We start from the raw sequence: 141,350 nt of genomic DNA, 5'->3' as shown, positions 1-141,350 counted from the left end.
TCTCTCTTTGTCTCTGTAAAAAATAATAATAATAATAATAAATAAATAAATAAATAAAATGGAGATGATAAGCCCTACCTGTAAGAATTAAATAAAATCAAGTCTTACTGTATTCAACATAGAATTCACCAGGAATATGAAAAGTACAGCGCAGGTCTCTGGCCTGTGATGGTGCAGTGGATAAAGCATTGACCCTTAACACTGAGGTCGCCAGTTCGAAACCCTGGGCTTGCCTGGTCAAGGCACATATGGGAGTTGATGCTTCCTGCTCCTCCCCCTTCTCTCTCTCTGTTTCTCTCTCTCTCTCTTTCTCACTCTCTCTCCTGTATCTCTAAAAATGAATAAATAAAAATCTATTTTAAAAATTATTTTAAAAAAAGAAAAGTACAGCGCAGGTAATCCCCAACCTTCCCTCCTGAACCAGTGGCAGACATCACTAATAGATCACAGAACCCTTCCACATCAAGCCCAGTCACAGCTTCAGACTCCTGTTCAAGGTGGAGTTCTAAGCAGCCATCTCCAATAGATAGAATTGACATGTGTCCCAATACCCTAGTACAAAGTTGGTGGTTTAAAACAAGTATTTTATTACAGTTCATGAGTTCGTGGGTTAGGAATTCAGGCAGGGGTCAGCAGGGCAATCATTTGGCTCCATATAGTGTTCCTGAGGCCCCTTGATTTAGACAACAGCAGGGCTCATCTGAAGGGTCCATCAGTTTCACCCACATTCCTGGTGACTGAGTGAGGGCTGCTGTGAGGTTGGGCTCAGCCGGGCTGCTCTCCCCTTCCACGTGGTCTGGGACCTCTACATGTGATTGTACTAGCCAAGGCAGGAAGACCTGTCCACATGGCAGCTCAAGGATCCATGTGATAGCAGGCAGAAACTGCAGTCTCTCCCGACCTGAGTCAGGACCTGGAAGGGCATAACTTCTGCTGTATTCTGTGGGTCAAAGCAGTCGCAGGCCCACAAGATTCAAGGGAAGGGGACTTATACCTGGCCTCTCTTTAGGGGGAATGTCAAAATATTTAGAGCCATGTTTAATCTGCTGCCGCTGCAGAGATGAAATTTGTTGGCCAAGCCCCTGAGACAACCAGTAAATCACAGGGCCCTTCTTCTCCCTCCCGGGCACCCACTGCCTCCGTCAGAACCCACTCTGTACTGTGCTCGGTGGGGGATATAGAAATAAGCGAGCCCTGGTCCCTGCCCCCCAGGACCTCACTGCAGGTCTGAGAAATGGGCCACGTTCCTTAAAGAACAAAGTAACGGAGCCAAGTGACTCAGCCAAGGAAGAGACACAGACGTATAATAGACTCAGAGGAGAGAAGTGTGGCTTCCATTTGGGGAAAAGGTGAGGGCAGGTGGCATCTGAGCGGCATTTTATAGATGAACAACACTTTACAGTTGGGTTCACATGTTCATCAAACATTTATTGGATGCCTGCTGTTTTTGGCCCCGAGAACGCAGCAGTGAGCAGACAGGGCCCCTCTCCCAAGAAGCTGACCATTCTGGTTAGGGAAGACTTTTAATAGGCAACATTGTGTACAAATAAAAAGCATAGTTTCTGATCATGATAAAGGCTGTGAAGAAAATAAAGTGGGATAAAGGGACCGAGAGAAACTGGGGTGGGGAAGGATATTCTAGGTGGGGAGTCAAGGGAGCCTCCCCCACCTCCTGCAGGACGGCACCGTGACCGGTGTGGAAGTGCCCGTCAAGTAAGCACGGAGGCCCCACATGACAGGCGGGGTGTCTGCTAGTGTCAAGGCTGTGAGACAGAGGGGGTCACAGTTCTGTCTGAGGAAATGAGAAAAGATCAGTGAGGATGGCGCCTGCTGGGCAAAAGGAAGGCAAGCAGGACCAGGGTAACAGGCTGTAGAGGTCCTAATAACGGAGTTTGTGATTGGGTCAAGCTCATTGTCAGAAGACCCCTCGGGCTGCTGTGTGGCTTAGATAGGGTAGTGGAATCGGCAGGGCAGTGAGGAGGCCGCCATAATGTCTGCAGGGGAGACCTGGGGGGAGAAAAGTGGAAACAGGGGGAAGGGCTGTTTTGGAAGTATCAAAAGCATTTGCTGATGCACAGATGTGGGGTGTTGAAACCAAAGAGAATCCAGAGTTTGGGGCCAGGCCAAGTTGGGTGGATTTCATTTCCTGAAATGAGCAAACTGGGAGGAAGAATTTAGCCCCAGTCAGATGATTGTTGTCATTTGAATTTTAGCTCCAAATTTTTAAGCACCTATTATGGACCTTAACAATAGTTATCGCTTTAAAATGTCATCTGTGAGACAGGTTTCTTGTACCCATTTTGCAGCCAAGCAAACTGAGGCTCAGGTAGTTCCTGCCCAGCTTCATGGTTAGCAGGAGCAGAGCCAGGTGCGAACCTAAGCCTGACCAACTCCAAACCCCATCCCATATATTATACACCCAGTGGCTCTCAACTCCACCCCACCCTGCGGGACATCTGGCCATGTCTGCAGGCAGTTTTGGCTGCCCCAACCAGAGGGGTGCAAGTGGCTTCCAGAAGCCGGAAATGCTGCTAAACGTCCTACAATGTGCAGGACGGTCTCCACAACAAAGGATTATTCTGCACCACATGTCAGGCAAGCAGAGGCTTGGAAACAATGACACAGACCAGCGATTTTCAACCTTTGCCATCTCATGGCACACAAACTAATTACTAAAATTCCGTGGCACACCAAAAAATATACTTTTGCCAATCTGAAAAAAAAATAGGTATGATTTTGATCTATTCACCTGGACAGCTATTGTTGTGTTGGCTGTTATCTTTTTTTTTTTTTTTTTTTGACAATCTAAGGCAGTGGTCCCTAACCCCCGGGCCACGGACCATGGTATAGGTCCGTGGGCCATTTGGTACCGGTCCGCAGAGAAAGAATAAATAACTTACATTATTTTCGTTTTATTTATATTTAAGTCTGAACGATGTTTTATTTTTTAAAATGACCAGATTCCCTCTGTTACATCCATCTAAGACTCACTCTTGACGCTTGTCTCGGTCACGTGATACATTTATCCATCCCACCCTAAAGGCCGGTCCGTGAAAATATTTTCTCACATTAAACCGGTCCGTGGCCCAAAAAAGGTTGAGGACCACTGATCTAAGGGAAAAGAGGTCAGTGTTTAGTGGATGTAGTGATGTAGTGGATGTTTTAAAAATTTATGCGGCACACCAGTTGAGAATCACTGACACGGACCATCTGAAAGAGGCAAAGAGCAGTGTGAGTGGGAGCGGGGGACAGGATGTGATTGACGGGGTGGGAGTCAAATGAACAAAGGCACTAGGGCCAGAACACCCAGCTGAGATGAGAAGAGGATCAGGTTGGTCAAGAGGTTGCACCAGGAGTGAGAGGTGGGCTGGAACCAGGTCCCTGCAGGGAGGACAGCCAGGCGGAGGAACCGCAGGCAACAGGAGGCCGCAGGGCGTGAGCCCGGGAACAGGCCTGATGGGAAGCATGCTCACCCTTCCCCTGTCCTCTCAGTGAAACAGCTGATAAACGCCCTCACGCTAAGGGACAAAGGACAGAAGCCGGAACTGGTGGCTCTTTTGGGGACTCTCTGTAGTTTAATAATGGCAAGTGTTTAGCCAAAAAAAGTGAGGCAATAATGAAGGAATTTCAGGCATCATCAGGATTAGTCCGAGCAGAGAAGTCTGCCGGCGGGTGATTCTCAGCCTGGACAGGGAGGTCAGAGGCCTGGGGAGGCAGGAAGCCCAGGTCAGGAAGCACACTGCTTCCCCATCAGCAGCCAGGCAGCACTCGGACAGCACCCTGCACCCGGCCCGGGTGGGTGCTCCACCCGCCCCGCCCCCACGAGCCCCACGGCCTGCGGCGGGGCTTCTGCTATAGACAAGAAACCGAGGCACCCAGGGGTCATGGAGCTGGCACTGGAACTCAGGCAGTGCCCCGCCAGGGCCTGTGTTCTTGATCTCGACCAAGCCCCAGGAATTCATAATAGTTATCACTTATTGAGCATTTACTATTTGCCAAGCATTGTTCTAAGCTTCACATATATTCATTCATTCACTCTTCGTGACACACCTGTCAGGTGGTGCTATTATCGTCCCCATTTCATAGATTAGGAAACTGAGGCACAAAGAGGGAAGTAACCTGCCCAAGATCACACAGCTGCCGAGCTGGGACGCAAAGGCAGGTAGTCACGCTCCAGAGCTCACACTCTTTCTCACCGTTACCCTGAGAGCCCAGGGCTCTGTGGGAGGGGGGAGCAGGGCTCAGGACAGCTGTGCACCTCCAGGCCGTTTCTGAGGTTTCCCACTCTTGCGATGGGAGATTAACACTCTGGGAATCCCAGACACCAAAGATGGGGTGGGCAGTGGGGAGGGACCAAGGAAAATAAAAATACTGAACACATTCTTGGCTTACGGCCAGTTGAGAAAGTTAAAGAAAAGACCAAGAAAAATCTCCTTTGGGGGGGCCTGGTGCTGTTTTGCAAGGTGTTACCTTTCTGCTTGGCTGTATTTGCTTTGCCAAACTGGAACGCTTTTCTGAAATACAGCAGCCCAGAAGGCCTGGGGCTGTTTGCGAGGGAACTAGGGCCAGGGCCAGGCAGGGAAAGTGGAAGGCCGGGCTTTACTTCACCCCAGAGGCCCACCTTCCCTGCCCGCTACTGGGAGGGTCTCTGCCAGAGAGCCAAGAGAGCAAGAACGAGTCTGACAGGGAGAGGAACAGTGGGAACAGCGCTGGGCTGGGAGGCAGGAGGCAGGTGAACTCCCTAGTCCCATTTCTTTGCTGGTTTCCAAACGCGTGCCTCCCTAGTCCCCCTCCCAGGGCTGGATTCATAGATCCACCCGATCACTCTACAGGGCCACTTGGATGGCTTGTTAAGTCTCAAAGTTAACATGTTTCCAAATCATACTCAGATCATCACCCTCTCTTTCTGCTTATTCCCCAAGCTCCCCAGCCCGGTAAAAGACGTTCAGGTGAAAAACCCAGAAATCACCCTGGATTCCTTCCTTTACTTCATGCCCCACTCTTATCCATCAGCACCTGCTGTAGGTCTGCTGTCAAAACATAGCCCACCTCTGACCACTTACGGCCATCCCCACCGGCCTGGTTCGAGTCACCAGTCATTCTAACCTGCCATTCTGTCCACCCTGGCCCTTCCACAGTCTATCTGCACGTGGTGACCACAGTGGTATTTTAAGAATGTAAATCAGATTGTATGACTTCCCTGCTCAGAACTTCCCACCGACTTTCTATCACACTAGGGGTAAAAGCCACTCTTCTCATCGTGACCGCAAGATCCTGTGTGATCTGATCCCTGCCCAGCTCTCCTTCCCCACCGACCTCTGCTGTCACCCTTGCTCCCTGTGCACTAGGCACGCGGGCCTGCTGTCTGCGCCTTCTGCTCTGAACACTCTCCCCTGCACACTCCCCAGGGCTCCCTTCTCCACGTTATTCATGCCTCATCTCCGAGAGGAGCTCTCTGACCACCATGGTCAATCGCTCCCTGCTCCTTTTTCCTTTTTTAAAAAAAACTTCTTTATAAAATATGTCATATTCTGAAATGAGTGGGTTTATTTATTGTCACTCCCCTGTAGAATGTCAGCAACGTGAGGTCAAAGAGAACAGTGACCAGCACGCAGCAGGCGCTCTCAGCGCATTCGTTCACGAGGTGAACGGATATGCTTCGTGGGGCTCACCAGGAGCAAGCTGGGGGCACTCTCTGCGCACAAGTGTAAAATAATTTCCTCGAAGCTCACCTGCAAGGCCCTTCCTCCTGTGATATTGTCTGTGACCCTTTTATTGTCCAGGACCATAAGAAGCCAGATGGAAGATTTAGCAGTAGATGCAAAAAAAAAAAAAAAAAGAACACGATAAAGATGGAATTTCCTGCGAGTAGTACGGGAAGGACTGGAAGTCCCAGAGGAGCTCAGGTGTGTGAAGTGTTGGTGGGAGAGCTGGGTTCGAGTCTTGCACCGTAGCTTCTGTTTGCCCCTCTATAAAATGGGTACAGCACTCCAAGTCCTGCTTCTTCTGCGAGATCACAGGAAGGGTCAAACAAGAACGCATCATATAGGTCAGGATTTATGAACAAGTACGTGGTAAAAAAACAAAACATTCAACAAATCTTCACTGAGGGCCTGGGAGTCAGACATTGTGCTGGGGCCTGGGGGTGCCATGGGGAGCGGCCCTTGCCTTCCAGCAAGAGGGTAATCCTGTTGTGTGTTCACCCAGGCTGGGGAGTGTGCTGAAGCAGGAGTGGCGTCCTCTGAGAACCTGGTGTGGTGGTGGGCCAGGGAGGGCTTCCCTGAGGAAGTGCCCTTTGGGCTGAGAGATGAAGGATAAGCAGGTGTTCACTAAGTGAAAGGGTGGAATGAGGGCTGGAAAGGGTGTTCCAGGGCGAGGATACAGCTCATGCAAAAGTCCTGAGGTGGGAAAGAACACAGAGAATGCAGGGGACTCAAAGAGAACTGGTGTGGCTGCATAAGTTGAGGGAGAGCATGCACCAGAAGGAGCCGGCAAGGTCGGCAGGGACCAGCTGCTGCAGGGCCTTCTAGCGTGTGGAAAGGATTCTGTCTTAATTCCATGGGCAGTGTGACTTCAAAAGGGATTTTGGGGGAGGTGGTGGTGGTGGGGGGGGGTGATGACAGGTTTGTATTTTGCAAAGGCAACTCTGGCATAAAAGGAGAAGTATTGGAGGGTAGCAGGGCAAATGTGGGAAGAGTTGAAAGGCTAGTGCACACAGCATAGCAAAAGCTGCTGAAGCTGAGATGGCATAGGACCTAGAACATCTCGTGTTCAGGAGGGTCATATCTGAGGAGCCAGTTAGCAGTCTGCGGCAAAATGGTGCATGTGTAGGCTCCTCAATCATGTAACTCTGTTTTTCCAAATCAATTCTACTAAAATGTTACCACCAAAGTTTGAAGACTAACCAGTGTACAGATGTTCATATTATCAACACTTAAAATAGTAAGAATTAGAGGCCCTGGCCTGTTGGTTCAGTGGTAGAGCGTCGGCCTGGCGTGCAGAAGTCCCGGGTTCGATTCCCGGCCAGGGCACACAGGAGAAGCGCCATCTGCTTCTCCACCCCTCCCCCTCTCCTTCCTCTCTGTCTCTCTCTTCCCTTCCCACAGCCGAGGCTCCATTGGAGCAAAGATGGCCAGGGCGCTGGGGATGGCTCCTTGGCCTCTGCCCCAGGCACTAGAGTGGCTCTGGTCACAACAGAGCGACGCCCCGGAGGGGCAGAGCATCGCCCCCTGGTGGGCAGAGCTTCCGCCCCTGGTGGGCGTGCTGGGTGGATCCCGGTCAGGCGCATGTGGGAGTCTGACTGTCTCTCCCCGTTTCCAGCTTCGGAAAAATAAAAATAAAATAAAATAAAAGAAAAAAAAAAGTAAGAATTAGAAACGACTCAAATGGACACTAATATGAGACTTGTTAAATAACTTGGACAGAACTATGCAATACAATACTATGCTGCTGGTAAAAAGAATTAATTCAATTCATCTATTCTGGTGGAGAAAAACAGATGCAATACACTGCTAGGTGGGAAAAAGAAAAACAGGATGTTATTATCAAACCACCTATTCTTAAAATTTATATCCTTCTCGTGTTTCTGTATTCACAGAAAGGATGAAATATTGAACCTCATTAAACCCCTGGCAATCTTTGAAGTAAAAAAATAAAGGGAGGCCCTGGCCGGTTGGCTCAGAGGTAGAGTGTTGGCCTCGCGTGTGGAAGTCCGGGTTTGATTCCCAGTCACGACACACAGGAGAAGAAACCATTTTGCTACTCTACTCCTCCCCCACCACACTTCCTCTCTCTCTCTCTCTCTCTCTCTCTCTCTCTCTCTCTCTCCTTCTCCTGCAGCCATGGCTCAAAAGGTTTGAGCAAGTTGGCCCCGGGTGCTGAGGATGGCTCCGTGGCCTCGCCTCAGGCACTAAAATAGAAATAGCTCAGTTGCCGAGCAATGGAGCAGTAGCCCCAGATGGGCAGAGCATCTCCCTATAGGGAGCTTGTTGGGTGGATCCAAGTTAGGGTGCATGCAAGAGTCTGTCTGTCTGCCCCCCTGCCTCTCACTTAATAAAAAAAGAAAGAAAGAAAAAAGAATAAAGGGAGATTTTTTTACTTTCTCTGTATTGTTTGAATTACATTTTATAATGAATATGTATTTTTAAGAAAAACAGGTGTTTTAAAAAAAATATTAGATGCTATAAATGAAAAGGCTTAATCCATCTCCACCCCACTATCACCACCATCACCGCCACCATCACCATCACCATCACCACCATCACCATCACCACCATCAACATCACCACCATCAACATCACTGCCACCATTACCCAGCACCACCATCACCATCACCACCATCACCATCACCACCATCACCGCCACCATCACCATCACCACCATCACCACCATCCCCCCACCATCATCACCACCATCACTGCCACCATCACCATCACCACCATCACCATCACTGCCACCATCACCATCACCACCATCACCACTATTACTGCCATCACCACCATCACCACCATCACCATCAACATCACTGCCACCATCACCCACCACCATCACCACCATCACCATCAACATCACTGCCACCATCACCCACCACCATCACCACCATCCCCCACCATCATCACCGCTATTACCGCCACCATCACCATCACCTTCGCCACTCTCACCACCCCCACTCTTGTCACCCCCTACCTCCCACCACTTCTCTGATCCAGAAAAGGCCAGTCAGCAGAGTGGGCACTGATTCTGGAACAGCATTGTCCAGTCGAAGTATAATATAAGCCATACATCCTGCTCGGGTAGCAGCCACATCAAGAAGTAAAAATAAAAAGTGAAATAATGTCAACAGTATATTTTTGTTTGGGGGGGGGGTTGTGACAGAGGCAGAGAGAAACAGAAAAAGGGACAGATAGGGACAGACAGACAGGAAGAGTGAGAGATGAGAAGCATCAATTCTCCGCTGTGGCACCTTAGTTGTTCATTGATTGATTTCTCATGTGTGCCTTGACGGGGGGGGGGGGGGGGGGGGGGGCTACAGCAGACCGAGTGACACCTTGCTCCAGCCAGCGACCTTGGGCTGGTGAACCTTGCTCAAACCAGATGAGTCCGTGCTCAAGCTGGCGACCTCAGGGTTTCAGACCTGGGTCCTCTGCTTCCCAGTCCCACACTCTATTCACTGCACCACCGCCTGGTCAGGCAACAGTGTATTTTCTTTTACTCAATATGTCTAAAATATCATTTCACCATGTAATCAGCGCAAATGATATTTTGCATTGTGATGGTTTACATTCTTTTTGTTGAACCAAGTCTTCAAATCTGGTGTGTATTATATCCTCACCTCACATTTCAGTTTAGAAGAGCCTTACTTCTCGAGTAGACGTGGCTGGAAGCTACCTTATTGGACAGCACAGCTCTGTAGCCACACTGCCTGCGTTCCTACCCCAGCTTCATCCCATACTGGCTGTGTGTCTGTAGGCAGATTACTTAACCACTCTGGACTCACTTTCCCCACCTGTCAATTGGGACTAAGAGCAGAGTTGTTGTGGGGGTTAAATAAATGAACATATATACACATTTACACCAGTGCCTGTCACACTGCCAGAGCTATAAAGTATTAGCTGTTGTTATCTTTTCAGAAACCTGGAAAAAGTTCAGAGGTCCTGGCTGTGCACAGGGGGATCCACCAGAAAGACAGAGATGCCCAAGGGCTGGCGTGGCCTGAAGGGGCGTTAGACTTTACTGAGAAGAGGTGACATCTTGCAGCTCAGGTCGTATTTGCACAGGAGAAGGAATGCGGACAGGGTTTGGTGGAGATGGGAGGGGAGCAGGGTCAGGGCTGGTGTAGAGAGAGGGTATTGGTTGACTGGCATTGGGAGGAATTGGGACATGCCAAACAATGCGGGTGGGGCTGAAAGCTGTGGGACCCCAGCAGTCACATCCTCCAGCACCCTCATCTGACAGGTGGGAACGCTGAGGCCAGGAAGGGAAAGCAACTTGTCCAGGGATCTTGGCAGACCCAGCTGGGGTGAGGCAACACATTTTGCCCCCTGTTCACTGCCCAAGCACCCAGCCCATCAGGGCCTTTGCCTCTGCAGGAATAGTCCATTGTTAACTTCTGATTGGCTGACTGTATGTTGTATTGTTATAAGTCATTGCAATGAACTGTTCCTTCAGAGACAGCACCTACCCGTATGTTGTGTGGTCATGTCATTGCTGAGCTGGTTCTGTACTTTTCTAGAATATTCTGCACCCCAGCCTTCCCCCAAAGAGTGCTTAGTAACAGGCTTGGTTCATAAGATGCTCTGCTATAAAGAAAAATTCTGAGGTCAAGTAAATTTGGGAAAATGCAGCTGCAATGTGTACGAACTATTAAAGGATCTGAAAAGGCATGCAATACAGAGGTTCCATTAGTGTTGTTTAACTCCTAAATCCCGGGGTCCCGAATGTGTTTGACCACAGGATGCCCTTACTCTGGTGGGAGGGTCACATGGATGGGTACACACTAATGCGTGTCCTTCAGAATTCACTTTGGAAACATCTACTGTTCTTGACCCCAAACAAGATAGAATGATCAAGTAGTGTGTGTGTGTGTGTGTGTGTGTGTGTTTCACCTGGAAGCTGGTTCTGGGGGCCATTTCCAAGGAGTGACCCAACATCTGATTATGGGTTGGAAGAAGGGCCGAGCCTCCTGCAATATGTAAGCTCATTTCTGCCATGTGTGAGCTCACAACTGACTTCACACCATGCCTGATCTTAGTCTCACAACTTTTCCTCACACAGAATGAAAAGTGATGCCCGACAGTGTAGGGTGGATCAACCCAGGAAGCCTTCCTGGAGGAAGGGAGTGTTGAGCCAGCTCTTTAGAAGGGGTGGGGCCCAGATGGGCAGGTAAGAGGGTGGAGGTGAAAATGCCACACCCTTGGAACATTTGGCACCTTCCAAACCATGCATCACCCTGTCAAAGCCAGCTGTTGGCTCTCTGCCCTGTCTTTGCAGCCCTCCTTTTCCCCCTCCTCCCCTCCCATTCCAGAACCATCTCCTAAGTCAGCTCTTTTCTTTCTGCTGGGGGTGTCAGACCCCTTTCTGTTCAAGGAAGGGACACTAGCTTTAGGATTCCAGGGTCACCTCCACCATCCGCGGAGGCAAGGACAATGCACAGCCTGAGAGAAATAGAGACTGCAGGGCCCCGTGTCTGTTCCTCTCCACCGGGGAAGCGTGACCTCAGCCCGGTTGAACCCCAGGCTCACCCGAGGCACTTGCCGAGTGGGACAGTACGGGTGCCTGGAGCTGAGTACAGGATAGGACGGGTGCCTGGAGCTGAGTACAGGATAGGACGGGTGCCTGGAGCTGAGGAAAGGAGACCAGGAGTGGGAACCTGATTTGGGCTGGAGGCAGGACCAGAGTTCTCTGGCCCCACTGGAGGCCTCAGAGCCTGGCCAGAGTGAGAGGTGAGCGGAACGGGAGCGGCAAGGATGGGAGAGGCTGGTGGAGCCCAGGCGCCGGCTGGCTCCTCCACCCCAGCCCAGGGGAGCGGCCTGGGCCCTCCCCTCCCTCCCTCCCAGCTGACAGGGCAGGGCCCTGCGAGCGTGCAGGGACCTGGAACCGAAACTCAGCAGCGGGTACTCAGCAAAGAGTACTCACCATGGCGACCCTGATGGGGGAGGAACCCCAGCAAGCCCACAACTGCTCTGGAGCCTTCCCCGCCCCAGACCTGCGCTTCCCAGCAAGGGGGCTGATGAGGAATCACATGGCAGAGCGAGAGGGCTTTGGGTCAGCCAGACAGATGTGTTTACTGTGCACCTGTTATGTTTCAGGCCCCGACTGAGCTTGGTGTTGTGAACACAGCAGGGATCCCAACCAGACCTGGCTTCTTATAGGCTATGTGGCCTTGGCCAAGTCACAAGTCTGTGAGCCTGCGCTGCCCCAGCTGTAACAAGGGGCTCCTGCCTCCGCACTGCCCGGGTTGCTGCGAAGATGAATTGACCTACACCTGGTGCTGTAAGGCACAGGACACCCGGAAAAGAGCAGGTGCTCAATAAAGGCGCTGTGGTGACCAGAGCTCCCTTCACGGAAGGCCAGCTATGCCACGGCTGCGCTCAGCCTGTGGCAGATGATAATCCCAGTGTTCTCGTGACCCCAGCAGGAGCTCTCCTATCCAAGTCTGCCCTTAGTTCCCTCCCCTCTGACACGGGGTCACAGGGCCTGTGCTGGCTACTTCCTAAGATCAAATGAGGAAGACTTTGAACCCATTTAGGGTTTTCCTGGGGCAGAGCGGGAACAGCATAAGCAATGGCTTTCAAACTACAAGTCCCCATGCCTGACCAGGCGGTGGCACAGTGGATAGAGTGTCAGTCTGGGATGCTGAGAACCCAGGTTTGAAACCCTGAGGTCACTGACTTGAGCACGGGGTCACCAGCTTGAACGTGGTATCATAGACATGACCACATGACCCCCAGGGTCACTGGCTTGAAGCCCAAGGTCACTGGTTTGAGCAAGGGGTCACTGGCTCGGCTCCCCGGTCAAGGCACAAATGAGAAAGCAGTCAGTGAACAACTAAGGTGCTGCAACTATGAGTTGATGCTTCTCATCTCTCTCCCTGTCTGTCCCTATATCTCTTTCTCTCCCTCTCCTGCTCGCTTAGAAAAAAACAAACTACAGGTTCCAATCCATTTAGAGACTTGAAAGCAGAAATTAAAAAAAAAAAAAAAGGACCAGAAAAAACAATATTAGAGGGCTTCTCACGTAGTGCAGGTATGTTTTTAGCTGATGGCATTTTGATGCCAGTTAATTATTGACATTTGTGCCTGCTGAGTCAGGACGGGAAATGCATTTCTCACTGCGGGCAGGGAAGCTCGGAGAGCTGCTGGGAACTGATAACACGGCCGTGGGGCTGGAGGAGTCTGGGCTTGAATTTCGACTCTGTCCCTTACTACTAGAATGACACTGGGCAAGTTACTTTAGCTCTCTGTGCCTCAGTGTCCTCACCTGTAAAGAGGGACAGAACTAACCCTACCTTGTTAGGGTTTGGGGGAGGGTTAAATGAAGCGCTTAGAACAGCCAGCCACACAGCTCAGTGAGCGTTAGTGGTTCTTGTCAGCCTGAGAAGGGGATGAAGTGAGGCCTCGGAGGGCATGGCCTCTGTAAGTGGGGAAGGGGTTCTATGGCCTCCTACCCATGGAGAGTGTCATTGCGGCCCAGCCTCCTCAACCCCCATTTCACAGAGGAGGGAAGACTGAGTCCCTGAATGGGGGGAGATGAGCTGGAGCCCAGCCTCCCGCCTCCAGACCAGGACTCTGCCGGTCTCTCACCACCTCTTAGGGTCAAGAGAGCTCTCGAGTTTTGACTTTAACATCTGTAAAATGGGGACAATAAATAATCAACCTCACAGGGTTGACTACACGGGATCCTGCAGGCAAAGTGCTTAGCACAGTGTCCGGCACAGAGTTAAATCTCAATAAGCGCCCTGGCCGGTTGGCTCAGCGGTAGAGCGTCGGCCTAGCGTGCGGAGGACCCGGGTTCGATTCCCGGCCAGGGCACACAGGAGAAGCGCCTGTTTGCTTCTCCACCCCTCCGCCGCGCTTTCCTCTCTGTGTCTCTCTTCCCCTCCCGCAGCCAAGGCTCCATTGGAGCAAAGATGGCCCGGGCGCTGGGGATGGCTCTGTGGCCTCTGCCTCAGGCGCTAGAGTGGCTCTGGTCGCAACATGGCCACGCCCAGGATGGGCAGAGCATCGCCCCCTGGTGGGCAGAGCGTCGCCCCCTGGTGGGCGTGCCGGGTGGATCCCGGTCGGGCGCATGCGGGAGTCTGTCTGACTGTCTCTCCCTGTTTCCAGCTTCAGAAAAATGAAAAAAAAAAAAAAAATCTCAATAAGCATTAGGTATTTTTACTCACGATATACAGTTCAGTAAAAGAGGCAGGTTCGGAACCATATGTAAAATATGAGCTCATTCTGCAAAAGAATAAAAGAAGGGTGTGTGGTCCGGTGTGCCCTCCCACGACATTCCCAGTGACCGTTTCTAGGTGATGGGTGACAGGTATAGCTTTGCTTTTTGTTTGTTATATATGAAATTTCTGTTCCTAAGTTTTCTTCAAGCCAATGTGTCTGCTTTCTCTGTGAAGAAAAAAAAAGATATTATTTTTATCAACCTAAATAATAATGACTACCCACTTCAACTGACGCATGTGACATTCCTGACCCGGCGCGTGGTCTGACCTCGTGCCACTTTCCCCCGAAAACACTGGGTATGTCATTGTGATCTAGGACACCAGAGCCCCGGGAAGCGGCCTGCTTTTCGTTTCCTTTTTCTTGTCTGTTCACAGTGACCGCTGACGGCTTCCTGGTGGCCTTCTGTGTAACAAACACATGCTGAAGGTTGCAGATTTCACTTACAGGAGCGGGGGAGAGGGGTGGCAGAAGGGACGCTGTAGTGTATCAGGCGGTAAGTCCTGGCACCTCCTTACACACAACTGGGGCTGCAACTGGGCAGGGATAAAGGTTGGGGACGGATATTTTCTAGGCCTTGGATGCCAAAGCAAGAGGGGGAACGAAGGGAGGGGGCCCACGGAAGGGGGCGGAGGGCAGTGAAGCAGGAGGGGTGGGAAAGAAAGGAAGGAAGTGGGTCCGAGACTGTTTCCCAACTGATTGGCCCCCTTCCAGGGCCTTCCCACGTGGTCATCTTATTCTAAGCAGCAGTGTGTGTGTATGTTCGCGGCAGGGTTGGGGGGGATGACGGGGGTCCTGGGAAAGGCAGGGAAGAGGTGGTACTTGGCCCAAAAAGGGATATGGAGGCTGAGGAGTCAGTCAGCCATGTTGGATGTTGCTTGTGGGGAAAGACAGACCCAGGAAAGACCTTTTAAGGAAGGCAAGGTTTTCAGTGAAGCTGTGGTTTCCAAGGTTACCTTAGGCACCCAGAAATTAGCCCCCTGACCAGCACCCTGGTTACTCATCCTTTCACATGAGCTCTATACCCTCATCACCCCTTTGAGTGCTGTCTCGCCCTCTGCGGCTGCCCCTTGAGGCCTAGCACGGGGTCTTCCTCCATCTCGGCCTAGCCCAGCGCTGGGCGCAGTGCCTGGCAAACCACAGGTGCTCATCAAATGCCAAATGAATGCCCGAGTCTGAAGATGAAGGAGGTCTGCATGGCAGGTGACTCGCTCATGCCTGAGGCTGGGGAGACCTGGCTCTGATTTCCCTTGGCTTGCCCGTGACCCGAGCCTGGACACGCTATGGGACATGTGCCTTCCTTTTGTTCCGTCTGCACAGTGGGGTCAGGAGAACTCACCTCCACCTCTTTCCTGCTCTTAAGAGGTGGAATTGGGAACAGGGCTCTACAGAGGTGAGGAAGAAGACAGACAATGCCGGGTAGGGCACATATTCCAAAGGGGCGTGACATGCAAAGGGAAGGTCGCAGGCATGTGCCTGCTCACTATAGGGACATTGGCAGTAGCTGGGAGGCTGGACAGTAAGGACAGGTTGGCCAGGGTCCTGGGATGCCAGGTTCAGTGGCTTAGCCTGAGTCTGTAAACAGGAGGAGGCCAGGAACTGTCATCTGAGAAGACAGGACCAGATCCAGTGAAGAAGGCTGAGATGCTATTGCTTGGGAGGATCCAAGAGCTCCGTTTACTGAACCAGGGAAAAAGGTTCTAGGCAGCTGCCTGGACTGTTGTTGGAAATCACTAATCCAGAGAAAACTGCTCCCCACTTCCTGAGACTCTGTGGGCAATAAAGATGTAGCAATGTCAATAGTGCCTCCTGCTGGACAGCCCTAGCATTGTAATATGTCAATTCTAGAGGTCAGACACAGCAAGAGGCGTATGTCCTAGAATGTTCCAGGTGCAGTAGCACAGTTCAACAACAATTACTGCTGCTTTTATTGATTAAGAACCTACTGCAGGTGTCCCAGGTGCTGTGCTGAGTACTTTTCTTGGATTATCTCATTTCATCTTCACAGCAACTCTAGGAGACAGGAAGTATAATTAAACCAATTTTGGGGGGGGTATTTTTCTGAAGCTGGAAACGGGGAGAGACAGTCAGACAGACTCCCGCATGCGCCCAACCAGGATCCACCCGGCACGCCCACCAGGGGGTGACGCTCTGCCCACCAGGGGGCGATGCTCTCCCCCTCCGGGGCGTCGCTCTGTTGCGACCAGAGCCACTCTAGCGCCTGGGGCAGAGGCCAAGGAGCCATCCCCAGTGGCCCGGGCCATCTTTGCTCCAATGGAGCCTTGGCTGCGGGAGGGGAAGAGAGAGACAGAGAGGAAGGAGAGGGGGAGGGGTGGAGAAGCAGGTGGGCGCTTCTCCTGTGTGCCCTGGCCGGGAATCGAACCCGGGACTTCTGCACGCCAGGCCGACACTCTACCACTGAGCCAACCGGCCAGGGCCTAATTAAACCAATTTTTGAAGTGAGAAAGTTGAGACAAGGAGGACAAACTTTTTTTAGGAGGTCTCAAGTTAGTTTGTAGCAAGATTAGCTTTCCAGTTCAGGTCTCTCTGACTCAAAACCCTATGATTTTAACTACATTCTTGGGCCTCCGTCAAGTCTTAAGGGTGATGGAGGGTACTAATCCTTGTATCATCTCCACGTGATGGTGGCTGCCTAGAAGTTTGAATTGAAAAAGACCTTTTAAATATATATATATATTTTTGTTTTTATTGATTGATTGATTTAGAGAAAAAGGAAGGGAGATAAAAAGAGAGAGAGAGATTAGTTGTTCCACTTATCTCTGCATTCATTGGTTGATTCCACTGGGGAACAATTTTTTTCATTTTATGTTGCATGAGGTTTTAGAACTGTTTCTATATATTTCTGCATCGCTGATTCCAAATATGAAATCCGTTTTTTGGTGAATGCTCTAGTTTTTGTGCAATTTTAATTTCTTTTTGTTACAATTAATGGCATGCATTGGGGTTTTTAAATTAGAGTTAAAGGGCAACGACTCTTGGATTGAATGTAACCACAAGGCAATAAATGTTTTACAAACATCACTTTTACATACTTTTAGTTGTTTTTAAATGTAAAAATTATTATCTGATAAAAACACCCTCTTATTTTGTTTTCAGATTGAACCATGGCTTCTTCAAGTAAGTGTAAATGTAAGAATAGTCCTCACATCTTCTGTTATAGATGTGGCTGTTACACACTTCAACGTCAAAGGTGCAATATTTCATCATTTGTGACAAGTGCATATATTGCCTATTTTCAAGTTCCCCTTGGCGATCAAGACAAGAATTGGGCTCCTCATATTGTGTGTCATAATTGTGAGGAAATGCTTCGTTCCTGGACAAAAGGAAAACACAAATGAATGCCTTTTGGTATTCCCATGGTTTGGCGTGAACCTAAGGACCACAGCAGTGACTGTGATTTCTGTCTGATCCATACAAAAGGCATCGGCAAGAAAAAATGGCATATGATCGCATATCCTAATATTCCTTCAGCAATACGACCTATCCCACACTCTGAGGCACTCCCGGTTCCAGTTTTCAATAGTTTTATTTCTTCTAAGGACAAAGAAAGTGAACATGGTGATCAAGTGTATTTTGATAAGATGCATGAGAAAATGGTCATAGAATCTGAAGAGTCTTCTTCTGATGCCAAATAGTCATTAACCCCTCAGCAGTTTAGCCAACCTGAATTGAATGACTTAGTAAGAGATTTGGGTGTATCAAAGAAAGCAGCTGAGTTATTAGCCTCCAGGCTTCAAGAAAAGAATGTACTTCACCAGTCAGCTAAAGCAGTGGTCCCCAACCCCCGGGCTGCAGACCGGTACCAGTCTGTGGGCCATTTGGTACTGGTTCGCAGAGAAAGAATAAATAACTTACATTATTTCCGTTTTATTTATATTTAAGTCTGAACGATGTTTTATTTTTAAAAAATGACCAAATTCCCTCTGTTACATTTGTCTAAGACTCACTCTTGACACTTGTCTCAGTCACATGATACATTTATCCATCCCACCCTAAAAGCCGGTTTGTGAAAATATTTTCTGACATTAAACCGGTCTGTGGCCCAAAAAAGGTTGGGGACCACTGAGCTAAAGTATCTCATTTCAGGAAGCGTGAACAAATTTTTGTGGACTTTTTTTCCGAAGATGAACACTTTGTTTACTGTCATGATATCAGCAGTCTTCTCAGCCAGCTAGGTGTTATCACTTACAGTCCAACAGAATGGCGGCTATTTCTTGACAACTCTAAACGAAGTCTGAAGTGTGTTCTCCCACACAACAGTAATGTTTATGCAGCGGTTCCAACTGGTTATGCAGCTCATCTGCGAGAAGATTATAATGACATAAAAATTGTCCTCGACTTTCTGAAGTATGAGGAGCATAACTGGATCATTTTTGTGGATCTTAAAACAGTAAATTTTCTGCTAGGACAACAGAGAGGTTTCACGAAGTATCCTTGCTTTCTGTGTTTGTGGGATAGCCGAGCTCGGGAGAAACACTGGACACAGAAGGAGTGGCCGAAACGTGAAGCTCTGGAAGTAGGGATGCAAAATATTGAGAATGAACCTGTAGTTAATCGAGACAGGATCATTTTTCCCCCACTTCACATCAAACTTGGCTTAATGAAGCAGTTTGTTCAGGCTTTGAATAGAGAAAGTGAATGCTTTCAACATATTATTTCTGCTTTTCCTGCCTTGTCTTTCGAGAAGATAAAAGCAGATATATTCGATGGACCTCAAATTCGAACCCTCATACGTGATGAAGAATTTGCCAGGAAGATGAATAAGGAGGAGAAAGCAGCATGGCAGTCTTTTGTGGCAGTTACAAAGGACTTCCTTGGCAACAAAAAAGCAGAAAACTATGAACTTCTGGTTCAAAGGATGCTGTTGGCTTTCCACGACATTGGATGTAACATGAGCGTTAAGATTCACTTCCTGAACAGTCACCTTGATAAGTTTCTCGAAAATCTTGGAGCTGTTAGTGATGAGCAGACTACTGCTGGAGCATCAAACAAGATTGTCCTCAGCAAATACACAAACGCAAGAGCTACAAACGCAAATTTTTGCCTGAATAGAATTTCAGTAAGTTTTGTGCAAATTTTATGATTAAAATAAGTGTTTTAATATGTTCTATTTTGAAATTGTAGACAAAATCTGATGCAATCATATCTTTTAGTGTATTTACTGCATTATATAAATTATTATATTTTCACAAAGATGATACCCAAGAAGACATTCTACTTCATTATGTTAAACTAAATGTTGAAAATTTTACAATAAGATGAAAACCTATAATTTTGAATTACAAAAAAACTGCAGCTTACAGAGAAAAACTAATGTCAGATTTGAGATCAGCACACTCGAATTAGGTAAGAACAAGCGTTGTTGTGGATGCAACAAAAATTTTGTTCCCCAGTGTTCTTGTATGTGCCCTGACTAGGGATAAAACCCTCAACCTTGGCATATTAGGATGATACTACAACCAACTGAGCTACCAGGCCAGGGCCTGGATTGAGAAGGATGCTCAGTGCCATGATGAATTAGTGATGTTCCGGGGGTGCTGGAAGGGATGTGGCGGCATGTATATCAGGTAGGTTTTCATCTGTGACCTAGTCCAACTTTCCAGCATCTAGTGTGTGCTTTACGGTACCCCGAGAGAGGGATCAAGCTCAATCCTCTGACTCTATTGTCACTCATTCAGTGACCTAAAAGGCACCTCCGACTTCTCAGGTCCAAATAGGAACACTTCCCAAGCCATCCTCCCATCATCTTCCCCATCTAAGCACAAGGCATCACTGGTCTTTGTTTGCTCAGGCCAAAAGCCTTGGTATCATCCTTGGCCTCCTCTTCCTCTCACACCAGACATGCAATATTTCAACAAATCTCATTGCTTCTACCTTCGAAATATATTCAGACTCTAACTACTGCTCATCCCCTCCACAGCTGCCACCACCACTCTCTTCCCCAGGCTGACTCAGCTATCACCTACCCAGCCTTGCCTCACGCACCCTCCCGTCTACACTCTAGTCTCCACAATGCATGCAGAGTCCATAGGTCTGCGTGGTTTTCAAAGTACTTTTGCATAAGTCACACACACACACACACACACACACACACACACACACACACACACACTAAAGAAGGGCAGGGAATTGTCACCCCAATTTGACAGATGAAAAAATTGAGGCTCAGAACAATGATGTAATTGGCCCAAAGACACAACAGAGAAGCTTCAGTCCAGGGCTCTTACTATGATGTCAGCCCTCCAGACATACCCCTCTGATTCCCAGAGCTTCCTATGGGCACATCTGAGGGTCCCCCAGTCCCCCATTCCCAGCGGCTGCAGGAGGTCAGGTAGGGAAGATGTGAAGGAAGCCAAAAGAGATAGTCTTCTCTGCTTCAGAAGGGCCAGAAAGTGTCTTGGTTCAATACAACCTCTCACAATCATAGTCACTTTCCTTTGGTGTGTGGTGCCCTCTGGTGTCCACTATTATGAAATGCAGCTGATGATCTAAGCTTCTAGGGGAGGGGGTGGTACTTATACAAGGGCTGTAACAACGAGACAAGATACAATAGTGAAAACAGCACATAGTAGGTGCTCAATAAGTGGATTGTTGTCATTAGAAAACCTTTAAGACTCAGCCTGTTCCTTTCGGTTGCTTTCAAATCTGATTGGGCATCTACTATCCTTCATCCTCTCTCGTTTCCCTTCATCTTGAATTTCCCTTGAATTAATTTTACTGTGGAGCAAAACTACATGCACGTGCACACACATACACACACACACACACACACACACACACACACACACCATTTAATAAAGGCCTGAGCTCAAGCTAAATAAAAAGCTAATGTTAGATCTGTTATCAACTACTACAGTGGTTCTCAAAGTGTGGAACCCAGACTGCCAGCACCTGGAAACCTTGTTAAAGTGCAAATCTTCAGGTCGACACTTTATCCACTGCGCCACCCTGGGCTTGCCTGGCCAAGGCACATATGAGAGTTGATGCTTTCTGCTCTTCTCCCTTCTCTCTCTCTCTCTCTCTCTCTCTCTCTCTCTCTCTAAAATAATTGAATAAAGTTAAAAATAAAATATAAAAAAAAATGCAAATCTTCAGACTCCAGAAACGCTGAATCAGGCTCTGGGGAGGAACTCCAGCAATCTGTTTTAACAGCCTTCCAGGTGATTATAATGCAAATGAAAGTTCCCAAATTATAGGTGAGAAAACTGATGCCCAGAGGAAGGATATAATGGTTCAAAGTTATAGAGCAGTGAAGAATGAAAGCTTTGAGATCATGTGGTCCTGGATGCAAATCAGCTTCCCCATTTTCCAATTTTGTGACCCTGGGCATGTCCGTTTACTTCAGTATCTGTCTTAGTTCAGGACTATAACGGAATACCATAGACTAGATAATTTAGACAACATTTACACCTCACAGTTCTAGAGATTGGGAAGTCCAAGATCAAAATGTCAGTTGATTCTGTTCCTGCTGAGAGCCCTCTTCCTTGTTTGCAAATGAAATATCTTCTCCTTGTTTCCCCACATACTCAAAAGAAAAATGATCTTTCTCATGTCTTTTCTTATAAGGGCACTAGTCTCATTCATGAGAGCTCCACATTCATGACCTTATTATCCCCCCCCAAAGGCCCCACCTAATAATACCATCACTTTGGGAGTTAGGATTTCAGCATATGAATATGGGGAATAGTGCATCCTTGTCTGTTAGGTGGGAACAGTGTATACCTACTGTCAGGGCGGCCACTATTCTACATGAAATGCCAAGAGAGGGCTGGAGCTTAGGCCTCTTATTTTCCAGGCTGGTGCATTTATCCCCAAGAAACTGGCTGTCACCCCTACATCACCTGATAAGAAAGCCCCTGAAACCTTAACATTTGAAAGTTCACATGGAGAGGAGGGCCTTCTTTTATTCTGTGAGTCTCTAAAAGGAAGAGCTGAACGGCTGGGAAGAAGTCACAAGAATATAGGTTAATTTAAGGGAGATGTTTTTTACTGGAATTGTTCAGAAACAGAATTGGCAGCCCCCAAGTGTAGTGAGAACTCATCACTGGAAGATTCCTAGCAGCGTCTGGATGCCCATCTTTCCAGGATGAGGGGGAGGGGAGACTTTCAGGGTCGGAAGTTGGTGTGGATGTTCCCTGAGGGCTCCTCCTGTGTAACCCTCTGTAGCGGGTGTGTGCTGTTGGTCTCAGCAGCATCCATTCTTTGGGGAGCCATGCTTTTTCTACTCCAGTGTTTGGAGGGGCTGTCAATCAGGGTGCTCCAATCATCCCTCCCATCCCAGGGGAGGGCATACTACCCAGACTGGCCAATTAGAGTATTCCAATCTCCCTGACCACACTGATTGGGTTAAGTGACCTAAGGCATGTGACCTAAGGCATGCCAATCAGAATCTTTTTCTGCTAGAACTGGTTCCTAGCTACAACCCACCCTTGAATTTTCCATTTGGGTGATTTTGCAGAATTCTTTTCTGCTTAAGCCAGTGGGTTTATGTCTTTGCTACTGATGTCTTTTTATTTTTTAATTGAGACAGACAGGAAGGGAGAGAGTGAGGAGATGAGAAGCATCAACTCCTAGTTGTTTCACTTTAGTTGTTCATTGATTGCTGCGCTCAAACCAGCAACACCCCCCTTCTCCACTCAACCTGGCCACCTCGGGGTTTCCAGTCAGGAACCTCAGCAATCCAGGTTGACTTTCTATCCACTATGCTGCTACTGGTCAAGTCTTGAACACTGTTACCATATAAAAAAACAGGCCTTCGGCCCTGGCCGGTTGGCTCAGTGGTGGAGTGTCGGCCTGGTGTGCAGGAGTCCCAGGTTCGATTCCCAGCCAGGGCACACAGGAGAAGCGCCCATCTGCTTCTCCACCCCTCCCCCTCTCCTTCATCTCTGTCTCTCTCTTTCCCTCCCGCAGCCAAGGCTCCATTGGAGCAGGGTTGGCCCGGGCACTGAGGATGGCTCTATGGCCTCTGCCTCAGGCACTAGAATGGCTCTGGTTGCAACAGAGCAACGCCCCAGATGGGCAGAGCATCGCCCCCTGGTGGGCATGCCAGGTGGATCCCGGTGGGGCGCATGCGGGAGTCTGTCTGACTGCCTCCCTGTTTCCAACTTCAGAAAAATACAAAAAAACACACACAAAAAAAAAACAGGCCTTCTTGTTTCTGTTTTGGGGCCTGCCTCCCGCCAGCATTGCATTACAACAACAGCAAGACAAGCAACAGGCAAAACAACACCGGTTTCAAACCACTTAAAATCTTTACTTCAGAATCTTGGGGGAAAAATGCCAATAGGAATTCCAGTCCTAATACCAAGCAAAAAGTTTTAAAATCCATTTTCTCCACCTTTCTCTTCATACAGTTCAGTCGCCGCAGCTGGCCCCCGTACTTGCTCCTTTGTCCAACGCCGAAGCCCTACTTGGCTTTTCGCTTCTCCCTCCTGCCTTCTGCTTTTGCAACATCCATCGACCCAACCCTGCTGGGTCCTTTGCTGGCCTAGGCAGGAGAGGAAGAGGCTGTGAATCTTCAGACAGTCATGTGGTTTTACACAAAAATACATTATTTTCAGGGTCAATGGAAGAGGCGTGACTGTAAAATCCCAACTGTGGAGAGAGGCATGACTGTGAAGTCATACTTTCAGAAGAGATACTGAGTTCTTTTAACCATGAGTCACATGCCCCATTCATTTAGTAAGTAGCAGAGCTGTTCTGCGCATCTGGGATTGCATTCAACTGAGCCCCGGCACTGAAAGCCTGTTACTCATTCTCCATTGGTTCCCAACTATGTGCCAGACCCTGAGGATGTATCGAGGAAAAAGAGATACTAAAGGCACAAAAATGGTTTCTATGAAATAATGATTAAGTACTCCCAAGGAAATGTATATGGGGACTGGAAACAAATCAAAGTTGGAGTTAAGAAAGGCTCCCTGACAAATACTTACCAGCATCACTGTCTCCACCTGATAATCTCATCCAAAGAGAACGCACTTACACCTTTCCACTTGTGAGAGTATCATGCTCTGATCTTTGCAAATCGGGAAGTGAAAGGGGCTGGGCAATTTTATTTTTGTCTGACCTTAACCATCTGGAGGCTGAGCAGCAGAAGTTTTAAACCCACAAGCTTCAAAGACAGCCAGACCGAGACCTGAAACCCAAACTGAGACCTGAAACCCAGACCTGTCACTAGTTAGCAGTATGACTTTAGGCAAGCAACATTACCTGTCAGAGTTTCACTTGTTGAAAGGAGATATTACAGCGTGTCCGTAAAGTCATGGTGCACTTTTGACTGGTCACAGAAAAGCAACAAAAGACAATAGAAATGTGAAATCTGCACCAAATAAAAGGAAAATTCTCCCAGTTTCATACCTATTCAGTGCAGTTTGATGTGAGCTCACGCACAGATTTTTTAGGGCTCCTTAGGTAGCTATCCCGTATAGCCTCTACAGACTCATCACTGACTGATGGCCTACCAGAACGGGGTTTCTCCACCAAACTGCCAGTTTCTTTCAACTGCTTATCCCACCGAGTAATGTTATTCCTATGTGGTGGCGTTTTGTTATAAACACGCCAATATTCACATTGCACTTTGGTTATGGATTCGAATTTAGCGAGCCACAGAACAGACTGAACTTTCCTCTGTACTGTCCACATCTCGACTGGCATGGCCGTGGGCTGCTCTGCTGTATACACGGTGTTACGTCATCATCTGTGCATGCGCACATGCTGCCACATCATCCTACAGAAACTGGGAGGGTTTTTCTTTTATTTGGTGCAGATTTCACATTTCTATCATCTTTTGTTGCTTTCCTGTGACCGGTCAAAAGTGCACCATGACTTTACGGACACACTGTATTACCCACCATGAAGTTGTTGGGAGGATTAAATACTGTGATATAGGAGACCGGTAGTGCCTGCTTCATCACAAAGACTCAATAAATATGAATGCTATTGAATGCTACAGTATTTTAGATAAGGAGATCTCAATAGAGACCCGCAGGTTGTGTTCCAGAATGGACTTGTTATCAGTATCTGAGGGACTGGGAAGAAACTAAAGAGCCTATGTTCTGGTAACTGACTGAGATTTTCTTACCTGCATCCAAGATGGCTTTTTGCAAGGTTTTGAGAGATGCAACTTGCCCAGATTTGTGGCCATAAAATGTCCTATTACACAGGATGGGGCAAAGATAGGTTTACAGTTGTGAGTACACGAAACAAAGTTTATTCTTATATTATTATTTATTAATTATTATATTATTTTCCATAAGAACAACTGGAAACCTACTTTTGCCTCACCCTGTATTGATGCACCAAGACATCTGGACATGCAGTCTCCTAACTTGAAAAGATGGGGTGGAGGGAAGGGGAGAGGGTGGAACAAGCGGAAAGGGCAGGTGCCGCATTCGGACTAACATCACGTGGGTAGAGTGGGTGGAGCAGGTGGCACATGAAGACACGTGCAGAACTGTTCCCAGTTCAGAAGGCTCTGGGTCTGAAAGAGCTGCATTCAGCTGAATAAAGTCGTAATCAAGTGAGAGGTCGAACTGCTCACTGCAAAACAGCTAATAAGATAGGTGACAAGGAGTCGGCAAGGAAAGTGACTTTATTAGAAAAGCCAGTGTTGGGCAGATAAAATATATTATGCTCACTTTGTTAAAGACGGCGCTGCCCATGAGGAGGCCGTCACCCAGGTGATATTAATGTGTGTTGGGGGCAGGCAGGATCATTGTAGCCTGGGGCTTGGTTTTGGGATTAAGCCTTCCCACCCTTTTTGATGTGGGACAGTACAATCCAATCATGCCTCAGAGAAGTGACTTTGTAGAGACTTCCCTGTTTTGTATATTGGATTAAAGGTTTGGATTTCTACACTATAAAATGGGGGCAGAACGAGAGCTTGCTCTCTTGGTTCCTGGAATGATTAGAGGAGAGAGCAGAGCAGAGAGCAGGAGGCCACGTGGAGGAGGCCAGGAGAAGCAGCCAAGATGGCGGAGTGCTGAGTGAGATGCCAGTTTGTACAGAGTTTGTATCTGGGATAAGGAAGGAGATGGGGAACTGAGGAGAATAAGGCTGGTGAGCTAGAAACCTTTGATTCTAGGAAACTCGGATAAGTCAGTGGCTTTGTGAGCACTGAATGTGAGTGGGTTTTGGAGCCCAGTGTGTATTTTTACTTGCCCGCCGGGTGCAAGCTAGAATTAAAGACTATGGCCCATCAGTTTTTGGCTCCGCTATTTCTTTACCGACTGTCCGAATCCAATGCGAACCTGCATGGGCCGGGCTGCTGGCTTTACAGCCAGCAAGCCAAGAAGACAATGTACTAACATCCTAAAGAGTCATCTTGAGAAAATACAGAATTTAGGCATCTTTTATGTCAAGGGAGGGGGGAAAATGGGGGAGGTTTGAGGTCAGGAGCTGATAGGTGGCCGCAGATATCTGGATGTTAGGAAGGGTCCAAGAGGGATGGTCAACAAACTCTGGCTGCCATGGTCCCAGTCACAAGGTTCATATAAATCTGTTAGTAAACAATCATTATTTTTGTACATGCCCTCCTTATCTCCTCGGGTGGTAGTTCCAAGCACAGAGGTTGTTTCGGTAATTCCTAGGCTACAGGTTAGATTCCTTTAGTGATTAGCATATTTCCATGCAGGACTGAGCAGAAGTTACTGACATGTGATGGGAGCTGAACAGGCTCAAGCAAAATGGAGGCAGAAAGACTGATTTTTAAAATCCTATTCCAAAGTCACAATTTCAGAAGAAATTCCAAGATACTTAAATGTGCCTCCCACATGATACCCCTTCCATCTTTCCTTGCCTTTGATGTCAAAACATGACCACTGCGAGCCCCTGTTAAGAAGCCCTGAAAGGCATGGTGCAAAGCTCAGAACCGTCCTAACATTTCTGAATGTTTGCACCCAGGGCCAAATTCAGGGCAAATTTGACATTCACTCGCTTCTATGAAAATGCATTCTGTTTCCCAAGAACTGCTGGGATCCAAGCTAGAGCCAGCATCTGTGACAGATAACTATCTCTGCACCTGCATGTCTGGTCCCAGTTCATAGGCTTGGTCAACGAACAGTGTCATCCAGAACATCACAAAGGCAGTGTGGCCGTGGAATCAGACAGGCTGGGCCTGAATCCAGAATCCAGCACCCACATAAGCTCTCTGGGTTCTCAGATGGCAGTTTCTTCATCTGTAAAAAGGAGGTGTAGGGCCAGTGGCCACCGCTACGGCCATGCAGATACAGGTTCACATTGGATTCGGGAAGACGGTAAAAGAAGTGTGGAGTCAGAGGGTGGTGGGCCATTCCGTTTATTAAAGTCTTGTAAGGGCGGGCCAGAAACACACAGGGAAGACTGCTTCCCTTTCTCTCAGGGCTCCCAAAGCCCCGACTCATTCTCCAGACTCTCCTGGACTCACAGACCCCCACCAGCCTCAGCAGGGCTCCCAAGCCCCTCAGCCTTCTCTCTCTCTCTCCCTGGGGGGGGGGGGATCTTCTCCAGCAAACAATCGCCTCTCCCAAGCAAGAAGGCAATCTGCAATATGCAATCTGCCGCCCTGATAGCAAGCACCTGAGGCTAACCACACAAGGCACTGCCCCAACACATGAGAGCAAACTTAAAAAACATTTGTTTACCCAACAGGAGGCAATACCTCCCTCAAGAGCTGTGGAAGGACAGAAAAGAACATATTTCATAAAGAGAGCTAAGATTATTTTTAGAATAAAAGTGAATTTTCTTGGCCCTGGCCTGCTGGCTCAGTGGTAGAGTGGCTGCCTGGCGTGTGCAAGTCCCAGGTTCGATTCCCGGCCAGGGCACACAGAAGAAGAGCCCATCTGCTTCTCCACCCCTCCCCCTCTCCTTCCTCTCTGTCTCTCTCTTCCCCTCCTGCAGCCAAGGCTCCACTGGAGCAAAGTTGGCCCGGGCACTGAGGACGGCTCCATGGCCTCCACCTCAGGTGTTAAAATGGCTCCAGCCTCAGCGCAGTAACGCCCCAGATGGGATCATGCCGGGTGGATCCCCGTCGGTCGCATGTGGGAGTCTGTCTGACTGCCTCCCCGCTTCTAACTTCGGGAAAATGCCAAAAAAAAAAGTGAATTTTCTTGCTGGGAAATCAATACACAAATTATTGAAAAACTTAGAAAGTAAACATGAACAGAAAGAAGAAATTTTAAAAACACCTCACCACCCAGAGATAACAACCACTAATATATTGGTGTATATCCTCCTGAATCTGTTCCTCACTCCTGCAGACACACATGCTTTTAATGGGCGTGTATTTTGGTCGTACTGTACTTGCTTTTCTGCCCCTGAGTGAATGCATTGCACACATCCCTGAGTCACAACTCAGCACACGCCTGGGCAACCACCTTTTTTAATGACTGTAGACCATTCTGCAGTGAAACAGGTTCCATTACTCGGAAACGATTGCTCTTCAGGTAAGGGATAACAAACCGCAGGCATTTGGCGTCCCGAGGACCAGCCTTCCCGGGAACAAGCCTATTAATTAAGCTCTGGAGGTTGCCACCTCCGCGTGAAGAATACGGAGAATAGCAGGACCAACCCACTGGATTCTCTGGGGTCGGGGGAGAGATTAAAGTAGGATAATGTGTGAAAGTGCTTGGTTTAGGATCCGGCACGTAGAACACGCTCAGGGCGCCTGAGGCTTCGCTGTTAAACTGGCCCTGAACCCTACTTGGTCCAGTTAAAGTCTTAATTGTGGTTCTTATTAACAAACAGTTCTCCTCCCCTGTCCTCCCCCCATACACGGATTTACCATCCTCCCACCCCCACCGCGGGACTAGGGAGCTATCAGCAGGGATCGCGCCGGGAGCCCGGGGCGCCCGTCTCAGTCTCGCAGGCGGCGCCCCGGGGGAAGCCCCCGCAGAGTCCCGGCCCGCGAGGGGCGGGCCCGCAGCTCGGCCTCCGGTTGGCTGCCGGCCGCGTCACCTGGCCTCCGGTGTGCCAGGAGGCGGGCCCGGGCCCGGCTCGGCCCGCCGGCGAAGGGCTGCCATGGCCCGGCCCGGGCGCTGGGCCCTCCTGCTCCTGTGCCTGCTGCGCTCCGCTGGAGGTAAGGGTGCGGGGAGGGCGGGGGGCCGCCCCGCCTGGGACCCGGAGCTCGGAGGACGGAGGGTCGTGGGTCCCACCTTCCGGCAGCCACCCGGGAGGAGCGCTACTCCACCTGCCCACTCACCACCAGTTTTCTCCCAAGTTGTAACCGACCCAAGTGTTTGAGATTTCTTTCCGGGAGAAAACTGATCCAACTTCCTAATGCCAATTCAGCTTCTGGGGAAGAGGAAAACAGAGACAGTTTAGACAATAGCTGCGTTTATTTATGAAGTGTACGTTAAGGTCTCCTAAAAGCGCTGTCGTCTGAATGAAATCACCCTTGACCCTCACTAGTAGGGGAAGTCGGACAGATGTGCCCTGCTCGCCCTGCACTTCCTTCCCCTGCCTCCAGCTGGGGGTGGCAGGTGCTCCACCTGGGCCTGAGGGAGAGACGTGCTGGCTTGGCCTGTGAGCTGTTACTCTGGCAAGCCACCTTTTTGCTGAGCCCCCACAGGTGGGTAAATAAGGTGGGAAGGTACCAAATACCTTGGGGTAGGACCAAACCACCAAGTCCCAACCAGTCCAGGGAGATGGTCCTGAAATTGTCCCCAGGATATCTTCCTAGTCTTAGAGTCACATTTAAGAGCTAGAAGAGCCCTTGGACATAATCTAATAATTACATGAAAAGCCAACTTTTATTGAGCAACTTCTTTGTGCTGGGCACCACATTATCCTATTTCAGCTTTTACAACCCAGCCATCCTATTCTGTTGATATTATTTTCTCCCTTTTCAAGTGTAGACACTGAGGCTCAGAGCAATTAGGAAATTGCCCAGGAAGGAAGGCAAAGGCGAGAAGTAGAACAGAGAAGACAGGCTGAATGAAGCAAGCATGGCCAGCTTTGACTGTGGGGTGGGTAGCTGGCACAGGGCTGTCTACCCACCTACGTCAGCTCAAGGATGCCCTGGCCCCTGGTGCCTCCCAGCAGTGAGTGTTTTTGCAGTGATGAGGGAGGGGAGGATGGAGTCCTCTGTTCCCCAGTTTTACTGTCATGTCAGACTCAGTGCCTTTCATGTCTAGACCTAACTGTACTTGCCCCAAGGGATTTTTAATTTACGCAGTACTAACTGTGGTGTGATGATTAGGATGAAGTTCAGCTAGATCTGGCTCAAATTCTGGTTCCCACAGGAACTAGCTGTGTATCCTCAGGCAAGTTATTCACCATCTGTCTCCCCGCTTCGTGCCCCCACCAGGGAAGGGGAATGACACCTACCGCATCCAGTGGTTTGTTCTGAGATTGCTTGAGGTTTTGTGTGTAAAATGCCATACCCATGCCTGGCATCTGTTGAAGGCTCAGTGGAAGGTAGCTACTCCAGTTGCTATTTCTCCACTGCGCCCAAGCTCAGACTTTGGTCTCCTGCCAGTCATCTGCTAGAAAATCCAGAAGCTGGGAGCAGTGACAGCACCAGCATCCCAGGGTGATCCATTTCCAACTTGAAGACACAGGATAGGATGGAAACAGGCACCCATATTTGGGTCTAAAAGGCCAAGGGTGGGGAGTCCAGCTGAGAGCTATCAGTAGAATTGACCCCGTTCTCCCTGATGCCGTTTTATAACCTGTATAGATTTCTGTCATGGCCCCCGTGGCATTTCAGGGCACTGAATTCTCCATGGGACCATGAGCTCCTAAAGAGCAGGAATGGAGTTGTATTCTTTGAAACCTCTGGCACACAGTGGTCAATAAATGTTGACCAATAATGGTCCATGGATGTTGGAAGAATAAAGTTGAACAGGCCCCATGAGAACCTAGAGGAGGCTGTGTAGTCAAGAGCTCAGACTTTGGAATTGGCTAGGCCTTGATTTGAATTCTACAACTTATTAGCTAAAGGCCTCAGTTTCCCCATCTATAATGTGATGATCATAATTAGTACCTACCTCTGAGGGGTGTGGGGAGGATTGAAAGAGGAAATGCAGGCAATTAACATGGCACCTGGCACATAGTTAGGACACAAAATATGTTAGCTGTTTTCATCGTCATCACCAGCACTTTCTCAGGGAAGACTCCCTGGAGGAAGTGATGTCTGAATGCAGTCTTTAAAAGATTAGATGCTAAACACCAGGGAGTCAAAGATATTTGGGTTCAAAGGCACCCAAAATAATACAATGGTTTAAAAAAAAAGAAGAATGCAGTGGTTTGAGAAGGTCAAGAAGAAAGATTGCCACAGCCTGGCAAACCTGTGGGGAAGAGGTTGACAAGATGGCCTGACCAAGCCAAGCAGGGCAGGGCCTCATGTAGCTCGATAAGGACTGTGGACTTTACTCTAAAGGCAAGGGAAGGACATGAACCTGGGCAGTTGTGTAATCAGATGCAGGCTCAGAAGAGGCTTAGCAGTAAGAAGGAAGGGAAGCCAAGGAGGAGAAATAGTGGCCACTTAAAGTGGTCAAGGAATGTGTCACTGAGCATGCTTTAGGAATATCAAAAGGCCAGCATGGCTGGAGAGGAGGGAGCAGGTGGGGGGAGTAATGGGTCAGTTTAGATAGTCTTTCGGTTGAATGTAAAGACTTTGGCTTTTACCTTGAGTGAAATGGAAGCCATTAGAAGGTTTAAAGCAAAGGAGTGACATGATCTGACTTTCATTTTAACTTTTGCTGTCGTGTGGAGAACAGTCTGAGGAGACAAAGTGGGAAGCAGGGAGACCAGGTAGGAGGTCTTCAGAATAACCCAAACTATCACAATATCTGTCCATTCACTCAACAGATAGTGATCGTGCATCTACAATGTGCCAGGGAGCATTGCAGGCAGGCTCTGGGGACATGGCTGAGAAGCCGACAGAGCACCCGCTTGCTCATTGAGACCCTCAGGGCTGTCCCTTTCTGTGGTCCGGGGGCCCAGGAGTCTGTGAGGTGGTTCCTGTTCTGCGGTCCACTGTACCCGCAGGTGTCAGAGTGGGTGGGAGCTTCCTCTCCAGGCACAGGTGGGCTGCTGATGCTGAGGGCGGGCGTGGGGCTGCCATCCAGCCAGTCCTAACATGGCTGTCCCAAGGATCGTGACTCCCCGGTTCCCACCCTTCACCAGGTGCCCTCTACTTCAGCCACCCCAGATACTCCTGGTTTCTCAAACTAAGTGCGCACATGACTGCTTGCCATGCCACTTTTCAGCTCTGAATGGCCGATGTCAAGAGCAGCCAGGAGCTCCAGGCTTCATGACCTCTCTCTACTCCCCCCCCCCCCAGGGAAACCCCGTCTGGCCCCTCCCCAGAACGTGACGCTGTTCTCCCGGAACTTCAGCGTGTACCTGACGTGGCTCCCAGGGCCTGGCAACCCCCACAACGTGACCTATGTTGTGGCCTATCGTAGGTAAAAGGGAGCGTCTAGAAGGGGGGGAGGGGCAGGGATAAGAGGGGCTTCTCTGGGGAAGCTGCTTTCAGTGGGGGCAGCACTTGCTGGTTCCCTGGGTCCCCTGGGAGGTGGCATGTGGCAGGTATTAGGAGAGGGCATTGGGTAAAAGGTCTGAGGCGGGAATGACATTGGATGGAGAACAGTGCACAGGTGGTCGAACTGCCGTGGGTGAGGGTAGATCTTCGAGGAAAGTCCGGGCAGAGTTTGGGTGGAGCTATGAGGGCCCAGTGATGGAAGTCAGGGCTTGGAGTTGTTCCAGCAGATAAGGGAGGGCAGATGGGTCTCCTGCAGGGCCTGTGTTAGGCATCACCCGCACAGAGCCTTGGAGTCCTTCCCAACATGGCAGGCCAGGCAGCCCCTACTCACCCAGAAGCATCTGCGAATGCAAACAGATTCACCATCTTTGCACATAGATGGGAATTATTTGAGCTCTTTAGCGAGTAAGATGATTAAAAGCAGATACTCAGGAGAACTGATCTAGAATTGGTGAGGAGAAGGAGGCAGGAAGGGGTGGCAGCTGCCGTGCCCTCAGGACCCACCGTGTGCTAGGCTGCGTGCTAAGCCTTGCAAGAATATTTCACTTCCTCCCAGTATCACCAGGCAGGCGCTGCTGTTTCCCACATTTTAGAGGTGAGGAAACTGAGCTCAGAGAGGTGCCATGATTTGCCTGAGAAAGCTAGTGATGGAGCCGGAAGAAAATCCCAAGTCTGTCTGACCCCAAAGCTGTGCTCTTCGGTTCCATCATTGTCCCTCTACCCACAGCATCAGGCTGTGAGTGATGGGGGCCTGGCTTGGAGGACAGACTGCAAGAGAGCTTTCAAAAGAAAGAACTTAATAGAACTGTATCAGGAGGCTGTGTGTTTCCTGTTAGGTCAGCACTGAGGCGATACCTTAAACGAATTTCATCTCACACAGACAGCCCTTTGAGGGAGGATGCAGTAGCTCCACCCTGCAGTCAAGGAAACAGAGGCACGGAGAGTGTATTTGCTTAGAGTCACACAGCTGGGAATAGTGGGGCTGGGATAAAGTAATCAAAGAGCTAAAAGGCCATCGGGTCTGGACCTTTCAATATTTTCTTTCTCCTTTATACTTTTAAACACCTGTGAGAATTGCAAAGCGGTAATATTCTAATTGTATTATTTTTTCACTTGTTAATTGGAGTTATTTTATAAAGAGATGCATCCTCTGTGTAGTATTTGATCTTCAGAGGTACTTTTCCAATACGCAAAATGGGTTAAATGCTTGATTTTTTTTCCCCTTTTTGTTTACTGGTTTTCAAGATAATGAATTGGTTCCCTATCCTCTTCCAATGGTGATTGAGTCTTCTTTGGTTAAAATTATCATTATGAACTCACGTATTTAAACACATCTAATGGTTTCAATCTGTTCAAACTTACTCTCCTCTATTCTTTGAAGCTTGAATTGTCCCATCCTTAGACAGAGAAAGTTTCTTCAGTTTGGTTCCTGTATTCTTTTAATTTTATCTTAGTAGCTTTGATATCTTTATTGCTGTCTGTTATGACAAGATGTTTCAGGCTCATCTGCACAATTCCTAACCTAAAACCTGAAATCAGACACTTCTCCATTTAGTAGGAAATAGTTGTTGTTGTTGTTTTCTGTTCGTGTGTGTGTGTGTGTGTGTGTGTGTGTGTGTGTGTTTGTTCTATATTTTTCTGAAGTTATAAGCGGGAGGCAATCAGACTCCCACATGCACCCGACCGGGACCCATCTGGGGTGACCGACCAGGATCCTCCCAGCATGCCCACCAGGGGGCGATGCTCTGCCCATCTGGGGCAGTGCTCCATTGTGGCCAGAGCCATTCTAACACCTGAGGTGGAGGCTATGGAGCTGGCCTCAGCGCCTGGGCCAACTTTGCTCCAATGGAGCCTTGGCTGTGGGAGGGGAAGAGAGAGATAGAGAGGAAGGAGAGGGGGAAGGGTGGAGAAGCAGATGGGCACTTCTCCTGTGTGCCCTGACTAGAAATTGAACCTGGGCTTCTACACACCGGGCCAACTCTCTACTTCTGAGCCAATTGGCCAGGGCCAGGTAGGAAATAGTTTTAAAGTTCACAATCTGTGTGCTCGTTGTACACTGATCACTACTTAGCTATTGCTTTTAGGTCTTGTCCTGGCTTCTATTGAGATGGCCAATAAACCTACAAGTCGCAACCAAGATCTCTTTATTAAAAGGTTTTCAGCCACACTTGCTATTCTCTGCTTGCTCATTGTTTTGCAATATGCATAGGCTGAGAATTTTTCAAATCTTCCATTTTTGCTTGACAGTTCCTTTTATTCATTACTTTCCTCTCTCATTTTACTATCAGCAGTAAGGAGTAACACATTGGTTAGAAATCTCCGCAGCTAAAGACCCGAGTCCATCCCTTTTAACTTCTACTTTCCACAAAACACTAGAACAAGATTCAGCCATGTTCTTTGCCACTGTGTAACAAGGGTCTCCTTTCCTTCAGTTTCCAATAAGACTTTTTTCCTTTCCACCTGAGATCTCACCAGAATCAGTTCGAACATCCTCATTCCTACCAACAGTCTGTTCAAGGCAGTCGCGGCTTTTTCCAACGTGCACATCGAAGCTCTTCCAACCTCTACCCATTGCCCAGCTGCAAAACTGCTTCCACATTTTTAGACATTTCTTGCATTAGCGCTCTACCCACACTTATGACCCGAATTTAATCTTAATTACATCTTGAAAGGCTCAGTCTCCAAATACACTAGTCCGGCCTTATCTATGGTTTGGCTTTCTGGTGGTTTCAGTTACCTGAGGCTGACTGAATATGAATTAATATTAAAAATATAAAAATTAAAATAGTAAGTGGAAAATCACAGAAATAAACAATTTATAAGGTTTAGATTGCACGCCATTCTAAGTGGCGTGTTGAAATCTCTCACAGTCCTGCTCCATTCAGGGACATAAATCATCCCTTGGTCCAGCCTATCCATGCTGTAGACCAGGGGTCCCCAAACATTTTACACAGGGGGCCAGTTCACTGTCCCTCAGACCGTTGGAGGGCCGGACTATAAAAAAAACTATGAACAAATTTCTATGCACACTGCACATATCTTATTTTAAAGTAAAAAAACAAAATGGGAACAAATACAATATTTAAAATAAAGAACAAGTAAATTTAAATCAACAAACTGACCAGTATTTCAATGGGAACTATGCTCCTTTCACTGACCACCAATGAAAGAGGTGCCTCTTCTGGAAGTGCGGCGGGGGCCGGATAAATGGCCTCAGGGGGCCGCATGTGGCCCGTGGGCCATAGTTTGGGGACCCCTGCTGTAGACACTACCCACCTGTTAATCAGCAGCTGGCATGATTATCAGTTTGGTTATCAGAGATAGAGAGACCACAGTCACATAACTTTTATTACAGTATATTGTTATTTTTGTCCTATTTTATTATTAGTTATTGTTAGTCTCTGACTGTGCCTAATTTATAAGTTAAACTTTATCAGAGATATGTATGTATAGAAAAAAACATATACATAGGTCTCGATATTGTACTGTTCACAGTTGCAGGCATCCACTGGGAGTCTTGGAATATACCCTCCACAAATAAGGGAGGAACCACTGTACAATTACATTTGGGATTAGTGCTTCAACATATGAGTATAGAGGGAGCACAGTTTAGTACCTAATAAGCTGGATTTCATGAAATTTAAAACTTTGCTTTTCCAAAAAGAAAAAATGCCCAAAGAAAATGAAAAAGCCAGCAACTGAAGAAAAATATTCACAATATATGCACCGAAAAGGACTCATATTCACAATAAAGAATTCCTGCACCTTAATAACAAGAAGACAGATCACCCAAAAAGATTTGAAAAGCCACTTCACAAAAGAAGATATATGAATAGCAAATAAGCACATAAAAAGATGTTCAGTATCATTAATTATTAGGGAAATATAAATTAAAGCTACAATGAGACACTACTACTTACCCACTAGAATGATGAAAATAATAGAACTGACAATGCTAAGTGCCGGCATGTACGTGGAGTCGCTAGAACTCTCGTACATTGTTAGGAACGTACAAAGATACAGTCCGTTTGGAAATCAGCTTGACAGTTTCATGTAGTTACACATTCAAGTTACCAAATCTCCCCAGTTTCTAATCCTGGATCTTTATCCAAGAGAAGTGAAACGTCCATATAAAGACTTATACACAAATGTTCATAGTGGCTTAACTCACAATAGCCCTGTTATGGACTGAATTATTTCCCCTCACCCCTTAATATGTATGCATATGTCTAAGCCCTAATCCCTCATGTGACTGTATTTGAAAATAGGGCCTTTAAAGAGGTAATTAAGATTAAATTTTGTTGTGAGGGTGGAGCTCTGACCCAATAGGACTAGTGCCTTTATAAGAAGAGAAAAGGACACCAGGGATGCTCACACACAGAGAAGAGGCCGTGTAAGGACACAGAGAGAAAGAATGTGGCCATCTGCAAGCCAAAGAGAGAGGCCTCAAGAGAAAGCAAACTTGCAGACACCTTGATCGTGGACTTCCAGGTTCCAGAACCATGAGAAATAAATGTCTGTTGTTTAAGCCACCTAGTCTGGTGTTGTCATCATGGCAGCTCGAGCTGATTCATTGGATCTCTTTTCTTTAGTGGTAAAGGCTTTTAGTGCCCTTAGAAATACATATTTGCCTGACTTACGGTCACGAAGATAGTTTTCTATGCTTTCTTCTAGAAGTTTTATCATTTTACCATTTACATTTCTGTTCTTTTTTTTATGTTTAAAACTTTGCTTCTTTTTACTCTGTTTCTTTTAAGTCATCTGTTGTGTTAACTTGCTCTTATGAGGTTTTTTTAAAAATCCCATTCTTTCTGAGCTTTTCTAATTCTGTTTTGTGTTGTTCTTTTGTGAGTTGTGTCATTTTTAATGCCTTTTAGACTACTTTGAAGGAATAGGTTACAGTTTTGATCTGTTTGTGTATGTTTGTTTTGCATTATTTTCTCACTTCTTCAGCTGATTGCTTATAGCTTATTAATTTCTATCCTTTCTTATTTTCTGTTATAAGTATTTAAAGCTATGTTACCCTTTAAGCACTAGTTAGCCATATCTCATAAATTCTTATTCATATTATTTTTATAATCATTCCATTTTAGATATCTACTAATTTCCATTATAATTCTTTCTTTGATCCATAAGTTATTTTGCAGCATTAAAAATTTTCCAACCTTTCTTAGTTCCCCGTGCATTGGTGATTTTTAACTGGACTATTTGCAGCCAGAGGAAACAGTTTATGAGATAATTGTTCTTTGAAATTTCTTGAGAGTTGCTTTATTTTTGTTGACACTTGTTAATATTTTTTATATGCTATTAATGTTTGTGTGTGGCTTAACTAGTTTGTTCACTTTGTTCTATATATGTTTTTATGGGTTTCCTGTTTCTTCCTGTAGTTTGTCTATTTTTGCTCCAAAATATATCCTGAATTGAACCCTTTCTCGCCAAGGCTACCACTGTCCTCTCTTGGATCATGGCGGCAGCCTCCTAGCTAGTTTATTGGTGATCTTTTAAAAACATAAATTAGGTCGGCACACCTCCCCCCGCCCCATGGCCCATTCAGAACCTTCCAGTGGCTTCCTATCACACTTGGAATAAAATCCAGACTCCTTACCAAGATGGCGAAGCCCACCTGCTCTGCCCTCATCCTCCGGCTGCCCACAGCCTCTCCCTCCCTTGTCCCCAGGTTTCAGCCTCACTGATGTCATAGCTTTCATGTGGATGGTTCAAGATCCTTCCCCTCGCAGGGCTTTGCTCCTGCTCTTCCTGTCCCCACGCCTTTGCATGCTCCCTTCTCATCGTGTGTCCTCCGCTTCAATACTATCTTCTTGGCCTTTCCTGAGCCGCCTTTGCGAAGGTCACTCCCCCAGTACTCTACTAGCACTGCAGTGACCAGCTCCCAGATTTATTTTATTGATGTGATGATAATCTCTCATCCTCTCCCACCAGAGAGTAACTTCCCAAGGACCTTGTCTGGCAGGCATTGCTGATTCCCCAAGAATGAGACCCAGCGCTCAGGTTCCTTCTGTGGACCTCATGTTCTCAGGAGGCTGGAGTCATGGGCCTGCGTGTTCCCCTCTGACATCCACACAGCACCCAGCATGGTGCCGGGCATGCGGTAGGCGGTCAGTCCCTAAATGCTTCAATGAGTAAACATGTGGAAAATGTTTACTAGTACTAGCAATAGCAGCCATCACAACGGCCCTTTGAGGGAGGCATGGCAGATGAGGAGATTGAGGCTCAGGGCTGGTCACCTGCATAGGATCCCAGAGCTAGTGAGGGGCAGACCCAGGATTCCCACCCACGTGTGTCTCTCCAGAGCCTGAGCTCCTAACTGGACTGTTCTCATTGTGTCTCAACCAAAGTCTGGCTGCTTGGACAGATGGACGGATAGAGGACAGATGGGAAGATGAATGGAGGGATGAGGCAGAATGGAGGGATGCGTGATCACATGTTCTCAAAGTTCCTTTGCCCCCAGAGTTTGAGTCCATGGCCCCAGCTCTCTTCTTTCCTTCCCTTAGCTCTGGAACAACCCCCAAAAAGTGGCGGAAAGTGAGAAAGTGTGTGGGAACCAGGGAGCTGACGTGTTCTCTGATGTGCCTGGAGAAGCAGGACCTATACAACAAGTTCAAGGGACGTGTGCGCGCGGTTTTCACCAGCATCCAGTCCCCCTGGGTGGAGTCCGAATACCTGGACTACCTTTTTGAAGGTAGGTCTACGGGTAAGGGACTGAGTGAGAGGCTCTCTGCCCAAGAACTTGGCTCAGAAGCACTGCTGTGCACCCATCTGTCTCCCACTTCCCCAACGCAGAGAGCAGCCCTGGGGGGCAGCCCCCGGGGGCCCCAGCCCATGCCCAAGCAGCCTGACTTCACGGAGGGAGGTAGTGGAGAGGCACCAGTGCCCGCAGTTCAGCTCGTACCTCCCACTGTGCTACTCCTTAGCTTCTGTCAAGCACAGCCTTGGTCATGAGCTATACAGGCACTTTGTATACTTATTTATATTTTTTTAATGTTCAACCTTTCCGTTGAGAAACAAATTTTTTTGAATGCTGGTTGCAAAAGTTATTTCTGTATGCTGTAGAAGTTTGGGGGAGGGGAAAACATTCCCCATGCTTAACCCATTCAGAAATCTCCAGTGTTATCATTGAGTCGGGAGAGTACTTTTTTCCCCAATATATTTTATTTCTAATCCTCATAACAAACCTGTGAAGTTCGTTTTCAACAACCATTTTTAAAAACAAAAGAAAGCAAGACTCACAGAGGTGAGGTAAGTTGCCATGGGGTACACAGCTGGGAAGTGGTGGAGGTGGGCCGTGACTCGGGGGCTTGCTGATCTTGGGCAAGGCACTGGGCCAGATCAAGAGTGAGGTGGGGGCAAGAGCTAGGACACGTGCTCAGACAATAGCCTCCTGGAGCTAAGATCCGTAGATTGTTTCCCAGGCTTCTCAAAATATTATATTTGAGGGCAAAATAGGGCTTGCAGGGAGGGGAGGGAGAGATTGAATGAAGAATGGAAGAGGAGGAAGAAGAGATGACTTATGGGAGGATGCGGGCTGGGTAGATGGATAAAAGGAGGAAAAAGACAGATGGGTAAGAAGGAAGAAAGCATGGAGAGGAGGACATGGTGGATGAGTGGAAGGAAGGAGGCTAAGTGGGAGGACTCATGCGTACGAGGAAGGAAGCAGGTATGGATGGAGAGACGGAGGCTAGGAAGGAAAGGCAAGTGGGTGGGTCAGCGGTTAGAGGGTATAGGAGCAAGGCAGGCTGCCTCAGAAGGGCTGGCAGGAAGGGGGAAGGAACAAACGAAGGAAGGGAAAACAAGAAGCAAAGACATATGGAAAGGAAAGAAGAATGGACAAATAAAAAGAAAAGTGGGCTGATGACTAGAAAGGATGGACAGGAAAGAAGGAGTGCTGGTTGGAAAAGAAGGAAGGATGGGAAGGCAGGGAGAAAGGCTGTCTGGCTAGAAGAATGAGGATGAACCACTGGCATGGTGGAATAAACAGGACCAAAGTACAGAAATGGAGGGAAAGATGCAGAGAGGAGGTTACGTTTTTTTTAAAAAAATTTGCCTCCTCCTCCCTGAAGCTCTCCTGCTTCTCCCATGCCAAGACTGATTGACCCTGCCCTTTTCTGCCTTCTACTGTGGCCCTGGTCACTTTCTCTCCTGAGTGTAGGTAGTTTGCATATTAATTTCCCCTGATTTCTTTTGCTCCTGCAGGTCAGGATGCATGGAGGCCTCACCACACCATTACCCTCAGCCCGCTGCCCAGAGCTTAATACATAGTCATTATCCCCTGGACTTTGACCTGTAGCACTGGGAGATAATAAATGTGTGTTGTTTTAAGCCACTAAGTTTGTGGTGATGTGTCTCAGCAGCCATAAATACCTAATGCACAAGGGCAGGACTCTGGCAGACCAGTGATATGTGAAGGGCACTTAGGTAGAAGGGACATGAATACAGACAGGTTAACTGGGAGCTTAGCCTTGTTATTTCACCTTTCTAAGCCTCAGTTTGCCCATCTTTAAAACGAGAATAGTGATATCGCCTTCCAGGGACACTGCAGGGCTTAAATAAGATGGCTGGGAGGCTCAAACACCAGTGCTGGTTTCCCCTGTCCGGGAGAGCCCCTGGGCTGGGGAGGAGCAGGCTTGCCTGCAGGCAGGGGGATGAGCACACTGTGGCTCCCTCTACTGACAAGTCCTGTTCTGTTTCTGCCAGTGGAGCCGGCCCCGCCCATCCTGGTAATCACCAGGACAGAGGAGATCCTGCAGGTCAATGCCACATACCAGCTTCCCTCCTGCATGCCCTCATCAAATCTGAAATATGAGGTGGATTTCTGGAAGGAGGGGACTGGGAACAAGGTAGGAAGCTCCTTTCCTGCCCCCTCTCTGGGCCCCCTGCCCCACCAAACCCCAGAGCTCCTCACCCTCCCAGCCTACTGCCTGCATACCTCCCCCGGGAAGCCTTCTCCACATACCCCTCATCCTTGGCATGCCCTGACTCTGCAGAGTTCAAATGGCCTGTGGCCCACCCCTGCCCTTCTCCACCTAAGAGGCCAAGTACAGGGCGTCCTTACAGGTGGTAACAGCACACCTGTCTACCTTATGTGTGTGTGTGTGTGTGTGTGTGTGTGTGTGTGTGTGTGTGTATAAATTATGAAACCTTTTTGTTTTAACAATAAAATCTGATTGAAATATGGTGAGCTACAAGAGGCCTGCTTACCAAGCCACCGGATTCATTATGGAAAAGTCAGAAAATGCACAGAAGCTCTAAGGGGAAAATAAAAGTACCAGAGGTAACCACAAATAGCTAGCTCTGCAGTGTCTGTCCAGTTTCAGACTTGTTTTCTGAGGGTGTGTGTGAGTATGTCTGTAGAGATGGCTTTATGGCAGGGTTGGCAAACTTCTTCTGTAAACGGCCAGATAGTAAATAACTATGGCTTTGCAGACCATATGGTTGGTCACTGCTACTTACCTCGGCATATGTAACGCAAAAAACCGCACAAACAGTATGTAAATGAACAGGCACAGCTGTTTTCCAGTAAAACTGTTTACCAAAAAGCTGGCAGTGGCCCTGGCTGGTAGCTCAGTGGATAGAGCATTGGCCCAGCATATGGACATCCCTGGTTCAGTTCCCAGTCAGGGAAGACAGGAGAAGTGACCATTTGCTTCTCTGCCCCTTCCTCTCCCTCTTGTTCTCCTGCAGCTGGTGACTCAATTGGTTCAACCTCAGGTGCTAAAAATAGCTTGCTACTTGAGTATTGGCCCTTGTTGGGGTTGCCAGGTGGATCCCAGTCAGGGCGTATGTGGGAATCTGCCTCATTGTCTCTCCTCCTCTCACCTAAAAAAAACAACAAAACAGCTGGCAGACAGATATGTCCACAGTCTGGAAAGTCAGCTGGCCCATCCTTATTCGTTTCTTCTTTCACTGAACCAGCGCTCACACTCCTTACCTCCTGCATCTTCTGGAAACTAGGATGTACATCTTCATGTGATGTGGTCCATGCCTCAAGAACCTTACAAATACTCTAAACCAATACCGTCCGATAGAAATATAATGCAAGGCATGGATGTAATTTTAAGTGTTTCTCATTAAATGAAGTAAAAAGAAACAGGTGAATTTAATTTCCATAATATACTTTATTTCATCCAATAGAATGTTAACATTTCACCATGTAATTAATATTATCGAGGTAGTTCACATTCTTTTTTCACTTAGTCTTTGAAGGCGGCTCTGTATTTTGCACTCAGAGCCCATCCCAGTTTGGACCAGCCATACTTCCAAGAGCTCGGGAGCCACATGGGGCCGGTGGCTACTATATTGGGCAGGCAGCCCTAGAGCTTTCTGTGTCTGCGATGGCTGAAGGACGCCCCCTTCCCAAATCAGTTGGGAGGCCCTTGGGTTAGGAAGCCTGAGGAATATGCCCCTCAAAGTGAAGACCAGCCAGCCCGAGGCAGGGGCTCAGGGATTGACCCTGAATGGCAAGGGTGCTTTTGAACCCAGACCATCTCTACCTCCAAATGCAGCAGAAAAGAAACCAGATGGTGCTGGCAAATGCTTCCTTAACACTTGAACTTGAGTACAGGCAAAGAAGATGCAGGACCACAGCGTATCCTGCCCGCCCACCCCACCCCATGCTGGCTGTACGGAGCTGGTTCCCACAGCGGGTCCACTCACCTCTGCTTCTTTCTCCAAACAGACCCGATTTCCAGTCACTCCCCACGGCCAGCCGGTCCAGGTCCCCCTCCAACTAGATACCAGTGGACACCACTGCATCAGCGCCAGAACCATCTACACCCTTGGTGACCCTAAATACAGCGAGTTCTCCAAGCCCAGCTGCTTCTCCCTGGAGACCCCAGGTGGGTGCAAAGTGGTACAGAATCAAGGATCTTCCCCGAGCGTCAGGATCTTCATACTAGGGTGGTTAAGAGCACCTCGATTAAAATCCTTGCTCTATCACACTGCCTGTGTGTCTTGCTTAACCACTCTGAGTCTTGGTTGCCACACTCTGTAGGGTGGGTTTATTCTTATGAGGGTAATCGAATGACGCACGTATGTGAAGCTCTCAGCACGTATGCAGTTGGTAGACGGGAGCCATTGTTGTGTCTGTTATTGTTATTATTTTTCCTTAGGAGTCAACTGGGCACTCCTGGCGCTGCTACCGCTTCTGCTGCCACTGCTGGTGGTTATTGCCACGGGATATGTGATCTGGAAGAGCTTCCTAGGGAACCCCTGGTTTCAGCGGGCGAAGATGCCCCAGGCGCTGGTACAGCACCCCTGGGATATATCCCAGAGGGGGGAGGGTTGTTGAAGAACTGGGAAGTGGGACTAGACTTACAGACAGAATATCAAGATGGCCCAAATTGCAAAACCTCTCCTTTCTTTGTGCCTAAATTTCCACTATTTGTAATTCATTCCTTTGGCACTAAAGTCAAATACCTGGGAAGGAGAAATGCCTTAAGTCCCTGTTAGTTTAATAACTTTTTCTCCACGAAGGATTCGTCGGGTGCCGAGAGCAGAGTCCCCAGCCTTGGGACTCAGGAGAGATGCCCAGAAGGGGCGGGGACGGAATGGTGCCAAAAGGGGAAGTTTTAGAAGGGTCCCAACAGGTAGTTCACAATCTAACCCAGGCTGAGTCTCGCCCACCCGGGGCCGAACCTGGAACTTCCTCCCTTGTCTGCTGGCTCACTCCCTCAGATGTGGAGGCCGGCTGGGCCAGGGGGAGCCTGGAGAGGTCAGGCGGGTCAGGCTTGTTCCAGTGAGAGCCAGGGAGTGGGGCTGGGCCATCGCTGAGGCTTCGTGGGCACTCAAGCTGGGTGGGGGCTTTGAGGATGGGTTCTGAATGTCCCTGCCATGTGGAAGCGAGTATTTTTTTTTCTTTTTTCTTTTTCTTTTTTATGTATCTTAGAGGAAGGGGGAGAGAGGGAGATAGAAACAGCAATCTGTTTCTATGTGTGCCCCAACCAGGATCAAACAGGCCACCTCTGCATTTCAGGACGATGCTCTAATCAACCGAGTATCCAGCCAGGGCTGGAGGGAGTATTTTTAAAGTTCCTTCCAGCAGCCAGCACCTGAACCCTGGGGGCTGTCTCTGGCCTCTGGTGCCCACTCTGCTGGTGCTCTGCCTTCACCGTCCACCCCTCACCTGACGGCACGCTGAGACACAGGCACTGTGCTGGCTCCCTGAGGCCCTGCAGGGTTAAGCTCCGGCTGCCCTAGAAGTAACTTCCCTAATAACACCCATCTTAGTGGCAGCTCCCCACTCCTGTCTCATATGCTGAGCTCTCCCGGTGGCCTTTCCTAAGATCACTTCCCAAAGACGCTATTTACAGTTGCAGCCCTGTCTCAGGGTCTGTTTCCAAGGGGAATGCCAATTAGAACAGTTATGTTTTCAGGAAAGCCTGAACTTTCTGTTCTTGTCTCCCCTCTCCAAATCAGGACTTTTCTGGACATAGACACCACGTGGCAAGCTTTCAACCCAGTGGCCCAGAGTCCCTGGATGACTTGACCCTCTGTCCCCAAAAGGAACTGACCATAAGGGTCAGACTGACCCCCAGAGTCATGGCGCCAGCCACCATCCAAGCAGGATCAGAAAAGGACAGTGCTGAGGAGGAGGAGGATGACGAGGAGGACACAGATGACAACGTCAGCTTCCAGCCCTACATCGAACCTCCGCACTTCCTGGGGCAGGAGCACCAGACCCCGGGACAGTCTGAGCCAGGGGTCCGGGTCGAAGGCTGTCCTGCTTGGGATTCTTCAGACAGAAGCTGGGCCAGCACTGACGGCTCCTCCCTCTTGGACGAGGCTGGGTCCTTCGGCTATATGGCCAAGAGGGGGCCAGGCCAAGGGCAGGGTGGGGACAGGTGTCAGGAGCCTCTCCCACTCCCCAGATTCCCCAAGGACTTGGGTTCTCTGGAAGAGCTCCAGGGAGACGACCTCTCCTTCTCGGCCAGCTGGGGCTCCTTGTCACCAAGGCAAAATCTGGTCTCCAGGGAGCCTCTAGTTTCTCTTCAGACTCTGACCTTCTGCTGGGACAGTAGTCCTAAGGAGGAAGACGACGATGAGGAGGAGGAGGAGGAGGAAGGTGGGTGGGAATCAGAAGTTGCGGACAGTGGTGCTGGCAGCTGGGGGACTGACAGCCTCCAGAAGACCGAAGCCGGGAGTAGGACACTGGGGCATTACATGGCCAGGTGAGCTGTCCCCCAGCTTCCTGCCAAATCTGGTGCTGCTGAGCTTTCCAAGGACCCAGGATGCCACTGAGCCTTGAAAACCTGGGAGCATCAACAGCGGGGTGGTGGAGTGTTCCTGCTGCGCTTCCGGAACCCCAGCTAGAGGCCGTTTGCTCGTCAGGTTGAGCAATAAGAGGCCACCCCATCCTGTGATCCACCAGCTACGGGCTGAGCTCCAGGGGGACCAGAGAAAAGGACTGAGTAAGGTGGACCGCCCCGCTGCCCCTGGAGTAACAGGTCAGGTAGAAAAGTCATCCCTGGACAACGTGACACAGGTAAGGTCAGGTCACAGTGGACATCAAGGGCTGACACCGCCAGGGGCCATCTGGGTTGTGGGGAGGGCATCTGGAGGTCCTGCATTGCTCCAGCACCCTCCTCCCCACGTCTTGGCCTTCTGATTCATGACTCCCCTGGGGCTGGCCCCAGTGAGGAAAAAGCTATTTGGCAGAGGGTGTTAGAGAGGAAGGGAAAGGGCAGCCTTCGTTCATGTGGAAATGCACAGGTTTACTCCCTGGTTGTGTGACCTTGGGTAAGCCACCTTCCTTCTCTGTACCTCGATCTTCTCATCTGCAACTCCCACCTGGGGTGTGGGGAGGGTCCTGAGAGAGGCATGTGACACGGCCCCAGCACATCATGGCTCGCTCTTCGCAGCGGCTGGTGGGACTCTCCATTGACCCAGGCTCTCGGGAGAGCGCTGGGCGTCTCCCACTTGTGACCCTTCAAGTCAGAGCACCTGGAAGCGTTCACCTCCTAGCTGGTCTCACCTCTCGTCTCCCTCCTGCCTTCCACCCTGCCGTCTCTATCTCCTGGTCAGGAAACAGAGTACACAGAAGCCAGAAGCCAGTCAAAGGGGACCTTGATCCCTCTCCATTTTTCCAGTAAAAAACCAAGCGGTCCATCTTCCAGGGGGGGTCTGACTGGTTGGGGGTGAGGTAGCAACCTGGCCCGGAATTGGACTCCTGGGCTATGACTCCCGTTGCAGACAACACTTGGACTCTTTGGTTGATTATTGTGATTATAAAGAAGTCCCATTTTTCTTTCTAGTTATGAGAAACCAGTATCTTCCGGAAACAGGTTGTTCCCTGGTGGTAGTGATGGGTGTTCACAAATATATCATCAGTATATGGATGAGCGTAGCAGAGTTTTCACCCATAGGGACCAACGTTTTGTCAGGAGAAGCTGAAATGTTGACTTACTGAGTATGTCCCTAAGGGTGAGATCCTTGGTCTCTGGCCAGCTGGTCCGAGCTCTGTTCCCTTAGCCATATCAGCAAAGTGCTGAGGTCACAGCAAGAATTTCCAAGGGACACAGAGCTGGCAGGAGGCCTTCACTGCTGGGGCTCACATACATATGCACATGCATGCACACATGTGCATTTCTGCAGGCATGAAGGCTTGTCCACACGTGAGCGTGGAGGAGGAGGAGCAGACTGAAGCCTCATTGCGAGGCACAGCTGTGGCTTGGGGCCGGTTTAGGACAATGCCTAGACTAAGGCTGAAGTTTTTTCTGGAACAAGCTGAGTTGCTTTATGAAGATAATTTCAAAAAACTAAAAAGCTATTATTATGCTGGTGAAGAAATCACTTAATCGCAATTATTAAATCTCAGTTTTTGGGTTTGTTTGTTTTTTTAGCACGTATGTGAGAGAGAAAGAGAGAGACAGACAGGAAGAGAGAGAGATGAGAAGCATCAATTCTTCATTGCAGCTCCTTAGTTGTTCATTAAATTGCTTTCTCATTTGTGCCTTGATGGGGGGTGGGGGGACTCCAGCCGAGCCAAGGACCTCTTGCTCAAGCCAGCAACCTTTGGGCTCAAGCCAGCGGCCATGGGGTCATGTCGGTGATCCCACGCTCAAGCTGGTGAGCCAGTGCTCAAGCCGGCAACCTCGGCATTTTAAACCTTGGTCCTCAGAGTCCCAGGCCGATGCTCTATCCACTGCACCACTGCCTGGTCACACTAAACCTCAACTTTTTTAAGCTTTATTTTTCAAAGTTATTTCAGAATCCCAGCTCCTTTATAGTCATTAAATTGTTTTAAAACAAAACAAAACTGTGGGAAGCCTTTGGAGAAAGCACGCACTTAACTGTTTACAAAGCCCTTTCCCATTCCCAGCTCCAAGGCCACGCTTGAGGGACATTGGGTGAAGAATGCCTGATGTCTTAGGTTAAAGCAACATTATAATTCTCAGAGTACAGTGGACTCTTGAAGGGGTTAAAGGTGCTGACCCTTCACCCCCACCCCGCACAGTTGAAAATTCACGTATAACTTTTGAATCCCCCCCCAAATTTCAGTTCTACCTCAAAATTCACAGGGAATTGGTTCCAGAACCTCCCCTCTCCCCCAGCAGATACCAGAATCCACACATGCGCAAGTCCCTTCTATAGAATGGTGTGGAACAATGCATACTGCCGGCCCTCCGCAGCCCTGAATTCCCAACCACAAATAAAAAATACTGTTTTCGATCCACATTTATAGTAGAATCTGGATGCAAAATCCAGGAATACGGACGGCCAATTGTATACAGCGGTGGGCAAAAGTGAAAAATAAGTATCACAACAATTCATAAATAATAATACAAGAATAAACTTTTGCATACTCACCACTGTATTTATCGGGAAAATCTGCATATAGGTGGACCCATGCAATTCAGACCCATGTTCAAGGGTCAACTGTACTGAGCTTATACATTATTCTTAGCTTTTTGTATTTATTTTTAATTTTCTATGTTTATATCATATTTAAATAACTTCTTAATGCTTGTTATCCACGCTGAACTGTTTTAAATAAAGAACTTTATTTTTAGAGAAAAAGGCAGAACTGAATGCAAAAGTGTGTGCTCTTATTTGATTCATCCAGCTGCTTAGACCACAACAAGGACCCTGGGTTGGGTTCCTAGCAGCCGACCCAGAGACCAGGATTTCAGAGTACAAAGCCTAGCCATGATTCCGGAAAATACCGGTAGGGGAGTGAGAAGCCAGATAGAGGGCAGCCAGTCCAGGTGCATAATCAAACAGGTCACTGTACCAGGCATCTGGTGCCCTGTGCCCTGGAGGGGCATTGGGGGCTAAGTGTTGGACCCTCCAGATTTGTCCTGCCAGAGGCAGAAGCTGGGGAATTTATCCACCAACTCCCAGCAGTCCTGTGTAGAGGGCTGCTCCCTCCCAAAGAGGAACAGGTACTTGCTGTTGTAATCCATCAAGGTGAGTGCACAGGAAAGGTGAATGCCGTGGGGATGGGGGTAAGATACCCACACCACCTGCAGCAGGACGGCTGGAGCTGTGCCCCCCCACTCTGGTCCATGGAAGGATACAGAACCCCCTCAGTGGCTGGCCGTGCAAACCCAAATCATTCCGGTAGATCACTAATGAGGGTCTCCATTAGCTTCCAGAGATCCCATCAGGCCACCTGGTAACTTGCAGCTTGTCATCTTTTCCTGGTGCCTGCACAGGCGCTAGACCCCAGCTGACCTGATCCAAGTCCCTTTCCCTGGAATTCAGAAGTCTTCCCAGCCAGCTGGACCTGGAACAGGTTCCAACCTACTACTGCCCCATTTTCCACTCCGGGAAGCAGGAAAACCCAGTGTGCGGAAGAGACCAGAATGACACCGCCGCACAGCAGCTGAGATGAGAGATGATAAACCCTGGTTCCGATCCAGTCCTGCAGCCCAGTGGCCGCCCCGTCCCCAGCATCCCTGCATCCTAATTGTAAGCCAGGTGCCAGGATCTTCTATTGCTTATAACCAAATACCCTTGCCCATTCACATTACATGCGTATCGCAGCTTGTGGCCAGGTTGGGGGGCCTGCCCCCTTGCACAGATGTGCAGTAGGGCCTTTCCAGAAAACAGGGCAGCACTTCCTCTTTAGATGATCCCCAGCTGCCTGCCCCTTTGCCCTCCCACGCCAGGTCAGCTCTCGAGCGTCTGTTTGCCTGTTTGCAGCCAGCTTCCGGACAGCGGTGGGGTGGCTGGGCTGCCGGATTGCACAGCTTCTCACAAGAACAGTGCCCAGGGAGAGGGGAGGTTTGGGCTAATGGATGTCACATCCTGGGAACTCTTTTAGGGAAGGGACTGTTTTTCTCTCAGCCCCAGCACCCGACACAGGGTGGAAGCTTGGTATTTGAATAAATGAATGAAGAAATGAACATGTGAGTTGATGTACAAATTGGAGTCAGGAAAGAGCTGGCTGCGGCTGACCTACATTTTTATCTGACTAACTGGGAATTATAAAATAGCTGGAGATCTTGCATTAGATGATTCCAACTGAGATCCCAAATTCTTGTCATATGTGGTTGACTGGCTGCTGTTCCTCACCCCGTCATGTCTGAGGTGAAGGGTTAATAAGCTGCTCAACAGGGAAAATGGAGGGAGGGGCAGAAGTGGGAGACAAGACAGGACTGTCACCCCCTGACTATAAACCGTTTCCCATAAGATTTAGCACTCGATCAATGGCTGCTTTCTTACATCTGCCTTGGCTCATTCCTGTGTGCACAAAGTGGGGCAAATGTCATAAAAGTTGGAAGAAAAAAAAAAAAAGGCCGTAAGTTACATCTATATCTAAATGAGTGAGTCAGTTCCACGAGTCAATTACTCAAGAGATACTGGTTGGTGCTGGGACCCATTCCAGCCCAGGGAGCCCCACCTCTTGGCATGTGATAATACAGGACACAGAGGTGACAGCTCTTTATTATTTATCAAGAGCCTTTCTTCCCCCACCCCCTTACTGCCTGTCTAAGTGGGTTAGGAGGGGAGGGTGGGGATCCCAAGATAGGAATACGCCAGTGTATACTGTCCTGGTGGGCAACACCAGCAGCAGATGGTGGGAGGCCCCCTGCAGGGGTTGATGCCTCCAGGGTGAGTATCATTGATTCTTGCATGCCTCCCCCGTCGCCACACTATGCCTTGGCCTCTCTGGGCACTAAATGGATGGTCAGAGCCAGATTCCAGCAGGGGCTCAGAATCCCACCGCCCACCTCATCTCTGACCTCTAGGCCCCTTCAGGAATGCTCCTCCTCTAAATAACCCTTATTCAGGCTTGGTGCCTAAACTGCGGGATGCAATGCCCACACTCCCCCATCCCTGGAATTTGGCCGCAGACACGAATGTCGACTTGAACTTCTAAGGGAACATTTATCACTGTCCTCATGGCCCCCTCCTACTACCCCAACGCCTACACACCCAGGAGTCTGAGTTTCCGTAGAGTTTTCAAGGGACCTCTCTTGGTTCATGGTTCCTTGTATTGTAACAGAGGAGACACATGGCAGGAGGTCTCCTCCTCAAAAACTGTCAGGCGACATCAGCTAGTTTTAACCCTTCCAGCAACCCTGAGGGGTGGAGACTATCATTCCCCTTTTGTAGGTAAGAAAGTGACCTACACTCTGCAGGCAAGTCGCAGAGCGAGGATTCGAACCCGGGTCTGTATGCCCAAAGCCCATATTCCATTCACTTCCTGACTCCCAGGGGCCATGTGAAACTGCTCCCCCCCAATCCTGGCATGAGACACAGGGTCTTCTCAGTGTTTTTATGAAGAAGCAAAGTCTTATAAGTATGTAATAAGCTCAAGAGGCTGCTTACCCTGAGAGAGTGCTGAAATTGTAAGCAGTCAATAACTGCTAAGCTGAATTTGTGTTTGTGTTATTGACAACAGGCACGAAAGGAATTCTGGGATGTCAGGGGAGATTTCTACCCTAAAAAAAAAAAAGTGACATAGAAGCAGAGGACATTCAAGTTCCAGGGGCCCTTAGAGGCTTTCTAGATCGATGTGTTCTTTGCAAACAGAGAAACTGAGGTCCAGAGAGGGACAAGAAGACCTGCTCAAGGCCATCTGGAACCAGGTGCAGGGTAAGGACAAGATGCAGGATCCCAGCCTGGAACATCGAGGTCAGTGTCCCTGGCTGACACAGCCCAGGCTTGGACACTCCAAAGCGAGTCTGATTCTCAGGCTTTTCTCTAAGAAGCGTCTCCAGCGTGGGACGCCAAAGCTCCGTCCCTCATTTCTTGCTTCGTTTCTCGCTCCTCCCATCCATGAATGATCAGGGACCCCCTTCCGGCTCTTTCACTGCTGTGTCACCAACCACAGGGACAGCATAGCCTCCCCCCGTCCCTAAAACACACCCCACTGTCTTCTGACGTTCTTGCTTCTGCAGAACAGGCTCTGGAGTCTCTGCGTGTTGAAAGAAGGGACAGGAGCAAGTGGCATTCCTGAGTATTTGTCATCTCAGAATACACCTTTTCTACAGCTTAGGGATGTGCCATAGCCGATGTTGAAGCCCCAGCCAGCTCACCCCAGCTCACTCTTTCAGTCAACAAATATTGCCAAGGGACCTGCTCTGTGCCAGCTCATGGTGGGTGCTGGATGTCAAGGAGAGCAAGTTATATGTTTTGTCCCCATAATCGGCAACAGAGGTAAAAAACAATATGGTGCAATACACACTAGGATGAGGGTGGGATGGGGGCCAAGGGGGCACAGAGCTGGGGCTCCTAACCCACCCAGATGCATAACTCACCTATGCAAGGCTTCCTGGAGGAAATGAATTTGAGAAGAGGTCTGAAAAGGGAACAAGAATCAGACAGGGAAAAGGGGGTAGAAAGGATGTTCTGGGCATCAGGTACAACTTGTGCAAAGGCTCAGAGTCTAGACAATGCAAAGTGCATTGGAAAATTTTATCAGAGAGAAGTGCATTTCCCTGGTGTCCGAGCAGGAGAGAATCGGCAGATGGATCTGCTGCTATAAAGGTAAGGTCAGTTCCGTTAATCAATGTTGTACAGTTGCTCTGTGTTCAGCCACGTGGAGGGAACAGAGAAATACAAGGTGTACTCTTTGCACTCAGAACACTTTCTCTCTCATGGGGAGACAAGAAGCGTTGAATTCTAGAGAAGGGGAATAAAGTTACCTAGGGACCATCTACCAGTGGTCACGGCCTCTCACTGAATACCCCCAGCAACCAAGAGCAAGAGCAGCCTGTCCTCACGTCAGCCACACCATCGTAACAAGAGCTATTTCCTTAAACCCAAAGAAAGCTGCTTTCTTAATTTGTCCCTCGTGGTCCCCCTGGTCTTCCTGTTTAGTGGTAGTTACACAAAGGGGGAGCAGACCCTTCTCCGTGCAACAGCCCTCCGGTATTTCAAGATGGTCCTCTTGTCTCACCTTGCCCCAACCTGAATCTCTCCTTTCCGGTCTTAAATATTGAAAACAATGCCCAAGGGGGACAGACCAGGGCCAGAGAAGGATTTTTAAAGTGAGACTGTTGTGGGCTGGCGCTGTCAGCATCTTGCAGCAGAAGAAACCAGCCCAGGGACTTGAAAAAAGGAGTCTGGCTAAGGGAGAAGCAACACAATCCAGGGACGGGTGCAGCCCAGGCAGAAGCACTTTTTTCCTGCCTGTTTTGCTCATTGAGCTCACTTTTCTGTAATACAAAATATTTCCTGGAAAGACTTTAGAAAATGCAGATGAGCAAAGGAAGGAAATAAAAGCCACCTGTAATTCTACTGCCCCCTTCCCCAAGATTTCAAGACCTTTTTCTCCACGTGTGTATGTATGTGTTCTAACCGGGCTCATACTATACACATAGTTTACGCCACGCTTCCTTCATTTGACAAACTATGGTGAATCTTTACCAGCCCACAGAGCATTTCCCTCCAGCGTTATTTTGAAGGTTGCATTCACCTTGCATTGGGTGGAAACTCCTATTGCTGGATGGGAAAACTGTTTTGCTTTGTTTTACTGTTAGAAATGAAGTCTGCATGTTCCCATGTTCTTTAACAGTTCAGGTGTCTTCCTTCCCGTTAATTCCTGCATAACTATAGTCCCTCAGAACTACAGGAAGTCTAGTTCTTCCATCAGGTTTCTCCAGGTGCTTCTGAGAGTCCCCAAGGACGCCTCCGTGTCCCATAGATCTATCTTCTCTACAAGCCAGCAAGATGGCTTCAGCGACTGTTCTTCTCCCTCTGGGCCCTTCAAGACATTTTGTAACCTGTTTCTCTGGCCATGATCTCCCCACACCACCTTGTCCCTGAAGTCATCAAAGGTTCTGCATCCGTCGTGGTCCATTCAGGGGCACAGAAACCCTCAAGCCTTTCAAACCAAGGGACTTTAATGCAGGGGAGTTGGTCACCCAGATGATGGAAGAACTGAGCATCTAATTGGGGACTGGGAAGCAGCCCAGAGATTCAATCCACCCCAGAAGGAAATTGCTCCATCCTTTGACCTAAAGTGGGGACCGCAGGGGTCAGGGCTGGGGGTGAAGAGAGCTGCTGTTCCCAGGAGCTGGCCACCTGACAGAAAGATGGTGGTGGCTGCCTGGCCAGAGGAGGCTGGAGTTCCAGAGGACACGCAGCCATGGTTGAGGATGCCACTCAAAGCACAGAAAGAGGGTTAGAAATACCCTGACTTCTCTCCTCCAGCTCTCCCGTCTTCCTCCAGTGCCTGCCATTGGTCCAACCTATCAGGAAGCAGTTGACAAAAGAGTCTGGGAAATGTAGTTTCCTGCAATGACAGGGAATGGCTAGCACAGGCCATACCTTAATTCTCCCAAAGCAGAGCTCAAATTTGGCTGTTTTGTTTACAAAATTTACCAAAAATTGGTAGAAAAACAATTACAACCGAGAAAAAAAAAAAAAAAAACACCTTAAATGCAGATCCTTGCTTATCACAGCCTGCTACATCCAGAAGGCAAACCCTTTCTAGACTTCTTCGGGAGCCAGCTCTTTTGCCATAGACCTGACCTACCATGGTGTCACTGTCATTGGTCTCCCCACCCCAACCAGAGTCCAGGCCCTTTCAATTTTCCCAGAGTCCCAGTGAGAAGAAGAAAATATTTCCTAAATTATTTAGGAAATTATTTCCTAAACACCCATACAAACGAACTTCACATTAATTCCTATGGATACAGCTCTACATGGTAGAATAATGGTTTGGGTGAGCAGTTGGTATCTTCATTGTCCCAAATTAAAGGCCCATTCATGAATTTTGCCTCCATATGTTTTCTGGTTCATCTTTAGCACAATACAGTCACTGAACTTTGAGGTGCGTTTCCCCACCCCCAACCTTTAGCAGATCTCAGATACCAAAGACTTAAAAGGAAAAAGAGCCTGGGCTTCTCACCTGAGCAGCCTGTCTAGGAGGAAGGCTATCCCTGTCCCATCATTCAACACGGGGACCTGCTTTGACGTGGGGCACAGGAGGGGCAGCAGACATCCTATACCTCCTCCTGCCACAACAAAGCCAAGGAGTCATCGCTTTTCTTTTAACACAAGGAACATTCTGGAACATATATGTTTTCTGGTCCAGTTATTTTCCTCAGGGTAAAATCCCTGTGAATGGAATTACTGGGTCGAACGTTATGCACGTGTTACTGTTTTTGATACGCAGGGCCTGAATGCTGTCTGATAAGGCTGTATGCCACTGATTCTTCTTGCTTTTTCTGCCTCTCAGCTCCCTGATCAACCACTGAAGAGTCTTAGAATGAATCAGCCACCGGACCAGATAAACAAGCTGGCCTGTCACTGTTGCTGTTTTCTGCATCGAGGAAAGGAACACCCTTGGATGCCACCCAGGACCTGGAATTTCAAAGCACTCACGCCTGGCACCTTTGTACCCGCTCCCCACGGCTCAGGTCCCACCCTCCCCTGCTCTCCCCGCCCCAGCCCGGGTGGAGCCAGCTGCCAAGGCGGCAAAGCTTCCCAGCCTTGCTAGGTGCTTGGCCCAGAAAGGAGGCCAAAACAGGGCTCTGTGCCTGGACCGATGAGGATGCTACTGACCATCCTGGCTGCGGGATCCCTGGTTGGTGAGTGCCCATCGCTCTGTGGCCCCCCACCTACCTCAGGAGACACTGACAGGGTCCTCTCCCTGCGCCCTGCCCTGCTCAGGACAGTCAGTTTCAGTTTCTTCCCCGCTGGGGCTGTGCTGTGCGCTGGGAAGGGGTAGGCAAACCCTTGCCTCCCTCCACACCCACGGGGGCCTCTGCCAGCTCTTCTCGGAGATTTAAAAGAATGTTTTCTCCCACCGTGGCCAGGTATGCGGCATTAATAGGACCTGGGCCCTCTTTAAAACAGGATGAAGAGCATAGTTTTCAATCCCATTATGTGTCTGCTCTCTGAGAAGTTCAGTAACATTCAGAGAACTTTCTCAGGATGTGAAAGCATAGTCCTGACTGAAGAGGGGCAGATGGCCTATCCTAGGCCCTGTAGTTCAAGTGCAGGATGAACCCATGAAGAACCAGAGCTTCCCAATCCCCCCACCAAGGAGGCTGGCCAGCACTGACTGGGCCCACAGTGTCTCCAGCTGCTGCCTGGGTCCTTCCAGTCTCTCTGCCCCCTGGTGTCACGCTGAGCCTTTGGTGAGCCGGGAAGATATGCATCCCCAAGAGACCCCGAGACACGCTCCCTTAGTCCCCCGTCCTTTCTGGTTGGGTGTCATGGAGGCTCCTGGCTCTTTAAAACAGGGGCTCCAGGGGAAACAGTCCCTCGGAGATTGTTAAGAGTCATTAAGGTCACTCAGGGGACCCAGGCTCCCTCTCCCCAGCTTTCTGAGGCTGATTCTAGAGCATGTTGAATTGTTTTTGTTTGTTTGTTTTTCCTCAGCTTCCCATCTGGTTGACATAAAATTGTTTTTTCATAAAGACGTGAAAGTTTCCTTTTAGAGAGTCTAGCAGTCTGTCGGTCTGGGCAACACATGTTTTCCCAGGATTTCACAATGTAGACTTTCATCCGGGAAGTGTAGAAGCGGCATAGGTGAGGGGTGGATGATGGATTTGAGGAGGGAAAGGAATGAGTGAGGTGGGAAGGGAGGGAGGACTTGTCAACCCTCAACACCTCCTAAAAGAGGGGACCCAGCCAACGTCCACTCACCCCGTGTCAGGGAGCCAACTTCAGTTCCCTCAGGAACAGTGGTGCCGAACTCCACCCAGCCGGGGCCATTGCCTCCCGAGCATGTCCCAGCCTCAGCACCTGCCTCCCCTCAACCCACAGAGACCACCAGGATACTGATAACAACGAGCAATCTTCCCACTGCAGAGCCCTATCCCCCTGCCAGGGGAGGCTAAATCCACCGCCAGACAGACGCTGGCCTTCTCTCAAATCCCAACCTCTCTTTCTCCTGCCCTTGAACTTACCATCCCACATGAAGCCACCATTCAAGTCTGACTTCAAATGGAGCTTCTGCCTCCCTAAGAAGGCATGTAGTGGGTGGGCAGGGGTTGGTCTGGCCAGCAGACAGGCAGGAATTTATAAGCATCTTCATCCTTGCTAGAAATTCCTGACTTAGGGCAAGTTACTTCTTAGACATCTTAGTGGACTATCTCTAAAATATGGGTGAGGATGCCAACTTCAGATGGTGTTAAGAAGTGAATGAGAGATAATAAGAAGTGTTGACAAGGATGTGGAATAATTGGACCACTCAAACATTGCTGGTGGGAATGTAAGATGGTGTAGCCACTTTGGAAAACAGTTTGGCACTTCTCCAAGAACTTAAAACATAAGAGTTACATATGACCCAGCTATTCCACTTCTAGCCATACACCCAGGAGAACTGAAAACATATGTCCACTTGAAAATGTATATACTAATGTTCACAGCAGCGTTATTTACAATAACCAAAAAGTGGAAACAACACAAATGTCCATCAACTGATGAAGGGATAAACAAAATTTGGTATATCCATACAATGGCATATTATTCAGCCATGAAAAAGGCATACCTGGCATTAGATAGTGGTAATGGTTATACAACTTTGTGAATATACTGAAAATCACTGATTTGCATGCTTTAAATGGTGGCTTTTATGGAATGTGAATTATAGCTCAACGAGGAGGGAACTACGGAGTGAGAGGGAGGAGGGGTGGTCGGTAAGCACGGTCTCTGGTGAGTGGGTGCTATTTATCACTCCCCCTCCCTGGGTGGTTTGTGCTGGAGCAGGGTCCACGAGCCCACCTGCTCACCGTGCTCTCACTTCCTGCAGCTCACGTCGCTGAGGACACCACGGACCTTCTTCAGTATGTGAAATTCCAGTCCAGCAACTTTGAAAACATCCTGACTTGGGACAGCGGGCCAGAGAGCTCCCCAGACACAGTCTACAGTGTCGAATATAAGAAGTAGGCTTCCCTCCCAACATAACCTCTTCTGCCTCTGCTCTGAAACCAACCCACCCAAGAAAATGCCCCATTTCCATGTGCCCTACACCCCACCCTGACTGCTGTCATACCCCCCAGTATACCTCTGCTCTTTTGTTTCTTTCGCAGAGGGTAGATGAAATAGTCATTAAAAGTACGAGTTCTGGCTTGAATGTCAGCTCTCACCCATATAACTTTGGGCAATTGGGTAACCACACCAAGCCTCAGTTTCCCCATCCATTAGGTAAAGACAGCAATAGTACCTTCATCATAAGGTTGTTAGGTAGATTAAATAAGATTGCCATTGGCACTGATGCCTGGCAAGTAATTCTTTTATTATTATTGGTGAGACTAGGTCCAAAAAAAAAGTTGTGCCCACCCCGTCCAACCTATGCCCCCGTGCAAGGAAGGAGGGTTGACATGGGCTCAGGGGTCTGCAAACCTGGGTCTCATCCCTGGTCCTGCCACTTCATCCTGTGGCAAGTCACTTTCCCTCTCTAAGCCTCAGTTTCCTCACCTGTAAAGTGGGGATCACAGTGCCAGCCTCAAAGGGTTATGGTGACAATGAGCCCAGAATGTGGATTCAGACAGGTCGGGTTCCAATCCTGCTTCCCCGCAGGCACGCTGTAAACACCTGGGCCGATTTTACTGCTAAGCCTCCGCTTCCTTATTTAAAAAGGTGAGAGAATAATGTATGAACGTCCCAGGATTGGTGTGAGGACTAACAAATCATCCACATAAAAGGCCTGAAACACAACATGCTAAGTAAATATTAGATATCGTTATCGTTTTTAATAAACCGCAGGCCCGACGCCAGGCCTGCTCATTAAAGATGTGCCCCGGCCCCTCCCCGGCCTGCAGGTATGGAGAGACAGAGTGGCTGGTGAAGAAAGGCTGCCAGCGGGTCGCCCGGAAGTCCTGCAACCTCACCATGGAGACGAGCAGCCTCACGGAGGCCTACTACGCCAGGGTCAACGCCACCAGCGCGGGAGGCCGTGCAGCCACCAAGATGACTGACCGGTTCAGCTCACTGCGACACAGTGAGTAGGAGCCCCACTAATTACAGGGGAGGGGAGGATTTCCCCAGGTCACCCCTTGGTATTTTTTTGTCACAATCAGCTGCTCATTGTCTGCATGGCTCACATCTCAACCTGCAGTTTTTGTGTCTGCTTACATGTATATCATTGACCTCCCCTGCTGACACGTGAGCTCTGTGAGGGCGTGTGTGGGCGTGGGATCCACTGTCTTCCCAGCCCTGAGCATGATGCCTGGCACGTAGGAGATGCTCAGTGCATAACTAATGAAGGAAGGGAGGAAGGAATAAATGAATGAACGAATGAAGGAAGGAAGGAAGGGATATGCGTTGCCAATCTCCTCACACAGGTTAAACAGGTAATGATGTTCACTAAGCAACTCAACAGCCACATGGGTTTTTTTAAAGAAAATACAAACTTAAAGTAAACAAGCCATTGTATTTTTTTTTCTTGTCTTGTTCAATTAATACATGCTTATTTTAGAAATTTTGGAAAATATAGAAATACACAAAGAAAAATAAAAGTAGCCCCAAATAATCAGAACATTTAAACATAACCACAGTTACTAAAAACTGTATCTATCTACTCATTTAAAGTCTGTTTGTTTTCCATATAATGGTATCATGAACACTTATTTGCTCTGGGGCTGTTAAATATTTTTCTACAACATGATATATCACTGCTAAAAATGATCTATTCTACAGAAGTACTCTAATTTACTTCTCTAATTCATTTATGAAGACATTTAACTCAGTTTTTCAATTTTATAAACAACACTTTTGGCTCAGGTGTTTGTAATCTTGGAGGTCAATGGACCCTTGAGGGTCTTTATAAATTAGCTTCAGGGGACGTGGGGTTCATGAATCCCTGAAATGGAGGCCAAGTCTTTTGTGTATGTACATTTTGGAGAGAAGAGCAGTAGCATTCATCCAATTCCCAAAGGAGTCTGTAAACCAGTAAAGGTCACTTGGTTATTTAGAAAGCTTCATCTGGAGAATGACTAAACTCTTAGTCCTGGCCATTGCGGCTGAATCAGTAATATTGGGCACCGCAAACTTTAGGATAGAGCCTTGAACCATCATCAGTCCCCAAAGCTGTCATTGCCAACAGGCTAGGGGGAAGATGCTCCAGGCAGACTCAAGGTGGGGTGGAGGGCCCGGGGTGCGTAGGGGCTAGGCCAAAGGCATGACCAACCACCTAGGAAGCCACAGTCCCTCTCCCTGAGATTTCCTACTCACTCTTGGTCACCCCTTTGCCAAACTTAAACCCAAACCCCAGTGGCTTGCAGAACTTCTCTCTTCTCACCTGTTTGCTGCTCTCAGAACCATCGCTGGGTCTGGGGTGGGAGGAGCAGGAATGCAGTCATTCATTCCCCATGGTCCAGGGCAGCCTCACACACTGCTGGCTGATTCTGACTCTTTCCTTTCTTCCTTTCTCTCTCCCGTTTTCCAGCTACCATCAAGCCGCCTCACGGGACCTGTATCCCTCAGGTGAGATCCATCCGGATGATTGTCCATCCCACCCCCACGCCCATCCACGCAGGGGATGGCCGCCGGCTGACCCTGGAGGACATCTTCTATGATCTGTTGTACCGCTTAAACCTCCAAGTCAATCAGACCTACCAAATGGTAAATAAATGGCAAATATATTTGCTGCCCTGGTCCTTCCCTGCCCGGAAAATGCATTTCCCTCTCAATTAGGTCCACATTGCTTTAAGTCAGCAATTTCCAACCTGTGTGCCGCAGCACGCCAAGAATTTTTAAAACATGCAGTTACTAAGGGAGTTGAGGGGTGCTGACCTCTTCTCCTTTAGTAATTAGTTTATGTGTACCATGAGATGAAAAAGGTCGTATTTAGTCAGGGGCACTGACCTTTTTTCCTTTAGTAATCAATTTATCCATGAGAAAAATAAAGGTCGAAAATCACTGTTTTAAATAGGAAGGAGATGTGTTCTATAAACTAGCATTTCCCAAAACATGTCCACAGCCTCTCCCTAGTGGATTCACATACACAATAGCATGCTGAAGTCTCTGACAAGTCCTGCAAAGCCAAGACTCCAGTTTCAACTGGTCTAATACAGATTCTCTCAGATTTATTTGACCTTTTATTTTGAACAATACTTACTGTTTTTCTTAACATCCTGGGGAACCCCTATTAACATCCTCAGGTGTCCACTTCAGAAAACGCCGGAATCAGTTGCTACCGCTGCAGTTCCTTTTGCCGTTTCTCCCCTCTCTGTGGGAACTGGGTACTGGCAGTGTCTCAGGATCAGTAATAACAAAGAATGGAAGGCTAGGACACGGATTGTCAAACAATATACAAGTTATTTCTTTTCTTATTCAGAAAATACATAGTATTTCCCCTCGGCATGGGACACTAACCCATAATTCCATTGAATGACAATTTCTGCACTCAAGTTTACAATCTAGTGAGTACGAAGGGAATTAAAACAAGAATTCAAACAGGTATAGATAGAGGAAAATAAAGACATTGTGTGAGGCAGTGCCGAAGCAAGCAAGGGAGCAGGGAGAGGGCAGTTCAGAGAAAACTGGAAAGACTCTTGGAACAGAAACCTTTCTGGTGCCAATTCCAATCTCTGAAATGTGCCAGCTAATGTATGTTTTCTATGTCACCCAAGCCTTATGGGGTGGGTGCTATTGTCTCCTCCATTTTCTGAATGAGAAAATAGAAGTTCAGAGAGGTTGTCGCTTACTCAAGATTGTTCAGCAAATAACAGCATAGTCAAGATTCAAACCCAGCTCTCTTCAAAGCCCACATATCCCCCCACTGGTCTATACTGCCCTGCCGTGATCCAAGAAAGCAGCAGAGAAATTTAGGACATTATGGGAAAGCACAAAACTGCCTGGTTTGCTAGAGTCAGGGGGCATGTAGGGCAGTTTCTCAGTATGTGGTCCCAAACCAAGGGCATCAGAATCCCCTGCAGCATGGGTTTAAAATGCTCCCCTTTCCAATCTACTTAATCCATTCTATAGCTGCACCCTTGGGATCTGAATCCTAGTGAGCGTCCCAAGTGGTTCTTTCCCACACTGAAGTTTGAGAGCCGCTGCTGGAGACGCACCTTGGGAGATAACCCCAAGGAGACAGGCCAGGGCCATGCTGTAGACAGGTGGGGCGGCAGGTGGCGAGATCATGATTTAGCTAAGCAGTCAAGGGAGCAACGGGAGATTGCTGAGCAAGGAGAGTCCTTATCACTACTTTTGGATAAATATTTGAGGTTTTACTGAGTATTTTATTATTATTAATTTATCATTTAATTTAGTTTGTGGTCAGAAAAATTTCAGTCCTTATAAATTTACGGAGACTGGTTTTGTGGCTCAGCACATGGCCTATCTTGGTGAATGTTCCATGTGCACTTGAAAAGAATGTGTATCTTGCAGTTATTTGGTGGAATGTGCTATAAATATCAATTTGATCAAGGTGGCTAGGAGTGTTATTCAGATTTTCTATGCCTTTTCTTATTTGGGAGCAGTTGATCGCTCTTTTCATTGCTGACAGTATTACAATCTCCAACTATGATCGTGGAATTGTCTGCTTCCCCTTTAATTCTGTGCATATTTGAAATGTTATTATCAAGCACATATACATTCATGTCTAATACAGCCTCCTGGTAAATTGGTGGTGGTGGTGGTGGTGGTGGTGGTGGTGGTGGTGGTGGTGGTGGTCATGGTAATGATGATGGTGGTACTTGTGAATGTGACGGTGTTGGTGGTAGCAGCTGTGATGGTGTTGATGGTGACAGTGGTGATAACAGCAGCTAGTATTTACTGAGTGCTTACTATGTACCTGACAGTATTCTAAGTGAGAGTACATGGAGCTTGGTGACTGACTGGATTGGGGGGGGAGCAGAAGGCAGGGGAATGGGAATGGAGCACTGCAGACTGATCCACCAGTTTCTGGTTTGGGAGCTGACAACACCTCTTCACTAAGTGCAGTAACCCCGGCAGTGGTGTGAGCAGGCTTGCTTGGGCTCCGCGTGGAGACTGTTGTATAAGAGGAATCACTCTGTGTTCTCTGTCAAATTTAGCACCTTGAAGGAAAGCAGAGAGAATACGAGTTCATTGGCCTGACCCCTGACACGGAGTTCCTTGGGACCATCACAATTTCTGTTCAAACCTGGTCCAAAGAGAGTGCTCCGTTCGTGTGCCATGTGAAGACACTGCCAGGTAAGTTTGGCTGGAGCCAGAAGGAGGTGGGACTTCTGAAATCAAGTTTTGACTGTGTGCTTTTCTCCCTGTCACCAAGGTGAGGCTTGGCCGTGCTCTGAAAAACTACGGGAGGGTTATGAGTATGTTATTAAAGTCGATCTTTGTTTATCCATAAATGTGTTAGCTGATGGGTTATCACAGCACATGTTTAATCTTCACCCTCCAGGCTATGTCCGATTTCCTCTCTCTGGCAAGCTTGTGTGTACTCCAGCAAAGCGACTGCACCTTAATATTAACCCAGGTGTTATATACTGGGAAATAATCTATAGGGGGAGAGCAATATAGATAAAAAGATCCCTTAATATCTTCCAAAGTCCTGTATATAAAGAATCCTAAAGAGTTCACACACACACACACACACACACACACACACACACACACACACAAAGCTACTAGAACTGATAAATGAATTCAGTAAAGTAGGATACAAAATAAATATCTGGAAATCAGTTGCATTTCTATACACCAATAATGAACCATCAGAAAGGAAAACTAAGAAAACAATCCCATTAAAAATTATATCAGGGCCCTGGCCGGTTGGCTCAGCGGTAGAGCGTCGGCCTAGCGTGCGGAGGACCCGGGTTCGATTCCCGGCCAGGGCACACAGGAGAAGCGCCCATTTGCTTCTCCACCCCTCCGCCGCGCTTTCCCTCTCTGTCTCTCTCTTCCCCTCCCGCAGCCAAGGCTCCATTGGAGCAAAGATGGCCCGGGCGCTGGGGATGGCTCTGTGGCCTCTGCCCCAGGCGCTAGAGTGGCTCTGCCAGGATGGGCAGAGCGTCGCCCCTGGTGGGCGTGCCGGGTGGATCCCGGTCGGGCGCATGCGGGAGTCTGTCTGACTGTCTCTCCCTGTTTCTAGCTTCAGAAAAATGAAAAAAAAAAAAAAAAAGAAAAGAAAAAATTATATCAGAAATATAAAATATCTAAGAATAAATTTTACCAAGGATGTGAAAGACCTGTACTGAGAAGATTATAAGACACTGAAGAAAGAATCTGAAGAAGATACAAAAAGTGGAAGCATATACTGTGTTCATGGATAGGAAAAATTAACATTATTAAAAGGTCCACGCTACCCAAAGCAATCTATAGATTCAATGCAATTCCTATCAAGATACCAATGGTGTATTTCACAGAACTGAACAAACATTCCAAAATTTTATATGGAACCACAAAAGACCTTGAATAGCCACAGCAATCTTAAGAAGAGCAATGTTGGAGGAATAATGTTACTTGATATCAAACTATACTACAAGGCCATAGTAATTAAAACAGCCTGGTACAGGCATAAAAACAGATATAGATTAATGAAACAGAATAAAGAGCACAGAAATAAATCCATACCTTTATGGTCAATTAATAATTGACAAAGGAGCCTGACCAAGTGGTGGAGCAGTGGATAGAACATCGAACTGGGATGTGGAGGACCCAGGTTCGAGACCCCAAGGTCACCAGGTTGAGCGCAAGCTCATCTGGTTTAAGCAAAGCTCACCAGCTTGAGTACAAGGTTGCTGGCTTGAGCAAGGGGGCATTCTGTCTGCTGTAGCCCCCCGGGTCAAGGCACATATGAGAAATCAATCAATGAACAACTAAGGAGCGGCAACGAAGAACTGATGCTTCTCATCTCTCTCCCTTCCTGTCTGTCTGTCCCTATCTGACTCTCTCTGTCTCTGCCACAATAAATAAATAAATATTTAAAATAATAATAATAATTGACAAAGGAGGCAAGAACATACAATGGGTTAAAGGTAGTCTATTCGATAAATGGTGTTGGGAAATTGAACAGATACATGCAAAAAAATGAAACTAGACTACCTTCTTATACCATACACAAGAATAAACTCAAAATGGATTATAGACTTAAATGTTAGAGTTGAATCCATAAAAATCCCAGAAGAAAATAGGCAGTAAAATTTCATACATATCTCCAAGCAGTATTTTTTCTGATATATCTCCTTGGGCAAGGGAAATAAAATAAAAAATGGGGACTACATCAAACTAAAAAGTTTTTGCACAGCAAAGGAACCCATCAACAAAATGAAAAGACAACCTACTGAATGGGAGAACATATTTGCCAATGATACATCTAATAAAGGGTTAACATCCAAAATTTATAAAGAACTATGAAACTCAACACCAAAAAAAGAAAAAAATCAAATTTAAAAATGGGCAAAGGATCTGATAGACCCTTTTCCAAAGAGGACATACAGATGGCCAATAGGTATTAGAAAATATACATCAAATCATCAGAGAAATGCAAATTAAAACCACAATGAGCTATCACCTCACACCTGTCTGAATGGCTACCAAAAATAAATCAACAAACAACAAGTGTTGGCGAGCCTGTGGAGTAAGGGGAACCCTCGTGCGCTGATAATGGGAATGCAGACTGGTGCAGCTGCTGTGGAAAGCAGTATGGAGTTACCTCACAAAGTTAAAAATCGAACTGCCTTATGACCCAGTGATTTCACTCCTGGGAATATATCTGAAGAAATCCAAAACACTACTTTGAAAGAATATACCACCCCTTTGTTCATTGCAACATATTTACAATAGCCAAGATTTGGAAGCAGCCCAGTGCCCATCAGTAGATAAGTGGAGCAAAAAAGCTGTGGTACATTTACACAGTGGAATACTACTCGGCCGTAAAAAAAAAAAAAATGGAAATCTCACCTTTTGCAACAGCATGGGTGAACCTGGAGAGATTATGCTAAGTGAAATAAGCCAGTCAGGGAAAGACAAATATCATATGATCTGACTCATTTGTGGAATCTAATGAACATAATAAACTAACAAACAAAATAGAAAACAACTCAAAGATACCAAGAATAGACTGACAGCATGGGGGGGGGGGGGCACAGTGAGAAAGGTGAAGGGACTAAGGAAAAAAACAAAAAAACCTCATAGACAGACAATAGTATAGTGATGAACAGTGGATAAATGGTGATGAAAGGAAACTTGACTTGGAGTGAACACACATACAATCTATGAACGATGCAATCTAGAATTGTATCCCGGAAATCTTATGATTTTATTAAGAAAATTGCAAAGTGATTGTTAGAGCTCAAGCTTCAGGATCACCCCAATAAATTCAGTTAAAAAAAATACCTTCCAAAATCAAATAATAACCATAGCAGTGATAACTAGCATTTCTGCCGTGCTAACCAGGGACCAGGCACTACCGAGCGCGGTCCTCATGAGCAATCTGTGAGGTGGGTACTATTATCATCCTCATTTTACAGATGAAGAAACAGGTTCAGAGTGGTTAGGTAAGTTACCCGAGGTCACACAGATGGTGAGGGATAGAACTGTGCCTGATTCTGGAGACCACGTTCTCACTGTTGTGGTGCTATAGAAACAGTTTTGAGTCATTGGATCAGCAAGATGGGACTGCTGAGCAGCAAGACCCTTTCTTCCTCGGGCACATTGAAACTCGACTCTCAGAAGCATTGTGATATTTTCATTAGTATTTATTTTCATAGACTGATAGAAATGTAATGCGGAGAGCAGCAAGCTCAGAGGATGACAGCAATAGCAGTGGGCTGGGTGGATCTGGAAAACCAGCCTCCACCTTAGTCATCTTGTTTAGGTGAATGATGGCAGTCAGTGATTTCTATTCTAATGAGCAGACGTGAGCTGGCTGCAAGGGTGGGCCCAAGGGTATAACTGCACCTTGGAGAATCATCACCAGGTAAGTTCTAGTCCGCAGTTTTGTTGAAAACTGAACTCATCAGTTGCCCCAAGAGCCCACAAGATACTAATTTCTCTGCTGCAGTGCATTCACTTTCGGGGGAAGACATGCCTGGTGAAAAAGCTAGCACTGGCCTCTTGCATGAGGCATGCATGCTCTTCCTGGGGACAGGGCCACTGAGGAGACCAGAACAGAACTTGGCACGAGGAAAACTAGAAAAAGGAAACCAATGCTACAGGCACTAAGCTGGGAGCATATAGATGACCTATGACCCTGTCCCCTGGACCAAACTAGACAAACTCACCCATTCCTGGCCTGCCTCTGCCCCTCCCTGCTTTTTGACAACATGCAGACCACTCCCCCTGATCCTTCTGTTAGCTTGTCCTTTCGTGATCTGGCTCATGATGTGATAGCATTTTTTCTACGACTGGAGCTGCCTGTATATAAATCACACCTCTTATCGGCTATTTCCCGCTGGCTTATGGAAAGCACCTCAAGAATAAACTATATGAATAGCAAGTACTACTCTATTGACAAGCACTGTGCTAAATGCTTTGCCTATATTATCCTATTTAACCTTTATAACAATTCTGCAAGCGGGGGAGCCTCATCCCCATTTTACAGAGGAGAAACTCTGGCTCAAAGAAGTTAAGCAACTTGAAGGTGACCACACAGCCAGTCAGTAAACCTAGTCAGGTTCATCTGATCCTGAAGTGTGGGCTCTAACCACCACTGTGCAATTTTGTTTATAACTAATCACCTCTACTACACATTTATTCCTCTTACTGCCAGTTCAGAGTGATATGTCTTGCTCTTGACCCCATATTCTGGGGTCTGTCTTATGCCCAGAGCCCAGAATCTCCACTTCATCTATGTCTTGAGATATCTGGGAGGATCACAGGGCAATAATCCAGTGTCTTGATTCTGGAAAGGACGCTAGGGGACATCTCACCCCATATCCAATCTTTACAGATGAGAAAACTGAGGCATTCTTATATTGTGATTATTAGTTTGAACTTTGGAGTTATACATGTCAATCCTGGCTTTTTCACTGAATAGCTGTGTTACCTTGGTCAAGTTACTTAACCTCTCTGAGACTCAGCTTCATTATCTGCAAGAAGGGGCATCCCTGGCTCTCTGTGTTTGATGGGATAACATAGGTTGAGCATCCCACACAGTGCATGGCACATTTAAAAATTCAGTAATCTCTGGGCCCTGGCCGGTTGGCTCAGCGGTAGAGCGACGGCCTGGCGTGCGGGGGACCCGGGTTCGATTCCCGGCCAGGGCACATAGGGGAAGCGCCCATTTGCTTCTCCACCCCCACCCCCTCCTTCCTCTCTGTCTCTCTCTTCCCCTCCTGCAGCTGAGGCTCCATTGGAGCAGGGATGGCCCCGGCACTGGGGATGGCTCCTTGGCCTCTGCCCCAGGCGCTAGAGTGGCTCTGGTCGCGGCAGAGCATCGCCCCCTGGTGGGCAGAGCATCACCCCTGGTGGGCAGAGCGTCGCCCCCTGGTGGGAGTGCCGGGTAGATCCCGGTCGGACACATGCAGGAGTCTGTCTGGCTGTCTCTCCCCGTTTCCAGCTTCAGAAAAATAAAAAGAAAAAAAAAATTCAGTAATCTCTGGTGCCCAGGCCAGTAGCATAGTGGATATAATGTCTTCCTAGAGCAACAGGGTCACTGGTTCAATCCTGGGGTTGCCAGCTCGAGGGCACCAGTTCAATCCCAAGGACACCAGCTCAACCCCAAGGTCATTGGTTCGAGCCCCAGTCAGGGCACATATGAGAAGCAATCAATGGCTGCACAACTAAATGGAACAATAAATTGATGTTTCTCTCTCTCTCCCTTCCCCCTCTCTTATCTCTTCCTTTCTCTCTCAAAATTAATAATAATAATATCTAGCCGCTGTTATTAATAAATGGTATGCCAGAGAGGGCTGTGTAGCAGAGAGAGGGCTGAGCAGAGCTCAGCGTATCAGTGATGAGCCGGACATCTAACCCCACAGTCTAGCATTATCTCTGCCTCCCTGTGAGTGAAATGACGTATGGGAATGTTCCATGTCCCTGTCCTATCCTGGTACAAGGAGCAGTGGTTTTCCATTAGGCATGTCACGTAGAGGCATTCAGGTCGTGTCTTCTCCCTGGAGCAGAGCTGGGAGTATCATGTGACAGGGGACAGGGTATCACTGAAGTGGGAAGCTGACCGAGCCACAGGGCTGGGGGAGGAACGAGGAGTGGGCTGGAAGCAGAGGCTCCAATTCACAGCGTTCACAGTGATTGCCAAGGTCACTGACAGCTGGTGATCAGCTGTTCAAGCTGAAGAAGCCACATGGGGGCCAGGAACAAGAAGGTGATTTGGAGAGTCAAGACCTCTGGATGATACAAATTGCCAGGTTTTAGAAAAAAATAAACAAACAAAAACCCCTTCAATTACTTCTTCCTTATCAAGCCTCTCACCAGACCCACTTGGGTTGGTGACCGGAAGTATGACATGCTAAGAACCAGCTGTGCTCATCCCAAAGATGGGGTGGGGGGCACGGGGCGAGGGTTCAGCACTAACACCTGAGGCTGTCCATCTCCCTCCCTTTTAAAGATTTTATTTATTCATTTTAGAGAAGGGGGGAGAGAGTGGAGGGGGCGGAGCAGGAAGCATCAACTCCCATATGTGCCTTGACTGGGCAAGCCCAGGGTTTCGAACCTGCAACCTCAGCGTTCCAGGTCGTCGCTTTATCCACTGTGCTACCACAGGTCAGGCAACTCCCTCCCTTTTAGAAAGGGCAGTGCCTCTCCAGCTGCCTCCTGAACAGGCCTTCCCTGATACCCAACTCTTCACCTTGAGAGGGAGGTGGGGGGGACGGGCCCCTCCCATGGTCACTTCCCACCTTCTGCCGGGGCACAGGGCCGTCCTCAGAGCCAGGTAAGGGGGTCCACTTTAGAAAGTCCCACTCCAGATCTGGCTCTCTGGCCACAGCCCGCCCCACAAGATGAAAAGTTCTTAAGCCCAAGTGGACAAGTTGCCCTGGAACCTGGGACTTTCCTTCTAGACCACACTCTGAGTACCTTGGACCCCAAAGTCCCCGGTAGAAATGCCCCGAGGCTGTGTCCACTCTTGGCAGATCTCTTTCTTGTCCTTCCTCCATAAGGGAGACACTCCGGTGGCATGCAGACCCTCAGCCCAAAGGGCGGCCAACATGTGGCATTTGTTGGGGGCGTGAATAAGCCTGGCCATGTGTGCGGGGGCATCCTTCTCCGTGTGCCAGGCCCTGGCATCGTGAGACGGAGCCAGGTGGGCTAGGGGCCTGTGGCAGGCTCTCCTCTACCGCCACAGGTCAGCTAGTTCCCCAAGGAGTCCAAGAACTCAAATTCAACTGGGCATTCCAGGTGGTTATGGAAAGTACACCTGTGAGGTTGGGAGCACAGAATGATTTACATATTCTGAATATTTGACCTGTGGGTGGTGGCCCTCTCTGGGCTCCTGCTGAGGCCCTGCCCTGCAAACATTAGGGGTAGGAGAAGCGTCCCAGGCCTGGCCTGAGAGGGCGGGAAGAAAAGCCCTCATGTGCCACATCCACACGTGGGTTGGACCCGGCCCGGACGCCATCCTCACTCGCCCTGCTCTGGCCTCTCTGTCACACAGACCAGACGTGGACCTACTCCTTCTCTGGCGCCTTCCTGTTTTCCATGGGCTTCATGGTCGCCGGGCTCTGCTACCTGAGCTACAGATACATCACCAAGCCGCTTCAGCCTCCCAACTCGCTGGTGAGCAGCCCCGCTGGGGCCCGAGGAAGAGGTCTGGGGAGGGCCCCAAAGCAGCAGAGGATATAGGCCCGGGGCCCATGGGTCTCCCTGAAATGCGGGAATCAGCACACAAATAGAAAATTAGGCCTCTTCTCTCCCCTCCAAACTAAAGAGGTGGCGTGGCAGGGAGCACTGAAGGGGGGCGGGTGATCGGGAAGAGGCGGTTGGAGCAGAAAGCCCATGCAGCGTGAAGTGTTCACGTCCAGGCAGGTAACGTAGGACCAGAGAGAGCAGTCCCCCCGCAGGGACCGAAGGGTGGGGGACAATTCGTTCAGTGTCACAGCCCAGATGACCCATTTCCTGTGAAACTCCCCTAGCCTCCCCTCACCCCCCAGCCTTCCCTACCTTGCCCTCCACATCAGGCCCTTAGCACGGAGCATACCCAAGGCCACCCCAAATCTAAGTCATTGACTTCCTGGACTATCTCCCTCCTGGAAGAACCATAGCCGAAGTCTCTACCTGATAAGCCAGACTTCAGGAGTGGCACTCAGCCACAGGGCTGGTGGCTCTGTCCCTTCATACAAGCCCCAGAATTTAGAGGGATCTCTGGGCAGCATAAGGGATGTGTGGGGAGATGCATCTTGAAAGCCCCGATGGCCACCGCATTGCCTCTGCCTCCTCCTGGAGGAACTCACCCCCCCAGGGCGCCCTCGGGGAGCTGAGAGCGGCCCTGACACTGGGCTGTCATCCCTTTGCAGAATGTGCAGCGTGTCCTGACCTTCCAGCCTCTGCGGTTCATCCAGGAGCACGTCCTGATCCCCGTCTCCGACCTCAGCAGCCCCAGCGGCCTGGCCCAGCCTGTCCAGTACTCCCAGGTCATGGTCTCTGGGCCCAGGGAGCCCCCAGGAGTCCCACCGCTGCCCAGCCTGTCTGAGGTCACCTACCTCGGGCAGCCCGACATCATCCTCCAGCCCTCCAGGGTGCCACCTCACCAGACACCCTCCCCGCCGTCTTATGCGTCCCAGGCTGCTCCTGAAGTCAGTCCCCCGTCCTACACGCCTCAAGTCACCTCCGAAGCTAAAGCCCCGCCCTACACCCCACAGGCCATCTCTTCCTACAGCCCTCAGGCCGCTGCGGACAGCTGGCCTCCTTCCTATGGGATGTGCGTGGAAGGCTCTGGCAAAGACTCTCCCCTTGTGACACGCTCAAGTCCCAGATACCTCCGACCTGAACATCAGCTTCAGAAAGAGCCACCCGCTGGAAGCTGTGTCACAGGCAAACTCTCTCTGCAAGGGGTGGCCTCCTTGGCTACGGCGGAGCCCCAAGAAGCAAAATCCTTCCATCAGCATCTGTGTGTTGACACGGACAAAGCACCTGACTCTAATGTGCTGCCCCAAGGGGAGCCAGAGACACCGGGGTGCCTCAAAGGCCAGCTGCCCCTCCTCTCCTCTGTCCAGATTGAGGGCCACCCGGTGTCCCTCCCTTTGCACACTTCTTCCCTCCCATGCTCTCCCGCGGACCAGGGTTCAAGTCCTTGGGGCCTGCTGGAGTCCCTCATGTGTTCCAAGGATGAGGATCCAGTGTCCAAGAAGGAGGCCGAGGACACAGCCCCTCAGGCCTCAGACCCAGAGCAGCCCACGGAGCTGGACTCTCTTTTCAGAGGCCTCGCCCTGACTGTGCAGTGGGAGCCCTGAGCAGGCAGCAGGGCAGGCCTGGGGCTGCCTCCTTATCCCCGCCTCACCTCCTCTGGGCCATCACTCCCGACCCAGCCACGCTGCGGCTGGCGGCTGGCGCACAGCCCGGCCTCAGGGGGTGCCCGTGAGAGCACCAGAGGAAGGGGGCCGCTAGGCCGCTGCCATGCTGCGGCAAAAAGGCACAGCGAGGACCCCAGATGGGGAGTTACAGGAGTGCATCAAGTGCCAGTGTGTGTGTGCTCATGAGTGTGTGCACGCGGAGTTCTGCAGGGCAGGCCGGGGAGTCAGAGTGCGAGGAGTCAATGCAGGGAGACTGCCCGGAGATCCAGGGCCCAGAACGAAAGTTGTCCGGGCATCCAGGTCCCAGAGCACAAAGTTGTCCAGGAGCCTACCTCTCCTCACCCCATTCCTGGCCAGTTCCATAGTTTAATTCAACAGAGAGTGAGGCCTCTATCCCCTCAATGACTCCCCCAGGAGACAAGGGGCCTGGGGACACCTTGCAGCAGGCTGGGCAGAACCAGAATAACCTGCACTCTGCCAAAACCAGAGGCAGCACCATGGCAAGACTCCAGGGAGGGGTGCGGCCTGGGGCTTGTTCCTTACCAGGGCCGCTGCCTGACGTTGCACCATTTAGACTCATTCCTCTGCTAGAGGCTGTCCCCCACGTGAAATGCAGGTCCACCGGGGAGGAAGCGCACGTAAGCCTCTTCTGGGGGCAGGAATTTCAGACCCTATCCTGAGAGCAGGGTTGGAAAGGAACATGGGGTCACAGGGCCCCTGAAGGAGACACGACCAACCAAGAGTACTGACTTCACAAATTTGGAAACTCAGCCTTGGGCTCAGCCCATCTGGGTTCAGACTCTAGCCTTACCATTTGCCAGCTGTCTGACTTCGAGCAAATGAATCACTGCTCGAAACCTGTGTCCTCATCTGTAAATGGGGATAATTACACCAACCTCATAGGGAAGAGGTGAGGATGAAATTAAAAAAAAACATCTATTAAGTGCTTAGTAGTGCCTGGCACATGGGCAGTGCCCAATAAATGGCAGCTATTTCCTGTTGTGATTTATTTTTAATCAGGCAGCACGGGGAGGGACCCCCAGCCCCAATTCAGGTTGGCATCAGACTGGGTATTTTCTCAAATTATCCTGATGTCTTCAGGATCACACCAGGCCAAGCCAGAGGAGCTAGACTGTCTGACAGAGGAAGCAAGGGGCTATAGGGCCTCCTGGAAACAGAGTCCAGAGGTGAGTGGACCCTTCTCCCCAAGGTTGTGCGTGGAAGCTGTTTTGAGGTGTTGGGGGCATTCTCAGAGGACCCCCTTTGTGTGGAGCGCCCAGGCCTGCCTCCATGTCCTCCTGCCCCTGTGTCTGCTTCCCCGTGGGGAAAGGGCTCTGCCCTGTGCTTTCGGGGTGCAGACACACCCTCTGTATCATTTGCATCTCAGATGATCCCTATGATGAGAAAACTGAGGCCCAGCGAGGAGAAGGGTCTCTCCCCAGGGCTCCCATCAAGCCCAAGATTACGGCAGGGGGCTCAAACCTGGTGCTTTTTGTTCCTATCAAGGGAAAGAACTTTGCACACTGCTTGGAATTCTTGAAGGATGAGACATAAGGAGAGGAGGGCCCCAATGGAGTCCCTCAGGGACAAGTGCCCCTGTCACCCTCCTGTCCCGAAGCCCTGTCTGAACATGTCTGAGAAACAAGACCAAAGTCCAGCTGCTTTGGCGTGATCTTTTTGGGAGTGCAAGCGTCCTCCTTTCTCGGAACTCAGATGTGTCCCCCGCCCTCGCTCCCCTCCCCACGACTGAGCACCAGGTGGTGGTGTTCTTATCTGTTTGTAATTAATAGTTAACATTTCAGGGTTGCTGGGTTAGACCCAATACGTCCAAAAGAGAGGGGTGTGCCGCCCTGCCAAGCACCCAGGGCCCATTCTCCTCTTAGCAGCTGCTAAATTGACTAGTGAATGCACCCCCTCTCCCCACACTGCAAACAAGCCTGCTTCCTGTCACCTGGGGTGAACTTGGCCAAAGATGGACAGTCTTCACCTTGTTAAGTCATGAAAAACAGCTCCACAGCTGGACTGGTCTCAGCAGTAAGTGGGACAGGGCAACACTGGGGCATGTTGTTTTGTTTTTGTTTGTTTCTTTGTTTCTTTGTTTTATTAAAATCCATAAACATCTTTTCCAGTTCACAGGGCCCCAAAGCTCTCTAAGCTTCTCGGGGTGACAGACATCTAAACTAGGCCATGACTCTTGAGGGTGGAGTTTGATCGCCCGAGGAGAGAGGTGAACGTCTCCGAGTCCGTGACCCTCCTCAGCCTAGCCCCGTCCCCACCAGGGGCAGACAGCAGGCTGCAGGACCTGTCAGGTCTCTGGGCTCCTGGGCAGGAAGCCCAAGCCTGCGGTTGCAGCCGGACCCGACTAGAGGACAGTGTCCCAGGCCCCGGGAGCTGGGCTGGCACCTTGGCATTCCTGAGTGACCCGGACCCTGAGCCTGTGACCGGGAATCTCCAAGCTGTCACCTGCCTCCAAGACCTTAGAGAGCCATGCCCAGGAGTCAAGAAACAGTAGGAATTGTCAGAGAGGAAGAGCTCAACCATGTAGCCCCACAGTTACAGTAAATGATCAGTCATCTTCCCGGTAACCTTCCAGAAAGATTGCATTAATGAAATTTGCAAAGGAGAAAATGTTGCTCGGGGAGGTGACTTGCCCTGGTTGGTTTCCTAAACTTGCCTCATCACGAGAATCCCCTGGGGAGCTTGGTAAAAGTACAACTTCCTCAGCCTCCCTTCTCCCTCCTGCTAAATCTATGGATCCTGGGAATCTACCCCCCATCCCTGTACAGATAAGAAAAACCAGAATGGTTTAAGTGACTTGCTCAAGGTCATACAGCTAGTTAGCGGTGGCACCTCTACCAGGCTGCCTTGGGGCAAGAGGGCTGCAGGACCTGTCTAAATGTTTGTCTCCGGCTGTATTGGAGCCCATGCCCCTCTCTGCTGTACCTACACATTCACACTCACCCTCGGTGAATGTGTAAATATGGTTCTTGGAAAGACCTTAGGTTGGATCCATATAAGATGGGAGAGAGCTAGCATGTGTCCCCCACCAGGGATGCCTCTTAACACTACAGCCAGGGAGGAAAGGAGAATACTTAGAAAGGGGCTTTCAAAGAGGGCAGGAAACAGATTTTAACTGAGAGATCACTTGCGTTCTCTCTCTCCAGAGAGAGGACCCAAGGCACTAGGAAGAGTGACAGGCAGGGTTGCTGGCCCCCTGGGGCACCGGAGGGGGGCTGGGGAAGGCAGCTGTGCTCTCTGGCCTGGAGCTGGCACAGCCTTCCCCGAACCTGGTCATCCCCAGAGACCTAGCACAGTTGTACCTGATCTCCCTCCCCCTGTTGTAACTGCCTGTCTCCTCATCCAGAGTCCTCTACATCATGGTCTTAGCGCCTCTGCATCCGAAGTGCCCACCAGGAAAAAGAATTGAAATGGGGGAGGGGTGTAGCAAAAGTTGGGAAGAGGGTCCCACAGCGGCCACTATGGAAACCTGAGGAATTGAGACAGTGAACAAGAGGTGCTCCCCCACCCCCATCCTGCCTGTGGCATGCCCCCCACACACACACGTGACCGTGGCTATGCAGGGGCTGGGTCAGGAGCCTCTGGGGGTGGGAGAGAGATAAGAAGCCATATAGTTCCATTTTAACTTCTAAGCACTAAAGACCCATTTTTTAAAACATTAAAAAAATTTTTGATTGATTTTTAGAGAGAGGGATGAAGAGGGAAGGAGGGAGGGAGGGAGAGAAAGGGAAACACTGATCTGTTGTTCCACTTATTTACGCCTTCACTGGTTGATTCTTGTATGTGCCCTGACCAGGGATCGAACCCCCAACCTTGGCATATCAGGATGACACTCTAACCAACTGAGTTTCCCAGCCAGGGCTGAAGACTCATTTTTAGGTCACGTGTCTTCCACAGTTTTCATGAAGTCTGGGTGCCCAGTCTCACTGTCTCTACTTTTTAGGAGGGGAATCAATCAGAGAAGCTGGTATCTTCCCCAAGGCTGGTCAGTCAGGGGAGAACTCAGAGTAGAGCTCTCAGCCGCTGGGAAACTGCCCTTACCTGATTCCTGAACAACACACCCCGAGCTGCTACCTTCTTTCCACTTTCCTGGGGGCTGGGGTTGGGCAGAAGGAAGCCAGCTGAGGGGAGGAGGAGCAGTGTGAGGAGGCCAGCCATGGGGGTGGGGACAGCTCCACCTGTTGCGGCTGCCTGAGCAATGCTGGATGGAGGGACCGGCCCCTCCCTCACCCCCCCCCCCATCGTCCTCATCCATTGTCATCACTGTCTCAGCGCTGCTATATTTAAGGCCCGTGCGGGCTCCAGGGTCGCATTCTTCTCCCTGTCCCTGCTGAGCCCAGGGCAAGACGAGACCAAGGATCCTCTCGTCCTTTGGAATCTTCTCCCCAGAGACGCCTAAGTGGACACGGCTGCTTCTGTGAGTCACTTCCAGGGATCAGTGTAGAAAGGAACACTTTCAGGAGTGAGACCCTCACTTCCCGTGGGGAAGTGATGTGTGTGTGTGTGTGTGTGTGTGTGCGCGCGCGCATGCTCGCGTGTGCTGGAAAAGGAGTCTGGGAGGTTTGGAAGGAAAAGGTAGACATGCGCTCAGGCAGCATCCTAATGAAAATGGAAGGAGAGCCTAGAAATCTCTATTCCTCCCACTGTCTGCATGCTTCTGTGTCTTCTGAGCTGAGCCCTCTGTGGATACCTGGGACCATCTGGGGAGACCTGGGAAGCAGAGGCTTTCCTGCAGCGGAGCCGGGGCAGGGGCCAGAGCGGGGGTAGGATCGGCAGGGACGGGGTGAGCTGGCAGGTCCAGCAAACCTGAGCAGTGCTGGCCGGGCCCTGCCTGACAGCCCGCACGCAGGCAGCGAACGAGAGCCAGCCCGCTGGGCCCAAATTGCAGGGCCAGGTGGGCACTCTCCCAGCCTGGCTTCACTGGCAGGAAACTGAGGCCCAGACAGGGCAGAAATTGTCTCAGTTTCTCCGAGAGTCAGAATTCCTGCCTCTTGGAAGCTGGTGGAGCCATAGCAGAAAAACTCCATAGGCTGCCTCTGCTCCCGCCCACCTGACCCAGCAGGAAGCCCTCCCCAACCTCCCACCCCCCCCCTCAACCCTACACCCAACACCCCCAAACCCCGGTGCACCTCTCTCCCTCCGGAAGAAGGGGAGAGGACTCCTTGCCCCCCTTCACTCAGGTCTGCCTGTCAGAGGGCCAGTGCAAAAGCAGACTGAGGCTCAGGAGGAAAGTGGCCACATGGCAGGACTTCTAGCCCAGGGCATTGCACGGCCAGGACAGGGCAAGGGGGGCGGTTTACTCACCTGGCCCTCCCCCTGCTGACCCCTCCCCACCAGGCACACACACAGCGTCTCTCGGCAGGGGGCAGGGGAGGCTGCTCTCTTGAGGCTTAATCCTGAGCCTAGTCAGTGCTTTAAAAAGAACCGATGGCTCATCTGCTCAAGCAGGGGGGTCTGGTTTCGGGAGGCCTAGGAGGTCAGGGATGAGTGCCAGGCCCACCCACTGTGCTAATTGGGACAGAGCATGGGAGGAAGGGAGCCAGCCGCTGGTGCCAATGAATGTTAACCCTCAGCTGCTAGGGCCCCAGGCCACAGCGTCCCAGGAAAGCAGGGTGCCTCCCCTGCCTAGGGTGATACCCACAGCTCTCGTCCTGGGCATGGAGGAGGAAAGAACAGAATGAGCAGGGCCATCCTCTGGGTGCAGGCAGACCCTCTTCCTTGGGAGCAGCCAGATGGGAACCCTAGGGGTGACTGTCCTGTTCTGTTCAACTGAGGTCAAAGCAGGAGGCCAAGGAAGCTTCAGGGGCAGCCCTTGGCCCCAGCTGACACCCCTCAGTAATCCAGTCTCTCTTGGGTGTTCTTTATGGACACCCAAAAGAAACAAACTTTTAGGAACTGGAAGGAATCAATAAATGACCACCAAGGCTGACATTTGGCTTCCTGAGTCCCCTGACACCCCACAACAGCCCCCCCAGGCCAAGGACTTCTGATAAAACCAGTGGGCCCACCTAAAATGTTGTGAACTTAGAGAAATGGTCACCCAGGTACCCCGTTCACATGCATACTCACACACACACACACACACACACACTCACACACACACACACACTCACACACACACACACACACACACTGAGGTCCTTCAGGAGAGTCAGGGGCCACGGCAGAGCTGGGCCTCATGGGAACAGGCCAGACTGCGCTCAAGTATTAGTCTCTCTGCTTCCTCCTTCATGTCCAGGGTTCGGCATCAGGTCCATGCCTGGCAAGGACCCTCCCAGGTCAGAGGTCTGCCCCTCAGAATTCCCACCTGTAGGAGATGTCAAAGCCATTTCAGGGGCTCCTCCAAGCACCCTAGAGCTTCAGCATCCGAGGGACCATCAGAAACCCAGTGGTGACACTGAGGCCCTCGTCTGGGGGAAGACTTAGTATAAGAACCCAACCCCAGCTAGCTCAGGGGCCTCCCACTCTCCTGACCTCCCTCTCCAGGACTCCTCCCTGGTTCCTGAGCCTCCTTCAGACCAATTTGATCCTACCCTACTGGGCAGCGCCTGGGGGCCCAGACCTGAGCCTCAGGAATACAAAGGAGGTCCCCTCCCTTGTGACCTCCTTACAAGAAGAAAGGCCATGGCCCTGGCCGGTTGGCTCAGTGGTAGAGCATCGGCCTGGCGTGCAGAAGTCCCGGGTTCGATTCCTGGCCAGGGCACACAGGAGAAGCGCCCATCTGCTTCTCCACCCCTCCCCCTCTCCTTCCTCTCTGTCTCTCTCTTCCCCTCCCACAGCCGGGGCTCCACTGGAGCAAAGTTTGCCCGGGTGCTGAGGATGGCTCTGTGGCCTCTGCCTCAGGCGCTAGAATGGCTCTGATTGCGGCAGAGCGACGCCCCAGATGGGCAGAGCATCGCCCCCTGGTGGGCATGCCGGGTGGATCCTGGTTGGGCGCATGCAAGAGTCTGTCTGACTGCTTCCCTGTTTCCAGCTTCAGAAAAATACAAACAAAAAAAAAAAAGAAGAAAGGCCATGTGGCCCACCATGTCCCCAGCCTCACCCAAGGCCTTGCCCTGAGTAGACATGTGACGTAGAGGTCAAGAGAGCTCAGAGCCGGCAGACCTGGGTGCCAGTCATGGCCCCACCACCAGCCCACTGTGTGAACTTGAACATGCACTTCCCCTCCTTATAAAATGGGATGATTGTTGTGGGGACCGGGGACAACGCATTTGAAAACTCCTAACATGAGTCCCGGCACATAGTTAAACACCCACTGCTGTGACGTTGAATTCATTTACAACCTTGTTGAAGGATCAAGATGTACCGATATGAAATAAGTAAGAGGAGGCTATTTTTGAATCAGAGCTAAATTGTGAAGTTGATACAAAGTATGAAAAGGATTAGAGGAGGGAAAATTTTAGGCGACCTGTAGTTTTTCAGCAGTGTTTAGAAAAATAATGTTAAAATCTCTCACTTATATAGTACCATATTTCCCCATGTATAAGACGCACCTTTTTTTCAAAAAATTTGGGGTCTAAAAACCGGGTGCGTCTTATACAGTGGTTGCAGGTTTTTTTACTTGCATTTTCCACTTTTTCACGCGTCTTTTTGCGCTCATTGTTGAAGACAGTGGTTCGTAATCAGGCACACATGAGGACAAACTAATGGATGGGAGTTTTGACAGTGATGAGGAGTTGTATGAATTTTATGATGAATAAAACTTGAGTTCAATAACTTTATGTAATACATTTTTATTCAAATTTCGGGCCCCATAATTAAGGTACATTTTATACATGGGAGCATCTTATACATGGGGAAATGCGGTACTTACAAGATGCCAGGCACTCATCAAACCTTTACAACCATCCTGGGAGGTCAGTAGATGCATTTTATAGAAAAGGAAATCAAGTCAGTCTTGCCCAGGATTACACACTTGTACACTGGGATGAGAAGCTGGGGGCACAGTCAGGGTGCTGGACCCAGAGCCTCTACGCTCAACCTTTGTGCTCTCTTAAACACACTCAAAGTGGGCTTTGAAGCATGACTAGAGTTAAGCAAGCCAAGGGGAGGAGAAGGTTCTCCGGGTGAGAAACCAGTTTGCGCAAAGGCTCAGAGGTGGGGGACTGAGCGTGTCAGATGCAAGAAGAGTAAGGACAGCTGTCCATCTTGGTCATAGAACAGCCCTTAACGTCACAGTGATCAATCGTCTGGGAAGCTGAAACCCAGAGAAGGCAAGGCCTTGCCCTGGGTCACACAGCGAGGCAAGGACAGGGTGGCAGCTGGAATCCTGATCCCCAAAGTGGACTCTGCTCACTCAGCTGGGGAATAAGTGGGGTGGTAGATAAGCCAGGCTCAGAGCACGAAGTTCGCCCCTGTCACCTTGGGCAAGTCCCTCTCCCTCTCAGGTCCCCACCCCCTGTCTGCCCACCAGAGAGAGAACCCCCTAGCCCCTCATTCCACAAACCTCCCAGAGAGGCTGGGACCACATGGGAAAGGGATAAGCTGACACCTGGAGGAGTGACCGTGCAACCTTGGCTTGACAGGTTGTCATTTTCACAGCCATGACTCTGCCCCACAGCCCTGGAAATGTGGGGGAGCCCCAGCCCCCCCAGGCCATGGAGGTCCACAGGCTGGAGCTCCGGCAGGAGGAGGAGCAGAGGGAGCAGCGGCAGCACAGCCTGCACATGGGCTCCTCAGTGCGCAGGCGAACCTTCCGCAGCAGGTGGGAGCATCGGGGGCCCCATCCCGACCATGGCCCTCCCTGGAGGCCCCAGTCAGAGAGGGAGGAAGGCACAGCCCTGGCCTCTGGAACCCCAGTTTGAAGAGGGAGGCACAGCCATGCCTGCTGTTCCCTGAGGCTGAGGCGGGTGGGCACAACCCTAAACTCAGGGAGCCCCAACCAGATGCCCAGCCGAGCCTGCAGGAGCCATGAACTCTCCTTTCCCGGGCAGTGAGGAAGAGTACCAGTTCAGCGCCGCAGACTACGCCCTCGCAGCCGCCTTGGCCCTGACGGCCTCCTCAGAGACGTCTGGGTAAGTCAAGTGACCTTTCCAGAGAGCCCTGAGCTGAGAAGGGGCCATCCTGGCCAGTCCCCTGTCTTGCTACTGGGCTCCCACACTGAGCTTAAAGAAGCCGTGGAAGTGAGCCCTGGCCTGTTGGCTCAGCGGTAGAGCGGCGGCCTGGCATGCGGGGGACCCGGGTTCGATTCCCGGCCAGGGCACATAGGAGAAGCGCCCATTTGCTTCTCCACCCCCCCCCTCCTTCCTCTCTGTCTCTCTCTTCCCCTCCCGCAGCCAAGGCTCCATTGGAGCAAAGATGGCCCGGGCGCTGGGGATGGCTCCTTGGCCTCTGCCCCAGGCGCTAGAGTGACTCTGGTTGCGGCAGAGCGACGCCCCGGAGGGGCAGAGCATCGCCCCCTGGTGGGCAGAGCATCGTCCCTGGTGGGCGTGCCGGGTGGATCCCGGTGGGGCGCATGCGGGAGTCTGTCTGACTGTCTCTCCCCATTTCCGGCTTCAGAAAAAAAATACAAAAAATAAAAAAGCCGTGGAAGTGACACATCTAGACTGAGAGGCGCTAGCTAGACCAAGGTGAAAGCCCCAGGCTGTCAGACTACAAAGCTCACCTTGCAATCCTCTGGATGAGTCCACAGGCAATAATAGAGACCACCCCCAAGGGGGGGGGCATCCACCCTTCACAGCTGGCTGCACGTGGTGGGAGGGGCTGGGGACAGGAGGAGCAAGTAAACCAGCCCCAGGCTTCAGACACAAGCCCCAAGACAGGAAAGGCCTCAGAGCATCAGAACAGCAAGAGGTCAAGTCCTGGGCCAGGAGGCCTGGTTCCTGGAGCTGGCTGGCCTGACGCCAACCACCAAGCCTCAGGGGCCGTCCTGTAGAATGGCGAGACCACTGCCTGTCCACCAGGTTCCATGAAAACGGGAGGAACAGTGGTTTGTGAAAGAGCCTTGCAAGCCACACTGAGGGTAGTTATTATGCACCTACTATAAGCAGGACACCCATTCAGGGTATTTTGAAGGCACAAGAGGATTAAAATTTGCTCTTGTCCTCAAGAAGCTAAAAGTGCAGGTTGCAATGCTGGGCATGGGGATGGCATTGGCTGGGATGACCTCCCCCCCCAAACCTTAGGTTCTCAGCCCCTGATGTTCTGTCACCACAGGGAAGCCCAGCTGAGGCGCCAGACCTCCACCGTGGAGCTGGAGGAGCGGGGGCAGAAGCGGGTGGGCTTCGGCAACGACTTGGAGAGGACAGACATCGCCTTCCTACGGACCCAATGGCTGCTGCGCCAGAGACAAGACCGGAAGGCGCTGAGACGGCGGGTGAGGGGGGTGGGCGGGGGGCGCCCCAGGGACCTGGGAGTGGGGACCCATCACATGCCACCCACCTCGCTTTACCCCCTTCTCAAGAAGAAGTTAGTTACCAGGAAAGAGCCCGGACCCTGTGCCCCACCCTCGGCTGTGTGACGTGAAGCAAGCAACTGATTCTTCCTGAGCCTCGGTTTTCTTATCTGCAAGATAGATGTCTGTGGTTGTACCAACTCTCAGTGTTGAGACGAGAAGTAAATGAGATCGGGCTTATAAAGTCACGTTCGCAGTGCCTAGAACTCAGAGACCCTCAGGAAATGCTATTCTTCACAAATGTCAGGGATCTGAAGCCACGCTCTGTACCCCCTCCCTGGGCAGGGGAGCGATAGCTGATACTTACATGGGCTTTTTCGGTGCCCATGGTTTTCACATATTAACTCATTGACGCCTCACTACAACCCCGCGGGAGGGTGGGGAATATCCCCATTTTACAGAAGAGGAGCCTGAGGACTTGCCTGCGGTCTCAGAACAAGCGAGTGGCAAGGTTTGCCCTTGACCCCAGGCCAGCTGGTTCCAAAGCCCACGTTCTGCCCTCTGGGCCACACTGCCTCTCTGAGGCTGCTGAAGGGGCTCCAGCTCACGTGGGTCCGACTCCAGAGCCTGAATGTCATAGGGAAGGGTGACCGTGAAGACAGGGGAGAGACAGTGCCCTGGTTCACAGGGGTCACAGACCTCCTCCTGCCTCCAGACAGAGGAGAAGATTCGGGAAGCCAAAGAGCTGAGGGAGCTGTGTTCCGGCCGGGGGCCCTGGTTCTGGATCCCGCTGCGCTCCCACGCCGTCTGGGAGCACACCACGGTCCTGCTCACCTGTACTGTCAAGGCCTCGCCTCCACCCCAGGTCACCTGGTAAGCCACTGAGGCAGGAGAGAGTGGTCCTTGCTTTGCCTCCATGGCTATGTGAGTTCATTACAGAACAGCATCCCTCAGGGGCCCAGTCCCTCCCCAGAAGTTCCTGCTGCCTTAGGGAAGCTGCAGCCCCACAGACCCTGAGCTCTTCCCACCCCCAAACAGAGCAGCAGCTGCTGGGGAGGCCCAGGAGGGGTTATTCTTAGCTGCCTCCCAGCCAGCCTGGGGCTAGAAGACTGGGCCACCGGGGAGCCAGCACTTGTAAAAATATGATTCTGATAGCACGAGAAGGCAGCTGCTCCCAGCTGGGTGTCTCTGGGGCTGGAGGATGATGGGCAGGCAGGGCAGGGGACTGAGGAGCAGGAGAGGAGATGGGGAGGGCAGAGGCCCTACAGGGAGAGGGAGCTCAGGCCTGGAGTGGGAGCCTCGTGTTCCAGGCCTCGCTCGCGCTCTCTCTCTCTCTCTACTAACTCACTGTGATCTCAACTACATCTCTTAACCTCTCCAGTTGTGCCTCAGTTTCCTATTCTGTCAAATGGGTTGACGACCTCCAGTCCAGCTTGCGCACGGTAAAGGTTTAATGCCACAACAGTGTGAAAGCTCTTGTAACTTGAAAGGGGCTTGAAAAGCCAGAGATACCATCCCGGGGAGGTGGCAGGTGTCTCCCGAGCAAGCATGGCAGAGAGGGGTGTAGGTACGGCCGCGTCCAAGGTCTCAGTTCTACCGCAGAGGGAGGCATGTTATTCCCATTCACAGTTAAGCTCATTGCCTCCTGAGTTCCCCTGGGTCTAAGGTCCATTGTCAGCCATGTTGGAAGACGAGGAAAGGATTTCAGCCAATATTTACAAGGAGCATTACCCGTCCCAGGCCCTGACTCAGGCGCTGTGGTGTAGAAATGACTCAGATACAGCCTTGCCCCGAGGAACCCTCAGCACAGAAGAGAAATATCAACATAGAGGTGTACGTTCACGGGTGACATTTGAGGTAAAAGAGTGGAGGTGAAGAGAAGGGAGTGGCTGCCTCCACCTGGAGGATCCAGGAAGGCTTCTCAGAGGAGATGACATATAAACCAGCCCTTAAGGGTGAACAGACCATGATCTAGTTAGAAGAGGGAAGATAAGCACACAGATAACAGATCACAAAGGAAAAAGCAGCATCTTATACTTGAACTCACTTTATATTGGCCCAGAATTTGTCTCTCATTTGAGCCTCAGGGCCATGTATGAGGTAGGAACTATTATCCCCAGTGTGATCTAGGATTCAAACTTGGGTCTTTTGCCTCTGAGCCCATAGCTCTTTCCACCAGCCTAGTGAGTAGCAAAGTCATAAGTATAGTTGTTATTGTTATTTTTTCTTAAAGCACACATAATACTTCAGAAATCAGAGAAATGGAAAGCTCTTAGGCCAAGAGCAATCAAGAATAACGCCTTGAGCCTGACCAGGCAGTGGCACAGTGGATAGAGCGTCGGACTGGGATGTGGAAGGACCCAGGTTCGAGACCCTGAGGTCGCCGGCTTGAGCACAGGTTCATCTGGTTTGAGCAAAAGCTCACCAGCTTTGACCCAAGGTCGCTGGCTCAAGCAAGGGGTTACTCGGTCTGCTGAAGGCCCACGGTCAAGGCACATATGAGAAAGCAATCAATGAACAACTAAGGTGTCGCAACGAAAAACTGATGATTGATGCTTCTCATCTCTCTTTGTTCTATCTGTCTATCCCTCTCTCTGACTCTCTCTCTGTCCCTGTTAAAAAAAAAAAAATTTTAAAGAAGAATAATGCCTTGAGGGTGTTGATACCACAGCTGCCCACTGCCAAATGGCATTGATCCACAAAAGTGTGCCAGACACCGTGCAGGGCCCTGGAATTTTGTGGGGGCCAAAGCAGTCCCTGCCTACAAGTCTCTGGTTCAGGAGGAGGACTGCTCCCGACAGCTGGACTGGGCCAAGTGGAGGTCAGCACCTCAGCTGTCCTGGCCGGCAGCCCAGCCCTGCCCTGCCCCGCCCTGTCCTGGCACAGGAGCCCCCCTCTGAGACATTCTGTGTGGGAGCCTCCTGACGGGGGAATTCGTTTCCACCTCTGCCAACAGTGTTGCCACAACAGGGCAAGGTTGCCACCACAGAGCATTCCTTGTAAGCGGTGGGAGCCCAGGCAGGCCCACCTCCAGCCAGAAGGACTCAGGCGGCCCCCTGTGGCTCCTGGCTTTGCAGGCTGGTTTTCCATCATTAATCAATTCCGGCAGGGCCACGTACCATCGCGGGACTGGCCTCCAGAGCTCTGTCCAGCCCCCAGGACAGAAGGAAGATCCTGGCCCACGAGGCTTGTGAGACGAGTCCATTCAGTCAGCAATTATTGAGCACTTCCTGAATGCAGGGGCAGCAACAGGGTGCGCTAGGCAAGGCTCTAGTCGGGCCGGGTTAACGCTGCGAAAGGGACCCTGGACGTGACTCCACCTGAAGTCAGAATCAATCTCCTAGGGCCTAGGCCAAGCCGACTTAAAAATGAAAGTCTAACACCGAAGGATGTAAGGAAAAAATAAATTCAGATAAATATCTCACTCTCTTATGTGGCCTCTCTACGCCAGGCTCTGGGCTGGGTGCCTGGCCTCAGCTGTCTCATTTACTGCTGTTTTATGACTGGCTGCCACTTAGGATCATCAGCACAGCCCATGCCCACAAGGGCCAGTGAACAGGCAGGAGGAGCCCAGAGAGAGGGCGGCATGAGCACAGAGGTCCCTGGCTGTCCAGGTCATTCCCAGAGCTGCAACTGTGGCTTTTTCTGGGAAAGGCAAAGGTTGGCCAGGCTGAGGTGTCTGGAATGTTCCTGATGGGTACAGGGTGGGGGGCCTGACCTTGGTCCCCAAGCCTAAGAGAGATGGAGAGATTGAGCACCCAGGTTAGGCACCACCCTCCCCATGGAATACCTAGTTGAGCTGCTTTCAGAAATGAGCAGAGCGTGGGGTTTATCTGGTGGGGCATGGGCATGGCATTGTTTGGTTGCCATGGAGACAAACAGGGCACGGATTGCGGGGAGCCAGGTCCAAGAAAGGCAATGTACTGAGGCCCAGGTGCCCTCTCTCGGCTGAGGCCTCCATTTCAACCTCAACCACCAGTGGGGCAGACTGTCCATGCAACAGCCTCATGGTCTCAGAAGCCCAGAGAGGGGAACTGACTTGCCTAAGGTCACACAGCAATATGGGTCAAGGCCTTGTAACTTTCACAGACTTTCATTCAACGGCCCTGACTCCTCAGGCTCAGTGGACAGAGATCAGGCCATCTCACTGTCTAGTGCCCATGGGAGGGAGAACAGGACCCCAGTGTTCACGGGAAACGAGCAGAGGGATGATCTGCCTGGCCACCCTTGGGAATCACCGGGCAGTTTAAAAAATACTGATGCCCAGGTCCCACCTCCAGAAGTTCTCATTTTAATTCTGGGATGCAGCCTGGGCATAAAGATTTATTAATAGCTTAAATAAAAGAGTTTATTTTTCTTTCACTTAAGAGTCAGATGTAGAAAGGGTGGGGCAGCTACAGCAGCTCTGCTCCCAAGTTACCCAGGGACTCAGGCCTGGTCTTCCTTTGGTGAGATGGCATCATCATGGCCATATTCTGCCTCTGGATGGAAGGAAAGAGGCAACCACATGAGACCTGTCTTACTTTCTGTTGACAATACTTAATCACATGGCTACACCTAGCAGAGAAAGAGGCTAGGAAAGACATTATATATTTAGTGGCTCACTGATAGATTCTATTCCTTTAGAATAAGAGGAGAATGCCTATAGGACAATAATTAGCTGTTTTTGATGCAAATTCCCAAAGACTTATGTTTAAAATCTGAGCATGGGGATTTTTTTAAAGCTTCCTCAGCTGATTCTAACAAGAGCCAAGATAAAAAATAAAACAAAAAAAAACCCTGCTGTCCTGAGGGGTCGACAGGGAAGTAGGGATGGGGGTACCTTCCTTGGCAACCTACATCGGAAGAGGGAAAACCTGGGACCTGGTTCCTGCAGGTACCCCGATATGGGAAGGAGCAGCTATCCCTAATTACAGACTCCCTCTTCTCTGCCCCCAGAAGGGAAATGAACTCATAAGCATCTATAATGTTCAGAGTGCTGGAGAAAAGCTTTACATGTCTTATCCCATTTAATGGGCACAACAGCCCTATGAGGTTGGTGCTATTCTTACTCCCATTTCACAGATGAGAACAACTGAGGTTCAGAGCAGTGAAAGTGCTGCCGTGGGTCACATAAGTGACTCAGCAGCATGAAGCTGAGTTTGGAATCCAGGTCCAAGAGGCTTCGAATTCTTTCCACTCAGAACCACATAGCCTGCCGCAGAGCACTGTGTCTCCACAGGTACAAAAATGACATGCAAATTGATCCCCGCCTCTTCCCTGCCGGAAAGTACCGAATCACCAACAACTACGGGCTGCTGACCCTGGAGATTAGGAGGTGAGACTGTGAGCCCCGGAAAAACCCATGATTCCCAGGCCTCAATACTCCTGAAGTCAGAGCAGGATTCCCAACGCTTCCTTGGAGCTGTTTCCTGGGTGGGCCGCATCTTCAGAAGTATCTGGGGTGCTTGTTAAAATATCCATTTGTGCCTGACCAGGCAGTGGCGCAGTGGATAGAGCATCGGACTGGGATGAGGAAGACCCAGGTTCGAGACCCCGAGGTCACCAGCTTGAGCACAGGCTCATCTGGTTTGAGCAAAACTCACCAACTTGGACCCAAGGTCGCTGGCTTGAGCAAGGGGTTACTCGGTCTGCTGTAGCCCCACAGTCAAGGCACATATGAGAAAGCAATCAATGAACAACTAAGGTGTCGCAACGAAAAACTGATGATTGATGCTTCTCATCTCTCCCAGTTCCTGTCTGTTTGTCTCTGACTCGCTGTCTCTGTTAAATAAAAAAAAAATCCATTTGTGGGAAGGATCCTACTCTCACCCCCAGAGATTCAGATTAAGTAGGTCTGGAGTGGGGCCCAGGAATCAGTATGTAACACACACCACCATGCGGTTCAAGTGCCTTGGAATATACACAATGAAGAATGTGGACCCAGGGGCTAGCAGCAAGGACTGAATGCTGAGCTAGGCAAGTGGGGAGAGCTCCTTGCTGGGGAGAGAAAACACAAATCCTTATACACACACAGACACACACACACACAACACAAGTGCAAGGGGAAGCCGTGGAAGGGAGAGTTAGATAGGCATTTCAGAAGATGGTAGGGTTTGTTTTTTTTTTACCATTTTTTATTTTCAATAAAAGTTCACATGAATTATTATATTAGTTTCAGGTGTATATGCCAGTGATTTGACATTATGTAACTTACTAAGTGATCATCCCGATATATCTGGCACGCATCTGACACCAGGCACCAGTTAGAATATTAACTATATTCCCTATGCTGTCCTTTACTTCTCCGGACTATTCTGTCACAAGAGTACTTCTAAATCCCTTCAACTTTTTCACCCATCCCCCAAACCCCCATCCCATTTGGCAACCATCAAAACATTCTCTGCATCTTTGAGTCTGTTTCTATTCTGCTTACTCATTTGTTGTTTAGATTCAATTGTTGATAGTCATGTATTTATTGCCATTTTATTGTTTAAATTTTTTATCTTTTTTTCTTCTTTTTCTTAAAGAAGACCTGTTAACATTTCATATAATAATGGTTTGGCGATGATGAGCTCCTTTAGCTTTTTCTTGTCTGGGAAACTATCTGTCTTTCAATTCTAAATGATACCTTAGCTGGGAAGAGTAATCTTAGGTGTAGGTCATTTGATCACTTCGGTTACGTTTCATCACTTTGAATATTTCTTGCCAATCCCTTCTGTCCTGTAAAGTTTCTATTGAGAAGTCAGCTTTCAGTCTTATGGGAGCTCCCTTGTAGATAACTAATTGCTTTTCTCTTACTGTTTTTAAGATAGGAGGTTGTGAGTCTTAAGCATGGTTTTGCAGGAAGAGGCCACATGCATGGAGGGAGGTATGAAAACACAGTCCCCAATGTATGCATTATTCATGAGCTGCCACATGTTGAATTCCTTCCAGTGCCAAGCCCTGTGCTAGGCGCTGTACACATTCAATCGACAATGCCCACCACTGTTCTTGCAAGGAGGCATTGTTGCAGGTGAGGAAACAGAGACTGCAAGAGGTCAAGAGTCTTGCACAGCTTTCACAGGACAGGGCCTGGGTTTGAGCCAGTTCTCTCCCTATGTGTTCTTCCCGATACACCAAACCCTCCACCTCAACCAACTTGGGCTTCAGAGACACAGAAATGAACAGGACATTGATGGTACCCTCCAGAAGCAATGTAGGGATGCGTAAACATAAATACCTGATCATACAATTCTACAGAGGGAGGTGTCCTGTCGGCTGAGTAGTCAAGGAAGTCGTGCAGGCCCAGGGGGGTGCTTATAGAAGCAGATAGGACTGGCCCTTAAAACAGGAGGGATCCCTGACCTGAGCAGCCAGGGGAAGAAGGGGGCACCAAGGGGCCTCTCTGCTTGCTGATGAGTGCCAGATGTGCCACATCCTGCCTACTACTCTCCTCATCACTAGGTGCTTCTGGGATGGAGCTGGCCTGAGCCTCCCCTGGGAACATGACAGTGTTGGCCTGGTTGGAGGGGAGACCCGGGCCTGAGATTGAGAACGTCTGGGCGTCTGGCCCAGCTCTAGCACAGGCTGGCACTGTGTCTCAGGCAAGCCCGTGCCCGGTGCCTGCTCCAGGCTTCTGATCTAGAGGTGTTGATGGGGAGGGAGGTCGTGCCTGGGAGAGGGCTTGTCACCTGAAAGCTGGGTTGAATTCCAGTTGCTGTGTGGCCCTGGGGAAGGCACTGAAACTCTCTAATCCTGCAGAGTCAGTAATAATAATCATATTTCCAAAGTGCTTTCACCTGAGGTGGGATAGGCTGATGTGGTGTCCCCAGTTTCTCAGGAGTGGGCACTGGGGCAGGGAGAGGGCTGTGCCCAGCCCTAAGGCACACATAGGGCTTTCCAGAGGCGGAGCCTGAGCCAGAGCCTAGGGTCCCCGAGCTGAGGCCGTCCGGTTCATCCCCACCCACTGGTGGCGATTTGAGTTTCCCGTGGAGCCCGGGAGCCCAGCAGTCTTGGGTGCACCTCTCCCTCTCTCCTTTTCAGATGCACCATGGAGGACGCAGCCACCTACATGGTGAAGGTGAAGAACACCTATGGCCAGGCCTCCTCCTTTGCCAAAGTCCTTGTCCGCAGTAAGTCCTCCTGTCCCCAAAAGGCCATGCCAGCCCACAGAAAACCTAGGATGAGCAGATGAGGACATGAGCCTGTGGTCAGACTCAAGGAAAGGCCCTGGCACAGGGGTACCGGCCTGGGCTTGGGTGACCAGGCAGCCATGGAGTGGCTCACTTCCCCGGGGCCCTTGGAACAAGTGAAGGCCTCCACCCTCAGACTGCACAACCTATCCAGCTGTCTTCAAAGATTGTGCTGTCCTGTCGGGTTGGGCTTGGATACCAACCCAGCTCAGGGCCTCTGGGAGGGTGGCCCGGCCCTCCCTGCCCTACTGAGGGGTCCTCAGGGGGCAAAGGCCAAGCCCTATCAACTCCCCTTCTGACCCCCACTGCCCCATTCGGGTTCTGGTGCTATTTCCCAGTTTTGCATCTGAAGGTTACCCCAAGGGCACCTTCAAATCAGAACACAAAGCAGGGGAGACACTCAGGAGTTAGACCTCAGCACTCACGCTCTGCCGCAGACTGGCCGTGTGAGCCTGGAGGGGCTACTTCCCGCCCAGCCTCTCCATCTGCAAAGGGGACTCTCACTACCGCCCTCACACACTCATGCTGATTCGATGAAATGGACTCTCCCTCCCTGACCCCATAACCAGGACAGAGCACAGCTCAGGAGAGAGAAGCTGCATGTACATACGTACACACACACACACACACACACACACACACACACACACACACACACTCCTTGGGTAGCAGACAAGCTGGAATCCAGGCCCTGCTCCCCACTGCTCAACAGACCTGGTTAAACCATCCTCCACTGTCTTCTCCACACTCTGCCCTCAAAGGCAGCTGTCCCTGCTGCCGGGCCAGGCTCTGTGTGTGGAATTCGAACTGTCCCTATAGGCTGTGCCCAGAGTCAAGCCCAAGGGCAGGCATCAGGGCCCAGCCCCCTCTGTCCCTCCATCCCTCGCCTCACTGCCTACCCCCCTCTCCATCAAGGCCAGCAGCTCACGATCCACCAGGCTTCTTCTTGCCCCCAGACTCCAGCCAGGTCCTTCCTAAGACCATCCACTCACTGCCACGGCCGCCCCTCCCTGCTCTCATCTCCATAGCGTCTGTGGTGGTCCTGGTGGAAGGCCCGGGGCTGGGAGGCAGGAGCTCTGGGTTCTAATCATGAGTCTTCCACTGACTCTGTGTGACCTCGGGCAGCCTTCCGGACCTCTTCCAGGGACCAATGTCATATGACAGCGTCGGGCCAGTTTGCTCATGAGAGGATTAGAATCAACAGACAGGCTGATTTGAGGGTTGAAGAGGTTAGTAAGTGGTTAGAATCAACAGACAGGCTGATTTGAGGGTTGAAGAGGTTAGTAAGTGGCATGTGGTATTTCCTATGTGAACAAAAGCGTTCTTATTGTTCTCTGGTGTTCTGTGCCAACATTTCTTAGATTTCACCCTTTAAGCCCCCAGATGGCTTCCTTAGAGCTGCCCCATCCCCTGACCCACCAGAAACCCCCAGTCTGACCAGGCTCTACCTCCTGGAGGCTCTATGACCCTGGCGGTGAGTTAGGGCAGAGGAAGGAAATCACCATTTACTGAGCACCGACTGTATCAGGCTCCGGCCAAGGGCCTTGATCTCGTAAACTCACTCGTTCAGAACCCCAACCCCATCAGCTAGGAAATAGTCCCCATTTTGCTGAGGTACAAACTGAGGCACAGAGGCATGAAAGAACTTTCCCAAAGCCAAAAGGGAGAGCCACTAATAGAGCGGGACTCAAACACACACCTAAGTAAGTAAGTATGTAAATAAATAAATAAATAAATAAATTCACAATCCACACCCAAAGACCACGCTGCCACAATCTGGCAGGAATGTGGGTCTGAACCTTCTCAAACTTCATGTGCTCTGCGTTTCAGCTTACCTGGGGAAGGATGCTGGCTTCGATTCGGAGATCTTTAAAAGTAAGAAGGTCAAAGGAGGGACGGGCCTTCGGGCAGAGGGTGTCTGGGACCTCTCGCCGGGCCTCCCCGCTGCCCCCCCCCCGTTAGGGTATAGCCATCCATTGCCCACTAAGGAGTGTCCATGTACGTTTTGCCTATGAGCTGTTAACATCTGCAGAGGGGTTTCTGAGGGTCCCAGAGCAGCTGCTGAGTTTCCCAGGGGCCAAAACTGAGTGAAAAACAAAGTCAAAAAGGCAAATGGACATGACCTCTGAGTAGTTGCTGTTTCGGTTCATCTGGTCCCACCTAAATTAGTCTCTTCCCCTCCCTCACCCCCAGGACCATGCCCCTTTCCTTGTTAAGACCACCTCAGGAACTGTGACTCCTGACCCAGAGGAGTGGGGACACCTCAGAAGGGTCCTTGCTCACACCTAAGTCCCAGGCTAGGCTGGCAGCCTCTGAAGGTTTCTATCCCAAATTTCTGCTCCCACCCAGGACTAATGTTTGGCCCCAGCGTGGAATTCACATCGGTGCTGAAACCAGTCTTTGCCCACGAGAAGGAACCCTTCTCCCTGACCTGCTTGTTTTCAGAAGATGTATTAGACGCTGAGCAGAACATCCAATGGTTCCGAGACGGTGAGGACCCCCAGTCCTGGTCCCCAGCCTATAGAGGCAGAGGTGGAAGAGAGGGACAAGAGCCCTGGTCCCATCCCCAACCCTGGGACCCCCTGAAAGAGAAACTGGGCCGTGTTCCTTCCCCAGTTAGTCCAGGCTGAGTTGTGGGTGGTGAAGAGGCAGAGGGAAGCAGAGGGCAGCCAGGTGGGTTCAGATCAAACAGTCACCGAGCACCAGTGCGTCAGGCCCTGTGCCGGGCGCCAGGGCAGGGAGGGAGAGGCACAGACGTGCATGAGTTCGAGGGGCTCTCAGCCTGGGAGGAGGGAAGAAGCCAAGACACAATTGTAGCCACTGCCCGCTGAGAGCCTGCCATGGTCAGGCCCTGGCTCAGGCAGTCGCATCTACAGGACCCTCGTCAGCACCCTAAGAGTAAGTGATGGCATCCAAAGCAACAGAAACAGAAGCCAAGGCCAGGAGACAGGACAGCCAAGGAGTGTCAGGGCAGGTCGTGACAGCTGCATAGGGTTTTCCAGAGTCAGGGTGCGGGTGTCGGTAAATGATCACTACCCATGAGCTGGGAGACCCTGGGGGGTGTTCCAGGCAAGGCTGGAGAAGGCTGGCAGAAAAGGCAAGAAGAGGTGGCTCAGCCAGGGAGTAGAAGGACCCCCTGCCCCATCTGTAACCAAGCCTGCCACGAAAGGACAAGGAGTCCAGCCCTCTCCCCCAGCACCCGCAGCTCTGAGCCAAGGGAGGCTGCACCTGCTGGGGACAGGGGCAGAGGAGTGGAGACACGGGGAGGAGCCCTGAGGGACAGCTGCAATAACAGGACTGAGATGCTCTCACAACCTGTAGATCTTCCAGAATAGAGATGCTGACAGCGGGGAGAGGCCTCTGGTGGGACAAAGAGCAGGACAGCCCAACAGTGTGGCCTCGGGGCAGGACCACTCCCTGAGTCCCAGGGACTCTTGTCAGTAAGATCCCGTCCACTGTGTCCCACTCTCCTCGCTGACCCCACCCTCCTCACTGACACCCAGGTCTCTCCATGAGCCCCACCCCTTTCCCAAGCCCCCTCAACAAGCACTCCCTCTTTTTATTCAGTTCACTGTCCCTCTCCTGGAGCCCCCCCCCCTCCCGGAGCCCCAGCCCCTTGAGTGAGTCCCCGGTCCCTCACATGGGCCCTGGCCCTCACATGGGCCCTGGCCCTCACAGGGGGCCCCAGCTCTTCTTTTCACTTCCTCACAGAACCTCCAACTGCTCACTGAGCCACCAGCCCAACCATTTCCCTACATCCTCACTCCCTGGTTGAGTTTCCAGCCCCTTCCCTGGGCCCTGCCCCACACCCCAAGCCTTCTGGAGAGTTCAGCAGTCACCTTGGTAAAGCCCCGGAAGTCACCACCCCTTCCCTGACTCCCCAGCTGAGCCCCAGGCTACAGCCACTCCAGTCCCACCTCTGCCTAGACCCCCCTCCCCGAGCATCTATGGGTTCCCAGGTGAGGCCAGGATCCCCTATGAGTTCACACTGGACCCCTCTCCTCCCCAGGGAGGTTAATGAGGTCCTCAGGACGTGGGCAGATCTCCTATGCAGATCGCCAGGCATCCCTGAAGGTGTCCTGCGCCTACAAGGAGGACGAGGGGCTCTACACGGTCCAGGTGGCTTCGCCCTTTGGGACCCGGGAGCAGAGCACCTATGTGTTTGTGAGAGGTGAGCGATGGCAGGTGGGGGGACAGCTGGAGCCCGGAGACCAGGGTTCTGCCCTTGACTCATTGGCTATGGGACTTTGGGCAAGTCTCCTTCTCCTTGGGACCTCAGTTTCCCTGCTATAAATGAGGGTGTTGGCTTAGAGTCTCTCTAAGAATCTCTATGGCCTTCTATGACCCTCCAAAGAACACAGCCCGACAGTCTCAGACTTGGTGGAAGCTAGGGAGGGAGGGCTAAGCGCTGGTATGATTCCAGTCTCTGGTTCATTTCTGCCTCTGGGCTTTGTCACTTCCCAGGTGGAGTGACCTTAGGCAAGTCACTTTTCCCCAGTGAGACTCAGTTTCCCCACCTACAAAAGGAGAGTTGCTCTGAGGCTCAGAGATTAATGATGCCAATTGTTCGGGGGTGTGGGGTAGGTGGGCCCCTAATAAATGGTGCGCCTACCACCCCAGATGCTGTTGTTTAAAAGGAGAAAGCTATTATTCAAGTGCCGATCTCCAAGATCAACACTGAGTCCCTGAGTGGTTAACAAGGAGAGCATGTTGGGCAGGAACTGGAGGGAGCAGCTGCCCAGCGGACAGGGACTGGAAGAGCCTCCGCACTCCCCTCTCTCCCCACCCCCGCCCTGGGTTTCAGATGCCCCAGCAGAGAAGCCAGGGGCCCCAGGCTCCCCACTGAATGTCCTGTGCCTGGATGTGAACAGAGACTGCCTCATCCTGACCTGGACCCCGCCCAGTGACACCCGGGGCAGCCCCATCACTGGCTACTCCGTTGAGCGGTAAGTCAGCCCCTTGAATGACAGAGTCCCCAGGGGTAGCCCTCTGCCTGGTTGCGAGGACAACAACGGGGCCACAGGAAATAGGAGGCCCCATGCCTAGTCTCAGAACAGGGCAGGAGGTCAACTGGATTGTAGACTTTAGGGGCAATAAAAGGGTGTTCACGGGTACGTAGCATTCCAGCACCGGAGGCAGCCACCGCCCTCTGGACCGTGTACAGCAGGAGCTGGCCCGGGGAGGGCAAACACTCAGTGCCTGAAACCGGAGCACGTGTGTATGTGTACGTGTTGGCTACCTCCCCCCTGAGTGACAGACAGCTGGGACCCCAGAGGGAGGGGGCACACCAGGAAGGGGAAGGCCAGGGACACCCCGCTCCCTTTGGTGCTGCCGGCTCAGAGGCCCAAGTGGGAGGCCACACGTAATCCTGTCACTGGCAAGACCGGAAGACCATGTACCTGGAACTTCGTGCTTATCTCATTGAATCCTTCCAACAACCCCTATCTAAGGGGGACGGGGGACTCTCTAGCACCCATTCTATAGATGAGGAAACTGGGATGCATGGGGCAATGACTTTACCCAAAGTCACATCACTCGTTAGTGGTGGATTTGGACCCACATGTGACCACTGCCACATCCCACCAGTAATGTGTGCTGTGATATGACCTGAGGACAGTGGTCCCCAGAGGGCTCAGAGAACCCAGATTCTGAGGGCCAGTCTGAATGCATGACAACTTAGGGAGTGGACAGCCCTGGAGTGAAAGCCTAACTCCACTACTCACTGTGTGACCTTGGGCAAGTCACTTCACTCCCTGAGCGGCGGGTCCCCATGTGTGCAGTGAAGGGAACCGCACCTAACTCTGGGGACTGTTGGGCTTCAGTGAGGTGGTGGATGAGAAGGGCACAGCACAGTGCCAGGCACACAGGAAAGCTCCGTGAAGGGCGTGGGAAGTTCCATCATGGGAGGTGGAGGATGGCCCTAACTTCCTGGGGGCCCAAGCTTGGAGCCATTTTTTTTTTTTTTTTTTTTTTTTACAGAGACAGAGAGTGAGTCAGAGAGAGAGATAGACAGGGACAGACAGACAAGAACGGAGAGAGATGAGAAGCATCAATCATTAGTTTTTCATTGCGCGTTGCAACACCTTAGTTGTTCATTGATTGCTTTCTCATATGTGCCTTGACCGCGGGCCTTCAGCAGACCGAGTAAACCCTTGCTGGAGTCAGCGACCTTGGGTTCAAGCTGGTGGACTTTTGCTCAAACCAGATGAGTCCGCACTCAAGCTGGCGACCTCGGGGTCTCGAACCCGGGTCCTCTGCATCCCAGTCCGACGCTCTATCCACTGCGCCACCACCTGGTCAGGCTGGAGCCAGATTTTTAAGTGGAAAGCAGGACTTTAATTGGCTGAGACAAGCTGGGCAGGCAGCCCAGGATGGGGAACTGGCCCTGGTAGAGGCTCAGACTGGGAAGGTATGAGTCATGGGCAGGGGCTGAATCCGGGGCGTCTCTCCCACAGGTGCCAGGGCGAGTCTGGGCAATGGGTACCCTGCCATCAAGCCCCCGGCGGGACCTGTCGGTGCCCAATCCAAGGCCTCACCACAGGCCAGAGCTATCGATTCCGGGTGAGAGCCATCAACAAAGCAGGCAGCAGCCTGCCCTCCAAGGCCTCAGAACCGGTTGTCATGGGTGACCACGAGGAAGCCCGGAGGCAGACAGGTGCGTACAAAAGCCCTGAAGGGACCGCACACTCAGGCCTGTCTCACGTAAGAGACAGGTGGCCCAGCCCCCGCTCCAAGCCCTATTCCAGGGGGGAGACACAGCCCAGCCCTCGGGAACCTCTAATCTGATGGAGGAGACACAGACTCAGGCACCCTTAGGAACCTCTGGCTAGAGGGGGACGGTACAGCTAGTCTGATGGAAGAAACGCAAACCGGCCCACAGGAGCTGCTGGGCTGAGGACCCCACGCCTTCTACAGAGCTCTTAATCTGAAGGAGGAAAGCAGCCTGCCTCAGGGCCCCCGGCTGGGGGGAGTGAGGGGACACAGCCCTCTCGGCCCAGAGGAGTCGACCTGGCCTAGGTGTGCCTCCCAGCTCCACCGTGCCCTGGGCATCTGGCCCCAGACACACCGCCTCTCCTTTCTGTCTTCATTTGTCCCAAGAGGACAGAGCATCACTCAAGGTCCAGAGCAGCAGCGATCCGCCGTGGACCCTTGAGAATGCTGGGGCCCAGGAAGGGCCTGCCTGAGGTCACACAATGAGGGGCTGAGAGGCCAAGGCCAGGAACAGGGAGAGGAATCAGCACCCAGAGAAGGGCAGGTCCTGCCCGGACCATCCTGACGGGGCCCCCACATACCCTGCACCCCTACTTCTCCCCCACTTGCTCCATTCTCCATCCTAGAGATCCCCTTTGATCTGGGAAGCAAGATCGTGGTCAGCACAGATGATTTTGAAGGTACGTGTGAACCTCCTGACACTTTGCCTCAAGACTCAAGCCCCCCTTTATGGTTCTGGAAATGCTGGTACACAAAGTGTCAAAGAGATGGACCCTTACCTGTCCGGGATGTGGGGAGGCCAGGGTGCGAGGGGTCCAGCTGGGGGAGCCAGAGCTCTCAGGTGATCAGATGACTGTGGCCTGTCTTCCTATGTCCCTCGGAAAGAGGGTGGGAAGTCTGAGCAGGGCAGTAGGAATCCTGCGTTCTGGCCCCAGCTCGGCCCAGCCTTGCTGGGTGACTTGAAGCAAGCCCTCTCTGGGCTCCAGTTTCCTCCTCTGTGAAACGAGAGGCTGAGATTAGCGGTCTCTGAGGGTCCACTCATCGCTGCGCCTGGTTGACTCTGATTCCAGACTTTGTAACCATCCCCTCACCCCCGACCAATGTCCACGCCAGTGAGATCCGCGAGGCCTACGTGGTTCTGGGCTGGGAGGAGCCGAGACCCCGAGGCAGAGCTCCGCTGACATACTCCCTGGAGAAGGTAGGGAGACCCGAGGCCCGAGGCCCCAGGCTAGTCTGAGAAATAGACCTGGGACCAGGGTTGTGGGGAAGTTCAGGGAAACGCTGAGAGACCCCAGCAAGGCAGTGCCCCCCGGGCTGGGGGCCTTCAGAGCACAGAAGAGAGTTCACTGGGCAGGACTGCACAGAGGCAGCGGGATGGGTTAAATGACCTTTTGAGGTCGCTTCCGGCCCTGAGAGGCCACTTTCTAATGGCATTTCTTGAGGCTATTCATGGAAATACACAAAATTAAGAGACATAGACAATAACAATAGGAAGATCCACTATTCCCTGGTCCCTCCCTGCCCCAAGTCTGGCTGGCATCAGGCCACACATCAAGTCAAACACCTCTTCGGGGCCAGAACCATAATGGGAGGGAAGCTAGGCTGGTCCCCGCCCAAAAGGGTCATGACCAGCGGCACTCACAGGGCATGGGGGGGGGGGTGTACCAGGAGGTGGCTCTCACTGGGGACAGAGCGGGGGCCGATGTCTGGCAGGGGGCAGCTCTGTGGAGTGGATGTCACAGTGGAGAAGAGGCAGTGTGGCTGTGTGAAGAGACTGCTGCTGGGTGAGCCGGTTTCCTCACTTCTCTGAAGCTCAGCTTTCTCCAGCACAGACCGGACAGCCTGCCCCAGGAGGCTGAAATAAGTCTCAGCACGCAGCCAGGGCCAGCAGCCCTGGGCCTGTAAACATTTCCCGAGCTGATGCTCTTGACCCTGGCACATAGAAGGTGGACAGTCGAGGCTAGTGAGTCAATGAGTAGAAACGTTCCAGAGAGCCATCTCAGGCTCTGGTTATCCACACGGGTCTCTCTCTGCACACTCACAGGTGATCCTACTTTTCCAACACAGAAAAGCTATATATAATAATTGAAGATTTGTTCAGTGAGGCTAGTATCATGGTTAAGACTTTGGGGTTGGACTGCCTGGGTTCAAATCTTATCTCTGCTATTTACTAGCTATGTGACCTTGGGCAAGTTATTTAGTCTCTCTGTACCTCAGTTTCTTCTTCTGTATAATAGAGATGATCATTGTATACACCATAGGGGGTCAATATTTGGATCAAATTAATTGAAGCACAAGGAACTTAGAACAGAATCCAGCACACAAGTGCTCAGTAATGTTCACTGGGGTTGATAGCGATTCCTTGGCCTAACTGGGTTTTAGGCCCCTAGCAGCCGAGCGTGCCTTGGGGGAGGGGAGAAGCTCAGAGAAGGCAGGGTCAGCGGGTGCCCTGGTGCTTCTAGGTCTTAACCAGACCCAGCAGAGTGGCCTCTGGGTGCCTCGCCACCTTGCATGACCTTCGGCTCTTCACCCTCTATCTGTCCCAAGATGCAGAATTTGTGGCTGCCTTTGGGGCCCTGAGGCTGTGGAGCCTGAGCAAGTCTGGGGACACCCACACCTGAGCTTAAATGACAAATGCACAAGCTATTAGATGCATGACTTTCTGCCAAGTTACCAAAACTCCCCGAGGATGTCAACACCTTCCTTGCAGGGTTATTGTGAGAATTCATCCATTTACTCATTTATTTGTCCTGCAAACATGGATTGGGCACCTCCCACGTGCCGGCACTGTTCTTGGCCCTGGTACAGACAACAGTCCTTGCCTCTGGAGCTGACATTCGAGCAGGGGGTGGAGACCAATGACAAACAAGATACAGGAGTAACATAGTTAGCGGCAGCGCTAAAGAGAAAGACGCAAAGCAGGAAGGGGATTTAAAGTGTTGAGAGGAGAGGCTGCTGACACTAGATACAGGGCTGGGGAGGCCTCCTGAAGAAGTTGAGGTTTGAATAAGGGCCTAAAGAAACTGAAGAGCCAGCCAAGAAATTTCTAGGAGAAGAACACTGCGGGGGGGGGGGGGCGTAGCAAGTGCAAAGGCCCAGAGGTGGGGGTGGGGCCTGGCACCACCAAGGAGGAGCAGGGGGCATGGAGCCATGGCGGGTGGACAGAAGGAGCATGGAATGTAGCAAGGGTCAGGTCCTAGAGAAGCTTTCTCTCTAAGGGAGGTGTGGGGCTTGGGAGGGTTCGGGGCAGACCAGGACATGGTCTGACATTTGTCGATAGAAGATCTCTCAGCTTTGGTGTGGGGGCAAGCTCCAGGGTCAAGCTCTGGACACACTGAATGTGAGATGCTCAGTAAGCATCCAGGTAGAGATGGCGAGGAGGCAGGTGGATCCAAGCCCAGGTGTTCATGGGCAGCCTTGGCTGGGATGAAAGTTAATGAGCCTGTGTGGGAATCGGCCAGCACAGCGCCAGGGTCAGGCAGCTGCTTCACCAATGCGAGTTTCTCTCCTCGATCATAGTCGGTCATAAGCAGTGGCACCTGGGAGGCCATCAGCACAGAAACTCCTGTGACGTCCCCAAGATTCGCACTTCTGGATCTGGAGAAAGGGAAGTCGTATGTCTTCAGAGTGCGAGCAATGAACCAGTATGGCTTGAGCGACCCCTCAGAGCCCAGCGAGCCCATCGCCTTGAGGGGGAAGCCAGGTACCCGTGTGACGTGCAGTGATTTTCAACCTTTTTTGAGCCACGGCACATTTTTACATTTACAAAATCCTGGGGCACACCACCTACCAAAATGACACGAAATGACACTCTAACACAGCACATATTATAAATATATAGTTAATAATATAGTTTCTAAGTGTATTTATACTCACACCTGACCATGTCTCACGGCACACTAGTGTGCCGTGGCACACTGGTTGAAAAACACTGAAAGGACGGGGACAGGGCAGGCTGTCAGCATTCAAGGCGCAGGACCCCAGGGCTACAGGGGCAGAGCAGTGCCCATTTCCCTGTCCCTGACAGCTCCTACTACCACGAAGCTGAAAAGCAACATGACCTCAGGCCTGTTAGGACATCAGAAATCACATTTCTCTGGGCAGGAGTCTCAGTCTCATAGACGTACAGACATTTTTTTCTCTAACAGCAATTCATAGCTTGCAGAATCCAGCTGGGCCCAGTATAGGTGTTGAGTGTGACCATGTGGTCCCTTAGTTCTAAAGGTCTCCAACCTGCACCCACACCTGCCTCCTGAGCAAGCCTCCTGCCTCCTCCTTGGAGCAGGCTAAGCTGTCCCCTCCCCCTGAGCCCTGGCTCACCTGGTAGGACACCACCTCTCATCTTCAGCACAACAAGTGCCTGGGCAAGTTTCAGAGCTGCAAACCTTGATGTCCTCACCTGCCAGATGAATATATATATTCATGACAAGTATGAATGGGTTGCTGGGCAAGTGGTGCTTTTCTTTCATTCTGGTCCAGAATTCACTGGGGTCTGGCCAGTGAGTGGCTTGTGACTGCAGCATGTGGGCTGTCTCTGGACCACAAGTCAGGCTTAGGGCAAGGTTCGCGTACAATTCAAAAAGGGACGGGAGAGGAAAAGATGGGAGGGGAGGCGTTGGGAGGAACGAGGAGGAAAAAGAAAAGGTAGTTACTTGTATTCTAAAAGTAAAATTATATTAAAATGGGAAAATATCAAAAAAAGCAAAAGTGTGAGAGAAGAAGAAAGAAGGGAAGTAAGAGAGGAGTGAATTGAGAAACTGAGAGAGAGAAAAGAATGACCCTGCATGATTCCACTGCCCAGGGGTAACCACTGTGGGCATCACTTATCCTTCCGTGTATCCAGCATCCATCCATCTTTCCATCCACCTACCCTTCCATTCATTCATCCATTCATCTGCCCATTCATTCACCCATCCAATCACTCATCAATCCATCCGTCTGTCTATTTAGCAATGCATGGAAGTCCCTACCTCAAGGAGCTTAGACTCAGAAAGCCATGAAAGTCAGTAGAGACATTTCAAGGAAAGAAAATCAAGTTTCCTAGAGATTGAAGATAAACTGCAGATTTGGTGACCCCTAAGTGAGAGAGAATAATTGTAAGGATTAATGAATGGGAGCTTTTAGTGAGTGAGAAAGTGGAGATGTTCGGAGGTAAGAGGGCAGAGGACTTTTACAATACAAGAGTCTGGGGCACCTCTGACACAGGAAAGAGTTGCCCAAAGCCCCAGGGCACATCTGGAATCCACCTTCCACCACTGATTGCTGTGGGGCCCCTCCCTGCCTCTCTCACACCCCATGTTAGCGCCCTGTAACTGGGCATCTTTACTCAGACCACGTTTCTGTTTTTTAGCTACTCTCCCTCCTCCAGCTCGAGTTCAAGCTTTCCGAGACACGCAGACCTCTATCTCCCTGACCTGGGAGCCCGTGAAGGAAGACCCAGAGCTCCTGGGTTATTACATCTACTCCCGGCAGGCAGGGTCGTCCGAGTGGCAAACGGTTAACAACAAACCCATCCAGGGCAACAAGTGAGTCTGCCCCACCCCTTTCCTGCACCAGGGCATCCTCCAAGGAGGGACCATAGTGATAACGAAGCCCACCATTTCACACTGTGATGCTGGGCACTGGGCACTGTTCTAAGCTCTTTTCAGATATTACGTCATTTAGTTCTCACGGCAATCCTGTGATCTTTGGACTAATATTTTTAATTTCACTGTACAAGTGAAGAAACTGAGGCACAGAGCGGTTAAGTCACTTATCAGAACTCCCTTGGTTGGTAAGTGGAAGAACTGGAACCCCACCCAGATGGCCTTTTTCAGCAAACGCTTGCTGAGGACATCCTGTTTGCAGATAGAGGTGACTAACTAGGTCTCATCCTTCCAGGAGCTTAGAGAGAGAGACAGAGACAGAGGGTGCAGGGCGACAGTGGCTTCAGGAGCAGGGAAGCCTGGGTTCAGACTCCGCACCCATCCCCACGTGTCTGGTGCCCCTGCTCAGAGACTCACCCCCTCTGAGCTGCTCAGACTCCAGTCCTCCTGCCTTTTCAACTCCCGCTCCCCTCCGTGGCGCCATCCTCACCTCACTGGTGGAGGCCCAGGCCTGGGTCTTTGCAGGCACGAAGCCTTGAGGCTTCTGGGCTCCCAAGTTCTCTCCGTTGTGAGGCTCTGTGGGATAAGGAACTCAGTAGTCACACCCGCCCCCTCCCTTTCCACCGGAGGACTGGACAGGCCCTGTGCACACCTGGCTGGGCTCCTCTCGCCCTGGGCCACAAGCCTGGAGACCGTCTTATCCAGAAAAGGCAACAGGAGTTTGTGTCCCTCTGGTCCTCGGCACTTCACAGTCAGCTGCAAGAGGTCATCCGTAATTTGTTATGCTTCGGTTTCCAAATCGGGTGTTTGACAAATTAGTTCAGAATCCGGGTTGTCCCTGGAATAACATCTCCCCCCACCACTTGCCCTGAGTGTCCTTCCCTGAGGAGGGGCAGGGGTTGAAGGAAAGTCACGTGACAGGTGTGACATGCCTGGGGAACGAGTTACACATGGGGGACGGCACACTCCTCTGGAATGTTCAGAGAACTCACTGCACACAGGCAGGTGGCCCTTACAGGGGTCACGGCTGGAACGAGACTGCACACCACTGCCCAGGAGAACTGCCAAGGGCAATGGCGTGAGACAGCTCAGTTGGGCTGTGTGTCATAACTCTGGGCCCACAGAACATGACGCTTAGGAGATGGTCAAATACTGGATGGATGGATGGATGGATGGATGGATGGATGGATGGATGGATGGATAGGTAGATGGATGGATGGATGGGTGGATGTATATAATGGCACTGTGCGGGACTCAGGAGACCTGGGTTTGGTCCAGCTGTGTTCCCGATAGGCTGTGTGCTCTTGGCACACCTCTTTCCTTCTGGGGGGACTTTTCCAACCTATAAAATAAAGAAACGGGACAATTTGATGCATAAGGGCCCCTCCAACATTCAAGTTCATCCTCATCCCCAGACCAGGGGTAAGCCACAGTACCTTCCTTAGAGGGTGTTACGACGCATACCTGGGGTTTACATAGAGTCTATGAAAACTAAGTGCTAGACAAGTGCACGTTATTGTCATTGTTGTCGTTCACTGTCACAAGGGCTAGTGCGGTGAGTCCCCCAGCCTCTCGCCCTGCCGTGGGTGCCTCTGGCCCCTCACAAAGCCATATTGCCCATCAGATCTGTGTGTCCCGAGCAGCCAGCAACACCTGATTTAAGTCCTTACGGCTCCTCATGGTCAGACTCCCAGTAGAACAAGATTTGCTACAGGAAAATGTTGATAAATGACAAAGGAGAAAGAGGTGCACAATTTGGGTTTAAAAGAAGAAACAGAATGAGCCTCCAGCTGGTGTCCTTCTCAGAATATTCGCATTTTAATGGCAGGCTCTAGAAGAGTCACATCCTTTAAAATCATTTTTTTCTAGTTTTATTGAGAAATAATTAACATGCAATCCCTGTATAATGTGTACAACATGATGATTTGATTTGCATATACTGTGAAGTGATTATCATAACAGATTTAGTTAACATCCATTATCATAGAGATACAATAATAAGAAAAGATAAGAAATTTCTCCTTGTGATGAGAACTCTCAGGAGCTGCCAACAGCTTCCCACGAGTCACCCAGCAGCGTTGACTGTGGTCACCATGCTGTACATCACACCCTAGTACTTATTTATCCTATAACTGGAAGGTTGTACTTTTTGACCATCTTCCTCCAAACTTTAAAATCTTGAAGACTTCACCCCCCCACACACACCCTGGTGCACACAGCCCTTTGGGGGCAAGGACAATATCTCTAGATAAGAACTGGCCCAGAACCCTCAAATCCTACCAGGCTGGTGACCCTGTACCCCACAAGATTGTTCTAGAAAGTTCAGAGATGTCTGCAAGCTGTTTGGCCATCCGCGAATACTGCGTTTCTCTCCCAGGTTTACGGTTCCCGGGCTGAGGACGGGGAAGGAGTATGAGTTTTGTGTCAGGTCCGTCAACGAGGCCGGCGTAGGGGAGAGCTCAGCGGCCACTGAGCCCATCAGGGTCAAGCAGGCTCTGGGTAAGTCCGAGGAGCAGGTCCAGCCTGCAAGAGTCTGAGGGGCAGCTCTGGGCTGAGAAGAAAGCAGGGGCTTACAGACCACATCATGGAGGGTCCAAACCCAGGGGGCCAATGGGATAAGCCCCCTTAAAAGGAGCTGGAGCTCACCCTCCCTGACCACCCTTTCCTTTGGGAAGGAAGTAGCAGTGGCCTCAGGCCCTCCCAGGGGCAAAGTCAGGGTCACCAGCAGGCACCTCTGGCAAAGTTAGCACGGTCAGAGCAGAGTGAGCACCCACTGGGGGAGGCTTGGTGGCTCCTCAGGGCCTGTAAGTACATAGTAAATGCCCCTGGCCTCACCCCGTTGGCCCCCCAATAGCTACACCATCTGCCCCATATGACTTCATCCTCCTGAGCTGCGGGAAAAATGAAATGGTCATTGGATGGAAACCCCCCAAGCGCCGTGGAGGTGGCAAGATCCTGGGCTACTTCCTGGACCAGCACGACTCAGAGGAGCTGGACTGGCACCCGGTCAACCAGCAGCCGGTCCCCACCCAGGTCTGCAAGGTAAGGCTGGCATGTGGCCACCCCGCTGGGGCCCTGACTTGTGCGGTTGAGTCACGGCCAGAGGCTCTGAGACTAAGAGAGGCCTCAGGCACCTGGCCTCGACGTTCCAGCTAACTTCCAAGCGCAGACCCACTTGGCCCATCGTGTTTAAAGCCCCCACGGACTTCTCCCTCTGAACCTCTCTCCCCACTGCTGTACCTCTGCTCCTTCCTCCCCAGCCTTGGTTTTCACTATGTCCTTTCTGCTCTTCAAGGTCAGCAACCTTCGTGAAGGCCACTTCTATGAGTTCCGTGCCCGGGCGGCAAATTGGGCAGGTGTTGGTGAGCTGTCAGCGCCCAGCAGCCTGTTTGAGTGCAAAGAGTGGACGATGCCCCAGCCAGGTGAGAGGCCCAGAGGTGCTGGACCGCTGCAGCCCCGCCCTCCCCCAATCTAACCAATGAGATGACTGCTGCCGAGCTCTCTGTGCACTCACATTTGCTCATTGGTCCTAAACAGCAGACCCCTGACCCTTTCCACCAAGGACCCTGTAATCTCTGACACAGTCTTTTTTATTATTATTATTATTAAGTGAGAGGTGGGAAGCAGGGTGGCAGAGACAGACTCCCACATGTACCCCAACTGGGATCCACCAGGCATCCACCCTACAGGGTGATGCTCTGCCCATCTGGAGTAGCTGCTCTGTTGCTCTGCAACCGAGCTATTTCAGCACCTGAAGCAAAGACATGGAGCCATCCTCAGCACTCAGGGCCAAATTGCTTGAACCATTTGAGCCATGGCTGCGGGAGGGGAGGAGAGAGAGAAAGAGAGGAAAAGAAGGAAGAAGAGGGAGGGATGAAGAAGCTGATGGTCACTTCTTCTGTATACCCTGATCGGAAATTGAACCCAGGACTTCCACATGCTGGGCCGATGCTTTACCGCTGAGCCAAGCAGCCAGGGCCTGACACAGACAGTCTTAGCGCTGCCTTAAAGGACCCCTGACCTTGACCATCAACTGGCCCTGTACCCCAACACAAACTATCTTCTAGTTCAACACATCACCTGACCTCTGAATCTAACCACAGATTTATCTCAAACCACAAAAGCACACTGCTAGGGTGACCAACTCATCCCAGTTTGCCCAGTTTGATTTTACTGCTGAAAGTCCTGGACAAACAAGGAGGGCTGGTCACCCTACGTACCACTCCCACAGCCCTGTTAGCTTCCTCACAAATGAGCTTCTCACCTGCCCCCAGGAAGGAAGGATCACAACCCTCCACCGTTCTGTTCAGCTCAGTTCTGTTTTCTACACAAAACCTTTACCTGAGTGGCAGATAATTAGTATGTGTGATGCTTTAGTCAACAATTATAAACAACTAATATTTACTGGGTATTACACATTCCATAAATTATGTCATTAATGCTCACAACGCCACTATATTATAAGAACTATTATTATCCCCATTTTACAGATGAGAAAATAGGAATGCAGAGGCTAAGTAACTTGCCTAGAGTCTCCATAGCCTGAAAGAGTTGAGCTGAGACATAAGCCCCGGTAACCTGATTCTGGAGGTCACACCCTTAGTCCCTCCACTAAACACTGAAACGATAAAGACGTTAGATGGATTCATGCTGTCTGTCACGGAAATGGGAGGGTCTAACCCTATTTCAGGCCCAGACCAACCTTTGTCATGATACCAAGGCCGGCCAGGTCCCTGGCTATGCCCAGAACAGGTGCTTCCAGGCTTGGTTGAAACTGAATGATTGACAGACTTGCTGACTGACCACCCTGCTCATTACCTGGTTGCCTGGCTGCCCAGCTCCTTTATGTCATCTCCCCCAGGTCCTCCATACGACGTGCAGGCAATCGAGGTGCGGGCCACCTCCCTGATGCTGAAGTGGGAGCCCCCAGTGTACACAGGGGCCACGCCAGTCACAGGCTACCGCATCAGCTTCCAGGAGGAAGGCTCTGGGCAATGGAAGCCAGTCACCCCAGACCCCATCTCTGGCACCCACCTGAGGGTGAGTTCTGCCCCTTTACTCTCTAACACACCCTGAGCCTCCCCTGCCACTGGACATGGCAGGACTACAGCACATGAGAGCTAGAAAGACCCTCAGGGAGTACTGCCCTCCCTTAAGGGCAGCAGAGAGCCAGAGAGGGAGAGTGGCTTGCCCAGGGTCACCCAGTGAATTGGTAGCAGGTTTGGCTGGCTGGTAGACTTAACCCGCTCCACTCTGAGCAGCATCCTCCCTAAAAACTGACTTATTGTTGTGAAGTATATCAGCATTTGGATATGCTCATCCCTGGAACCGGGAATTCTGCTCCAAGGATTGAATTGTAGAGAAATGGTTAAGCAAGTGTGCAAAGATCAAAGGATAACAATGTTCATTGTTGCTTAGTTCATAAAAGAAAAGTTGGAAACAACTTAAATGTCCACCAAAGGGTTTATTTCAATAAATCTTAGTGCATCCTTAAAGTGGAATCCTGCGCCAGGGAGCATAAAGACTAAGTGGCTTAAGGAGTGGCAACAGGGTAACACGGCAGATGTACATGTGCATATTGACATGAACACATAGCCATTATGTGTGGCTAAGAAAAAAGCAGAATACAGAATAGGAGATGCATGTGTTAGATAACATAATATATGTATGTCATAGTACACATAGTACATATCAACAAACCGTATATGCAGGTATATGTTTCTTAACTTAAATAAGAAACAAAAACTCTTTGGATAAATAAGAAATCTGGCAGAAGCATTGGTTGTATTCACCTGTGATGTTGTTTCCACTTCCACACTTATAGGAGAAAGAAAGACACACTCAATCCTCCCCCAGCCTAACAAAGACGACTAACAGGTGTCTGGCACAGAAAACAAAGATGTAGGTTGAAACATTCTTAGAGGACACAAATGACTAAGACAATCAGTCGGGACCACAGACTCCAGATCACCTGGGCCACTTTCTCAGGCCGTGGTGTCCACCTCTGAAGCCAGCGTGTCTCACGGGCCTCCCTTGTCTAAGACGCATTTGTGAGGACAGGTCCGTGATGTGGATTAGGTTCTGTTTGCTGCAGTCTGGGGAAGGAGGGACTGTATTTCTCCAACTCATTTTCCTGAAGGGGTCTTCCACCAGCAGGCGCGGTGCGCGGTGTTCAAGACCACTCATAAGCATTCTGTTAGTTGGCACCAAGAGAAAAGAAGGCAGGCTGGCAAAGCCCAGAACAGTGTGGAAAGACTAAGACATTAAAATAATGAAATACGGCACATGTCGTGTTTCTACATGGATTATGTGCATTTAAAGTCTGAATGGGTTATTACAAAACTGCTAATTCTGGTTCAGCCCTTTGTTTTATCTTCTTCTCAATCATTTTAATATTTTCCCCAACAAGCATGCATTTCTTTTATAACCAGAAAAAAATAAAAAATACTTTCATTTGAAAAATAATTACAGTAAGGCCATCTAAGACGGAATCAGGGAGGACAAGTCTCGGCCTATGGAATGCTCTGAGATTCTGTTCTGCATTTGCTGCCCCCACAGGGCCAGGCCCCCTGCAGAGAGCCGGCCAGTGCCGGACAGCTGGCCTGAGACGGAGAGAGCCGCTCCATGTGGATCTTTCTCTGCACACACACACACCCGGCCTCATAAGCTGGCCCAGGCCAGGGTGGGGCAGGACTCGGTGACTTGGCACCGTTTCTGCGTGTGGATGGTTGGCTGGCACTCACTCACTCAGTCATTCACTAAATACTTCTTGACACCTACTTAGTGCCAGGCCTGGAACCAGGTCCTAGACGTAACCGTCCTTGGATAACAGGCAATTACAATACCGTCTATTTTGTAATGGAGGGGCGTCTGGGGGATTCTGGGAGCTCCAAGGAGGAAGGTCAGGGACCTTCCCAGAATCCTTGCCTCTGCCCGAGCTGAGAGGTCAAGGATGAGTTGGGGATGGGAGTGGGGGACGTTCCAGGCAGAGGGCTCAGCGGAGGCAAAGGCAGGGAGGCATGAAACGACGTGATAACCCTGAGGGCCCTGAGGGAGTCATGGAATGAAGGGGGCACAAAGAGGAGGAGGAGGGCAGAGACCAAGGTTACATTAAGGGGAGTTCAGGTACTACACCTCAAAATCTGAACTTTACCCTGAAGGCCACGGAAAGACTTAAGCACAATCAGACTGGTATCTTGGAAAGATTGGCAGAGGGAAAGCTAGATCAGGAAGAAGGATCTAGAGGCAGAGATGTTACTTGTGGGAAGCTGTTGGACCATCCATGAGAGGAGACAGAAAGCTTTAATGGAGGTCGTGGCTGGGACATGGGGAGGAGCGGCCACATTCAAGAAACATCAGGCAGCCTGATCAGGCGGTGGCGCAGTGAATAGAGAGTCGGACTGGGATGCGGAGGACCCAGGTTCGAGACCCCGAGGTCGCCAGCTTGAGCGCGGGCTCATCTGGTTTGAGCAATAGCTCACCAGCTTGGACCCAAGGTCGCTGGCTCGAGCAAGGGGTCACTCGGTCTGCTGAAGGCCCGCGGTCAAGGTACATATGAGAAAGCAGTCAATGAACAGCTAAGGTGTCACAACAAAAAACTAATGATTGATACTTCTCATCTCTCTCCGTTCCTGTCTGTCTGTCCCTCTCTCTGACTCTCTCTCTCTGTCTCTGTAAAAAAAAAAAAAAAAGAAAGAAAGAAACATTAGGGAGCCTGACCAGGTGGTAGCACAGTGGATAGAGCATCAGACTGGGACGCAGAGGACCTAGGTTCGAAACTTCAAGGTCACCAGCTTGAGTGCAGGCTCATCAGCTTGAGCATAGGGTCACGTGAGATTATAGATGTGACCCCATGGCCGCTGGCTTGAAGCCCAAGGTCACAGGCTTGAGCAAGGGGTCACTTGCTTGTACTCCCGGTTAAGGCACATATGAGAAAGCAATCAATGAACTAAGGAGCTGCAACAAAAAATTGATGCTTCTCACCTCTCACCCTCACCTCTCACTGTTCCTGCCTGTCTGTCCCTATCTGTCCCTCTCTCTGTCTCTATCGCTTAAAAAAAAAAAAAGGAAACATCAGAGAAATCAAATGGGAACTTGGTGATTGCATATGTAGGGCTCAAGAAAAAGATGTCGAAGGTGATCCCCGGGCTTCTCCCCGGGGTGATACATGGAGGAAAGATGGGGGTGCAGGAAGGGCAATTTTGGAGGATAGACGACGAGTTAAGCTCCGAGCCCATGGAGTTCCAGGCGCCACAGGCATGGAGCTAATCCCCATGCGGAGACCTCCTAAAAAACTTGAAGTCAGGAGAGCAGTGCTCTCCAAGCCTGTCCCCACCCCCAGGGCAGCCTGCGCCTTCCTAGGGGTTCCACAAATGAGTGGTTCCCAGCACCGCCTGACCAGGGTTTCAAGAAGGGTAGTCCTCGCTGTCCTCAGTGCTCACTCTTGCCTCCCTCCCCCACTCCCACCCCCAGATCTCTGACCTGCAGCCGGGGAAGAGTTATGTGTTCCAGGTGCAGGCTGTGAATTCGGCAGGTCCAGGACAACCGTCCATGCCCACTGACCCCATACTCCTGGAGGACAAGCCAGGTAGGGGCAGGCGGAGAGTACCAGCATCACCACTGGGCTGTGCCATCGAGGCGGGGCCCAGAGGGGGCCAGGGCAGCTCGGGGATTTACAGAAGGACAGGACCTGCTGGGCCCTGCCCCCCACCGCCACTCCACACCTCTCCCAGCGTTTTCTTCCTGCCTGTTTCTCTCCCCTCCCCCGTTCCATTTATTTCTATGGAATCCCAAGTGATGAGCATCTCTTCTGTCTGAAGGGATGAGAAAGCAGGGTCCCTGCTCTGGTGCGGGGGAGCAGCAGTACAGATGGGCAGTAAACAAGCAGCCAGTGCCCTGAAGGAGACAGGGATAAATGCTATAAGGGAAATAAAGCAGGGTGATGTGGTGGGGTGAGGGTGACTTTAATGGGGGTGGTCAGGGAGGGCCTCTCTGAGGAGGTGACATTTGAGCTGAGAAGGAGCCAGATCATGCAAGGCCTCAGAAGCCACAGCAAGGAGTCTGGGGTTGTTATTTTATTCAAGTAAAATAGGCAGGCATCGGAGAGTTTAAGCAGGGGAGGGTCGTGTCTGCTTTATTTATAAACATCCAGTGCCCTCTGTTGGATTTCGTCCCCAGATGCCCCAGAGATAAAGGTCGGTGTGGATGAAGAAGGCTTTATCTACTTGGCTTTTGAAGCCCCCGAAGCCCCCGACTCCTCAGAGTTTCAGTGGTCCAAGGACTACAAGGGCCCGCTGGACCCCCGGAGGGTCAAGATCACAGAGGAGGCTAACAAGTGAGTGAAGGGAGGGGGGCACAGCCAGCCCACTGGTCCCAAGTGTCGTCAGATGAGTCTGCAGAGCTCGTGGGTGGGACCACCCAGCAGGACCCACAGATAATGGATTGGCCTGAGAGGGGCTGCTTGTCTCTTACGAAGGATGTTGACTGTCACCTAAGGGAGAAGTGAGGGAGCAGTGCATTTAAGGGGCTGCAGTGACAACCTTCCTTTGGCGTTGTTTTCCATAAGCAACTACATGTGCTTCTAAGGAGACACTCAGGACTTGATTGCCAGACTGGGAGCCAGGGACTTGTTCTCGGAACATCTCTGGGCTCGGTGTCAGCTCATTTGTAGAAAGGGGTTGGGAACAGATGGCCACAAGGGTCCCTGTCAAATGCCGCCAAGTCTCACTCTCCACCCCCAGCAGCTCGTGGCCTCAGCCCTGTCCAGCACGGGATAGAGCTGACGACTGGAGCCCCGGAGGGAGAGACGGGGCAGTGCAGCCAGTAAGAGACCCTGTGCCAGACAGCCCGCTAACAGGGGCCATTGGAGGCGTCAGGCCAGAGCTGCCCTGGTCAGGGGACCCCCAAGGAGGTGTGAGGAGGCAGCCACCCCTGCTTTGCAGCTTGGCCAGGGTCTGGAGTAGGGCTGCAGGGCTCCAAAGCTGGAAGAGGCCTCCCGCCCCCCGGCCTCCAGGGCACAAGGCCCCTCGTGAGCATCATCAGCTCTCCTCTCTGTGCCAGGTCCAAGGTCATCCTGACAGAACCGAGCCTCGAGGATCTGGGCACCTACTCGGTGGTGGTCACCGATGCTGATGAGGACATCTCAGCGAGCCACACACTGACTGAGGACGGTAATGCCCCTGTGCCACTGCCGCCTCCCCGGAGAGACAAGCCAGGACCGACAGGCCCCCAGAGGCGGGCAAAAAGCAACAAAAATTAGCAAAGCAGCAATTTCCAGAGAAGTAGATCCTCACTCACCCATTCAGCCAGCCAGTCAATTAATAAGTATCTAGTGAGCACCTACCATATGCCAGATACGGTCCCAGGATTACATCTATGAACTCAATGGCAAAACTCCCTACCTGCTGGAGTTCACATTCTTCTTGTCTCTTTCCTTTTTCTGCTTTTGATAAAAGCAAAGGTACCAGAATTATTTCACTTCTTTCTGCAGGCTAAAAACATATGACACACACATTTCATCAGAGGAGTGAGAATGGCAATAGGGAGCGGTGGGGACTATGACAAACCAGAGAGTAGATGCCATGTCTACAGGGTCATCCATGTTTGATGATTTAAACAGAACTAAAATCAGTGCCAATGACTGACAAGACTCAGTTTCGCTGTCTCCATAGCAACTAAGGGACAGTCTTCCCTGCTGCTGTGCAGGGGGTCCTCTGATTTTGTTAAGAGGCAGAAGCCAAGCAGACTCGCTTACAATTCTGCAGTTTCATGGCTGTTTGACCTTGAGCAAGTCATGTCACCTTTCTGGGCCTCAACTACAACAGTGTTACACAGATACGCTTAGATGAGTCTTTGCAAACTAAAGCCATCAACAAAAGGGATGGGGTGTTTTGATTTGTTTTGTTTTGACTGAATTCTTGAGTCGAGACTCATCATGCTAAAGACTCTGGGGCTTACAAGGAAAAATGAGATAGGCTCTGCTCCTCCCACTCCATCCATGCAACACAGATTTATTGAGCACCTACTCTGTGCCAGACACTCATGTAGACCCAGCGCTCAATTGGCAGAAGAGACAAACCCGACCTAAAGAATCAGTTAGCAAATAAGACAGCACTCTGCAGAACTGCCCTAGAGACTCTAGACTCAAGTGTTCAGTATTGGGGCCAGGCCTCAGAGGCTATTACAGTGGGTTAAGAATAAGGCTCAGAAACCAGTGGGCCTGGAGTAGTCAGAGGTGGACAGTAATGCTCACCTCCTAGCATTATGTGAGGACTAGTGAGATCATGCTGTGCCTGGCACATAGTAGGAGCTTCCCTGGGGAAGTGGCACTTGATCTCCAGGTGGCCTGCAGCAGCCCTCCACACCCCCCTCAGTGCCCCAGGGCCAAGGCCCACGGTGCTCATCATCAACCCTGTGTTGCAAGTGACCCAGATTGAGGGGAGTGTCTCTCAGGACTTCCCCCAGCATAGGCCCTAGGAAGGCTCCCAGTGACCCCACTGGCCCAGGTAGTTCATTCTCTTTGGTTTCCTCTTTGTTCCTCCCTGGCCCAGAGTTGGACAAGCTGAAGAAGTTGAGTCATGAGATCAGAAATCCAGGTAAGCAATCCTCAGGCACTTCCTGAGGTGTTTGGAGGAAAGCTGAGTCAGCAAAAGCCAAAAACTAGCTGGGGGGTGGGGGTGAAGGAGCAGAGGGTGGGGGCATCATGGGGCTGGAGGGCCAGAGATCCAGGGCGTCAGCAGTCCATGAGATGGAAGAGGAAGCCAGCAGGCTGGAAAGGGGGTACAAGGGAAGGCAGAGTGGGTGTTTCTTCTTAATTGGATTTTGGATCACCTAAACCTCTGCTTCCCTCCCTGGCTAGTAACGTGCAGGGGTCATAAACTCGGGTGCAGACTGGAATCACCCCAGGAGCTTTTCAAAATCCCGATGGCCAGGCCACGCCCCAGACAAATCAGAACCTCAGGGCCTGAGCCTGGACATTCATGTTTTTGAAAGTCCTGGGGAAGGGATTGGTGTCTAACCTGGGTACAAAGCATGATGACCTCCAGGCGTGGGAAGAATAAACACTTCCCTAAAATGAATTCACTCTTGAGTGAGCTTGCATAAACCCCCCTCTGACCCCCAGCCCAGTCATGTCGCCTTCAAACACTCAAGCACTTTGCACATAATGTCAATGGTGTGCTCAGGGTGCGGCTGGTCTGAGTAAGGAAGGGAGAAAGGGGCCCCACCCACTCCTTCCTGTCCTCTGCCCTGTGCCTCCCAGTGATCAAACTGATCTCCGGCTGGAACGTTGAGATCCTCGAGCAAGGAGAGGTGCGACTTTGGCTGGAAGTAGAAAAGTTATCTCCGGCTGCTGAGCTGCACCTAATCTTCAACCAGAAGGAGATCTTCAGCTCACCGGTAACTGAGACTCAGATTCCTAAGTGAGGTTCCCTGCCCAGTCCACTTGGCTTCTCCCAGCAGTGGTTCCCCACAGGTCAGCAGCGCCCCCTCGTGGGCATTTCAGGAACGGCCATGTGCTTTGGCTGTCACGATGATGGGGTGGGTATGGAGACATCTGATTCTCAGTCTCTGGGGGACAAATGGCAAGGATGGTAGATGCCCGCCAGTGCGAGGCACAATCCCACAAAGAATTTCCCACACCTACTATAGTATTTGACTGTCCCGCCAGACAGTTTTCAGATGAAAATATCTACGTTCGTGCTTATAATTATTCAAGCCTAGACCCTAACTCTGAGATATAGAGTATTTTTGCAGTTTTAATATACATACACTGAATAGAGTTTTCACTCAAGTAGACCCTTCATCTATGTTCTGTTATTCATTTTCTTGTTCTTGTGCTGAATTATTTTTATCTTTTTGCTTTTATTCTATTAAATTCAAACCAATTCATTTAGATCAGTGCCATATGAGTGAGTATATCGAAGCACCTGAATATTGAAAATCATATTATTTTTATTTCTTATTATTATTACAGTTGTGGTATTCCATTACTTTTTATTAGTTGACCCACACGAGCTGCCCATATTCAATTGTTTTTACCTACAAATATGATCATTTCAATCTCATGAGAGAATCTATCATGAGATCATATTATTTGTAAATGTTATCATCATCAGAAACTGTGCTATAAAGAGGGCGCTCATTCTGACAAAAGAGAAAGAGCTCAGGGCTAGATGTCACGAGACTCATATATCATCCTCCATCCATTGTGTGCCCTTGGGTAGGACCCTTCACCTCTGTGTGCCTCCATTTCTGCATCTGTACAATGGGCTGGTTGTCTCAGAGTCAGGAGGACCAAATGAGAAAATAGATTTTTTTTTTTTACAGGGGCAGAGAGAGAGTCAGAGAGAGGGATAGACAGATGGGAACAGAGAGAGATGAAAAGCATCAATCATCAGTTTTTCGTCGCGCGTTGCAACACCTTAGTTGTTCATTGATTGCTTTCTCATATGTGCCTTGACTGCGGGCCTTCAGCAGACCAAGTAACCCCTTGCTCGAGCCAGCAACCTTGGGTCCAAGCTGGTAAGCTTTGCTCAAACCAGATGAGCCCACGTTCAAGCTGGCGACCTTGGGGTCTCGAACCTGGGTCTTCTGCATCCCAGTCCGATGCTCTATCCACTGCACCACCAACTGGTCAGGCAGAAAATAGATTTGAATGTTCTGCTTAACTATTAAGCATGACCTTGGCACATGGCAGAGGAAGTGTTGGGGAGTCTAGTCTCTAAGTTGGGACTATCAGTGGCCATGACAGAAATATAAAATAAAACTAGACATCTCCCGCCTGACCAGGTGGTGGCGCAGTGGATAGAGCGTTGGATTGGGATGCTGAGGACCCAGGTTCAAGACCCCGAGGTCGCCAGCTTGAGCGCGGGCTCATCTGGTTAGAGCAAAAGCTCACCAGCTTGGACCCAAGGTCACTGGCTTGAGCAAGGGGTTACTCGGTCTGCTGAAGGCCCAGGGTCAAGGCACATATGAGAAAGCAATCAATGAACAACTAAGGTCTCGCAACAAAAAACTACAGATTAATGCTTCTCATCTCTATGTTCCTGTCTGTCTGTCCCTGTCTATCCCTCTCTCTGATTCTTTCTCTCTGTCTCTGTAAAAAATAAAAATAAAAAAAAACTAGAAATCTCCCTCAAACCACATACACAAATAAGGCTAGAGGGAATAAGGTTCTAAATGCAGAAAACATTCAAAAACTGTTAGAAAAGTGACAAAATATAAATAAGTGTTAATTCTGGGTAGCAAATGGACAGGCTTTTTAAATATTATTCCTTATACTTTTATGGAAAAGAGGAAAATAACAAAAATAAAAGTGGCACAGTAGGGATTGGGACTTATTATAAGATGACCAACTTTTTTACAATGAAAAGGAGGATAAAAACAAATTGAAGAAAACAATATCGTAAATAAAAGAAACATTTTATTCATTGCAACAATAATACACTATAATATAATAAATGTATAATAAAGACATTTGTAATATTTTATATTGTAATTATGCTTGCATGCCTATTAATTTTTAATAATAATTGTAAGAAAAAAGTACTCATTTAGATACAAATACATCACATCACACACAATGGATCAACTCTGCATCAATCAAATATGAACATTTACAGATTAATCTTCCAATATCAAAAAGGAGGACATATAGGAGGACAGTTTTCAAGGGAGGACGGAACTTACAGAAGGACTGTCCTCCCTAAAGGAGGACGATTGGTCACCTTACTTATTATTAATTGCAATTAACAGAAGCGCTCAAGACTCTGAGTGTGGGGAGAATCCCCTCTATATGCAGCAGAGGGTGACCCAGGGCTCCCTCCCCTTCTCTGAAGCCTTCTAACTCTGCGCATCACCCCCAAGTCCAACTGCACCCCAATCTGTGCCCCACAAGTGCACATTCCCTGGGGTTAGAAAGGGCAGAATGATTCTCGGGGTTTGTTCTCTGCAGAACCGCAAGATCAGTTTTGACCGAGAGAAGGGCCTGGTGGAAGTGATCATCCAGAACTTGTCAGAGGATGACAAAGGGTCGTACACTGCTCAGCTCCAAGACGGAAAAGCCAAAAACCAGATCACCCTGGCACTGGTGGACGACGGTCAGCAGCGCCCGCCGCACGCACCCGGCCTCCACGCTCGGCTCTGGGGTCTTCCGTCCACCTTGATGCCCCTCTCTGGGCCGGAGTTCCTCTTGGCTAATATGCATCCCTCCCTGTGTGTTCACAGATTTTGACAAACTTCTGAGGAAGGCAGATGCTAAGAGAAGAGACTGGAAGAGAAAGCAGGGTAAGAGTTGCTGGGGTGAAGTTCAAAGGCCTCAGCCACCAGGCCAGGGGTCAGTGCTGGGGAACTCTGGACTAGTGGGTTAATCGAACCTCTCCCCTGTGGGGTCCCCGGGGAGGCCACTGCAGTTCAATCCAGCTCTGTCCCTGTGCCAGAGAAACAGCACTTGCCAAGCAGGAGAGTGAGTGCGTCCTTAAATTTTGCGCCCTAGGCACCTCCCTTGCCTCACCCCAGCCGCTGCCCTGGTGGGTGCACAGTCAGAGGGGCCCAGCGGGGCACCCATTGCCCCCACTCCAGCTGGCTTTCCTTGTCCCATCACCACGTGGCGCCCTGGTTGAGCCCGGAGCTCTGACCGGTGGGCATGTTTGTTTTGCTCTTGCAGGTCCCTATTTCGAGGAGTTCTTACAGTGGAAGGTCACAGAGGACTGCCAAGTGCTGCTGACATGCAAGGCAAATCCTTGTCCCTGCTTCCAGCCCTGCCCTCAGGGCCCCTGGGGCGATATCTGTCCCCAAGCCTGGTGGCTCTACTTGCCCTGCTCCCCCAAAATCAATGCCCTGTGCTAGGCTGATCCCACACCTCGGAAGTAGCCCCAGGGAGACCGCTTTAACCAGAGAGCAAAGCCAACCTTCACAGAGCCCAGGGAGAAGAATTAGTGTGAGTTGGGTCAGCCTTGAACTAGATCTTCAAGCTGCACCGGATTGCGGTTCTTTGGGGCCAAGGGTCTGAGAGCAAGGGAGTTCCCTGGTATCTATTGACAGCCTTGCCAGACTCCCTGCTCAGTACTTCAGAGCACTGGTTAATTTCATCTACCTCATGGGCATCTGTGAGTTAGGCATTATTATTATTCCCACTTGACAGATTAGAACACAAATGGGGAAATAGCTGAAGATCAAGAGGTGGAGCCTAGAGCCTGTCTGACTGCAAAGTGGTGCTCCTTCTCAGCACCCTGCTGCCTCTCTAGGGAGCTGGGGGAGGGTAGGGTGGGGGAGGGCACTCTCCCAGAAGCATATCCATTCAGCAAAGTCAAAGCACCTACTGTGCACCAACTGCAATGCATTGGGCATACAAGGAGGAAGAAGTGGGCTCGTTAGGCTTCTAGGAGGCCATGGGTCCAAATCAGGATCCTTGGAAAACAGCATGCCTCCTGCTGTGGTCGAAACATCTGCAAGAAGTTGATTAATCATGATGGAGGCACTCTGGGGTGATTCAAGGAAGGCTTCCTGAAGGAGGTGACATCTAACTTGACTCTAAGATGCATTTGCATTTACAAGGAAAAATAGAGTAGGGAAGGGATCAAGAGGCAGAGGCACACCATTAGCAACAGTGCAGACTTCAGAAGCCGGCAGAGACATAGGTGTGAGGAAGAAGACGGCTGAGAATTATGGTGAGGTTGTGCATGTGCATGGGAAGGGGATGTTCCATTTGTTTAAAAAAAAAAAAGTTCTGATGAGCTGAGTTTTTACTTAAAAAGAAGAAACCTGCTGGAGTCTCATTCTCCACTTTCCTCAGGTGACCAACACCAAGAAGGAAACCCGCTTCCAGTGGTTCTTCCAGAAGAAGGAGGCGCCGGACGGTCAGTACGACCCGCAGACAGGAGCGGGGCTCCTCTGCATCGAGGAGGTATGTGCGGCTCCACCTCCGGGCTCACGCCCTCCGGCCAGTGCCAGGAGCACTGGGTGGGGAGCCAGGAGCCAGCCAGGACTGGTGGGAAGCAAGTGGGGCATGCCCCATAGGTACACACCATCAGGGGCACTAAATACTCAGTCACCAAAGATAAATGACATTTCATGCAATATTTATAAAATTCAAAATTCATACCAAAAAAAAAAAAAAGCTCCAGATTTTTAAATAAAGACAGGATCGGTAAATACTGATATTTCCTTGTGTTTGGACTCTAGTCCTGGCCCTGCCACTATGTGGCCTTGGGCTAGTCACTGTTCCGCTCCGACCTCAGCTTTCATCTGTAACCTGAGAGGACTGGAAGGGATGCTCTCTCAAAGGTCCCTTCTGCCCTGACAGTCCAGGATTTCAGGACAGGAAGACTGGGCACCTGGAACTCAGTTCACCCACCCACATCCCCCGTGGCCTCTGAGGAGTGTGACCTGTTTAAGATAGAAACCCACATCTTTTTTTTTTTAACTTTTATTTTTTGTATTTTTTGTATTTTTCTGAAGTTGGAAATGGGGAGGCAGTCAGACAGACTCCTGCATGCGCCCGACCGGATCCACCCAGCACGCCCACCAGGGGCGATGCTCTGCCCATCTAGGGTGTTGCTCTGTTGCAACCAGAGCCACTCTAGTGCCTGAGGCAGAGGCCACAGAGCCATCCTCAGCGCCCGGGCCATCTTTGCTCCAATGGAGCCTTGGCTTCAGGAGGGGAAGAGAGAGACAGAGAGGAAGGAGAAGGGGAGGGGTGGAGAAGCAGATGGGCGCTTCTCCTGTGTGCCCTGGCCGGGAATCAAACCCGGGACTCCTGCACGCCAGGCCGATGCTCTACCACTGAGCCAACCGGCCAAGGCCAGAAACCCACATCTTGTTCTCAAGCATTCAATGCTTGCCTGGTTTCTGTGGTCTCGCTGGGCTCCAAGAAGGACTGGAGCAGACGCAGGTTTGCTGGCTAGGAAGGAAATGGTGGCTTCAGAGGTCTTCTGCCGGATGCCCATGCCGAGTTGGCCTTTGTCATCGGGGCATGGAATCAAGTAGATGCTTAATAGCTACTGTGTCTTATGATCACCCGGCCCCTCAGTGCAGAACTTTCTGGTTTCCAAAGAGTTCCTTCCCTTGATCCTCACAGCATAGCCAGGGCAAAGACTGTGCCGCCATGTTAGATGCATCCACTGAGGCTCTGAGGACTCAGGTACAAAGGTGCAAGGCTAGAGAATGGGGTCAGCAGTCGCTCCAGCCGCCTTCCCCGGGGTGTGGCTGGGACTCTGGGGCCTTCACTGGGGGCAGAGGAATAGGACCTAGGAGAGGGCTATTAGGGTTCAGCCCTTTGATCGCCAGGTTTAGAGATGCCTGTGTCTCGTGTGCTGCCCCATAGCACCCTGTAGAATCGATTGGTCAGGGCAGGAGGCCCTCTGATGGGGGTGACAGGGGGGTATAAGTCAGTCCCAGGCCCTGAAGGAGTCGCTGTGTAATGAGAGGTCACTTCTGATCTCTGGACCTTGCTTTATTGGTTTACTGAGTTTTGGTCCAGGCTCCGTTTTGGAGTTAACAAGCATGTGCCAAAGAGGAGCCCCTTGTCCTGCGCAAAATAGCACACTTCCTTCCGGAGAACCACGGAGGAGTTCCTCCTTCCAGGGGCCCTGAGGAAGCAAGGCAGCTCAGGAGGAGGGCGTGCCAGGCTCAGACAGTCTCCACGAGGAGGGGTCCCTCTGCTCTGCTCGGAGCAGCTGCTCTCCGCTCCCCACCCCACATCCGCAGACCCAGACAAGCCCTGAGCTGGAATCAGGGAGCTCTGGAGCTGGAAGGAGCCTTAGAGCTCACCCATTCTAGATGGGTAAACTGAGGCCCAGGGAGACAAAGGGTCTTGCCTGAGGTCGCACAGAGAGCTAGGGCTGGCCTAGAGCCCAGGCTGACCCTGCCCTTACTCATCCTTCTTCCCAGCCGTCCAAGGAGGACATGGGAGTTTACAGAGCGGTGGTTTCTGATGACCGAGGACAGGACGATACCATACTGGACCTCACAGGAGAAGGTAGGAGCTGGCTATGTTGGAGATGGACCAGGAGGGCTGTGGGGAGACCACATGGAACCAGGAGACAGCGATAGGACCTGTAGGGTGAAATGTATGGGATCCCCATGTCTCTTGGGGCAACTGAGACCCAGAGAGATTAAATGACTGGCCCATGTTGCATAGCTAGTCAGTGGCAGGGGTCTGGTCTGTGTGATGCCCATATTCACTGAAACATAACACAGCAAGCCCAGGCTTTAAGACTCAAAGCCCAAGTTCATGTTTCTGCCCTACAGTGGGCCCCTGACTCCTCATCTAGCTTGTCAGCTCAGCTGGCGAGACCAGCCCATATGTCCTCCATCCGTGGTGCCCTCTGCCCCATCGATCACTGAGTGCCCCAGACCTCCTCCAGCCCCCAAGCTGTCATCCTGCAGAGCTCCCTGCAGGAGCTCGTGAGCTCCACCAGCCTTTCTAAGGATGTCCTCATCCTGGTGCATCCAGAGGGGAGTCCAACGTCAGCTGACCATTCTCTTTCTCTTCCTCCAGCCCTGGATGCCGTCTTCACTGAGCTGGGCAGGATTAGTAGTAAGTAAGCCCCTCTCTTTGCCCAACCCTGCCCTGATGCCAAATAACTTCCAGGGGACCTAACGCCTGCTGTGGCTCCCAGGGGTGGGTTTAGTCTCTAAACTCAAAGATCAGCCTGACCTGTGGTGGCGCAGTGGATAAAGCATCGACCTGGAATGCTGAGGTTGCTGGTTCGAAACCCTGCACTTGCCTGGTCAAGGCACATATGGGAGTTGATGCTTCCTGCTCCTCCCCCCTTCTCTCTCTCTCTCCCCCCTCTCTAAAAAAAATAAATAAATAAGTTTCCTAATAAATAAATAAATAAACTCAAAGATCAGTGGAGGAGAAGCTCCTGTCTCTTCACAACATCGCATTCCCCACTGTACCCCAAGAGCAGGGACAAGCAGGCAGGCCCCAAAATGTGCTGCCCAAAGGAGCTTGGGGGAGACTCATGTTTCTCCTCTGCCTCCCCAGTCCTATCTGCGACCCCACTGAAAATCCAGGGGACTGAGGAGGGGATCCGGATCTTCAGCAAGGTCAAGTACTACAACGTGGAGTATATGAAAACCACCTGGTTCCACAAGTAGGTCGGCTTTACCCTGGAGCCCTAGCCAGGCTATGGGGAGTGGGGGCCCAGCACCTGCTCCAGCCTGGTCCCAAGGGCTCGGCAGACAGGGACTCCCACTGGTGCTGTTGCTACAGAGAAAGTCAGGAATAGGGAGCAGAAGGGAGACCCCCCCCCCCAAGGAAGATGGTAGCCTGGTGGTAGGACTATTTTTCAAGAATATCCATGACCACAGAAGGATCATTGTCTTAGAGCAGTACTTGGAGCTAGGGGAAGGAAAAGTGCAGGAACTAGAGAAAATAACACCATCAGGTGGGTCATGGTGCCCTTGTAGGTTTTTGCAGCCTCAGCAAACACAGGCTCAAGCAGAGAGGACTGTGGGGCTGACAACTAACTGATAGCCAGGGCTTGAAAACAGGATAAATAAGGTATCCATGAGGACTTGCCATGAACTAAGTGACCCCAGTTAGTTTGAGAGCAGAATTTCCCAGTGCGTCTTGTCAGTGGCACACCTCAGCCTCGTGGAGCAGACATTGCTGCACCCATCTATGGAGAAGGCTAGACTGACTTAAGTCAAGTTGGTCAAATGAGTGAGAGCCAGGGCCAAGTTGAATTCCAGGACAATGGAGCTCCTACTCTAGAGTTTCTGAGCCCTGTGATGAAGCTCAGAGGTATTGCTTTTACAACACAACCCTGGGGACATGGGCCAGGTGTCTCCAGGAATGAACTTAAAGCTAAAAAAAAAAAATAGTTTATATGGTTTCTAAGGGCTAGGGGAGAGTGATTATAGAAGAAACCCTGGAAGGGTTTAAGATGAGGAGAATGAAGAGGTGAGGAAGGGACTGGTTGTCACCGACCCTGGAGCACCATTTCCTCCTATTCCCAGCCTGCAGGATACGTCACAGATACAGATTCAGCAGAGGCACATAGTTGATGTGTCACAGGATTTGATGACTGAATGAATGGCTAGATGGAGAAATGGTGAATGGATGTGTGGATGAATAATTATAGCATGTCTCATGGATGGTCACCACCCTCAGCTCATGAATCTGAAACAAAACCCCAGGAGGGAAGTTTGGGGGCAGGGAGTGCCTGTGGGCCTGTAGACAGACCACCCATCCTGAGCAGAACCCATGGGCTGAGTCGTGTTAACCATTTATTTGCCTTCACTTTCAGAGAGAAACGCCTAGAGACTGGCGACCGGATGAGGGCCGGCACCACCCTGGATGAGATCTGGCTGCACATCCTGGATCCCAAAGACTCAGACAGGGGCAAATACAGCCTGGAAATCAGTGCTGGGAAGGAAGTCCGGCAGCTCACCACCGACCTCTCCGGGCAAGGTGAGCTGTCCACCTGTCTGTCCACAACGAAAACCCCATGAAATCCCCAGGGAGGATTCCCATCCCTCCACCCAACCTGATATTGCCCCAAGAGAATACTGGGCCAGGAGGGAAGAGTGGAGGACCCGTCGGTGCTGAGCCCAGTACCTGTGGTCACAGGGGCAGATGCCCTGACACTCCCTCTCCCTTCCCCGTTTCCTTCTCACAGCTTTTGACGACGCCATGGCTGAGCACCAGAGACTGAAGTAAGTTTCCTCTGTGTTTCTCAGTGTGAGTCAGAGGCCCCTTGGGTGGCATGAACTGTGCACAGGACCCCTTTCTGGGAGCCCTGGCCTGTTCTCCCTTTCCCTTGTCACCCCCCCACCCCCACCCGGGCAGCACTGTCCCTTTGCTGATGGAGCCTTGAGCCTTTCCTCATTTCTGTCTTTCAGAGCCTTGGCCATCATCGAAAAGAGTAAGTCCCCCAATACTCCCGCTGTTTTCACTTCTGGGCCGGGGGCAGCTTCCAGGGAGCTTATGCCTCCTGGCAGGCTGTGAATGTCCCAGTGGAGTCTATGTGGCTCTGAGCTGTCACAGACCTGGCACAGTGACGGCATGAAGACAGGAGTCCAAGGGTACCTGAGACTGTGAGTGTGGAGGCTCAAATGGGCCTAGGGCTGAGCAGGCCCATGGGCAACGTCAGGTACAATAGCAGGTACAATGGCAGGTGCAATGGCAGGTACAATGTCAGGTACAACTTCAGGTACAACGTCAGGTACAATGTCAGGTACAACGGCAGGTGCAATGGCAGGTACAACGTCAGGTACAACATCAGGTACAACGTCAGGTGCAACGTCAGGTGCAACGGCAGGTGCAATGTCAGGTACAATGTCAGGTGCAATGTCAGGTACAATGTCAGGTGCAATGGCAGGTGCAATGGCAGGAGCAATGGCAGGTGCAATGGCAGGTGCAATGTCAGGTGCAATGGCAGGTGCAATGGCAGGTGCAATGTCAGGTACAATGTCAGGTGCAATGGCAGGTACAATGGCAGGTGCAATGGCAGGTGCAATGGCAGGTGCAATGGCAGGTCAGACATTGGGGTCAGACAAGAACATGACCGGGCTGGCCTCTGTGAGTGAGGTGTAGAGAGGGTTGACTTTAAAGCTGAAGCTGGTTCTGGCTGTTGGGACACTAGAGGCTCATCTAATTGAAGACTCAGTCCCAAACCCAGATGAATGTGACACGGTGTCTGAGCTGCCCAGGGCACCACCACCGAGTCCATGCACTAGAACTTCATCAGGTTTGCCCCAGCCCATTCTAAACCCCCCAGTTCTAGGAGACTGACTCTGTGGGCCCACTGACCCAGCAGATCAGAAGTAGGAATTTGGATGAGGAAAAGGTTTTGGTGGCAGAGCCAAGCAGCCCCGACAACGTGACCAAAAAGGAAATGGAGCAACTTTGGGAAACAGAAGTAGAACTAAAACTCTACTAGCCTTGGGGTCATTTGTGGGAAGGGGAAATTCACCCTACATGTAGATATCTCTGAGTCTCCCCACTAGGCAGGAAATGCAGGCCTTGGCGTTCACAAATATAACCTGGAAAAGGCCATGCCGTGAGGGGTCCTTGCAGGGGGCCGGCCTCCGTGGTGGGCGGAGTGCAGCCAGGTGACCCCACCCCCTCGCCATGCGGAGTGCTGACGTGATCATGGAGGCGCTCAAGCCCATCACACCGCCTACCTAATCACTTTCCCAGCAAGAACATCCCTCCCACCCTGGAATGCGTATCCTAGGACTCTAACAGAAGGAAGCCTAATTCACCTTATGTGGTTACTGGGGCTTGTGGAATCAAGCGTCAGGGAAGTGGGTCATTTCACCCAGCTATGAAGGGCCAGGGGAACATTCAGCAGCGTCCATCTCGGGGGCCTCCTCCCCCGACCCCAATTCAGGGTCCTGCTCCCCTTACATCCACTGGACTGACACCAGCCACTCAGACCCTCCGCACTTCCCTGATCCGTGCTGCAGGGTTCATGCTGTCCACCCCTCCTGCCCCCACAGCCTTGATTGCAGCATAAGGAATATATTGACTTTCGGCCTACCCACATAGCCACCAGGTTCCCTCCTTTATCAGAGTCAGCATCCCAAAAGCTTCTGTCACACTTCTCCTGACCTCTCTCTTAGGTCTCTGGTTCATCGACACCTACTGTGTGCACTTCGCCAGTGTAGGCTCAGAGCAATCTGACTTACCTTTTCTCCCAGTTCTGGAGGGGAGGGGCACCTCATTGTCACCTCCAGGTACCACCAATCATGAGGATGACTTCAAGTCAATGACAGAAACACATTATGTCCCCTACCTTCCGTTTATGAAGGCAAGGACACATGCAATACAAATTAAAAGATATCCACCCCAAAATGATAAAAGTAGGAAAAAGGAGCATTGCTTAAAAACAAGCCTCAACTCTGCGGAAACTTGCTTCTGAGCAGCAATCTGCATGAAAACATTCATCACTGGGGGTCTCGTTTTTCCCTTCCAGATCGCGCCAAGGTGGTGAGGGGCCTGCCGGATGTGGCCACCATCATGGAGGATAAGGTACTGACTGTCCCCAGCCCATGGCCAGCAATCCCGTGCTGTGTTTCTTCATGCAGTCATCAAAAATCAGGAAACAGTGTAGCACTGTGGATTCCCACGCCTGGCTGAGTGACTACCCCTTACTGGTCACACATAGTATAAAGAAAGACCCTGGGCCCGCTGTCAGGCCCACAGGCGCTTGCCCCAGCTCTGCCAGATGTCTCTACTGGCCCTGGCTGTCATGGACTTCCATCTATGAACTTCAGTTTTCTTTAGGAGTTCAATTAGATGATCCCTACAAGGCCTTCCAGGGCTGAAATTATGCAAATCTAATATTCTAGAAAATGATAGCTAACATTATTATGGTGCTTAGTTTGTGTCGGGCACTATAGCATATGTGGTACATATTTTAGTTTGTTTAATCATCAAGGCAACTACATGAAATAGGATATTATTACTAATCATACTATACAGCTGAGGAAACTGAGGCCCAGAGAGGTTAGAGGACTTAGCCAGGGTCACACTGCTTAAAGGGGCAGAGCTGAGGCAGCCCAGGTCCAGACTCCGAGTGTTTGACATGACACGATAGGGCTCTGATTTAGAACTCTTTCAAGAATTTTCAAACACAAATTATAAAATTTTTATTAAAGCAATATAATAATATAAAGCAATTTTGCATAGCAAAATTGTCATGACAATATATAATAGGAAGCAACAAAACAAAGTTCAGGCCATTCTGGGTCCAGAAAAATAATGATCTGAACTCCTAACTAGTAAGTATTCTTGTAGAAAAGTTGATGGTGGAGGACATGAGGTTAAAATAAAATGTCTCTCAGTTTAGTGTTATCCCTTTAGGCAATACAATAAAACACACCGAATGAGTTTATCACAAGGAGCAACTTGCTCTGGGCTCTCTGTGGGGCAGTGAAGGTGAACTCCAGGGGTCATTATGAGGAGGTGACCGAACATATTCCCTTCCTGTTCTTCCAGACCCTGTGTCTGACCTGTGTCATCTCAGGAGATCCCGCCCCTGAAATTTCTTGGCTGAAGAATGACCAGCCTGTCACCTTCCTTGACCGCTACCACATGGAGGTGAGGGGGTCAGAGGTCACCATCACCATCGAGAGGGTCAACAGTGAAGACAGCGGCCGTTACGGTGTCTTTGTCAAGAACAAGTACGGCTCCGAGACGGGCCAGGTCACCATCAGCGTGTTCAAGCATGGGGAGGAGTTCAAGGTGCTGAAGACAATGTGATGGGCGTGTTCAGGCCTGAGGTCTGGACCAGTAAGGTCAATCAGTGGGTCACAGCCAGGCCGGACCTCAGGGACAGGGCAGAGGGGAAAGGTACAGGGTGGAACGGGGACACGGTGGGTGGGGTGGAGTGGAACATCACAATGGAACAGCAAAGACCTTGCTGGGGTCCCAAGAGGCCTCTGAGACGGTGGAATCAACCTTAGATTTAAAATGAGACAGCTACCTACAAGACCCAGTTTCAACTTACACTCTCCATGAGCCTTGCCTTTCTCCTCTATTAGATAGGAATTCCTACTTCTAAGGATGTTTATGAAAACCCCTTGTAAACCATCCACTAGTTTTTCTCAACCCGGGGGACAAAAGGCAATGTCCACATTCTTGGTTGTCACAGTTGGGGTTATCTATTGGCAGAAGCATCTATTGGTAGAGGCCAGGGGTGCTGCTAAACACGACAGCTCCCCACCACGTGGAATTACCCAACCCCAGATGTCAGTAGTGCCACAGTTGGTTAGTCCTGCCGTAAAGTGATATTTCACAATATCCCTCTTTAAGGAGTCCATATTTTCCATTCACATAAATTCAGCAAACATTCATTTAAAGTTCTAGCATGTGACAGGCTGCAGATGGCATTGGGAACACAAAGATCAACACCAGAACAAGGTAAATGATAAGGATTATAAAAGAGATGCAAATAAAATATCACTTGTGGTCAAAGAAGAGAGACAGGTGTTTGTCCCAACTGGAGAAGGAGGGCTTTAAAACACCTTCCTGGCACTAGCAAAACTGTGTTGGACCCTGAAAAATGAGTCCAATTTGGTGGTGGTGACAGGAGGAGGACATTTCAGGAGTGGGGCATGGTGAGAGCAAAGGTGAGGAGGTGGGGTGACGCTGCCTTGGCAGCGCTGGATGCCAGGCTGGGGAGCGGGATGACCTTCAGGACTTCCGGTCCGGGCCTCTGCCTGCTGTGACACACACCAGCTGGCCTTGCTTGACGGACCTCAATTCAGAGGAGGGCATTTTCTCACCCTCTAATTTCCTTCTTTTCTCAAATTAAGATTTGGATTGGTTGAGGTTTCTAAAGTTATAGATGTTTGTTGTAAATTTTTGGAAAACCATGAAAATTATAAAGGATGAAATAAAAATCACCTCTAGTTCCAATACCAGGAGATAACTTACCTCTGGTTTTTGAAATGACTTCTGAGCTAAGAATAAAATGACTCACCCCTGCATCCGGCACCTGTGCATGCATTGGGCATGGTGGGTAACATATTCCGCAGCTCCTGTTCTCGACTCAGGCCAGGTGTTAAAGGGGGAGGAGGAAGGAAGTGGGGGAGGAAGAAGGACCTGGCTGGGAACAAGTGTGAGGAATTGTTCAGGTCTTGAAGGCAAACATGCCTGGACAATTCTGTTCCTTTCTCTGGGCTTCCATTTCCCACCTATATAAAAAAGAAGGCTGACCTGACCAGGTGGTGGTGCAGTGGTTAGAGCGTCGGACTGGGATGCAGAGGACCCAGGTTCAAGACCCTGAGGTCTCCAGCTTGAGCGCGGGCTTATCTGGTTTGAGCAAAAGTCCACCAGCTTGGACTCAAGGTCACTGGCTCGAGCAAGGGGCTACTCGGTCTGCTGTAGTCCCACAGTCAAGGCACATATGAGAAAGCAATCAATGAACAACTAAGTTGTCGCAATGAAAAACTGATGATTGATGCTTCTCATCTCTCTCCATTCCTGTCTGTCTGTCCCTATCTATCCCTCTCTCTGACTCTCTCTCTGTCTCTGTAAAAAATAAATTTTTTTTTTAAAAGGCTGAAAGATTATTTTTGAGGTCCCTTTCAGCTGACACTAAGATCTTTATGTCTTCCCAGAACTCAATTCTCTTTTGCGTCTCTCTTCTCATGATGGTATGAGGAAGGTTCAGGCTCACCCTCCCTCCCACTCTCATACTGGGAACCTCAGAGGAGAGACTTGGCTTCTTACACATGTCAATGAAAAATGTCACCAATTGCAAAGAAATCAGAAAGCAAAGTCTCCATGCACTTGATCCCTCTTCATCGTTGCACAAAGCACCCTCCCTTCTTCCCATGATCAGCACCCCAACACAGGGCGGTAGGCAGAGATCATGAGAATGACAATAAATCATGAAGGCACAATACTTAAAAGGTTACAAAGTATTCTCATATTTCAGTGTCCCTCAGATCAGTGGGACAGCATCACTGGCCCCATTTCTACAGATGGCAGTTGAGAACCTGAGTGGGAAATGTTGGGGGCAGGACAAGAGCAAGAGGCCCTGGGTCCCGGTTCAGAGGTCATTCTGTTCAGCCACGCTGCCCCTGAGCAATGCAGAGGGGAACATGGAGCCTGGAGCCTAGAGGTGAGGGATAGTTCTCGATAAAGAGGTGAGAATTGACAAAGTGATGAATGAGCGTATCAGTGAACAGACGTGTAAATGGAGATGGCTTCTTGGCCTCATTGCTCAGAAAGGTAAAATTTTCTCCATGGGCTAGTTGAGCGACCGGGTTACACAGCATTTTGTCACGAGTGCTCTGAATAGCATTTATCCTTCCTGATGGCCTTGATGGAGCATGGTGTGAGCGCCCCCTGTTGGCGGGGAGTGGGTTTGCATGCTAAGAAGAAGCTCAGAAGCAGTGCGTTATGGAGCTGAAGTTGCTGTAAACTCTGATTTGGTGACAAACCAGTTTGGGAGCTGGAGCTGGTCCCTGTTGTGCTGCACATGACAGTTTCTCTTTGTCCAGTCTTCCTGGGGAGAGTCCCCAGAGCGGCATCCTTGAGCAACCTTCCTGAAAACTGCGGCCCCCATCGCCCTTGTTTGCTCTGCTCTCTGTCCCTGGCTTCCCTCTCACAGAGCCCAGGCTCAGCTGGTCTCTCCTTTAGGGTCCCACCTAGGAAGACTAGACAGGGCAGGGTCCCAGGATGGGATGATGGGGATGGAGGGCCCTGAGACCTTTCATTTTTCTTTCTCTCAGCTCTTCCCACTTATCCCAGTGAAACCTCAACCCACTCAGGTGGGAGAAAGTGAGATACACCTTGCTTAAAGATAGTGTGATATAATAAAATAAGCACTTGGTCTTTGTCCCTGCTTCCTGACACACAGCTCCTATCCCTTAAAATCTTCAGGGTGAGCCCTGGCCGGGTGGCTCAGTGGTAGAGCGTCGGCCTGGTGTGCAGGAGTCCCGGGTTCGATTCCCGGCCAGGGCACACAGGAGAAGCGTCCATCTGCTTCTCCACCCCTCCCCCTCTCCTTCCTCTCTGTCTCTCTCTTCCCCTCCCGCAGCCAAGGCTCCATTGGAGCAAAGTTTGCCCGGGCGCTGAAGATGGCTCTGTGGCCTCTGCCTCAGGCGCTAGAATGGCTCTGATTGCGGCAGAGCAACACCCCAAATGGGCAGAGCATCGCCCCGTAGTGGGCATGCCGGGTGGATCCCGGTCGGGCACATGCAGGAGTCTGTCTAACTGCCTCCCCGTTTCCAACCTCAGAAAAATACAAAAAAAAAAAATCTTCAGGGTGATAAGACTGTCTTTTATATGCTAATGAGATGACTTCTGACTGGATCTGTAGCTTTAGGATGGGTGTTGGTCTCTAGAAAGATCAACAGGTGATTATAGGGTTGGAACTTTCAGCACCACCCCTAACCTCAAGGGAGGGGAGAAGGGCTGGAGTTGACTTAATCACAAATGGTCGGTGTTTTGATCAATCAAGTCAAAGTATTGAAACCTCCATTAAAAACTCCCAAATGGTGAGATTTGTAGGGCTTCCAGATTTGTGGAGACATCAAGATGCTGGAAGGGTAGCACACCCAGAGAGGGCATGGGAACTCCACACATATTCCTTGCCCTATGCACCTCTTTACTTGGCCGATCATTTGTATTCATAATAAACCAGTAAATGTGAGTAAAATGTTTCCCTGAGTATTGTGAGCTGTTCTAACAAATCATAGAGTCTAAGAAGGAAGTGATGGGAACCCTCAAATTATAGCTGGTTGATTAGAAGTACAGGAGGCAACCTGGGACTTTTGACTGGTGTCTGAAGGGAGGGCAGTCTTATGGGACCGAGCCCTTAAACCTGTGGAATCTGACACTAATTCTGGGTAGTTAGTTTCAGAATTAAGGTACATTGTAGGACACCTGTAAAGCCAGTAGCAACGGCCACCATCACAGCTGCCTGGCCCATGCAGGTTCGCATTAGATTCGGACAGATGGTAATGAAACAATGGAGCCAAGAACTGGTGGGCCATCATCTTTAATCCTAGCTTGCACCTGGCGGGCAAGTAAAAACACACACTGGGCTCCAAAACCCACTCATTCAGTGCTCACAAAGCTACTAACTTATCTGAGTTTCCTAGAATCAAAGGTTTCTAGCTCACTAGCCTCATTCTCCTTTGTTCCCCATCTCCTTCTCTCTACACAAACTCTGCACTAACTGGCTTCTCTTTCAGCACTCCGCCATCTTGGCTGCCTCTCCTCTCCTCCACATGGCCTTACTCTGCTCTCCAACCTGCTCTCTAATGCTAATCTCAGGAACCAAGAGACCAAGCTCCCAGTCTGCCCCACTTTATAGTGCAGAAATCAAAACCTTTAATCCAATATACAAAATAGGGAAGTCTCTAATACAAAATCACTTATCTGAGGCATGATGGGGTTGTACCACCCCACATCAAAAAGGGTGGGAAAGGCTTAGTCCTAAAACCAAGCCCCAGGCTACAAGGATCCTGCCTGCCCACAGCCCGTCCCCAACACACATTAATATCACCTGGGTGACAGGCTTCCACGTGGGCAGCACCATCTTTAACAAAGTGAGCATAATACATTTTATCTGCCCAACAACACCCAACTGATGTCCAGAGATTTGGAAAACTGGTTGTTGGTGTGGAAAAATCCACACATTTGATGTTAGAAGAGTTGTGAACTGTTGGGCAGATAAAATATATTATGCTCGCTTTGTTAAAGATGGCGCTGCCCACATGGAAGCTGTCACCCAAGTGATATTAATGTGTGTTGGGGGTGGGCTGTGGGCAGGCAGGACCTTGTAGCCTGGGGCTTGGTTTTGGGATTAAGCCTTTCCCACCCTTTTTTATGTGGAGGGGGAGTACAATCCCATCATACCCCAGATAAGTGACTTTGTATTAGAGACTTCCCTATTTTGTATATTGGATTAAAGGTTTTGATTTCTACACTATAAAATGGGGGCAGAACGGGAGCTTGCACTCTTAGTTCCTGAGATTATCATTAGAGAGGAGAGTAGAGAGGTGAGCAGAGAAAGGCCACGTGGAGGAGGTCAGGAGAAGCAGCCAAGATGGCAGAGTGTTGAGTGAGAAGCCAGTTTGTGCAGAGTTTGTGCAGGGAGAAGGAAGGAGATGGGGAACAGAGGTGCATAAGGCTGGTGAGCTAGAAACCTTTGATTCTAGGAAACTCGGATAAGTCAGTAGCTTTGTGAGCACTGAATGTGAGTGGGTTTTGGAGCCCAGTGTGTGTTTTTGCTTGCCCGCCGGGTGCAAGCTAGGATTAAAGATGATGGTCCATCAGTTTTTGGCTCCGTTGTTTCCTTACCGACTGTCCAAATCCAATGCGAACTTACATGGGCCAGGCAGCTGTCATGGTCTCCGTGGCAACTGGCCATACATGAACCAAAACAGGTTCAGAGCAATAAATCAACCACCTCCCAATGGGGTCTTTTCCATTCCATCTATTCCGTGTCTCCTGGACCCAGGGTGGGTGGCGGTGGCACGCCATCATCCAGGGAAGCCAGCCTCCCCAGCTTCACCTCATTCACACCCTACAGCTCGCACCACTGCCCTTCACCTTATTCTCCTCTTCCCGACTTGTCCCCAATGGCCTCCACTCCTGCCCATGGCTTAAACTACTCCCAGCATCCTGCTTGCTAGACCCCTCTGGTTCCTCCCTTAGTTATAATTCCCAAGTGCTCCTTCTATTATTCTTTTACTGGTTCATCCCGGGAAACATCTCAGTTGGTTCTGACCCCCGGTAGCCTGCATGGGACTCAGAAAGTCAGGAACTTTGTCTCCCTTATCTGGTGGAACCCAGCAGCAAATATGATCCCAGCATTCTCCAGGAAACCTCCATGGGTCTCCCAGCATGCTGGATCCCAGGGAACCAGGGAAGGTGTGGAGGCTAAAGGAAGGACAGGCGGCCAGTGGGTTCCTCCTTTATTACCCCACCCGCCACTCCTGCCCCACACCTGTTCTGCCACCTTTTGAATACTGGCCCCTTTCAAATACCTGCAATCCTTTATCTAAAACATAGAAAGCAGTCAAGAGAAAAAATATAGGAAGCAGGAACTCTGATGGAAAATGACTGGCAGGTGTGACAACCTCTACCCACTCAGCCTCAGCTGCCACTCTACTCAGGTGCTTTCTATCCCGTAAAATTTTCAACACACTTCAAGCAACTTGGGTAACATGTTCAAGCCAAAAATAGTTTCCAAAGCAACACTCCCCAGATGTCTCTCTAGCTAGAGGATGCCAGATATCTTATTTTCAGCATTTGAGAAAAATATAAATACTGAGGCCGGAGGAGCTCCAGCCAAGAAGTGCCTGAGGTTGAGAGCAAAACACATTGCACAGCCCGTGAGGCATGTGCTTCTCCTTTCCTGGCCCTCCCAGAAATCCCTGCGCCCTTGAACTGACTTTCAGATCATCACTTCCTTTGCTGGAGGGTCTAAAGAGGGAGAAACACAGGGCCACTCAAAAGTTGTTTCATCCCATTTATAGAAATGTTGGCAGTGAAATGAGTCTTTGCATTTGGTTTAAAATACTCCAGTTTGAAAAATAAAGAAATGGGAGGAAGGGAGATAAATTAAAAAGTTAGCAAAATAGTGATGATTCCTGAAGCTGGGGTGATGGGTCTAACGGGGGTTCACACTACCATTCTCTCTACTTTTGTATATGTTTGAAATTTTTCTGTAATAAGAAATTTTAAAGACTCCATGGAAATCAATCCTCAGCCGTCTTTTCATCTGGAGTCACATTAGTTATATATATACAGCAATTAGTCAAGGACATTAGGGACAGGCAAGTGAGCACAGCGTTCTCTCTTGCAGGCAATTTATGCAGCCTGTTATTTTTCAATCACACTAATTAAAATTAATGATAACGTAGATACCCTATAAGAAATAATTATCAAGCATTGGCTGTAGTTTTGTTTCTAGGGGTTTTTAAAAATAATTATACATCCAAATGATTCACTGACTCTGCAGTCATTCAAGGCGACCTTTACTGAGCTTATAATGTGGCAGGAACATTCAAAATTAAAGCTTGATGCTATCATCTGAGGTCCAGCCTTACTTTGCTTGTTGTGTGGCTTGTTATTTAAGCTTTCTGCACCTTGTCAGAAAGGTGCAGAAAGAAAGACTGCTGTAAGAATTAGATGTGGGATTGCTTGCCAAGTAACTACCATGGTGCATGATAGGAGTAAGAGAAATGGTAGATTTCCCCACCCACCCATTTCCTGGCATGGGAGGGGGTCCTCGGGGGTCATTCTACTTGAGAAGATAGACTGGTCAATCCATCTCCTACAGAATTCAGTTGTTTATTCTGTACTTTTTTTTTTTTTTTTTTTTTTTTACAGAGACAGAGTGAGTCAGAGAGAGGGATAGACAGGGACAGACAGACAGGAACAGAGAGAGATAGGAAGCATCAATCATTAGTTTTTTGTTGCACATTGCGACACCTTAGTTGTTCATTGACTGCTTTCTCATATGTGCCTTGACCACGGGCCTTCAGCAGGCCGAGTAACCACTTGCTGGAGCCAGCGACCTTGGGTTCAAGCTGGTGCGCTTTTGCTCCAACCAGATGAGCCCGCGCTCAAGCTGGCAACCTCGGAGTCTTGAACCTGGGTCCTCTGCATCCCAGTCTGATGCTCTATCCACTGCGCCACCGCCTGGTCAGGCTATTCTGTACATTTTTGAGTGATGACAGTATGGACACTTCTAGAGACTAGAGCCCATGACCTCACAAGGGAATTTTAAAGTAGTATCTGTTATAATTTTTCCAATTGTAGAAATTATAAATGCATCTGGTAGAAAGATTAGACAAGACAGAAATGAATAAAGAAGTAAAAATATCCATAAGCCCACCAACTAGAAATAAGCACAGTTGGAGAACACTGTCTATTAACTAACCTAACAGGTATTCCCACCCTTTCCCCATTGTCACCCCCACTCTAGAGACTGGGAAGCTAAATACATACTTTCCCAAGGCCTTTAAAGCTTGGGGCAGCTGTAGGACACAGTTCTGGTCAAAGAGACTTAAGCAGAAATTTGCTGGGGCACCGTGGTAGGGTTTTGATTTTCCTAATAAAAGGAACAGACACTGTAGACACAATGCTACTCCCCTCCCTCCTTCATGTGGACATGATGCCTGGAGCTGGGGCAGCCATCTTGTAACCATAAAGAAAAGAGAGTGGCAGGGATGCCCACCCTGACATCAGCCAGTGGCTGACATCAGGCCCTCAGACCTCCAGACTATTGGTGAGAGAAAAATAAACCCTTCTGTGCTAGGGCCCCATAAATCAGGTTTGCAGATTTAGGGAGCTAAAAACATTTGCAATTCGTACACGACTTAAGATTTTTTTGGTGTTTTCCATGCTTAGTCTTCACAGAGTTGAGAAATCTTACATATAATTTTAAATTCTGGGATTTTCTTCTTTTTTTTTCTTTTTTGTATTTTTCCGAAGCTGGAAACAGGGAGGCAGTCAGACAGACTCCCGCATGCACCCGACCGGGATCCACCCGGCATGCCCACCAGAGGGCGATGCTCTGCCCACCAGGGGGCGATGCTCTGCCCCTCAGGGGCGTCGTTCTGCCACAATCAGAGCCATTCTAGCGCCTGAGGCAGAGGCCACAGAGCCATCCTCAGTGCCCCGCCAACTTTGCTCCAATGGAGCCTTGGCTGCGGGAGGGGAAGAGAGAGACAGAGAGGAAGGAGAGGGGGAGGGGTGGAGAAGCAGATGGGCGCTTCTCCTGTGTGCCCTGGCCGGGAATCGAACCCAGGACTCCTGCACACCAGGCCGACGCTCTACCACTGAGCCAACCATCCAGGGCCCATTCTGGGTTTTTCATATGCCATTAAACCATGAGAATTTTCCTACATCACCAAAAAGCATTTCAATACCCCATAATAATGTTTCTCTTTTATAATATGTAGTTATGTATCATTTACATATTGTTAGAAATAATTTCCAATTCTTCACTATTAAAAATAAAACTGGGATGGACAACCGTGTGTGTGTGTGTGTGTGTATGTGTGTGTATGTATAAGGTCTACCGGAAAGTTCTGTCCATTTCTATCACAACAAGTTTCGACATGTAAGCACATGTTTATTTGGTGCATGTGTGCCTCTCTATTTTTATCATTTAATGTATACATACTGACGTAGCAAATTAACTAAAACAAAGTTGATTCACGTTAGTCTTATGTGTGAAGCGATAGTGTACCCATGGCTACTGATAAAGTTCATTTACGCCACTGTAATTTTTACGAATTTCAACAAGGAAGAAATGCTACAGAAGCATGTCTGTCGCATCCATCATATTCCCTGGACTTAGCATCCTCCAATTATCACTTGTTTTTGTCCTTACAAAATATTTTGAAGGGCAAAAAATTCAAAAATGAAGAAGATATCAAGCACTGGTTCAATTTTTTGCATCAAAAGATAAAACATTTTTCAAAAATGGGATATACAAATTGCCCTCACGCTGGTAAGAAATCATTAATAATAATGGCAATTATATTATTTAATAAAGTTTATTGACAGTAAGAAAAATTTGTATTTTGTTTTATTCCAAAAACGGAGAGAACTTTCCGGTAGACCTTATATGTGTGTTTTAATGTGGCTGCATCTCTGAAAAAATCTCTAGGACAGATTCTAGACAAGAAATTACTGGGTCATAAAAAAATAAAAGTTAAAAAAAAAAAGAAATTACTGGGTCATAGGCATGAATTACTAGGTTGAAAACAGATGAGCTACATGGCAAGAATGCAAACCAGCCACCAGTGATGGTCCCTGGGTCCTCCCCTTAGGGCACAGAGTAGAAGTTAGTTGATTAGCCAACACATATTCATTGAGTTGCTATGTCATTGTAGGCACTGGGAATATAGTGATGACCAAAACAGACATATGAGAAATGCCATTCATCAGATGGCTACTTAGATGGCTGGTTTTTATTGGACCATGGCCAACTGATGAAAAGACAGGCTCATCACAAAAGTTAGAAAACAAAAACCAACTGAGAAAAATATTTGTGATCTATATGGAAACTGTAAGGATAATATACATAATCTACAATTACAGTCCAGTATCATGACTAGTATGCCATCATCAAAAATGGTGCTGCAAAAAAATATTGAGATGCATAGAAAGGTGCTCAGAATAGACTTTAAACATCAAAAGGAGATTTCAAACAGCATACAGAGTATAATTTTATTTTATGGAAAGGAAAAGTTTATCTGTTAGAAGACTAGAAGAATAAACATCAAAAATGGTGAATTTGGCCTGGCCTGTGGTGGTGCAGTGGATAAAGCATCGACCTGGAAATGCTGAGGTCGCTGGTTCAAAACCCTGGGCTTGCCTGGTCAAGGCACATATGGGAGTTGATGCTTCCAGCTACTCCCCCCTTCTCTCTCTCTCTCTCTCTCCCTCTCTCTCTCCTCTCTAAAAATGAATAAATAAAAAATTTCTTTAAATAGTGGATTTTCTGGAGGGTGGGATCATAACTGATATTTATTTTCTTCTTTTATCTGTATTTTCAAAATCTCTATAGCCTGACCAGGCAGTGGTGCAGTGGATGGAGCGTCAGACTGGGATGCAGAGGACCCAGGTTCAAGACCCCAAGGTTGCCAGCTTGAGCATGGGCTCATCTGGTTTGAGCAAAAGCTCACCAGCTTGGACCGAAGGTCGCTGGCTCGAGCAAGGAGTTACTCGGTCTGCTGAAGGCCTGTGGTCAAGGCACATATGAGAAAGCAGTCAATGAACAACTAAGGTGTCACAACACGCAACGAAAAACTAATGACTGGTGCTTCTGATCTCTCTCCGTTCCTGTCTTTCCATCCCTCTCTCTCTGACTCTCTCTCTCTGGCTCTGTATAAAAAATAAAAAATAAAAATCTCTATAATGAACTTGCATTATATGTTAAACAGAAAAGAGAAACAAAAACTTTGGAATGTTTTATAAGCTACCCCACACTTTTTCCCCATCTCTGCCAAACGAGCCTCCACTCATTCTGTGTTCCTGGTTCCAGGACGGTTTGTCTGGTTTGTATATCACTTGTTAATTGCATCTGGCACCCTTGGCTCATAAAATCATACAAAGTGGTCCCCCCAGTGTTTCAAGTACCTACCTGGCCCCACAGTTATTTCGATATTATTGACTGTGTTCCCTGTGCTGTCATCTATATCCCTGCGACTCTTCTGTAACTGCCCATCTGTGCTTCAGGGTCCCTTCACCTTTCCACCCAGCCCCCCAACCCCTTCCCCTCTGATAACTGTCAGTCTGTTCTCTGTATCTATGAGTCTGTTTCTATTTTATTTGCTTCTTTTGTTCTTTAGATCAGTGGTCCCCAACCCCCGGGCTGCGGACTGGTACCGATCCATGGGCCATTTGGTACCGGTCCGCAGAGAAAAAATAACTTACATTATTTCTGTTTTATTTATATTTAAGTCTGAATGATGTTTTATTTTTAAAAAAAGACCAGATTCCCTCTGTTACATCCATCTAAGACTCACTCTTGATGCTTGTCTTGTAAGTCCAACAATTATATTTAAAAATACCACAATTTTGCCTGACCAGGCGGTGGTAAAAATGGATAGAGCATCGGACTGGGATACAGAGGACCCAGGTTCAAGACCCCGAGGTCCCCAGCTTGAGTGCGGACTCATCTGGTTTGAGCAAAGCTCACCAGCTTAGACCCAAGGTCGCTGGCTCTAGCAAGGGGTCACTCGGTCTGCTGAAGGCCGGCGGTCAAGGCACATATGAGAAAGCAATCAATGAACAACTAAGGTGTCTGTTGGGCAGATAAAATGTATTATGCTCACTTTGTTAAAGATGGCGCTGCCCATGTGGAGGCCGTTGCCCAGGTGATATTAATGTGTATTTTTGTGGGCTGTGGGCAAGCAGGATCATTGTAGCCTGGAGCTTCGTTTTAGGACTAAGCCTTTCCCACCCTTTTTGATGTGGGGTGGTACAATCTAATCATGCCTCAGAGAAGTGACTTTGTATTAGAGACTTCCCTATTTTGTATATTGGATTAAAGGTTTGGATTTCTACACTATAAAATAGGGGCAGAACAGGAGCTTACTCTCCTGGTTCCTGAGATTATCATTAGAGGAGAGAGCAGAGCAGAGAGCAGAGAAAGGCCACGTGGAAGAGGCCAGGAGAAACAGCCAAGATGGCGGAGTGTTGAGTGAGAAGCCAGTTAGTGCAGAGTTTGTGCAGGGAGAAGGAAGGAGATGGGGAACAGAGGTGCATAAGTCTGGTGAGCTAGAAACCTTTGATTCTAGGAAACTCGGATAAGTCAGTAGCTTTGTGAGCACTGAATGTGAGTGGGTTTTGGAGCCCAGTGTGTGTTTTTGCTTGCTCGCCGGGTGCAAGCTAGGATTAAAGACTATGGCCCATCAGTTTTTGGCTCTGTTGTTTCTTTACCAACTGTCTGAATCCAATGCGAACCTGCATGGGCCAGGCGGCTGTGATAGTAGCCGTGGCGACTGGCTATACAGTGTCGCAACGAAAAACTAATGATTGATGCTTCTCATCTCTCTCTGTTCCTGTCTGTCTGTCCCTATCTATCCCTTTCTCTGACTCTCTCTCTGCAAAAAATAAATAAATAAATAAATAATACCACAGTTTTTACGCCGGTCGCATAATTTTATTGTGTGCATTTATCCGTCCCACCCTAAAGACCGGTCTGTGAAAATATTTTCTGACATTAAACTGGTCCGTGGCCCTAAAAAGGTTGGGGACCACTGCTTTAGATTCCATATATAAGTAAAAATCATATGGTAATTCTTGCTCCATCTAATTTAATGTAAGTACAGAAGTCAGCGAAAGGGCTCTTAACAAGCCTATGCTCCTCACACCCTTGTGTGTCACCTCCTCAATCCCCAAGGATGGCTGTTTCCCCCACCCCACAGC

General features: G+C 50.0%; 3 protein-coding genes across 7 annotated transcripts; all 3 read left to right on the top strand.

The window, feature by feature from the left end:
* Positions 1 to 28,874: 28,874 nt before the first annotated feature.
* IFNLR1 (interferon lambda receptor 1) lies at positions 28,875 to 48,452 on the top strand. Of its 4 annotated transcripts, XR_010750206.1 has the most exons (9): positions 28,875 to 29,007; positions 32,218 to 32,337; positions 38,359 to 38,534; positions 38,931 to 39,118; positions 41,131 to 41,273; positions 43,112 to 43,271; positions 43,545 to 43,678; positions 44,851 to 45,932; positions 47,298 to 48,452. XR_010750206.1 is itself a non-coding variant. In XM_066375435.1 (8 exons), the coding sequence occupies exons 2-8, from the start codon at positions 32,323 to 32,325 to the stop codon at positions 45,604 to 45,606; spliced, it is 1,572 nt and encodes a 523-aa protein (XP_066231532.1). In that variant the 5' UTR covers positions 28,875 to 29,007; positions 32,218 to 32,322; the 3' UTR covers positions 45,607 to 48,452. The 4 variants fall into 4 exon arrangements, 3 of the variants coding, with proteins under 3 accessions (XP_066231532.1, XP_066231533.1, XP_066231534.1); XM_066375435.1 differs by having other exon boundaries at positions 44,851 to 48,452; XM_066375436.1 differs by lacking the exon at positions 38,359 to 38,534 and having other exon boundaries at positions 28,881 to 29,007; positions 32,218 to 32,341; positions 44,851 to 48,452.
* Positions 48,453 to 55,285: 6,833 nt separating this feature from the next.
* IL22RA1 (interleukin 22 receptor subunit alpha 1) lies at positions 55,286 to 74,230 on the top strand. Its single transcript, XM_066375434.1, has 7 exons — positions 55,286 to 55,421; positions 57,593 to 57,725; positions 58,605 to 58,783; positions 60,230 to 60,405; positions 62,823 to 62,961; positions 70,322 to 70,443; positions 71,181 to 74,230. Exons 1-7 carry the CDS (start codon positions 55,379 to 55,381, stop codon positions 72,114 to 72,116), a joined length of 1,728 nt encoding a protein of 575 aa, XP_066231531.1. The 5' UTR covers positions 55,286 to 55,378; the 3' UTR covers positions 72,117 to 74,230.
* Positions 74,231 to 76,502: 2,272 nt separating this feature from the next.
* Positions 76,503 to 128,543, top strand: MYOM3 (myomesin 3). 2 transcript variants are annotated; one of them, XM_066375432.1, is made up of 37 exons: positions 76,503 to 76,611; positions 80,736 to 80,898; positions 81,128 to 81,208; positions 82,350 to 82,509; positions 83,243 to 83,400; positions 87,749 to 87,844; positions 90,532 to 90,620; positions 92,511 to 92,555; positions 93,030 to 93,170; positions 94,690 to 94,851; positions 95,485 to 95,626; positions 97,136 to 97,335; positions 98,018 to 98,071; positions 98,462 to 98,589; positions 100,911 to 101,094; positions 102,742 to 102,916; positions 105,354 to 105,475; positions 105,831 to 106,018; positions 106,272 to 106,398; positions 107,838 to 108,016; positions 111,449 to 111,563; positions 112,154 to 112,310; positions 113,036 to 113,145; positions 114,526 to 114,570; positions 115,236 to 115,372; positions 117,930 to 118,074; positions 118,202 to 118,261; positions 118,641 to 118,708; positions 119,769 to 119,879; positions 121,865 to 121,952; positions 122,475 to 122,513; positions 122,967 to 123,075; positions 124,234 to 124,397; positions 124,606 to 124,642; positions 124,829 to 124,851; positions 126,907 to 126,962; positions 127,932 to 128,543. In XM_066375432.1, exons 2-37 carry the CDS (start codon positions 80,738 to 80,740, stop codon positions 128,193 to 128,195), a joined length of 4,320 nt encoding a protein of 1,439 aa, XP_066231529.1. In that variant the 5' UTR covers positions 76,503 to 76,611; positions 80,736 to 80,737; the 3' UTR covers positions 128,196 to 128,543. The 2 variants fall into 2 exon arrangements, with proteins under 2 accessions (XP_066231529.1, XP_066231530.1); XM_066375433.1 differs by having other exon boundaries at positions 76,529 to 76,611; positions 80,720 to 80,898.
* Positions 128,544 to 141,350: the final 12,807 nt, after the last annotated feature.

The sequence above is a fragment of the Saccopteryx leptura genome, chromosome 3, assembly GCF_036850995.1.
Source record: "Saccopteryx leptura isolate mSacLep1 chromosome 3, mSacLep1_pri_phased_curated, whole genome shotgun sequence".
Lineage (NCBI taxonomy): Eukaryota > Metazoa > Chordata > Mammalia > Chiroptera > Emballonuridae > Saccopteryx > Saccopteryx leptura.
Note: the sequence above shows the minus strand (reverse complement) of the source record. Positions and strands in the feature narration are given on the sequence as shown.

What these genes read in the sequence shown, in the direction of transcription:
- IFNLR1 (XM_066375435.1), top strand. An exon ending in CCTGGACTACCTTTTTGAAG is followed by an intron (nt 39,119 to 41,130) that starts GTAGGTCTACGG and finishes TGTTTCTGCCAG; the next exon opens with TGGAGCCGGCCCCGCCCATC. An exon ending in AGGAGGGGACTGGGAACAAG is followed by an intron (nt 41,274 to 43,111) that starts GTAGGAAGCTCC and finishes TTCTCCAAACAG; the next exon opens with ACCCGATTTCCAGTCACTCC.
- IL22RA1 (XM_066375434.1), top strand. Translation starts at nt 55,379, where the DNA reads ATGAGGATGCTACTGACCATCCTGGCTGCGGGATCCCTGGTTG. An exon ending in GGCTGCGGGATCCCTGGTTG is followed by an intron (nt 55,422 to 57,592) that starts GTGAGTGCCCAT and finishes CACTTCCTGCAG; the next exon opens with CTCACGTCGCTGAGGACACC. An exon ending in GTTCAGCTCACTGCGACACA is followed by an intron (nt 58,784 to 60,229) that starts GTGAGTAGGAGC and finishes CCCGTTTTCCAG; the next exon opens with CTACCATCAAGCCGCCTCAC.
- MYOM3 (XM_066375432.1), top strand. Translation starts at nt 80,738, where the DNA reads ATGACTCTGCCCCACAGCCCTGGAAATGTGGGGGAGCCCCAGCCCCCC. An exon ending in GGAAGGCGCTGAGACGGCGG is followed by an intron (nt 82,510 to 83,242) that starts GTGAGGGGGGTG and finishes TCCTGCCTCCAG; the next exon opens with ACAGAGGAGAAGATTCGGGA. An exon ending in CACCGACCTCTCCGGGCAAG is followed by an intron (nt 124,398 to 124,605) that starts GTGAGCTGTCCA and finishes TCCTTCTCACAG; the next exon opens with CTTTTGACGACGCCATGGCT.